The sequence below is a fragment of the Grampus griseus genome (genome assembly GCF_964374135.1).
Source record: "Grampus griseus genome assembly, chromosome: 7".
NCBI lineage: Eukaryota > Metazoa > Chordata > Mammalia > Artiodactyla > Delphinidae > Grampus > Grampus griseus.
This window is the reverse complement of record NC_139001.1, coordinates 101,445,759-101,589,937: the sequence shown is the minus strand read 5'-3', so window position 1 is coordinate 101,589,937 and position 144,179 is coordinate 101,445,759.

Sequence of the window (144,179 nt, the reverse complement as noted above, 5' to 3'; positions counted from 1 at the left end):
CATTACTCTGAATTCTTTTTCAGGTAGACTGCCTATTTCCTCTTCATTTATTTGGTCTGGTGGGTTTTTACCTTGCTCCTTCATCTGCTGTGTGTTTCTTTGTCTTCTCATTTTTTTTTAACGTACTGTGTTTGGGGTTTCCTTTTTGCATTCTGCAGGTTTGTAGTACCTGTTGTTTTTGGTGTCAGCCCCCAGTGGCTATGGTTTGTTCAGTGGATTGTGTAGGCTTCCTGGTGGAGGGGACTGGTGTCTGTGTTCTGGTGGATGAGGCTGGATCTTGTCTTTCTGGTGGCAGGTCTGTGTCTGGTGGTGTGTTTTGGGGTGTCTATGACTTTATTAAGATTTTCGGCAGCCTCTCTGCTCATGAGTGGGGTTATGTTCCTGTCTTGCTAGTTGTTTGGCATAGGGTGTCCAGCACTGTAGCTTGCTTGTCGTTGATTGGCGCTGGGTCTTAGTGTTGAGATAGAAATTTTTGGAAGAGCTTTCGCCATTTGATATTACATGGAGCCGGGAGGTCTCTGATGGACCAGTGTCCTGCACTTGGCTCTCCCACCTCAGAGGCACAGGCCTGACACCTGGCCAGAGCACCAAGACCCTGTCAGCCACACGGCTCAGAGGAAAAGGGAGAAAGAAAGACAGAAAGAAAGAAAGAAAGAAAGAAAGAGAGATAAGGAGGGAGGGAGGGAGGAAGGAAGAAAGGAAGGAAGGAAAGAAAGAAGAGAGCAACCAGACTAAGAAACAAATCCACCAATGATAACAAGTGCCAAAAACTATACTAAAAACAAAACCAAAACAAAACAAAAAACAGACAGACAGAACTCTAGGACAAATGGTAAAAGCAAAGCTATACAGACAAAGTCACACACAGAAGCATACACATACACACTCACAAAAAGAGAAAAAGGAAAAATACATATATATTGTATTGTTGCTCCCAAAGTCCACCACCTCAATTTGGGATGATTCATTGTCTATTCAGGTAATCCACAGATGCAGGTACATCAAGTTGATTGTGGAGCTTTAATCCACTGCTGCTGAGGCTGCTGGGAGAGATTTCCCTTTCTCTTCTTTGTTCGCACAGCTCCTAGGGTTCAGCTTTGGGTTTGGCCACGCCTCTGCGTGTAAGTCGCCTGAGGGCCTCTGTTCCTGCCCAGACAGGATGGAGTTAAAGGAGCAGCTGATTCAGGGGCTCTGGCTCACTCAGGCCGGGGGCAGGGAGGGGTATGGACGCGGGGCAAGCCTGTGGCGGCAGAGGCCGACTTGACGTTGCACGAGTGTGCAGTGCGTTCTCCCGGGGAAGTTGTCCCTGGGTCACGGGACCCTGGCAGTGGTGGGCTGCACAGGCTCCCTGGAAGGGAGGTGTGGAGAGTGACCTGTGCTCGCACACAGGCTTCTTGGTGGCGGCAGCAGCAACCTTAGCGTCTCATGCCCGTCTCTGGGCTCCGCGCTGATAGCCGCGGCTCACGCCCGTCTCTGGAGCTCCTTTAAGCGGCACTCTGAATGCCCTCTCCTCGCACACCCCGTAACAATGGTCTCTTTCCTCTTCAGCAGCTCCAGACCTTTTCCCAGACTCCCTCCCGGCTAGTAATGGCACACTATCCCCTTCAGGTTGTGTTCACACCGCCAACCCCAGTCCTCTCCCTGGGATCCGACTGAAGCCTGAGCCTCAGCTCCCAGCCCCGCCAGCCCCAGTGGGTGAGCAGACAAGCCTCTCGAGCTGGTGAGTGCTGGGCAGCAGCGATCCTCTGTGCGGGAATCTCTCTGCTTTGCCCTCTCCACCCCTGTTGCTGCACTCCCCTCAGTGGCTCCAAAGCTTCCCGCCTCCACCACCCGCAGTCTCCGCCCACGAAGGGCCTTCCTAGTGTGTGGAAACCTTTCCTCCTTCACAGATCCCTCCCACTGGTGTGGGTCCCATCCCTATTCTTTTGTCTCTGTTTTTCTTTTTTCTTTTGCCCTACCCAGGTACATGGGGAGTTTCTTGTCTTTTGGGAGGTCTGAGCTGTTCTGCCAGCGTTCAGTAGGTGTTCTGTAGGAGTTGTTCCACGTTTAGATGTATTTCTGATGTATTTGTAGGTAAGAGGTTGATAGCTATGTCTTACTCTTCCACCATGTTGAAGGTCTCTCTCTATCATTAACTTTTCTGTGCACTTTCTTATGAGAACGTTTCAGATCCTACAAAAATAATATCGTCCTATGGGACAGGTAATATGATCTCTATAGAAAAGATAAGGCTACTATGTGTCAGGGAGATTAAATAAATTTAAGATCATACATAGAATAAGAATTTTGGACTCCTTAAGTCTAGCCTTCTGTCTCGAATCATTGCCATGAATCAGTGTTCCCAGGCTGACTTTACAAAGGAAAGGCCCTCTAACCCACTGACAGCAAAAACTTCTGCTTAAGGATTACTTTTGTATAGGAAGAACACTACTTCTCATTCTTATAATATGAGATACGTATTATAGGGAAACTGAGAAAGAAAACCAACAATATGGAATTGAGTAGCTAAGAGAGGAGGTTATTTGAGAAAGGTGATTTTATCAATTATAAAATCATCCTGGAGTGTAAAAATCAACTCCATTATAATTCAACTCATTAAAATAATGACACATACCACTGAATACCATTAATTGAATTCATATCATTTTTCCTCACACAAAAGTGCCACACTGCAAAAATTCCATTGTGATAGGACCAACATACAAGATCATTTTTAGGCTTGTTGCATAAGTGTTAGAGCAGGAAGACCATTGTTTAGTAAATATTTTGTTCTTTGCCTTTGGAAATATCCAAGTGCCATAGCGTTGATTCTTACAAGAGGCTGAGATAGATTCTATTTTACCTGTCAGATCTGTCCTGTAACAAGAGAAATGGCTGAGATTTTACCTATTTAGCTCAGTTACCAGATGTGAGTTTTCCTGGGAAGTCCATGCCCATGGGTGAGGTAGCTTGGGTCTGCATTTGGGGCAGATGCTAAAGGAGCTAAGAACTGGAGGCTCCTGACTGCAATCTCTGCAACCTCATGGTCCATCTTTCCTTGCAAGAGGATCTGGATTAAAAAAAAAAGTAAAATTTTTTTTTTTTGCCTATCACATCCCATCCCTCTCAATACTTAGATCTCCTTCTCCATATACCTTCAGAAAGCAGCTTTTATAGGAGACCAGTGAACTTCTGTCCCTTATGGGAAATAAAACATGTAAGAGAGTCTCAGGGCTACAATTAATAATTATTGTCTCCTTTCTCCACTGTCCATTCTAGGTTCTCCTCACCTTCCACTACCACCTCTGCTGACTTCTGTGATTTACTAGTACTGTGATTTACAGCCTCATATATGAAGAGTCTAAGCCCCTGTTCCCAACAGCCAGGGATCCCTGAGCTCCAATATGAGATCAGGGGTACTATACTTGTACATTTACAGTCCCAATGGGGAAAAGCAGTACTAAGAGCTGCCCAAGTCAATCCTGTGGATTTACCTATTTTCTTCCCTGCTTTCATAGTATATCAGCAAACTTCCCTCCTCCTGATAATTTAGGTCTCTTGCTCTTGCTAAGACAGTTATTCCTCTTCTTGCCACTGGTCCTAGATCCAAGGGGCCTTTGGTGCCTGGTCAACAGCTGTAGCTTACAAATCAATGGTTCTCTTGCTTTGTTCCTCCTGAGAGTGTGTCCCCTTTAAGTATGAGAACTTCTGACTCTGAGGAAACTAGAGTTGCAGGAACAAGAAATACGTGGCTCGCAGTGGAATATTGAGAAGAATGGTGAGTGGGGTCATTCTTGCTCCCACTTTCTGTTTTTTGGACTCCTGTACTCTTCCCATTGTGGACACACTGCCATATGGAGATCCTTGAATCAACACATATACTGCATTCTGGAGGAGGGCACTGTATTTGCATGTATTGCCTTCAAACTATGGAGTACTTCAGCTATGACTTCAGCAGGAAACACTCTACCAGGTCAGCAGCTTTCAGGTGCAGTGTAGTAATATGACCAGGGATTTCCATAGTTATAATCCCATTCTTTGCTTTGGAGTAGGTTCCCTGGTCTGTTAAATGCTAAGTGAGATTCCATGCTGGTAAGTAAACTATGGCACAGGCCTTTGGAAAATGATGATGCTGACACCTTGTGGGCAGGAAAAGTGAAATTGTACCCAGAACAGGTATCTATATCCATGAGGAAAAACTGTTGTCCCTTTCAGAATGAAGAGGGCCTGGGGCAGTCAAGGGGGTTGGTGTCATCAAGAAATAGTACTAAATGAACCATGGTCAAGAATTCTGTCTCTATGAGAGCAGGGACTGTTTTTTAAAAGGTTTTAAGAGATGTCATGGTTTTATTTTAGAACACCACATTTACTGTGATTCCCCCACTGAGGCTTGCCACAAACCTCAAACCACTTCTTTTTCTACCATTGATACATCCTATACCATATAATCTGCTCTTCTGTGTCCCATGCCAGAGGACTGCCTACATGTTAGTTTGGACCATTCCCAGAGCCCTTTCCTGCTCCAGGCCCTAAATCAAAGTTGGAAGATTTTCATCACCCAATATACAAACTCTAGTCCAGTATCACTAGATATGGACTTCACAGTCTCCAGAACCCAGAGTCCCACCAGGTCTCTGAAACTTCATAGAGTTTATCTCCTACCCTCTGGAGCTCTTGTGCTTTACAAAGCCTTATAGCATGCTGACAACCTTGTGTTATCTGGCCTAATCAATGTAAAGTTATCAATGTAATAGATTAATGTGATATTTTATGGGATGCCCAGATCTCTAGAGTATAATATAGGTAGGATAGTTAATTTAGCCCTAGGGAAAACTGAAAATATATATATTTTTGTCCTTTCTATGTAAATAAAAGCTGTTTATGATTCTCTTTTCTGATCAAGAGAAAATAACGCATTTACCAGATAATGGTTGCTGACCACATATCTTAGGCCGTGTTACTCAGCTGTTGCAAAGATATTACACCTGGCACTGTGATTGCAATAATAGAGAACATTACTTGCTTGAGTATGTGATCATTTACTATCACCCACCAGGATATGTCTGGTTTCTTCAGGAGCCGGCCTTGTGAAATAAATGGGGATATAATAGGTTCCTCCTCATCACTTTTTAGATACTTAGGGTGGCACTAATTTCTTTTTACCAGTGATATACTTATGGTCTTAATAAATGAAGGAACTTGGTCCTTCCCAAGAACCAAGGCTTTCATTGCCTTTCTCCAGTGTCTGCCAGAGCAATTCTGGCATTTCAGCTTCACTTAGAATGAGCCATCACTTTTCCCATGCTGTGAGGATTCTTACTAAATCACTGTTTAAGGTATGTTTATTGTAAATAGCAAATAAATAGGTTTTCCTTTGTAAGTGAATTTGAAAATAATTTTTCTTTTAATAGGTTGATTAAATGTAATCACATTTCTTGATATGATTGATATGTTTAGTGCCAACTCTTATTTTGTTTTATATCAATGTGTTAATTACATTTACTTTACTATATTTCTTTTCCTATTTGCTGGATCTTATTTATTATCTAAAACTTTATTTTGGAAGTTTGCATTTTGGCTCTAAAGTATATTGTACTTTTACACCACATACTGTCCTCAATTCCTTTTTTTCTTACTTGATATTTTACTATATAGTGTGTCAGTTTTAAATGGTAATCTCTGATTCCACCTATTTCCTCCACAACAATCAATTAACTTATCTACTTTTCTTTCTTCCTATTCCCCCTTATTTTTGACTTGTGGTCTTTCTACTTTTTCAGAATATAGGCTTTAGATATTATCCTTTTCCTTCCATGAGGAAATGTCTGAGAACTGATCCTTTTAGGTCAATATTGACAGGTACATCGTGGAACATTTCAATATAAAGATTTACATTTTTCTCTATTTCTGTAACACATCCTTGAATTATATTTTTTCCTGTTCTTTTGCTACTGCACACATTTTTAGAAGCTGTTATATATATATATATGTTGGACATTTTTGGTTTGTCTTCCATTTTAACAACTTTCTTTGTGGTCCTCATTCCTTTCTCTTATTTTAATTTTCTTGTGTGTGTATATTTTAATTTTCTTTAAAGCACTCTATTAAATTTTAACTCAGATTTATTATTCCTTGTCAATTTGTAATTTATTCTTTATTTCTTAGATGAGTTTGCCTTTTTCTCAGTTTCTCTTCTGAGTTTAATAAATTTCATTAAATTTGTTCCTTTTTGTACAGATCAGTTTTTGTTCTTAATTTTCAAATTTTTGATTCTAGTTTTATCTTTCCTTTTAAATAAATATATATCTCCAAATGTTTGAGGATATTTAGTTCAGTTTGGAGTGCCATTTTGCAATGTTCTTCTGCTTCAGAGTTGTTTTTTTAGGGGAGAATATTCATTAAATGAGATGGGTTTTTTTCTTACATTAGATTATGAAACCTACAAGTAGAGTGTCCATCCATCTTACCTATACTTCCTGGGTGTAGGTGAAGGTTTATTTAATTTTTTTAAATTTATAAATGTCTAACTGTATTGGAAATTATGATTGCCTGAGCAGATGAATTAATCAAATGATGATAGAATGTCTTCAGTCAGAATTCCTCTCTGAATCAGAATTGGAATTTTTCTCCAAAGGAGAAAACTCTCAAATCAATAAACTACTTTCCACCTTGAGGAAGTAGAAAAACCAGAGCAAAGTAGGCCTAAATCTAGTAGAGGGAAGAACATGATAAAAGATTAAAGTGGAGGTAAACAAAATACAGAACAGAAAAACAAAATAAAACCAAAAGTTCATTCTTTTAAAAGATCAACAAAATTGGCAAACCTTTAGCTAAACTGACAAAGAAAGAAAGAGAGAAGATGCAATAATTAAAGTCAGAAATGTTCATTTTCATTGTTTGACTCTTTTTTTATTTAGTGATAAGGAAAATATGGTCAATTGTGCAATGTTCTTATGAACAAATTATTTACACTAAAACAAAACAAACAAAACAATTCTTACTCTCCGGAGGAACAAGATTTTAATGAGAACCCAGGACATTCAACAGGGACACCAGAAGTTTTACACCTTATTAGCTGTGTATAGTAGTCTGTTATAGATCTTACCTACCAAAGCTTAAGAAACAAGATGTAAAAGGATTAAGCTGATATACAAGTAACTTAATTACCAAAACAAAATCTGACAATGCATAAAGATATACAACAAAATGCAGAAAACTCAACATTCTATATTTACACTATTCAATATCCAATTAAAAAATTGAGATATGTGAAACAAGTAGAAAAATGTGACCCATAGTCTGGAAAAAAAACTTGAACAATGGAAACAAACCCAGAAATGACAGAGGTGATGGAACTGGCAGACAAAGCCTTTAAAACAGTTAGGAATATACACAAAGACTTAGAGGAAAGTTGGAAGATAATAAATATTTTCTCTTATTACATGGGTTGTCTTTTTACTTTTTTGATAATATCCTTTGATCCACAAAAGTTTTTAATTTTGATGAAATCAAATTTATCTATTTTTTTTGTTTTTGTTGTTTTTGTTGCTCCTGCTAAGAATCCATTACCTAATTCAAGGCCATGAAGATTTTATCCTATGCTTTATTCTAAAAATTTTATGGTTTTAGCTCTTATATTTAAGTCATTGATTATTTTCAGTACCTTTTGGTATATGATGTGAGTTAGGGGCCAAACTTTATTCTGTTGATTGTGAGAATCCAGCTGTTGCAGAAACACCTTTTGAAGAGTCTATTCGTTTCCCATTGAACGGACTTGGAACTCTGGTAAAAAATTAACTGCCCCTATATTTAAGGATTTATTTCTGGACTCTCAAGTCTATTCTGTTAGTGTATGTGCCTACCATTACCACACTGTTTTGATTACTATAGATTTGGAGTAAGTTTTGAAATCAGAAATTGTGAGTCCTCCAGCTATGTTCTTTTTCAATGTTGTTTTGGCTATTCAAGGCTCTTTGCAATTCTATATATAAATTTGAAGACTGGCTTTTCTATTTCTTCAAAAAAGACCTTTGGAATGTTGGTAAAGATCATATGGAATCTGTAGATCTCTAGAAGTTTTTTTTTTTTTTTTTTTAATTTACTGCTGTCTAGCAGTTGTTCCATCCTCAGGCTTAAAGATTCAAGATAAACCCGATGGAGATTCCTGTACTTTGGGGGATGTTTGTCCTATACACTTATCTATTCTCCAGTAATCTGCCTCACAATTATCAACTGGATCCACTTTCCTGAATGCTGACATCTGTTTTTTAAACTCATTGTAACTGCCAGTGTCTGTTTTGTTCTGTATCTTACACTGTGGTCCAGAAAGTACCTCCTGGCAGAAAGCTGGAGCCATTGTAGGGCTCAACTTATTGGTTAACCTTGTCTCAGGGATCACAGCCCTATATTGCACGCTGTCTAATGTTAAAAAAAAAATAGATGCTTTGTACATTCTGTATAGTTTTTTGGGGTTTATTTTTTAAATGACCATAGGGCAAATCTGGTACTGATTATTTCATTAAGGCTACAAATGTGTTTAATTTTTAAATAGTACTATAATAATTATTCTGTTTTGTTTTCTAAATTGTGGTTTATTCTGACTTTTATAATAGAAATGACCTGAAGATTCTCGAGGATATAGATTACATTTTATTCATCATTTTATTCCTGATGCCTAGCATAGGAATTGACACATATTATGTTCCCAATGAATATTTGTTGAATTATTAAACCAGATGTTTTATCTGCCACACGTATGCAATATTTTATTGTCTTTAATAGTATTGTTTCATGCTTGTCTCCTTGAGCTCAAGTTTGGTAGCCTATGGGTTTAATCTGATGTGTAAGAGAGAGGTTTTGCTTTTAGTATAAAGCCTTGTGTGTTATTGCTGATTCTTCCACAAGTTTGAAGCAACTGGGGAAAGTCATAATCATCTAGTTTTTTATGTCTATGAAAAGAGAGAATTCCTGCACTGCTTACCACAAAAGATCCAAAGACATTTAGGACTAAAGGACCAAAATAGATGATGGATATGGCTTACCTTTGAGTAGTAAAGTACAGAAAATTATAATTTCATTGAAACTTGAACCCTATGCTTTAATTTTGCTATCTTCCACATCATTCTATTCCAGAATTTCCCTGTGAGATCATTATACATATGAAGTGCTCAATAAATGTTGAGCTAATGTGAATGTATACACAGACCTCAATGAGATTCACATGGGGTTTACTGCCTTTCATGTTATTAGGGACAATAATGCTGAAACTAATACATAAATTTTCAGGGCTATAGAGAGAGATACTGGAAACTTAGATATCTACTCAGATTCAGTTTCTGAAACAATCTCAACAGCAGCAAATACCAAAAATACCTGGCATGTGTATTTTTGTTTTGTTTGTTTTATTTTGATATAAAGAGTTTGTTAATAAGAACATTGCACAATTGGCCATATTATCCCCATCTCTAAATGAAGGAAGAGTCAAACAATGAAAATGAACATTGTGAAAATAGATGATACTTTGCATTTAAACTTTGTAGCCAAGTCAGAGTAACTTAGAGTATCCAAAGTGAAGAGTAATTAGATCTAATGTGGGAGGTATATGCTTCAGAGAGAAAGCTGAAATGGTGAAGACCATCAAGGCGACTACTCAGAAATATCTGATGGAGGATAATTGTTTCTTATTTTACCCAAAAGGGTATTTCCACATTGCTGACTTGACACTTTTCTTTGTTGGAACATTTCAGTGACTCTTTACTTTTCAAACTATGCACTGTTCTCTGGAAACCTAGTACCCTATTGTCTTTTATCAACCTTCCAGCTGGTACTATAGGGACATTTATCAAATGCCTGCTGTTGCAGAAATTACTTTAAAATCATAGGAGGTCAACACTAGGAGGAGACTTAGAGAAGAAGTAGAGCTGCTTGCTCATTTTCAGTTGAGGAAATAGATACCCAGAAAAGGATACTGACTTTCAATGTCTTAGACTTAGTTAGTAGCATAAGGAAGACCTAGTGTTTCCACAGTGTTACACTATCCTTTATCTGATAACAGATGTCATTGGATCAGCTATGCAGACACAAAGATTATTATTTTATCCCCTTTCCTTTTTTCCCTCCTTTCTTTCTTTCCTTTGTTCCTTCCTTCTTTTTTTCCCTCTTCCCTCTAAAATATTTATGAAAATATCTTACGTGTGTGTGTGTGTGTGTGTGTGTGTGTGTGTGTGTGTGTGTTAAACCCATTGCTGAATTTTTGTGGTGTCATTATAAGTAGCACTGTTTTGGGAATGGGAAAGGTAGAAACTGTCATCCCTTTTAACATCTGCTTTTTCTTTTTTGCATGGAGCAAGCCTGTGAAGCAAAAATTCATAATGGATGTCTAAAGGACCAGTTTACTTGAAAAGTGAAGTACCCTTTTCTATTTTCAAATTCACTTTACTCTGATATCAAATGAAACCCATTCAGTGTAGAAAATTAAAGTAGCTGAATTTTTCCTCAGCACAGAGAAATCTTTTATTTGCCTCTAACCATTTCCATTTTGCATAACAGTCACTGCATTTTCTTCTCTAAAACACAAACAAATCAGTGTAAGCATGGCTGGCAGGCTAAAATGATTATGGGATAATTTGTGTTTGCCAGACCAAACAAAATCAATCACCATTGTTTAGAGACCCACAATATTAAAGGGCCATGATATTCCTGGACTTTTACAAAATAGGTTTTTCAAACACACATAAGGGAGCAGACCTTCATATACCATCAGGTGTGGTTTGTAATTTTCAAATTTGCACCAAAAATGTGAACTATACATATGGTGGCTCAACTCCATTGGATTAAGGCAAACTAAAGGCAGCTGTGGAAATGATCATTTCAGTTATAGGTTCCCAATGGGCAAGAATGTTTAATGAATGTTTATGTTAAGCTTGAAATAACAATTCCTGAAATGTGACTTGGAAGCTTATAAGGATGGATGGAAGGTAACTTCACAATGGAATGGGAATCAGAAGAGAATTAATGGAAATGACTATACACTGTATCTCTAGCCATTTGTTTCTGAGTATAATCAGTGGAGATTGTTTCGGGGGTGAGATTTTGTGTTTGTTTCCTTTTGTTTTGGTTTATTTTGGGTTGTTTTTTCCATCTATCCCAGTTGTGGGCTCTGTTAGGGAGCATGTGGGCCATATTTATCTGCTCTGAGAGGCTCTAGGAATCCACTTTCCCTCAGGACAGGTGTCAGGTTGTCAAGAACTGCTGCAGAAAACTTGATCATAGTTTTGAGGTAGTAGGGATTAGTTGATTTGAGCATTTAAGGAATAAAATGGATTTTTCAGCTTGCAGAGTAAATTGAGTTGTTTTTGAAACCTTTTTTGGAAAAGTGGATGGATCTTTTGTTTTGATCAACTATCCACGTCTCAAACCACTTCCCCTTCTTTCTCAATTACTTCTTATGAAATGTGGTTTTATATATTTAATGGTTTGGGAGATCTTGAAAGCAAAACAAAACAAAACCCTCTTAGTTCAGGTTCTTTTGAAGCAGATACTGAAATGGATATTTTTCTTCTAATGAGTTATTGAACAAGTACTCTCAGGTGGGAAACCTATAAGTGAGGGATGGAGTACAGCAGGAGAAGAAGATGGACACATCTGGGCTTCTCCTGAAGTCAAGCTTCAACCTGTTCCCACAAGAAGACCTGAGTAGTAATCACATCACTAATTGTTTTACCTTGAGGAAAGGGGGCTGGCTTTTATGCCCTTAAATCAGTCAGATGTTGACTGTAGACAACCATCCCTTAGACTCTTGGAGGGTGTATAATCTCCCAGGCATATCTGTTTGAAATGGAAGCTCTCATTGGCTGAAGGTAGTTCTCCAGGAAGGTCACATCCCTGAGCAGCTGGCACTCATCATAGTTTGAGAATATGTTCACCAACCCAGTGAAGAGGCTCTAGGCAGGATCCCAGCAGTGTCTCCTAAAGAGAAAACAACCAACTGATACCTCTAACACTACATCATTCCTTTTTATAACTACATGATGTTTTGTGTCATGGTATTCCTTTGGGTGAATCTATTATATTTTATTGATCTAGCCCCCCAATTGATAAATATTAAATTGTTTCCATATTTTTGAATTATCAACCAAAATGTTGTTACAACATTTTGTTATTACAAATACATTCATCATATTGCCATATGTGTACATGAATAGGCTATAGTCACAGACACTGAGTTAATAGATCAAAAGGTATGTGGGTTAATAATTTACTTTGATTTTTCCAAATTGCTCTTTATAGGTGTTTTACCAATTTACATGAGCAGTATAGAAGAGAAATTTTTCTCCATGAATTCACTAGAGAGTATCACCAAACTGTGATATTTACCAATCAGATGAAAAATGTACAGGGTATTTTGCAAAGACAGTTCTCTCTGCCTGGAACTCTTTCACACACACCCAGAATTGCCTAATTAGTTCCTCATCCTTCCAATCTAAGATGGAGATTCTTTAAATATCTAAATCAGATGCCCCCATTAATACTTGTAGAGCATGATGTATTTTCTTTACTATGTCTCATAAATGTTTATATTTATATATTTGTATATTATTTAAAAACAGCTGGTTTTATTCTCCCCCAACTAGATAGTGTGCTCCATTAAGGTAGGGGCTGTGTTTGTCTTATGTAAATCTGTATTTCTCACAGATCCATGTTAAACTCTAATAAATATCTGTGGTATGAATGAGAAAATAAGAGAATATGTCACATTACTAAGTGTCAAACTGGATCTGCCAGATATCAGAACTCATGTTCTTTTTACTGGGTAGTCTGCCAAGATGCAATTATTTAAGCCTTGAGAATTGACATTCTATGCAATAAAACCCTGGAAATACCTGCTTAAAGTTTTTGATTACAGTTAATTTCTTCCTTTAATTTCCATAAAATCATATATTAAATATCTTGGCCAGCTTCTCCTATCTCCTAGTGGATCTCACTGTTCCTCTCTCAGTGACAAAGTCATCTATCTTTAGTGATTTGAAATTTCGATAATGGCTCTGCTTTGGAGACAGCACATCATTTGAAGACAGCCTAGGGGTTTGTGCTCCATGGCTTCCTGGAAAGAATTCAGGTACTACACTCCGATTAAGTGAGCAGGCTTCTAAGCTGGGGTTTCATATTTCCTATACTGAGTTAGGCTAGACTAGAATGCTTGCCCTTGTCAATGTCTGGGGAGAATGATGACTGAATCTTAACTGAAATTATTTGCTTGACTTAATCAATAAAAAAATAATGCCAGAGAATACATATGCAATCTACATGGTAGCCTACTAAATCCCCTTGTTTCTCATGGAGGTACTGCTATAAAGTTAAAGTCCTCAGCTTTGTACAGAGATAGGAATTTGCCTGGTCAGAAGGTCTCGTAGTCAGAGTTCCCTGTTTTTTATTCAAGCCATACCAGGCCATGAGATGCAGTAGTTTTAGGCAGAGGAGGCCTTCTAGTATCTTTTAAATCATGATATATTAACAGCCATTGCCCCTTTCTACACATAGGATCGATCCAGGCAGCAGCTCTTAGTAAGGCTATCTTCTAAATCATCCAGGTTACACAAAATGACTTGCATACAGATGGTGCTAAATAAGCTTGTTGAATGTGTGACCAAGTGCTATATCACACAACCCTGGGCCTCTTGCTCTTATAAGTAGACACGTGCCTCCAGAAGGAGGTTTGGGGGAAGCTTGTTACACATCCATCATGCACCAGAGTCTTACTTCCTTAGATGAATGTGAGATTTATGAACGTCTGTCCTCCCCTGGTGCCCCGGTGTGTGGAATGCAGTACTTAGACTCACTCTTTCTTTAAACAGAGTGCAGTTGGCTTTGCACCTCTGCAGCTGTAAGTCCTTAAATTACTCTTTCTGAAAAGATTTAGCCAGTATGAGACATAACTAAAAGGGAGACGAAAATGAAGGAGAAGGAAAGCTTTGTGTTACGTGCTTTCCATTCTCATCTTGCTGTGGCTCTTTCAAGAGTTATATGAAAAGATTGTTAGGTCTGACAAGCATCATTTTTGATGTGCCAACCAGTTAGAAGTGACACTAAATCCTTTCAGGTTGTTGTAATTAGTGAAATGTATGTACTTAGAGAAGTTTTATTGTGATTTCTAGCGAAAAGGTTATGTGGCTTTGCTGGAGATTTCTATTGTTTCATCTGTTTTAAATTATTTAAAAGCACATGGTTTACAAACTCTAGGATAGAAATTTCACAGACAGGGGTCCAAGATCCTCATATTAATTTGAAAGGAGAGACAGGCTTGATTTTAGATTTTGGTCATGATTCTGAGCATAAAATTGACCCAGTTTGGGAGTGATCACTAATTGATAAAAACTTCTCTGACTTCCTCCTGGGTTCTTAGTGTGAAATTCTGGGTGTTAGATTTTGGGTAGTATAGGAACCACTAGACCAAGGGAAGGACAAGGAAATGGCCTGAAGGAACATCAAGTTTAAATGCCACTGCAAAGTTAGAATCAGTCCTTGTGATTTTTGCCATTTTGTAAAAAGCATTTTTTGATGTTAACCAACTGGAAGTCATTATTGAGAAATGTCAAAGTCCCCAAGTGCTTGCAACATTGGCTCTTCTGTAGAAGGGTACTAGGCAACTGGGGATCCCCAGAAATTGTGCACAAACAGGTACACATGCACGGTACAGATTTCATTATATTCTGAAATGTTCCTTGTCTCATAAAGTTAATATATGCAGGCCTAAAGGACAAAGCTAGGTTTTCAAGGACAGCAATGGCAGTCCTACCACATCCTAGATTTATCCCTTCAACACATGTTGATTGATCGTCTATTATGTGCTTGAAAATAGAGATATAGTAGTAAACCAGCAACAAGTGAATTCTATACTGGTAAAGGGAACAAACCAGTAATAACAGATTGCATATTGATCTATGCAATCACTGTACATATCTCTCTCTCTCTCTCTCTCTCTCACACACACACACACACACACACACACACTCATTGTTCCAGGCAACTAGTACCCAAAGTGAACTTTTCTTTTTCCTTTATTGTTCACCCTATATGTTCTAAATCCTTTTTTTTCATGTATCTTGGACTTCATTTCCCAAACTTATTCTGATTTTCCTGAATCCCAAACTATCAGTGTCTTGATTCCAGTAGTGGGATTCGCACAACCACTTTGGATCTGATGCTCAGTGCCACTTCTACATACTGCTCTGGACACCTGGCAGTTTTAACTAGGATTTTATTTTACTCACTTCTGAGACAACAACTACTTCTGTCCTTTTGAGATAATGAACCGGCCCAATAACTTTTGAATTAAAGTTTTTGATCTTACCCTTGTCTTGACCCCGTTTTTGTACTAGAGTTACTCTGGTCAGTGCAGTTGAGAAGTGGGCGTGGATTCGATTGGAACTCACTTCCTCTTCTGCATTTTGCTTTTCTCAGTGCTACTCATTTTTTAAAGGGCTCGGATCAGTGTTCTTTTCATCTACAAAGGCTTTCATGCTTCCCTTATCCTTGTTGATCAACCCCCATGTTTCTCAACTTTTTTTCTTAGGCTCTCATAAGAGAAATTTTTGGACATTTGCTCTTCTCCCATGAAATTAAATACTAAGGAATAAGATCTTGTTCGGTACGGGAGAGCTTTGGCGTAAGCCCTGTAATACTGAAGGTTTTTTTCTCTCCCAAGTAATAATTTTCACACCCTTCTGGACAATACCCTTTTGTGGATAATGTATTGATATAATCTACCCTAGTGTCTCGGAATCACCTGGGGGTGGTTGTTAGAACTCAGAGTGCTAGGGCCCACCTCAGCCACTAGCAAATATATGTTTATACCGAAAAAAATCTAGGTTTGTACTTGGATATAATGTCAAAAAGGTGAAAAAAATATTAGTCAAAATCTGAAAAACTTGTTTCTGTGAATAGTTTCTAATTTATTACTTATATAATATTTTGTCTACATACCAGGCTTCTTTCCAGAGATCTCCTAACTGTAGGTTGAAACTTGATTTTTTTTTTTTCCCAAATAACTAGTACTGTATTAAAATACTACTAACAGAGAGTATCATGTAGACTAATATACTGTAAAACTAAATTCAATATTTTTGGTCCCAAAAGAAATAGGTGCAGAGTTTTCACACAATCACATTGCACGTTTTATCTATTTAATCTTTTATGTGTACATTTGTTCTCCCTAAAGTCCCAAATAAAATGACTTGTATTTTATGGGTCAACTATTATGAGCATTATTTTAGAACTTGTTTAAATATGATTTGGTTATGCTTTTAGTTTTTTTAAGCTTTAAAAATATAACATTTAAATAGGTAGTTTGGTTTGAAATAAATAAAATGGTATATTAAGTTAATATGGGTAAATTGTAAATAATAGTTAAGATAAATTTAGATCAGAATAGAGACAGAAATAAATTTAAATAAAACTTTCATGCTAGAGGAAGCGGGAACTAAAGAAAAAGAACAGCTACGGAACATTGAAAATATCTGAGTATAGAAGCTAGAGTAAGACAATTGTGAGGATTAGAATGCAGAACAGAATAAAAGTGTAATTTGATCTGACAAAAAGAAATGACACAATAATACAAGTTGCTTGCAGAAGGGCAAAAGAAATGGCTTGGAGCTACTGTAAGCATAAAACCCAATAAAATAGGAAAATATAGTGTACAAAGAAATAGAGGGCTTATACATTGTTTTCATCTTTGATGTCTTTTTTTGTGTGTATGTGATGAGGAAGGTAGTTTTGATCTATCAATTACCAAGAGAAGTGTAGATTTATCAATTTTTCTTTGTAACTCAGTTCATTGTTGCTTTATATATTTGACCTGATACTTCAGTGACCAATCTAATTAAATTCATATGTTTTATACTTTGTAAATACAAACACTTAAAAAAAATTATTTGTCTCTCTCTCTCTTTCTCTTTTCTGCTTCAAATAGCTTGTTGAGTTTAAGGTGCTGGTATAGTTTGTTTGGAACAATTTAGGCTGAGGAACAGAAGACTTATTGAAGCACATAAATCCATATTTGAGATAAAAATCCACAAAATATGAATATTATTTAATTCATGTACAACAAACTATTTTTGATAAATATACTATAGTTGAAACAGCAGATGATAGAGCCCTGTTTAATAAGTATTTTATTGTTTTCAAATATTCTTTTGTAAAAGGTTTTAAATTTTTTTCTTAACATTTTTATTGGAGTATAATTGCTTTACAATGGTGTGTTAGTTTCTGCTTTATAACACAGTGAATCTGTTATACTTATACATATATCCCCATATCTCTTCCTTCTTGCATCTCCCTCCCTCCACCCTCCTTATCCCACCCTTCTAGCTGGTCTTAAAGCACAGAGTTGATCTCCCTGTGCTATGCGACTGCTTCCCACTAGCTATCTATTTTAAAATGTTTTTAATTTTTAAAAGCAAAAAATAGCATTGTTCCTTGGTGCTTACCCAAATGAAATGAAAACACATTCACATGAAAACCTGCACATGGATGTTTGTAGCAGTTTTATTCATAATTGCCAAAACTTGGAAGCAGCCAAGATGTCCTTCAGTAGCTGAATGTATGTATAAAACTAGTACATCCAGAAAATGGAATATTATTCAGCACTAAAAAACAATGATCTAGCAAGCCATAAAAAGACATAGAGGAAACTTAAATGCATATTACTAAGTGAAAGAAGCCAGTCTGAAAAGGCTACATATTGCATGATTCCAATGATATGCCATTCTGGAAAAGGCAAAACTATGGTGACAGTAAAAAGAGAGGTGGTTTCTAGGGGTTAGGGAGAAAGGAGGGATATACAGGCAGAGCACAGAGGATTTTCAGGCAGTGAAATTCTTCTGTATGATGCTGTAGTGGTGGATACGTGTCATTATAGATTTGTTAAAACCCATAGAATGTACAAAACCAAAAGTGAACTTTAATATAAACTATGGACTTTGGGTGATAATGATGTGTCAACATAAGTTCATTGATTACAACAAATGGACCACTGATGTGGGATGTTGATAGCAAGGAGGTTGTGTATGTGTGAGGGGATGGTTCAGGGGGTATATGGGAGTTCTCTGTATTTTCTGCTGAGTTTTTCTGTGAATCTGAAAGTACTCTAAAAAATAAACAAGCAAACAATAATTCATTAGAAATTTCATAGAATCAGATTCCTTCCTACTTTAGCTATTCACCATATCAAAGCCAATAAACAAGAAAACAAAACCAAATAAATTAAGAAGTAAAAATAAATATAGCTTATATTCTACTTTGGAACTTCTAATAGCAGATAACAAAATTAACAATGCCAGACTCTAGGTCCATCCACCTCACTATAAATAACTCAACTTCATTTCTTTTTATGGCTGAGTAATATTCTATTGTATATATGTACCACACCTCCTTTATCCATTCATCTGTCAATGGACACTTAGGTTGTTTCCATGTCCTGGCTATTGTAAATAGAGCTGCAATGAGCATTGTGGTACATGACTCTTTTTGAATTATGGTTTTCTCCAGGTATTTGCCCAGTAGTGGGATTGCTGGGTCATATGTTAGTTCTATTTTTAGTTTTTTAAGAAACCTCCATACTGTTCTCCATAGTGGCTGTATCAATTTAAAAAAAATCGTTCTGAAGAACCTAGGGGCAGGACAGGAATAAATATACAGATGTAGAAAATGGACTTGAGGACACGGGTGGGGGAAGGGTAAGCTGGGACGAGTGAGAGAGTGGCATGGACATATATACACTACCAAATGTAAAATAGATAGCTAGTGGGAAGGAGCCATACAGCACAGAGAGATCAGCTCCATGTTTTGTGACCACCTAGAGGGGTGGGATAAGGAGGGTGGAAGGGAGACGCAAGAGGGAGGAGATACATGTATATGTATAGCTGATTCACTTTGTTATAAAGCAGAAATTAACACACCATTGTAAAGCAATTATACCCTAATAAAGCTGTTAAAAAAATAAACAATAAAGAAAAAAATGCTTGAGAAAAAAAATTAACAATGCCAGTAACAGTAAGGTCTCAGTTTCCAATCGTACATGCTGTGCATATTAGGAAGAATGTAAAAGCTGAAAGCAAATTAAATTTAAAGATTCTTATTTTGGATATTAATGTATACAAGGAAACACAGTACAAAGAAGTTAATTGAGTATTTTAAAAATTAGATCTAAAGTGACAAATGGACTAGTTGGGGTGATTAAGCCAGAGGTCAAGAGCAGGTGTTATGTGGTGTAGATAGTGCAGAGCACTCTTTAGTGCAGAGGTATAAATGTGATCAAGGTGATAAAATAAAATAAGAGTGTTTGAATTTAGATAATTTACAAAGGAAGTCATACTAATAATGGCCAAATATAATTTAGCCATTGTAAAGTTTTAAATTATTGCAAACATTGCTTTAAAATTTTATCATGATATACATTCATCAGTATTGCATGGTACAACAATGAGTCACCAGGGTACCCCAATGTTCTGGGTCCATTGGCCGGAAATTCTGGCACACAGGTTTATAATTGTTTTTTCTCCTCAACTAGTTTTATCCTTATGTACTGGCCCTACTAATCTCTAGTAATGCTTTTCCCCTCAAAGTCTATTTTGCTGGGCTTCCCTGGTGGTGCAGTGGTTGAGAGGCTGCCTGCTGATGCAGGGGACACGGGTTTGTGCCCCGGTCCGGGGGGATCCCACATGCCGCGGAGCAGCTAGGCCCATAAGCCATGGCCGCTGAGCTGGCACGTCCGGAGCCTGTGCTCTGCAACGAGAGAGGCCACGATAGTGAGAGGCCCGCATACCGTAAAAAAAAAAAAAAAAAAAGTCTATTTTGCCTAATAATATAACCTCACTAATTTCTCTGGTTAGAATTTGACAAATATATATATTTTCTTCTTTTCTTTAAACATTCAACATTTCTATGGACTTATGTTTTTGGAGTAATTACTTAATGTTTGAATCCAGTATGATAACCTTTCTTTAAATTAGTGCTTTTAATAATTTACATTTATTGCATTTATTATTGTTATTTGTTTTGTGTATGGATTTGTTTTGTCACCATATTTTGTGCTTTTTTATTTTCCAGCTTTTGTAGGCTTCTCTCTCTTTATTTCTCTCTTTCTCTCTTGTTTTCTTTGGTTAATTTTAAAACATTGTATCTCCTTTCTCCCACTCTGTCTCTATTTTTAATATATTGTTACATAAATACTTGGCAAATTATAAAGTGAGTCTATTCCTTCCTGAACAATAGAAAATTAGTTTTCTTCAACTGTCCTTAGCCTTATATGTAATTTTTCCAGTATTCTATTTCAATAATTTTTGATCTTGTAAGACATTGTAGTTTCTGCTTTATATATATTTTAGTCACCAAATATGTACCTATTTGTTTACTCATCATTTCTTCTTCCATCTCACTTTCTTTCTTCCTAAAGTTTATCTTTTAGTGAGGGTTTACAGGCGAATCACTTTTTTTTTGATAAAAAAATTTCTTTGTTCATTTCTTGTTCTTGCAAGATGCTAGTATACAACCATCATTTTATCTCAATGCTTTTATTCTAATATCTCTGTCTTCTGGCCTTCATTTTTATGTCAAAAATTTGCTGTAGTCTCGCTTTCTTTTGTAGCTATTCTGACCTTTTTCTTTGACTTCCTTGAAGATCTTATTCTTGTCTTTGATGTTCTCTGGTTTCACCATAACCTTTTAAAGTGTACACGATCTCATTTTATTTATGCTATTTGAGATTCATTACATTATTTAATTCTGAAGATTCATGCCTTATATAAATTCTGTAAAGTTATCAGCCATTTATTCCAAATATTGCCTCTGCCTCATTGTACAAATTCTCTTTCTTTAGAGCCCCTATTAGACAAATATTAGACCTACTCATTTTGTTTTCCATATCTCTTAACCGATCTTTGAGATTTTTCATCTGTCTATCTGATCTGCGATCTGGGTAATTTCATTCGTTTAGCAAATACTTATTGACAAACAGTAGTATGCCAGGAACTATTTAAGGTGTGGGAATAGAGCAGTGAAAGATGTAGACAAAGTCCCTGATGTTAGGTACTTATGTTCTTGTTTTCTATTTTTCTGTAGAGAGAAATATGCAATGTACAATTAATTGCATAGTGTGTAAGTTTGCAAGAAGTGTTATGGAAAAAAATAAAGCATAGCAAAAAGGACAAGGAGTCTTGGAAGCTGACGATCTTGTACAGGGTAGACATGGAGAGCCTATTGAAACAACTTTTGAATAAAGTCCTGAAGGATTAAAGGAATGGGAGAAGAATGTTTTAGGCAGATAGAGAAGCAAGTACCTGTCAATGGAGGAGCAAGTTGAATAAATTTAAAGAACTACAAAGAGGGTGAATTTGGGTGAGAGGAAAGAGATTGGTAGAAGCTTGTGTCAGTGAGTGACAGGGCAGGAGGAGAGGAGCTTTTAACAGTTGAAAAGATGTTGACTTTGGTAGGATTTAGACTACAATGTGATGTGATCCCATTTACAATTTAAGAGAGTTTTCTCTCTGCTAGATGGAAAAAAGCAAGAGGTGAAGCTGGGAGACCAATAAAAGCAGAATGTAATACAGAGAAGAACAACTAAATCCAACATTTTCCCCTGAAAAACTAGAAATATTTTGAATTGCTGCTCTTTGGGATAGGGAATCCTGTGGAACACGCAGTTTATGGGGAGACAAATACAAAGTCATTTAAGTTTTATAAATCTATCAGATGTCTAAATGGAAATGTCTAGAGAGAAAAATGAATATATGAGTTGGGAATTCACTGGAGAGGTCTAGCCTGGAGGTATACATTTATGAGTTTTAGCCTAAGATGCTATTTGACTACTTTAGCACTTAAAGCTTGGAAGATGTGGAGGAACAGGGAAAGGAGACTGAGAAGTCAAGGTCAGTGAAGTTAGAAAAATAAATCAAGAGAGTTAGTGTTGTAGAACACAACTTGAGAAAATATTTCAAAAAGAGAAAACACTCATATGTGGCAAAGTCTAATGATAGCTCATGTAAGGTGAGGGATAGAATTGATCCTTGGGGTTTCACTTTTTTTAAACATAGAGGTCATGATTACCTTGACAAGACTGTGTTGGAGGAGTCATGTGTATGAAATCCTTTTTGGAATCTGCTCTACTTCTTAGTTCCCCATTTCTCACTTCACTGGTTCTCAGTGGGTCTTCTCTGGACCAGCAGCATCTGTGTCACCAGGGAACTTGTTAGAAATGCACATTTCTGGGCCCCAGCCCAGACCTGTTGAGTCAGATACCTTGATAGTGAGCCCCAGCCATGTGTGTTTTAACACTCTCCAGGTGACTCTGATACACACTGATGCTTGAGAACTACTGCCCTTGGTGATAGAGATCATCAAATTCTCTCAGAAAAGCTGACATATCAGGACACTTCATGCTTACCATTCTGGTTTTCAACTTCTTCTTTGAGAATATGCTGTTGTATTTTACCTTGATTTTCTATGTAATTTGCAGCAGAATTGTTTTTAGGATGGCAAGTGCATGCATGTGTGTGTGTTTGTGTGTGTGTGTGTGTGTGTTGGAGAGAGAGTGAATTTACTATATATGTATATATTTAATATATATTATATATTCTCTTGTATCAACATTACCTATTTTAAATTATTTTATTTTAAATTAATTTTAGACTTTAGAAATGATGCAAATTAGCACAGAGAGTTTTTATATATATGTTACTTCTCTTCCCCTAATCTCAACACCTTACATAACAGTCAGTGCAATGGTCAAAGTTAGGAAATTGATATTTGTACAATACTGTTAACTATACTACATTCCGTATTCAAATCTTACCACTTTTTCACTAACATCAATTTTTAGTTCTAGGATTCAACCCAAGATCACACACTGCATTTAATTGTTGTCTCCTTAGCCATGCCAACTCTAAGAGATTTCCTAAGTCTTCGTTTGCGTTTCTTAGCGATTCCCTCCTCCACTTTGCTGTCAAGGAAGCACCTTTTCCTCTCCTTCCTGGAAAGGCAGGAACAAGCTCCAGCAGTTACAGATAGCCAATAACTCATAACTATAATGCTCCTACCCTTTCTCTAGCTCTCCCAGTCTTCAAATACAGAATGGGATGGAAGATGGGCAGTGGCTGAGATGGAGCAGCACAACTCATTTAATGGCCTTTCAAAATATTTTAAAGATGGTGTCTCCCACTGGTTGTTTGGGTTTCTCTTCAGAATAATGAGCATTTCATGCCTTTGCCTTCACCATTGGTTTCTGGCCACCAATTGTGGAGCAACAGGAAATATTTCCGTTAACATCTCAGACAAGATTGACCTAAAAGGAATATATGTGTTTTCTTTGCCTTTTGCATGACTAAGCATGGTTCTATGCAAAAGTGTGTCATAAATGCCCATTGAATAAAAATATGAGTGGTAGGAAAGAGAGAGAAAAAGGAAATGAATGAAACAGTAGGTCTGTGCTTTGGCTGCAAAGGAAATACTTTTATAGAAAAATGCAAAAATTATTTTCTTCAGAAGTGTCACTTAAATGGGTAAAAGTACAAAGTACATCTTACAATCAGTTGCAAATAAAGTAACAAAGGATATGATGGAGAGAAGTAAAGAAGGCATAAATTTCTACTGGCTTGCTCTAGTGCCCTACTGCTTGCCTACCAAGCACTCCAAAATCTGTTAGTGCAATCACATTGCACAGTACAGTTTCCCAAATTCTGGGTGTTTTTCATAGCATTATATTAGTAATAAATATAGAGTAAAACATAATACAGTATTCTAGAGAAAAAGCACTGAGTTTTGAAGCCATTTAAACTATTTCCAATATCAAATTTTAATGTCTGCAAAATGTGCTAAATTTGCATAACAGTTCACTCGGTTTAATTTTTTTTTGTTATAAAACAAAGTAATTTATCATTTCATCATTCTTGATTCATCTCCTACCAGGTCACTGTGAAGTCTGCCTGATCAGATCTATCTCTTGGTGACATTTGCAGCTGCAGCGCTGTCAGCCTCTCAGCCAGTGTGAATTCAGCCATCCCAGGACAACGTATCCAACAGAGTAAAGAGAAAGCATTAGTCATTCAAGTAGGTATCTCTTACATAGCTATTTCTTTAGAAAATGGTAGCTTTTCAAGAGCCAGTTCTTAGAAGTTGCAAATGTAGAATTTTACTTGCTGAAGAGGGAGTTGACTATCTCAGAGCTTCCTTTTCCTTTGACAACGCAAGTTACAGACAACTTGAAACTTTAATATTAGAGTAGTGAGAATGGTTCCTTGTGAGACAGAGCCAATACCTTTACTTGGATAAAGATTTTCATTACTTTTTTTCTTGAAGCCTTTCATGGCTTCTCAAATCTACATCATTCCTTGTTTCTTTTAATAATTTTTAGTGTATATTCCCATAGTTTGCATTTTTGTTGAATTAAATAAAATACGAGTTGTAAATTTTGTTGTGATTTTTTTTCTTTATTCATCCAACCAACTTGTGTTCAGTGCTAGGTACACAGTATTTAGCGGTGACAAAGATGATTCTTCTATTCAAGGAGCTTTCAAACTAAGAGGAGGACAGGCAAGGGAACCAGCACTGTGATTCTGTGGGGAGAGTTCCATGAGAGGGTCATGGGTAGACTCATGTGTGAGTGCAGAGGAAGGATGCCAACCTCAAACCTGGGGTCCAGAAGAAACTTCTACAGGAGATGATGCAGATCTGAGAGTCTTACCTCTACCTTTCATTTGCTCTCAATATGATGCAATATTCTTCAGCATTTAGAACAACGTCTGATACGCAGTGAAAACTTTTTGAATAAATAGAATAAATGTATGAAGTATTTTTTTCTTGATACATAGTTTGCTAAGTACCAAAAACATAATGAAATTATCCATCATAAATATGTAACTGAAAAGTAATTCAGCCTCAAGTTTTAGTTGTTGAAAACAATGTAAATTATTCTGAGAATTCCTTAAATGTATCCTTTCAGTGCATGATCAGACCTGTAAACAAAAAGTCCACATGGGTTGTGATTGACCAGCAAACTTCTTTAATAACCATTTGTCATGCAATATATTTCCTACACCATCTGCTATGAAATGAGCATGAGATTCAAAAAAATTAATAATATATTGTGTTCCTACAGCTTTGAGGGGAAACCAGCTTAGAAGTAAAGGCTGTAAGCACAGCAGATATGATGAATTAGTGTCAGAAAGCAGTAGAATACAACTCTAGAATTAAAAAAATTATAATAATGATGTTTCACATGAAAAAGCTGTTAGAAAGAGAATGAGATGAAACCCTTAGTTCTTTGTTTGAATAAAAATACCAGGAAAGTTGAATTTAATTATATATATGTGTATATATATATATATATATATATATATATATATATATATATATATATATATATATATATATATATATATATACAGCAGGTTCTTATTAGTCATCCATTTTATACACATCATTGTATACATGTCAATCCCAATCTCCTAATAATTCATCACACACACCCCACCCCCCACTGCTTTGCCCCCTTGGTGTCCATATGCTTGCTCTCTACATCTGTGTCTCAATTTCTGCCCTGCAAACCAGTTCATCTGTACCATTTTTCTAGGTTCCACATATATACGTTAATATATGACATTTGTTTTTCACTTTCTGACTTACTTCACTCTGTATGACAGTCTCTAGATCCATCCACATCTCAACAAATGACAAAATTTCATTCCTTTTTATGGCTGAGTAATATTCCATTGTACATATGTACAATATCTTCTTTATCCATTCATCTGTCGATGGACATTTAGATTGCTTCCATGACCTGGCTATTGTAAATAGTGCTGCAATGAACATTGGGGTGCATGTGTATTTTTGAATTATGGTTTTCTTTGGGTATACGCCCAGTAGTGGGAGTGCTGGATCATATGGTAATTCTATTTTTAGTTTTTAAGGAACCTCCATACTGTTCTCCATAGTGGCTGTATCAATTTACATTCCTACCAATAGTGCAAGAGTGTTCCCTTTTCTCCACACCTTCTCTAGCATTTGTTGCTTGTAGATTTTCTGATGATGCCCATTCTAACTGGTGTGAGGTGATACCTCAGTGTAGTTTTGATTTGCATTTCTCTAATAATTAATGATGTCGAGCACCTTTTCATGTGCTTCTTGGCCATCCATATGTCTTCTTTGGAGAAATGTCTATTTAGGTCTTCTGCCCATTTTTGGATTGGGTTTTTGTTTCTTTTAATATTGAGCTGCATGAGCTGTTTATATATTTTGGAGATTAAACCTTAGTCTGTTGATTCATTTGCAAATATTTTCTCCCATTCTGAGGGTTGTCTTTTCATCTTGTTTATGCTTTCCTTTATTGTGCAAAAGCTTGGAAGTTTCATTAGGTCCCATTTGTTTATTTCTGTTTTTATTTCCATTATTCTAGGAGGTGGATCAAAAAAAGATCTTGTTGTGATTTATGTCAAAGAGTGTTCTTCCTATGTTTTTCTCTAAGTGTTTTATAGTGTCTTTTATAGGTCTTACATTTAGGTCTCTAATCCATTTTGAGTTTACTTTTGTGTATGGTGTTAGGGAGTGTTCTAATTTCATTCTTTTACACGTAGCTGTTCACTTTTCCCAGCACCACTTATTGAAGAGACTGTCTTCTCTCCATTGTATATCCTTGCTTCCTTTGTCATAGATTAGTTGACCATAGGTGTGTGGGTTTATCTTTGGGCTTGCTACCTTGTTCCATTGATCTATGTTTCTGTTTTTGTGCCAGTACCATATTATCTTGATTACTGTAGCTTTATAGTATAGCCTGAAGTCAGGGAGTCTGATTCCTCCAGCTCCATTTTTTTCCCTCAAGACTGCTTTGGCTATTCGGGGTCTTTTGTGTCTCCATACAAATTTTAAGGTTTTTTGTTCTAGTTCTGTAAAAAATGCCATTGGTAATTTGATAGGTATTGCGCTGAATCTGTAGACTGCTTTGGGTAGTGTAGTCACTTTCACAATGTTGATTCTTCCAATCCAAGAACATGGTATATCTCTCCATCTGTTGGTATCATCTTTAATTTCTTTCATCAGTGTCTTATAGTTTTCTGCATACAGGTCTTTTGCCTCCCTAGGTAGGTTTATTCCTAGGGATTTTATTCTTTTTGTTGCCATGGTAAATGGGAGTGTTGCCTTAATTTCTCTTTCAGATTTTTCATCATGAGTGTATAGGAATGCAAGAGATTTCTGTGCATTAATTTTGTATCCTGCTACTTTACCAAATTCATTTATTAGCTCTAGTAGTTTTCTGGTGGCATCTTTAGGATTCTCTATGTATAGTATCATGTCATCTGCAAACAGTGACAGTTTTATTTGTATTCCTTTTATTTCTTTTTTTCTCTGATTGCCATGGCTAGGACTTCCAAAAGTATGTTGAATAATAGTGGTGAGAGTGGACATCCTTGTATTTTTCCTGATCTTAGAGGAAATGCTTTCAGTTTTTCACCATTGAGAATGATGTTTGCTGTGGGTATATCATATATGGCCTTTATTATGTTGAGGTAGGTTCCCTCTATGCTCACTTTCTGGAGAGTTTTTATCATCAATTGTTGTTGAATTTTGTCAAAAGCTTTTTCTGCATCTATTGAGAGGATCATATGTTTTTTATTCTTCAATTTGTTAATATGGTGTATCACATTGATTGATTTGCATATATTGGAGAATCCTTGCATCCCTGGGATAAATCCCACTTCATCATGGTATATGATCCTTTTAATGTGTTGTTGGATTCTGTTTGCTAGTATTTTGTTGAGAATTTTTGCATCTGTATTCATCAGTGATATTTGTCTGGAAGTTTCTATTTTTGTAGTATCTTTGTCTGGTTTTGGTATCAGGGTGATGGTGGCCTCCAGAATTCATTTGGGAGTGTTCCTTCCTCTGTAAATTTTTGGAAGAGTTTCAGAAGAATGGGTGTTAGCTCTTCTCTAAATGTTTGATAGAATTCACCTGTGAAGCCATCTGGTCCTGGACTTTTGTTTGTTGGAAGATTTTTAATCACAGTTTCAATTTCATTGCTTGTGACCGGTCTGTTCATTTTTTCTATTTCTTCCTGGTTCAGTTCTGGAAGGTTATACCTTTCTAAGAATTTGTCCATTTCTTCCAGGCTGTCCATTTTACTGGCTTAGAGTTGTTTGTAGTAGTATCTTAGGATGCTTAGTATTCCTGCCGTGTCTGTTGTAACTTCTTTTTCATTTCTAATTTTATTGATTTGAGTCCTCTCCCTCTTTTTCATGATGAGTCTGGCTAATAGTTAATCAGTTTTATTTATCTTCTCAAAGAACCAGCTTTTAGTTTTATTGATCTTTACTATTTTTTTTTGTTTGTTTCTATTTCATTTATTTCTGATCTGGTCATTACGATTTCTTTCCCTCTACTAACTTTGGGTTTTGTTTGTTCTTCTTTCTCTAGTTCCTTTAGGTGTAAGGTTAGATTGTTTATTTGAGATTTTTCTTGTTTCTTGAGGTAGGGTTGTATAGGTATAAATTTCCCTCTTAGATCTGCTTTTGCTACGTCCCATAGGTTTTTGATCATCATGTTTCCATTGTCATTTGTCTCTAGGTATTTTTTGATTTCCTCTTTGATTTCTTCAGTGATTTCTTGGTTATTTAGTAATGTATTGTTTAGCCTCCATGTGTTTGAGATTTTTACGTTGTTTCCCCTGTAATTCATTTCTAATCTCATAACGTTGCGGTTAGAAAAGATGCTTGATATGATTTCAATTTTCTTAAATTTACTGACACTTGATTTGTGACCCAAGATGTGATCTATCCTGGAGAATGTTCCGTGCACACTTGAGAGGAAAGTGTAATCTCCTGTTTTTGGATGGAATGTCCTATAAATATCAATTAAATCTCTCTGGTCTATTGTGGCATTTAAAGCTTCTGTTTCCTTATGTATTTTCATTTTGGATGATCTGTCTATTGGTGTAAGTGAGGTGTTAAAGTCTCCCATTATTTCTGTGTTACTGTCAATTTCCTCTTTTAGAGCTGTTAGCAGTTGCCTTATGTATTGAGGTGCTCCTATGTTGGGTGCATATATATTTATAATTGTTATATCTTCTTCTTGGATTGATCCCCTGATCATTATGTAGTGTCCTTCCTTGTCTCTTGTAACATTCTTTATTTTAAAGTCTATTTTATCTGATATGAGTATTGCTACTCAAGCTTTCTTTTGATTTCTATTTGCATGGAATATCTTTTTCCATCCCCTCACTTTCAGTCTGAATGCCCTAGGTCTGAAGTGAGTCTCCTGTATACAGCATATAGATGAGTCTTGTTTTTGTATCCATTCAGCAAGCCTGTGTCTTTTGGTTGGAGCATTTAATCCATTCATGTTTAGGGTAATTATCGATATGTATGTTCCTATGACCATTTTTTAAATTGTTTTGGGTTTGTTTTTGTAGGTCCTTTTCTTCTCTTATATTTCCCACTTAGAGAATTTCCTTTAGCATTTGTTGTAAAGCTGGGTTGGTGGTGCTGAATTCTTTTAACTTTTGCTTGTCTGTAAAGCTTTGATTTATCCATCGAATCTGAATGAGATCTTTGCCGGCTAGAGTAATCTTGGTTGTAGGTTCTTCCCTTTCATCACTTTAAGTATACCATGCCACTCCCTTCTGGCTTGTAGAGTTTCTGTTGAGAAATCAGCTGTTAACCTTATGGGAGTTCCCTTGTATGATATTTGTCATTTTTCCCTTGCTACTTTTAATAATTTTTTTTGTCTTTAATTTTTGCCAATTCACTTACTATGTGTCTCAGCATGTTTCTCCTTGTGTTTATCCTGTATGGGACTCTCTGCACTTCCTGGTCTTGGGTGGCTATTTCCTTTCCCATGTTAGGGAGTTTTCAACTATAATCTCTTCATATATTTTCTCTGGTCGTTTCTCTCTCTCTTCTCCTTCTGGGACCCCTAATGCGAATGTTGTTGCATTTAATGCTGTCCCAGAAGTCTCTTAGGCTGTCTTCATTTCTTTTCATTGTTTTTTCTTTATTCTGTTCTGCAGCAGTGAATTCCACCATTCTGTCTTCCAGGTCACTTATCCGTTCTTCTGCCTCAGTTAGTCTGCTATTGATTCCTTCTAGTGTAGTTTTCATTTCAGTTATTGTATTGTTCATTTCTGTTACTTTGTTCTTTAATTCATCTAAGTCTTTGTTAAACATTTCTTGCATCTTCTTGATCTTTGCCTCCATTCTTTTTCCAAGGTCCTGGATCATCTTCACTATCATTATTCTGAATTCATTTTCTGGAACGTTGCCTAACTCTACTTCATTTAGTTGTTTTTCTGGGGTTTTATCTTGTTCCTTCATCTGGTACATAGCCCTCTGCCTTTTCATCTTGTCTGTCTTTCTGTGAATGTGTTTTTTCCTCCACAGGCTGCAGTTTTTTAGTTCTTCTTGCTTCTGCTCTCTGCACTCTGGTCTGCATTTAATTTAAATTTAGTTTAGGTTTTGCATTTAGGTTTTACTATTAGTTTTAAATAATTGGCCACTTCCTCTCATAATCAGAACAGCTAGTGATAGTACTTAATCAACTCCAAAGGAGGATTGGAAGAGGAAAGATAACTCATCTTTATTGAGGATCTACTAGGTTCTATGCAGTTTACATTAATATTCTTCCTTTTTCCTCCCCCCTTCTGCTTTCTTTTGTTCTGTCTTCCTATCTTTCTCATTCTTCCTGTAGCTCAGACACTCATTGTCCCTCAAAATCGTGTCTCCCTTTATTCTTCAGTGGTAGAACAATTAATGCAAGCTGGAGACATTTGCCCCATATAAAGATGACTGTCTCTGGCCTTCCTTGCAACAGGGTTCTATGCCATGGGAGGGAATGGAAATGGTGTGGGAAGTGTGATACATCATTGGAGGTGGGATGCTGTGACCACTTCCTGCCTTCTTTCCTCCTTTTTCCCATGACTCAAATGAGGATATGATGGCCAGCACTAGAGAAACTATCTTGGACTTTGAAGCAGAAGCTGTGTGTTTAGGTTAATAAAACAAGGAGACAGAAGAAACTAGGGTCCTGGTAAGAATCTTCCTACTAGGCCGTGGTTCATGTGAGGAAAAAAAATCTTATTTGAAACACTTATTTTGACTTTTGGTCATGAACAGTAAACCTAATGCTAATACATCTCCATAATTTCATTCACATACTGTTGATTGATTCATTAATCCATTAAACATAGTGGCCTATAGATGAAAGAGGAGTAGCCACACAATGTGCATTTGTTGAAAATTGCCACACATGGATTTCTATTCCCTCTATTACTTTATAGTTGTGTGATCTTGAGAAAGTTTCTTGAAGAAAGAAACTTCATTCTCTGAATCTAAGTTTACTTATCTACAAAATGATAGGTTTTGACCAGTGGTTCTCAACTGGGGTCAAATATTTGTGCCAAAGCACTTTTGGCAATTTCTGGAGACATTTTGGTTGTCACACTTGAGTGGTAGGCAGCTACTGGCATCTAGTGTGTAGAGGCCAGGGTGTTCGTAAACATTGTACAATGCCTCCTACCACCTCCATGACAAAGGATTTTCTCGCTCAAAATGTCAATAGTGCTGCAGTTGAGAAACCCTGGCTTAAGCAATGTATCTTGATTCCTTTCTACACTCCAGTGATTTCTACAGGATTGAAATTTTTCATTAATTAAAATATATTTTTTGTGGTGAGTTTAACAGTAAGATAAAAACCCTAGACAATGAAACAAAAAAGGAAAATTTATATTGTAAATCCTGAGGTGGGGCAGTTGTCAAGTTTGGTTAAATCAGCAGGGCTTATTCTATTTTTCTGCTCTGCTTTTCTCAACATGTTGGTTCTGTCTTCAAGTTGGATCTACTTAGGGTTGTAAAATTATAGTCATAGTTCCAAATGTCACATATGAAGAACACAAATATGTAGAAGAGGAGAGTGGCCTTTTCTTTCTGTGTCTATTTTAATTGGCAAGAGAAATCTTTAACATAATGCCAAAGGACTTTTCTTAGCAACTCATTAGCTAAAATTTCTGTTCTGCATTTTCCTGTTTGTAGGTTACATCAGAGAACTGGGAACTGTCATCTTACAAAGAAGCAGATCCAGTCTGAGGAGAAAGCCAACCTGCTGAGGATAGTAGAAGGAAAAAGATAGAAAGAACCTGGGTCCTCAATGACCTCATTTCATTGCTCAGTTAACTGACCTTAGAAATACCATACCATGGAAATTTTTTATTGTGTGAGATAAAATGTTCTTTCCAATTACCACCTAACCTCAACCACTGACAAAGGGAATGAGACCATTGTTCCTTTTAGAATGTGATTTACTCACTGGGACTGGGGTGATGACTCATCTCTTGAAGCACATGGTAATGTAGAAAAGAGTGTGTGCTTAAATGAACTCTAAGCTCTGTTAGAAATGCCAAAGGGGGAAGAATCGTTCTTACGTAGGAAACCAATAGTATCTGCTGTTAATATTTACTAAATGGAAAACACTGTACAGAAACTGGGGTTTAAAGATGAATATGACAGAATCCTTGTGTTCATGGAGGTCCTAATTTACTGTCAGGGCCCATGAATAAAGAATGTATCATGCAGAGTGATTTTGTGTGTTACGGACTATAATAGATTTCTTTAGTAGCAAGCATGAGAAACAGTTGAAAATAGGCAGGTCAAACATACAAGTAGATCTAGGAGTTGAAAATAGGAAATTATCATGTTTTGGTCCTCATGATTTTGTAAAAGATAAAAAAAAAGTTTGATGGGGAAATTTTGGAAGAGAAATAAATTCAAAAGGCAAAGAACACATCCTCAGATTCTTTCTGAAAAAAATCAGGAAGAGTTTAACAGTATTTAAAAACCCTACAAGAAGAAAACTTATAAAAATATCCTCTGTGAAAAGAAGCATCATCAATATAGTTTGTGTCTATACTGCTCTTCTTGTACTTTTGTGATCTTTCACACTATATAAGTGTCCAAATTATTTAAATACAATATACATGGTTTGTTTTAGGATATAAAAAAATATTTAATGAAATTTCCAAGCAGTTGATGATTTAAGCCACAGTGATCTTTCATTTCCTAGACTAGCCAGATTTTGATATGCTAGTATTTATTTTCACATATTTTTTCCACTCTATTTTGTTTCTCTAATTGTGTCATGTGTTTCAATTCTGTTTCATTAACTATACTGAAAGTTTTCTGGGGGCAAGCATTTGAAGATAATGATGATCTATATTCTACCTGTAATAGCAAGACATAAAGTGGGAATTGAAAGAAATAAGGAATGGCATCATTCTTGAAGAATGAAAATCTCTCTTCAGGTGGCAGTGACCATGCTGTGATTGAGTCAAACTTTGTCACTAAAGTCTGTTCTTTCACCTTTGGTGTAGAGAATTTTAGTAGAATTAAAGAATGTTAAAGTGGGTAATACTTTCGCACTTCAGTTTGAGAATTTTATTTTATCAGTAATGAAAGTAGCAACTAAAGAGGTAAAGTAAGGTGCTCCAAATCCCACACATAATTAGATTGTGAGAGGAGACAAGAGAACAGAATGCAAACAGCTGGCTCTTGCTCAATTAAAATGCCAAACATGAGGGCAAGCAAAACTGAAGGTTGGATTCAGAACTGTTAATAGAACTATTTCTATATACGTCTATATGTTTTCTTATTTGCTTGTGAATGTTGAGAGATTATCTTTTTGGCCAGCCCTTCTGCCTTGAAATTCTGCCACATAGATTTTTTTTTCAATATTTATGTTGAGAATCACTGAAACAGAAGTGAAACACTTCCAATTGAGTTGGACTCTTCTACTGAATATCTCTCTAGTGTTTCAGCCAGCAGTGAAATTACAGAACATTTAGTTTGGCCAACTTAATAGTTCTTAGTTGTCTTCTTCTTTTTCTTTCCTTTCCTTTTTTTTGGTTCCTCTCAGTTTTGCAGAGGGAGCTTTGAGATCTATTTTAACCTAATTATTTTTGACAGGCCAACTGTACGCAACAGGATGAAATTATAAGCTTTTCAGTTAATTGTTGTGATTATCTACTTAGCATAATATGCTTACCTGTCACATTAAGGAGATGCCTGCTGTGGGGTGCAGCTGGTAGTTTAGGTATGAAGGGTATGTCTTAAGATTTCATTAAAAAACATCAAAACATGGATGCTTTAGGGAATAAAATAGAAGATCAGCACCTGGGTAACTGGTCAATAAATTCAGGTTTTCTTCAGATTAAAGACTAGACACTCTCTCAGTCTGACTTTTTTGTATCTTAGGGACCAGAAAGAGAACAGTGAACTAGGGATTTGGTGGCGTATTAAAAGTCATTTTCCAAGAGAATACCATGAGGACCCAACTGTCTAGGTTAGGTTAGGGTTGGGGATGAAGAGCACAGGAGAAGTTCATGAAGGTATTTGATAGAGCATAGTAGGAAAAGGAACCAAAGTTATAGTTAAGGATGTATCCTCAGTAACTTCTTACTAACGGCAGGACTAAAGTGGTCTTGCAGTGAATGAGAGTAAGAGCACAAAGCGGGAATGGGAGCTGCAGAAGAGAAGAATGACAAGAAGAAAAAACATAACTTGAAGAAGGGACACTTTGGGACATTGTTTCTATCTTACCAATTTTATCAGAGGACTCCTTTTTCTTTTATTCTGGTCCAGATACACTTCTAGGATGAAGGACAATGAGGATATTCATTAATTTTTTTTTCATGGAGGGTTAATAAGGTCCATGTTACAATTTTAATTTTTATTAGCTAAGGACAAGGAGATGCTGGGCTCCTGATTGTATGTAAGTCCTGGACCAGGAAAATCTGACATCTAAAGACTCTCTTGGTGTTTGCTGTAAGAATGAGAGGCTTCTTTTTATGGGTCCACCCTTGAAACTATAACCTGATTCTAATTGGCTTCAATATTATTCATAACTCAAAGGTAATTAAAGTGTGTTCAAGATTTTAGAGAGGGCACCAAAGGTCAAACCCTTACTCAGGGCTCCCTGATATATTGCTTCCACGGTGTCAGACCTCAGAAAATGCCAGTATAATATCTCTTGGGCTTTGTAACCCAATAACCTTGTCTAGCTTCCTTAAGAGAGATGGTAAGTTTTGCCTCTCTCCCTTCTAAAACATAGACATTGGACTCTGGTAGCTCTTCTTCCTTTGGTACAGAACAGAAGAGGAAGTTGCCAAATACCTCATATTTGAAGATTCTTATATACTGTACAGATAAGAGTGGGCTTATTTTGTATCAAACATGGTGGGTACATTGTACATCTTTGCAGAGAGAAATGATTAATCCACTCATATAATATGTACTTATTGTTAGCTATTCCTTTCAGTTTACCTGTGTTTCAGGCCCAAGTTCATATAGCAAGAAATCAGGCTGAGGTTGTGAGTTTCATGTAAAAATTTAATAAAAAGAAACCTCAATTAAATAGGTCAGGAGACCAGAAGGCAGAGCACCCTGAGACAATAGCAGAGTCCAACAGGAAGAAGAAAGACTCCTCTTCTTCCCTGGCAAGGGAAGCCAATAAAAAACCATGGACTCTGTTTACTAGAGCCCTTTCACTTCCTTTTCACCTCCGTAAAAGAGTTCTCGTTCCCTTGCCCTTTGGGAACTTGCACATGGCTCACCAAGGTTTTAGACCCCAAATTGCAATTCTTTGCTGATGCCAAATAGACCCATCTCTGCTGGCGAAACATCTGACAGTTTATTTGTCTCAGGTCAACACTAGTATATGTTCATTTAATTCGTTAGTCCATTTGGGTATGTTGATAATAAAGCTCAATAAGACAATTAAGCTAAATTTAGTCCTAGCAAACTGCTTCAAAAAAATGTCAGCTTGGTTATAAGTGGTCCTGCATGTTAAAGTGAGATGAAATCAGAAGGGTCGTTATAGTCATTGAGCATATGGACTTTGGAGCCAGGTAGCCTGAGCTTGTATCCGAACCATTTGCTACCTGGGTGACTATAATGTAAGACCTGGTGGGTTTGTTTGTTTGTTTGTATTGTGAGTGCCTGACTTGAGCTTTGATTGTAGAAGCATCCACTTCAAAGAGGCATCTGCTTCAGAGAAAGATGGTTATCTGGAATAAACACACTGCCAGCCACACGACTAGATAAAAAGCCAGGCTAACCTCACCCTCCCCTATACCCCCCCAACACACAGACACTTTGTTTTAGAGATCTTGGCTGATTTTGATAACTGATCGTTCTCGGGCCACTTTCCTTTTTTTTTTTCTTCCTGTGTGGTAAATTCCTGTTCTTATGTTTTAAATTCACCAGTGAAGAGTGAGTCTTTGAATCCCTCGGTCCCCATCCTCAACTCTAATAAAATCAGCACCCCAGGCCTGTGCATTCTCTTTTTCTCTCTGTATCCCTGACCTTGCTTGATGGCCCCAGGTGTGCCGTGTGCTTTCCAGGACCTATGACTAATAAACTTTTTTAAATTTTTTCAAAGTTTCCTGATGGTTATTGATGAAGGGCCCCTTGCAATCATAATAAGAACCACAAGGGCTGGTCCAGACATAACACAGGTTATTGATAGAGTGAAACCAACACAAACCAGTGACTTTGGGCAAATTGTAATATTTAACCTCTTTGCAACTTGGTTTCCTCATCATTGAGATTAGGACCATCATAGTGATTAAGCACAGGAGTGTTTGAAAGTTCAGTGAGGCAATAGAAGTAAAATGCTTAGAAAAGTGCCTGGTCCGTATTAAGGGTTCAGTAATCCTTAGATTACTGATATAGTAGCCTCATTTTTTATTCTGTAAAACTCTGTTTTGTCCTTGAAAAGAAAAATTAGACATTTCCTTCTTCTTAGGCTTTAGACTGGGCTTTAGATCAAGAAAATTGGATTAAATAGTTAATAGTAATTTTGAGATTGGGAGAAGGAATGAATGATTATGAATTTGTCACCTTGATATTCTTCGAGGACTGTGCCTGTGTTGGATGGTTTTTGTTGTTCCTCAGCTCCATACTTGTCATTTTATAGACTCTTCTCTGTCACTGGAGCCAGAAGACTGCTTATTACATTTCAGATTCTTTTTCCTGACAGATTTCTGCTACGTTCTGCCAATGGGCAGTACTGGAAGGAGATTGGAAGGTAGGGCGAGGAGAAAAGAAGGTGTCTCCAATCAGTGATGGAAGTTGGTATGGTAGTAGCATCAGTATCTTAGCTTCAAACCACAGTGCTCTATGTGAGGTTGGTCTCTTCAGATTTTCAACACAGAAATAAATTGCAGGAGAAAGTGAGTCAGACTCTCTGGCAATCCTACTTTGTGGAAGCCACTGGTTACAGCATTTATCACAACATTCTGAAGCCACTGGCATTAAAGAATGAGAGGCCACTTTTGACGTGTTTTGGAAGACAACACCTTGTATGGTTAGGCTGTTTTCCAACGGGGTGCAATATATGTTTTGACCCGGTGATGAATATGTCATGCTGTTTTCTTCTCAACGAGAATACAAAAGTCTAGATGTTAAGAGTGGAAGAAAGAATGACTTATGTCACTAATGTACCTAATAAAACACTCACACATGTTTGTTTCCCTTTCTCACAACTTTGGACTTTTCTGGACTAAGAGTTTTAGTTCACAGGAGAAACTCTTATAAGAATCACAGTATTGAAGGAGGAGCTTCAAGATAGCAGAAGAGCACGGAGATCACCTCCCTCCCCACAAATACATCAGAAATATGTCTACACGTGGAACAACTCCTACAGAACACATACTGAATGCTGGCAGAAGACCTCAGACCCCCGAAAAGGTAAGAAACTCCCTACGTACCTTGGTAGGGAAAAAGGAAAAAGAATGAAAGAGACAAAAGAATAGGGATGGGACCTGCACCAGTGGGAGGGAGCTGTGAAGGAGGAAAGGTTTCCACACACTAGGAAGCCCCTTCACGCGGAGACTGCAGGTGGCGGAGGGGGGAAGATTCGGAGGAGAGCGCAGCCACAGGAGTGCGGAGGGCAAAGCGGAGAGATTCCCTCACAAAGGATCGGTGATGACCAGCACTCACCAGCCCGAGAGGCTTGTCTGCTCACCCGCCAGGGCAGGTGAAGCTGGGAGCTGAGGCTTGGGCTTCGGTCACATCGCAGGGAGAGGACTGGTGTCGTGAACACAGGCTGAAGGGGTTTAGTGCACCACGGCTACCCGGGAGGGAGTCCGGGAAAAGTCTGGAGCTGCCGAAGAGGCAAGAGACTTTTTCTTGCCTCTTTGTTTCCTGGTGTGTGAGGAGAGGGGATTCAGAGCACTGCTTAAAGTAGCTCCAGAGATGGGTGCAAGCCGTGACTATCAGATCAGACCCCAGAGATGTGTATGAGATGCTAAGGCTGCTGCTGCTGTCACCAAGAAGCCTGTGTGTAAGCACAGGTCATTCTCCACACCTCCACTCCTGGGAGCCAGTGCAGTGCACCACTCCCAGGGTCCCGTGATCCAGGGACAACTTCCCTGGGAGAATGCATGGTGCCTCAGGCTGGTAGAACGTCATGCTGGCCTCTGCCGCCGCAGGCTCGCCCTTCATCAGTACCACTCCATCCCCCCCCACCCTGGCCTGAATGAACCAGAGCCCCCGAATCAGCTGCGACTTTAACCCCATCATTTCTGAACAAAGAACAGATGCCCTCAGGCGACGTGCACGTAGAGGCGTGTCCAAATCCAAAACTGAACCACAGGAGCTGTGCAAACAAAGAAGAGGAAGGGAAATCTCTCCCAGCAGCCTCAGGAGCAGTGGATTAAATCTCCACAGTCAACTTGATGTACCCTGAGTCTGTGGAATACCTGAATAGACAATGAATCATCCCCAAATTGAGGCTGTGGACTTTGGGAGTAACTGTAGACTTGGGGTTTGCTTTCTGCATCTAATTTGTTTCTGGTTTTATGTTTATCTTAGTTTAGTATTTATAGTTTATTATAATTGGTAGATTTGTTTATTGATTTGGATGCTCTCTTCCTCCATTTATTTATATATATATATATATAGATATAGATATATAAATATTTTTCCTTTGTCTCTTTCTGTGCATGTGTATGCTTCTGTGTGTGATTCTGTCTGTATAGCTTTGCTTTTACCATTTGTCCTAGGGTTTTGTCTGTTTTTTGTTTGTTTTATTATTTAAAATTTTTTTCTTAATAATTATGTTTTATTTTAATTATTTTATTTTACTTTATTTTATTTCATTTAATCTTCTATCTTTCTTTCTTTTTTTATCCCTTTTATTCTGAGGCATGTGGAGGATAGGCTCTTGGTGCTCTAGGCAGGTGTCAGGACTGTGCCACTAGGTGGGAGAGCCAAGTTCAGGTCACTGGTCCACAAGAGACCTCCCAGCTCCAAGTAATATCAAACGGCAAAAATCTCCCAGAGATCTCCATCTCAATGCCAAGACCCAGCTCCACTCAACGACCAGCAAGCTACAGTGCAGGACACCCTATGCCAAGCAACTAGCAAGACAGGAACACAACCCCATCCATTAGCAGAGAGGCTGCCTAAAATCATAATAAGTCCACAGACACCCCAAAACACCCAACCAGACATGGACCTGCCCACCATAAAGACAAGATCCAGCCTTATACACCAGAACACAGGCACTAGTGCACTCCACCAGGAAGCCTACACAACCCACTGAACAAAATTTAGCCACTGGGACAGACGCCAAAAACAACGGGAACTAGGAACCAGCAGCCTGCAAAAAGGAGACCCCAAACACAGTAAGATAAGCAAAATGAGAAGACAGAAAGACACACAGCAGATGAAGGAACAAGGTAAAAACCCACCAGACCTACCAAATGAAGAGGAAAAAGGCAGTCTACCTGAACAAGAATTCAGAATAATGATAGTAAAGAAGATCCAAAATCTTGGAAATAGAATAGACAAAATGCAAGAAACTGTTAACAAGGACCTAGAAGAACTAAAGATGAAACAAGCAATGACGAACAACACAATAAATGAAACTAAAAATTCTCTGGAAGGGATCAATAGCAGAATAACTGAGGGAGAAGAACAGATAAGTGACCTGGAAGATAAAATATTTGAAATAACTACTAAAGAGCAGAATAAAGAATGAAAAGAATTGAGGACAATCTCAGAGACCTCTGGGACAACAACATTCAAATTATAAGGGTCCTGGAAGAAGAAGAAAAAAAAGGGACTGAGATAATATTTGAAGAGATAATAGTTGAAAATTTCCCTAATACAGTAAAGGAAATAGTTAATCAAGTCCAGGAAGCACAGAGAGTCCCATACAGGAAAAATCGAAGGAGAAACATGCCAAGACATATATAAATCAAACTGTCAAAAATTAAATACATGGCTTCCCTGGTGGCGCAGTGGTTGAGAGTCCGCCTGCCAATGCAGGGGACACGGGTTTGTGCCCCGGTCCAGGAGGATCCCATATGCCATGGAGCGGCTGGGCCCGTGAGGCATGGCCGCTGGGCCTGTGCATCCGGAGCCTGTGCTCCGCAATGGGAGAGGCCACAACAGTGAGAGGCCAGTGTACCGCAAAAAAAAAAAAAAAAAGAAAAAAAAATTAAATACAAAGAAAAAATATTAAAAGCAGCAAGGGAAAAACAAGAAAAAACACATAAGGGAATCCTTATGCAGTTAACAGCTGATCTTTCAGTAGAAGCTCTGCAAACCAGAAGGGAGTGGCAGGACATATTTAAAGTGATGAAGGAGAAAAAACTACAGTCAAGATTACTCTGACCAGCAAGGATCTCTTTCAGATTTGATGGAGAAATTAAAATTTTTACAGACAAGCAAAAGCTAAGGGAATTCAGCACCATCAAACCAGCTTTACAACAAATGCTTAAGGAACTACTCTAGGCAGGAAACACAAGAGAAGGAAAAAACCTACAATAATAAACCAAAAACAATTAACAAAATGGTAATAGGAACGTACATATCTATAATTACCTTAAATGTAAATGGATTATATTCTCCAACTAAAAGACATAGACTGGCAGAACGGATCCATAAACAAGACCCATATATATGCTCTCTACAAGAGACCTACTTCAGACCTAGGGACACATACAGACTGAAAGTGAGGGGATGGAAAAAACTATTACATGCAAATGGAAATCAAAAGAAAGCAGGTGTAGCAATTCTCCAAAATAGATTTTAAAATAAAGACTATTACAAGAGACAAAGAAGGAAACTACATAATGATCAAGGGATCAATCCAAGAAGAAGATATAACAATTGTAAATATTTATGCACCCAACATAGGAGCACCTCAATACATAAGGCAAATGCTAACAGCCATAAAAGGTGAAATCAACAGTAACACCATCATAGTAGGGGACTTTAACACCCCACTTTCACCAATGGACAGATCATCCAAAATGAAAATAAATAAGGAAACACATGCTTTAAATGATACATTAAATAAGATGGACTTAATTGATATTTATAGGATATTCCATCCAAAAATAACAAAATACACTTTTTCTCAAGTGCTTATGGAACATTCTCCAGGATAGATCATATCTTGGGTCACAAATCAAGCCTTGGTAAATTTAAGAAAATTAAAATTGTATCAAGTATCTTTTCTGACCACAGCACTGTGGGACTAGGTATCAATAACAGGGCAAAATCTGTAAGAAATACAAACACATGGAGGCTAAACAACACACTACTTAATAACCAAGAGATCACTGAAGAAATCAAAGGGAAAATCAAAAAATACCTAGAAACAAATGACAATGGAGACATGATGACCCAAAAGCTATGGATGCAGCAAAAGCAGTTCTAAGAGGGAAGTTAATAGCAATACAATCCTATGTTAAGAAACAAGAAACATCTCAAATAAACAACCTAACGTTTCACCTAAGCAATTAGAGAAAGAAGAACAAAAACACCCCAAAGTTAGCAGAAGGAAAGAAATCATAAAGATCAGATCAGAAATAAATGGAAAAGAAATGAAGGAAATGATAACAAAGATCAATAAAACTAAAAGCTGGTTCTTTGAGAAGATAAACAAAATTGACAAACCAAAACAAAATTGACAAACCATTAGCCAGATTCATCAAGAAAAACAGGGAGAAGACTCAAATTAATAGAATTAGAAACGAAAAAGGAGAAGTAACAACTGAAACTGCAGAAATACAAAGGATTATGAAAGATTACTACAAGCAACACTATGCCAATTAAATGGACAACTTGGAAGAAATGGACTAATTCTTAGAAAGTGCACAGCCTTCTGAGACTGAACCAGGAAGAAATAGAAAATATGAACAGACGAATCACAAGCACTGAAATTGGAACTGTGATTAAAAATCTTCCAACAGGAGGGAGGGGGAAGATGGCGGAAGAGTAAGACCCAGAGATCAACTTCCTCCCCACAAATACATCAGAAATACATCTACACGTGGAACAACTCCTACAAAACACCTACTAAACGCTGGCAGAAGACCTCAGACCTCCCAAAAGGCAAGAAACTCCCCACGTACATTAGTAGGGCAAAAGAAAAAAGAATAAACAGAGACAAAAGAATAGGGACAGGACCTGCACCAGTGGGAGAGAGCCGTGAAGGAGGAAAGGTTTCCACACACTAGAAGCCCCCTCCAGGGTGGAAGCTGTGGGTGCCTGAGGTGGGGGAGCTTCGGTGCCACGGAGGAGAGCACAGCAACAGTGGTGCGAAAGGCAAAACGGAGAGATTCCCGCACAGAGGATCGGTGCCAACCGGCACTCACCAGCCCGAGAGGCTTGTCTGCTCAACCGCCCGAGTGGGCGGGGCTGGCAGCTGAGGCTCGGGCTTTCAGAGCACAGGGAAAGGACTGGGGTTGTCAGCATGAACACAGCCTGCAGGGGGTTGGTGCACCACGGATAGCCGGGAGGGAGTCCGGGGAAAAGTCTGGACCTGCCGAAGAGGCAAGAGACTTTTTCTTCACTCTTTGTTTCCTGGTGCATGAGGACACGGGATTCAGAGTGCTGCTTAAAGGAGCTCCAGAGACGGGTGTGAGCCGCGGCTAACAGCGCGGACCCCAGAGACGGGCATGAGATGCTAAGGCTGCTGCTGCCACCACCAGGAAGCCTGCGTCTGAGCACAGGTCACTCTCCACACCTCGCTTCTGGGGAATCCTGTGCAGCCCACCACTGCCAGGGTCCCAGGATCCAGGGACAACTTCCACAGGAGAATGCACGGCGAGCATCAGGCTGGTGCAATGTCAGGGCAGCCTCTGTTGATGCAGGCTCACCCCGCATTCTGTACCCCTCCCTTCCCCCGGCCTGAGTGAGCCAGAGCCCCCGAATCAGCTGCTCCTTTAACCGTGTCTTTTGAGCGAAGAACAGAACCCCTCCGGCGACCTACATGCAGAGGCAGGGCCAAATCCAAAGCTGAGCCCCGGGATCTGTGCGAACAAAGAAGAGAAAGGGAAATCTCTCCCAGCAGCCTCAGGAGCAGTGGATTAAATCTCCACAATTAACTTGATGTACCCTGCATCTGTGGAATACCTGAATAAACAACAAATCATCCAAAATTGAAGAGGTGGACTTTGAGAGCAAGATTTATTATTTTTTCCACTTTTCCTCTTTTTGTGAGTGTGTATGTGTATGCTTCTGTGTGAGATATTGTCTGTATACCTTTGCTTTCACCATTTGTCCTAGCATTCTATCCATCCTTTTTTTTTCCTTTTTAAAAAGAATTTTTCTTAATAATTAATTTTTTATTTTAATACCTTTATTTTATTTTACCTTACTTTATTTTCTTTTCTTTATCCTCTTTCTCTCTTTCTTTCTTTTTCTTTCTTTCTTTCTTTCTTTCTTTCTTTCTTTCTTTCTTTCTTTCTTTCTTTCTTTCTTTCTTTCTTTCTGTCTTTCTTTCTTTCTTTCCTTCCTTCCTTCCTTCCTTCCTTCTTTCTTTCTACATTTTCTCCCTTTTATTCTGAGCTGTGTGTATGAAAGGCTCTTGGTGCTTCAGCCAGGAGTCAGTGCTGTGTCTCTGAGGTGGGAGAGCTAACTTCAGGACACTGGACCACAAGAGACCTCCCAGGTCCACATAATATCAAATGGCAAAAATCTCCCAGAAATCTCCATCTCAATGCTAAGACCCAGCTTAACTCAACAACGAGCAAGCTACAGTGCTGGAAACCCTATGCCAAACAACTAGAAAGACAGGAACACAACACCACCCATTAGCAGAAAGGCTGCCTAAAATCATAATAAGTCCACAGACACCCCAGAACACACCACCACACGTGGACCTGTCCCTTAGAGAGACAAGATCCAGCCTCATCCACCAGAACACAGGCACTAGTCCCCTCCACAAGGAAGCCTACACAACCCACTGAACAAACTTTACTACTGGGGACAGACACCAAAAACAATGGGAACTATGAACCTGAAGCCTGCAAAAAGGAGACCCCAAACACAGTAACATAAGCAAAATGAGAAGACAGAAAACCACATAGCAGATGAAGGAGCAAGATAAAAACCCACCAGACCTAACAAATGAAGAGGAAATAGGCAGTCTATATGAAAAAGAATTCAGAATAATGAGAGTAAAGATGATCCAAAATCTTGGAAATACGATAGACAACATGCAAGAAACATTGAACAAGGACCTAGAAAAACTAAAGATGAAACAAGCAATGATGAACAACACAATAAATGAAATTAAAAATACTCTAGAAGGGATCAATAGCAGAATAACTGAGGTAGAAGAACGGATAAGTGACCTGGAAGATAAAGTAGTGGAAATAACTACTGCAAAGCAGAATAAAGAAAAAAGATTGAAAAGAACTGAGGACAGTCTCAGAGACCTCTGGGAAAAACATTAAATGCACCAACATTCGAATTATAAGGGTTCCAGAAGAAGTAGAGAAAAAGAAAGGGACTGAGAAAATATTTGAAGAGATTATGGTTGAAAACTTCCCTAATATGGGAAAGGAAATAGTTAATCAAGTCCAGGAAGCACAGAGGGTCCCATACAGGATAAATCCAAGGAGAAACACGCCAAGACCCATATTAATCAAACTGTCAAAAATTAAATACAGAGAAAACATATCAAAAGCAGCAAGGGAAAAACAGCAAATAACACACAAGGGAATCCCCATAAGGTTAACAGCTGATCTTTCAGCAGAAACTCTGCAAGCTAGAAGGGACTGGCAGGACATATTTAAAGTGATGAAGGAGAAAAACCTACAGCCAAGATTACTCTACCCAGCAAGGATCTCATTCAGATTTGATGGAGAAATTAAAACCTTTACAGAAAAGCAAAATCTGTGAGAGTTCAGCTCCACCAAACCAGCTTTACAACAAATGCTAAAGGATCTTCTCTAGGCAAGAAACACAAGAGAAGGAAAAGACCTACAATAACAAACCCAAAACAATTAAGAAAATGGGAATAGGAACATACATATTGATAATTACCTTAAATGTAAATGGACTAAATGCTCCCACCAAAAGACACAGACTGGCTGAATGGATACAAAAACAAGAGCCATATATATGCTGTCTACAAGAGACCCACTTCAGACCTAGAGACACATACAGACTGAAAGTGAGGGGATGGTAAAAGATATTCCATTCAAATGGAAACCAAAAGATAGCTGGAGTAGCAGTTCTCATATCAGACAAAATAGAGTTTAAAATAAAGACTATTAGAAGAGACAAAGAAGGACACTACATAATGATCAAGGGATCAATCCAAGAAGAAGATATAACAATTGTAAATATTTATGCACCCAACATAGGAGCACCTCAATACATAAGGAAAATACTAACAGCCATAAAAGGGGATATCAACAGCTACACATTCATAGTAGGGGACTTTAACACCCCACTTTCATCTGATTTAGACAGTTCATCCAAAATGAAAATAAATAACGAAACACAAACTATAAATGATACATTAAACAAGATGGACTTAACTGATATTTATAGGACATTCCATCCCAAAACAACAGAATACACATTCGTCTCAAGTGCTCATGGAACATTCTCCAGGATAGATCATATCTTGAGTCACAAATCAAGCCTTGGTTAACTTAAAAAAATTGAAATTGTATCAAGCATCTTTTCCGACCACAATGCTATGAGACTAGATATCAATTACAGGAAAAGATCTGTACAAAATACAAACACATAGAAAGTAAACAATACACTACTTAATAACGAAGTGATCACTGAAGAAATCAAAGAGGAAATCAAAAAATACCTAGAAACAAATGACAATGGAGACACGACAACCCAAAACCTATGGGATTCAGCAAAAGCAGTTTTAAGAGGGAAGTTTATAACAATACAATCCTACGTTAAGAAACAGGAAACATCTCGAATAAACAACCGAACTTTGCACCTAATGCAATTAGAGAAAGAAGAACAAAAAAACCCCAATGTTAGCAGAAGGTAAGAAATCATAAAGATCAGATCAGAAATAAATGAAAAAGAAATGAAGGAAATGATAGCAAAGATCAATAAAACTAAAAGCTGGTTCTGTGAGAACAAAATTGATAAACCATTAGCCAGATTCATAAAGAAAAAAATGGAGAAGACTCAAATCAATAGCATTAGAAATGAAAAAAGTGAAGTAACAACTGACACTGCAAAAATACAAAAGATCATGAGAGATTACTACAAGCAGCTCTATGCCAATAAAATTGACAACCTGGAAGAAATGCACAACCTGCAAAGACTGAATCAGGAAGAAATAGAAAATATGAACAGACCAATCAGAAGCACTGAAATTGAAACTGTGATTAAAAATCTTCCAACAGGGTTATCCTTGAGGCGCAGTGTTTGAGAATCTGCCTGCCAATGCAGGGGACACGGGTTCGAGCCCTGGTCTGGGAAGATCCCACATGCGGCGGAGCAACTAGTCCCATGAGCCACAACTACTGAGCCTGCGCATCTGGAGCCTGTGCTCTGAAACAAGAGAGGCCACAATAGTGAGAGGCCTGTGCACCACGATGAAGGGTGGCCCCCGCTTGCCACAACTGTAGAAAGCCCTCACACAGAAACACAGACCCAACACAGCCATAAATACCAAAAAAAAAAAAAAAATCTTCCAACGAACAAAAGCCTCTGACCAGATGGCTTCACAGGCAAATTCTATCAAACATTTAGAAAAGAGCTAACACCTATTTTTCTCAAACTCTTCCAAAATATAGCAGAGGGAGGAACACTCCCAAACTCATTATACGAGGCCACCATCACACTGATACAAAAACCAGACAGGGAGGTCACAAAGAAAGAAAACTACAGGCCAATATTGGTGATGAATATAGATGCAAAAATCCTGAACAAAATACTAGCAAACAGAATCCAACAGCACATTAAGAGGATCATACTCCATGATCAAGTGGGGTTTATTCCAGGAGGGCAAGGATTCTTCAACATACTTAAATCAATCAATGTGATACAGCATATTAACAAATTGAAGGAGAAAAACCATATGGTCATCTCAATAGATGCAGAGAAAGCTTTTGACAAAATTCAACACCCATTTATGATAAAAACCCTCCAGAAAGTAGGCATAGAGGGAACTTTCCTCAACATAATAAAGACCATATATGACAAAACCACAGCCAACATCATCCTCAATGGTGAAAAACTGAAAACATTTCCACTAAGATCAGGAACAAGACAAGGTTGCCCACTCTCACCACTCTTATTCAACATAGTTTTGGAAGTTTTAGCCACAGCAATCAGAGAAGAAAAGGAAATAAGAGGAATCCAAATTGGAAAAGAAGAAGTAAAGCTGTCACTGTTTGCAGATGACATGATATTATACATAGAGAATCCTAAATATGCTGCAGAAAACTACTAGAGCTAATCAATGAATCTGGTAAAGTAGCAGGATACAAAATTAATGCACAGAAATCTCTGGCATTCCTATACACTAATGATGAAAAATCTGAAAGTGAAATCAAGAAAATACTCCCATTTACCATTGCAACAAAAAGAATAAAACATCTAGGAGTAAACCTACCTAAGGAGACAAAAGACCTGTATGCAGAAAATTATAAGACACTGATGAAAGAAATTAAAAATGCTACAAATAGATGGAGAGATATACCATGTTCTTGGATTGGAAGAATCAACATTGTGAAAATGTCTCTACTACCCAGAGTAATATACTTATTCAATGCAATCCCTATCAAACTACCACTGGCATTTTTCATAGAACTAGAACAAAAAATTTCACAATTTGTATGAAAACACAAAAGAAACCAAATAGCCAAAGCAATCTTGAGAACAAAAAACGGAGCAGGAGGAATCTGGCTCCCTGACTTCGGACTATACTATAAAGCTACAGTAATCAAGACAGTATGGTACTGGCACAAAACCAGAAAGATAGATCAATGGAACAGGACAGAAAGCCCAGAGATAAATCCATGCACATATGGTCACCTTATCTTTCATAAAGGAGGCAGGAATGTACAGTGGAGAAAGGACAGCCTCTTCAATAAGTGGTGCTGGGAAAACTGGACAGGTCATGTAAAAGTATGAGATTAGATCACTCCCTAACACCATACATAAAAATAAACTCAAAATGGATTAAATACCTAAATGTAAGGCCAGAAACTATCAAGCTCTTAGAGGAAAACATAGGCAGGACACTCTATGACATAAATCACAGCAAGATCCTTTTTGACCCACCTCCTAGAGAAATGGAAATAAAAACAAAAGTAAACAAATCAGACCTAATTAATCTTTAAAGCTTTTGCACAGCAAAGGAAACCATACACAAGACCAAAAGACAACCCTCAGAATGGGAAAACATATTTGCAAATGAAGCAACTGACAAAGGATTAACCTCCAAAATTTACAAGCAGCTCATGTAGATGAATATTAAAAAAAACCAAACAACCCAATCCAAAAATAGGCAGAAGACCTAAATAAACATTTCTCCAAAGAAGACATACAGATTGCCAACAGACACATGAAAGAATGTTCAACATCAGTAATCATTACAGAAATGCACATCAAAACGACAATGAGATATCATCTCACACCCATCAGAATGGCCATCATCAAAAAATCTAGAAACAGTAAATGCTGGAGAGGATGTGGAGAAAAGGGAACCCTCTTGTACTGTTGGTGGGAATGTAAATTGATACAGCCACTATGGAGAACAGTATGTAAGTCCTTAGAAATCTAAAAATTGAACTACCATACGACCCAGCAATCCCACTACTGGGCATATACCCTGAGAAAACCATAATTCAAAAAGAGTCATGTACCAAAATGCTCATTGCAGCTCTATTTACAATAGCTAGTACATGGAAGCAACCTAAGTGTCCATCAACAGATGAATGGATAAAGAAGATGTGGCACATATATACAATGGAATATTACTCAGCCATAAAAAGAAATGAAATTGAGTTATTTGTTGTGAGGTGGATGGAGCTAGAGACTGTCATACAGAGTAAAGTAAGTCAGAAGGAGAAAAACAAATACCGTATGGTAACACATATGTATGGAATCTAAAAACAAACAAAAAAAATTGGTCATGAAGAACCTAGGGGCAAGACGGGAATAAATATGCAGACCTACTAGAGAATCGACTTGATGATATGGGAAGGGAAAGGGTAAGCTGGGACAAGTGAGAGAGTGGCATGGCCATATATATACTACCAAACATAAAATAGATATATAGTGGGAAGCAGCTTCATAGCAGAGGGATATCATCCCGGTGCTTTGTGACCACCTAGATGTGTGGGATAGGGAGGGTGGGAGGGAGGGAGATGCAAGAGGGAAGAGATATGGGGACATATGTGTATGTATAACTGATTCATTTGTTATAAAGCAGAAACTAACACACCATTGTAAAGCAATTATACTCCAATAAAGTTATTTAAAAAAAACAAAAAGAAACAAAAAACTTCCTAGAAGTTAAAAAAAATGAAAAATAATGAATCACTGTAGTTTTTTCAATAAAGTCAAAGTTGAGACTGCTGCCTGGTTATTTTGACCTCCTCATCTAACCAAGAGGATAAGATTGCTATACAGGCTGTGGCTTGTTTATTCTGATTATGAGGTAGAAATAAAATTTTGCTAATAGAGGCTGGAGGAACTATGATATTCAGGACATTATCTGGGGTGCCTCTTAGTTCTTCCATATACAGTATTAAACATTAATGGAAGATTATAGAAATCCAGTAAAAGCAAGGCCAATAAGTAAACAGAACCTTCACAAATAAATGTTTAGGTCAAACAGTGGGTAAAGAATATCAGCCTGCGGAGGTATTGGCTGGGGCAAAGAGAACATGACATAGGTCATTGATTAAGGAAGTTATAAATATCAAATGTAAGAAGTGTTTTAATTGCCTCTTTAAGTAATGGTGTAGCTAAGTGGGCTTATAACTAGATTAGAAAGGGAATTAATATTATCCAGGCACTTATTTGACTGAGTGGGGAAATGAATGTGTACTCAAATTTATGAAAGTTAACTGCTTTTTGTTGTGTTGAAACCCGGTACTGTGAAGGTTGCTGTGTGGAAGGTGAAATAGAGAAAGATCAGTGGGCATGAAAACGCATTGCTAGGAGTGAACTGTGCCAAGTGGTGGCTAGACACCACTCTCTCAGCTTCGTGCTAACCCTTCTGTACTCTTCCCTTGCCGACGAGGGTGGAAGGCTAGACTGTGTGTCTCCAGATTCCCTTGCCAGTTGACTTCCTGTCAAGTTCAACCAATGGCAGATATTGGAGTGAGGCTGGAAATTAAGAGGAAGGGAGAGGCATTTTCTTGTAGTTTCTGGTGGTGCTTTATAACCTGGCAGTGGTGCCATCAGCAGAAAAAAATGGAGATGTTAGCAATGGTTACTAGCGGGCTGTGTGCATTGGCTCCAGATAAGGTAACTCACATCCAACTATGGCAATTTCAATGGGACAGAGATCATGGGTTCAGGGTGGTAGCAGACCCCTCTTTCTTCAGCTCTCTGGGAGCTAGCAGCCTCCTGCTACACTTGCCTTCTTCTTTTATTCCTCCAGATCTTCCATCTCCTTGTAACAAAATTTTTGCATTAAGTTCAGTTTTTAAAAGTACCTGGAATTTTCCTTATTGGATACGGATTGATATAGCCTCATACTGCTTTCAGCTTTCCCTCCTTTTCTTGTTAGGAGTGTTTAAGACTACTACAGAACAAGGTCAAAGTGATAGAGTGGAGAGGTATGGCACACATTTAGTCCCACCCAGCTCATTTTTTGGTTTCTTTCTAATCAGTTCTAGGTCTCTATCCCTTATTGCCTTATTACTTCTGCAGCCTGCTAAACAGAAACAGGCACCATCTATTTGAGAGATGGATCGTTAATTCAAAGTACTCATAATCAGTACTATGGGGTTTCTGAAATCGTCTTTTAAATGTTCTCTATATCTCTGGTTTAGGAGATGGAATTATTGCATTCTGCTTTTCTAGAAGCTTTCCCACATTGGCTTTTCAGAAATAAGTTTGCCAGATAATACACAGAATGCCTAGTTAAATTTGAATTTCAGATACATATTGCATGGAACATACTTATAATTAAAAATATTATTATTTATATAAAATCCAAATTTAAATGGATGTCTTGTATATATATATATACATATATGTATACATAAGTGGGTATGTGTATATGTATACACATATGTACCTTATACATATATATGTGTCTATATATGATTTTCTTTTATTTTGCTGAATCTGACAACTCTAGTTTAAGAAGTTGAAGAAAGAATTTCTCTAAGAACTTCTTGTACTATAACAGTATTATATGAGGCTTTACAGGTACAGGTCTAAGAACAGTTTAAATGTGTATAATCTTCCAAAGATTAAAGATATTAAAGATAATAGACATGAAATAGACATGTTCCTTTTCTAGGTTTCTTCAGTCCAATGTGAAGTGGATGGCATGTAACACCTTAGGCCAATGGTTGTCGAAGTGTGGTCCCTGCCTAGCAACATCAGCATAACCTGGGAATTTGTTAAAAATAAACATGTTCAAGCCCTACTCAGACCTTCTGCATCAGAAACGTGTTTTAACAAACCATCCAGGAAACTCTAATGAAATCTGGAATTTGAGAACCACTGCCCTACTGTAGTCAAATATAGAGCACCTGTAATGTCACTTCCTATTTCTCTACCCATGTTGGAAGTTTTCATTTATGACTGTAGTATTTCCTACTATATCTGTGTCTAGTTCTGGAATATTTTCTATTATAGCTCTTTAGGCAGATACTACTAATTTATTTCCCAATACATTATTAGTCTCACAGTATACTTCCAACTTTTCATCCCTAACTTTGGAATCTCAATAAAACTTACTTTCTCTAGAATATTGCTTTGCATTCTGAAGTATCCTTCCTTACAACCTACAATTTCTTCAGTTATACATTTTCTTCAGAGATGGATCAAAAAGGCCTAGGCTGATAGTGAATTAAAAGAACCTCATGTGTTAATGCTGGTTCTTGGTACCATAAATTTACACCTGAAAGCATTGAAATTCATTAGCCAAGGGGTCTCTATAATGGTAAAATTTAAGTCATTTTGTAGAAGGTAAGTTAAATAAATTATTTTGGTTAGGAAAGATTTAACAGTGGCCTGCAAATCACATTGAAACAAGTAACAGCTTATCATGTCTATGCATAAATTGTACTTTTGGTCTGTTGCCTTGGGGAAATCTGAAACATAAAATACTTGTGGCAAATCTATTTGGGTTGATTTGGAGATTCTGATAGACACTGTTTGAATTCACTGAGAAGGAATCTCATTTTCCCACAGGTAAACAATTCTTGAAATAAAGTCATTATAAATTAAAGTGTGGCTATTTACCATCAATACTCACCTCCTTAATTAGGTGTTGACTGGATCAATTGCAAGACAATATTGTGTCAGGTCAACATTAGAAAAAGAATGATGAAGGGTTGCTTGGCTACAGACCAGTTCTAATGAATAAAATTAAAGTGATTCCTCTTACTGCAGAAGCAGAATTCATGTTTCCAGGACAGATACCTTGCCCAAGAGTCAGGAATGCTGGGCAAAGCATGGACTTAAGAATTGGTCTTGAAACATGTGGACAACTGATCAACCTCATTATTAATCTATGATTTAAGAAGGTGGGGAAACAGATTTTGAGAATTTAGGGAACTTTGCTAAGGTATGGGTATTTGAAGGTGGTTGTTAAAGTAGGTCAGATTAGGGGATATGAGGAACATTTAGACAAAGGATAAGGGATGTCCTGGGAGTTTTACAGTAATCAACAATATAGGGTGGAAATCAGTAAACTTTTCCTCTTAAGAGCCAGCTGGTAAATATTTTTGACTTTGTAGGTCAAGAGGCAAAGTTAAGGATATTATGTAGTTGCTTAAATAATCATTTAAAATGCAACCATTAAGATATGTAAGAAATATTCTTAGCTCCCAGGACGTACTAAACCAGGAGGCAGGTTATAACTTGCTGATTCCTGGTATAGATCATTATGGGATTAGGTCCTTCATTGGTTTTCAGGAATGGGAACATAATCAGTATATGATTATTGCTAAAGCTACTCCCACTATGGCTGTTTCTGCTGCTGTACCTATAATCTCCACTCCTACCTCTATTAACTCTCAGCAGCATGACTGAAATAAACAACACTAGGATTACAAGATTCCTTTAATATCATCATTCCCAGAACTGCCACCATTACCTACGATTTGAGAGCTTGCTTTTTTCTTGTACTTGCTAAGTACTGTAGAGTCATTAGCTCATTTATGGTTTACCATAATTCTATGAAGCTGGCAGTATTATTTCTATTGAAGAGTTGAGGAAAGTTTGACTTAGAAAAATTAAAGTCGTCTGGTGTTTAAGCATCATGGGTACCAATGCAAACGCCATTCCCTTTTTCACATAATGTCATACCTAAAAGTCATATGGTCTTAGTTTTAATGCTTTCCCCCCTTTTCTAGAAGTTATTTATTCTTTAATTTCCTCTGTTCAGAAATGTTGTGGTGAGAAAGGCAAGCTACATAATTGGCTTTAAATGTTATGAGTCCTTGTGACTATTGGTGCATTGAAGTGTTCTGCCCTTTTTCTGACCTATGTTATGGTCTCTCCCAAATTGGTTGGCACTGGGCCTGAAATGACTGCCTTTATGTTAGTTTGATCTTTTGAAGTGAGTACTTGAGGTTTTAAATATTTAAAATCAATGGACAGTTTGAGAAACAGAGGACTGATCAAATGAGAGGTATGTGACTTCAATTTCTTCAATGTATTTGAAGTTGACTTTGTTTTCCTATAGGAAGATAAAAAAATATTGAAACTAAAATAGAAAGGTATACTTTTGCTGTAACCAGATAATGTGTTTGAGCTGCTTGACCTGTTTTGGAGAAAAGAAAGACCTGAATAATATGATGAGATCTACAGAAGAGGAATATTCAAGCAGATAAGAAACAGTAGGACAACCTCTGCTAACAGTGTGCTATGTATATATTTCATATGCAGTTAAAAAAAACAAAACAAAACAATGGAATAATACAGTTCGTATTCTTACAATTTACTTATCCCCTTAAACATTATTTTCTGGGCATCTTTTGATTTGTGAGCATCTCTATTAAAAGTCTAAGACTTTTTATTTTTTTTTTACACAATGTTACATGATATGAATGTAATTATACCTATTTCTATATATATATATATATATTCTTTCTTGATATGTAGTTACTTAAAAAATTTTAATTATGCATATGATAAGATGTATTTGCAGCCATCTATGGTTATTTCCTTAGAACAATTTCCTACAGATTGAATTTCTGATTAGATCTTCAAGGTCAATAATTTCTTCAAGACTAATGTAGGAACTTTCCTTGAAGTTTAAAGGAAGTAATGCAAAAATACATCATTTATCTGGCTTAGTTGGGTGGGGGTCTGGGGGGTATTAGGGTGGGGTCAGAATGAGGTGTGGTAATAGTTAAATTTCCCAGGTAACGGAAAATTAATTTTCTAAGTTCTGACATTTTGTAAAACACTCACTGGTTTTGAGTCATCAGTATAATAAACATCCAGCTTCTTTCAATTATTCTAATTGTTCTTTACATTCTGTGTATAGCACATTGTATACACACACATCTGATACCTCAATAAATTATAGGGTGACGGTTAGCGTGTATGGCAAGAGGGGAATTTACCTCTGTGGATGCTTGGATTTGCTATATTTTGCACTGAAATAATTCCATAAAATGATAACAATGCTAATTAATGACATATATTTCTAGACTCTCTCCACTCTTACTGCTGCATTTTCTTATATCCATTAGAGCTTTAGACACATAAACAAATCATCATCTTTTAAAATTAAGTGGCTTTATGTGACAGGTATAAGTAATTTTGGTGAAATATGTGAGTGGGAAGTGTAGGTTTTTTTAAAGTAACTGATGAAATAGAAAAGTTATATGTAAACTGAGTTTTTAAAAAATGTTTTTAAAAACTGTTTTAATCTGTAAAATGTAACATATTTTAAATGTGCTAAAGAAAGTGGCTCTTTACAAAAGATTATTTGATAATCCTTTGTGATCATTAGATGTTTTCTCAGATCATTCCAATTCCAACATTCTTTGGAATTAAGAAGTTCCAGATGCAGAAGACTCTGACATTTCACAGATACTGCTCTAGTAAGTGACAGTTCTGTACACCTTGTGATCCTATCCTAGAGAGACACAAGGGAGAATCATTACATTTTCATTATGGGTATTTCCAGACTGATGGGATTTAATAAATCATGAGATTTGAAAGATGGACAAGTTAGTAAGGTAATGAACTTTTTTGGAAAAGCTTTTGCTTTTTTTTTTTTTTTTTTTGCTTTTTTGGAAAAGATTGCTTTCCAGGAGTAAAAGTGAAGAGAAATCAAAAACATTGATCAAGAAGTCTGACATTGATTAGTTTGTCCTTCTACCAATTTTGGCTCAAATTCCTGACGTTTAATGGAAGATATTGTATAGGTCGTTAAATACTAGAGCCAGAAGTGGTCTTAGAAACCATTTAGTTCGATTCTCCCACTTTATAGATGATGCTGCTGAGGTCCAGGGATTTCCTGAAGGACATTGGTGAGCTGTGACAGACCTGGAATTAGATTCTAGAGCTCCTGTTTGTCAATCCAGAGCTCTTCCTACATGTTGGCTTTATTGTGGACACACAGTCAGCTGCGCAAACACTGGGTTTTGCTTTCACTGAAGGGCCATGTTGGATTGATCTCTCTTGATGCTGTTTGACTGGATAAGCTTTATTAATGGCCTCTTCTCTCTAAAGCCAGGTTTTACTCTGTGAAGGAAAAGACTGCATTACTTATCCCCTCCCATCTGCAATCCCCATTTTCTTTTTAATTTCTCTGCAAGCCAACTTTTGTTGGGGGCGTTTAATTTTCAGGCCCTGTCTGTGATTGAATCTATATGTCTTCCCTTCCACCACTTTTGCTTTTTGTCTGCTCCTACACATTCTCTTTATCTTCATTGTCATTAGATATTTGATTTGCTGGACTATTTTCTCATTTGTAACCTATCACTCGATTTTATTATTTTCTTTCAGTCTCAGGCTTATTTTGAGTAATGTGTTTTTCTCGTACTATTTCTCCCAGGGAAATAAAGAGGAAATACAAGAGAGAGGAAGGAAACATCCTTTTTGTAAAGAGTGAAAAGCCAATCTCAGTTTGTCTGGCACTGTGTCTTCCTTTTTTTAATCTTCTTTATTTTGTAAATCATTTTAGGGTAAATGAAGAGTAATCTCCTAAATCGGGGGTTAAACTTGAAATCTCAGACATTTCCCATTTACTAAAGGCCTCCCTAATATACCATCTACCCACTTAAAAATACTACACAAGAGACTCACCAAAATAAATCAATAAATAAAATAAGAGGAATTTGTACTAATTAATTTACCACCTTTTATTGCCAATACCTCATTAAACTTATGACCATAATGTCAAGCTTATTAAATAACACATTAATTGATATATTCAGAGTAGAGCTATTTTTAAAAGAAATCATATTGAGAGATTGGCTGATTGTCTTGATATTTTGTTGTTCAAGATGTGTGTGGAAATAATTTCTGAGCCACACAAGGAGAGTAGTTCCATTGCTTTATGATGGCATCTTGTTTTCTGACTCTCAGCCCCCATCATGATCTGATTGACCTTGACATGAGGGTGACCTCCAAATCATCTTGGAATATTTGTAAAAATCAAACATATATGCACCAATGAGAACAAAGTTTTGCAGTCAGTGATATCAGTGATGGTCTGTAATGAAATTTGTTGTAGGTAATTATTAATAAGCTCTAAAGACACATATGTACCTGTGCATATGCTTCACCATGGCAAACATCTGTGGGACCATGTCTTCAGGAAGCAAATGTAAACCATCAGTTTAAGTGCACTTCTGAGAATGGCATAAAATAGATGAAAATCTTCACTTATACTTTATTCATCTTTTGAATGGAATAATGGCAGCTTATTTATTTCTATTTCTAAAGTTGCTTTTTGTAATGATTTTCAAAGTTCCAAACACATAGAATTTATTCAGAATTTTCATGTTGCCTCAAAAAATATTACCACCTTATTTTCAAACTCAATGTCAAAATAAATAGGTGGTTTCAGAATCCGTCTCTCCTTTTTTCTCTTCATTCCATCCATCATCTCTTTATCCCTTCATCCATTCCTTCCACCTCTTGGGCTGTCTAGGTGCTTCTATATTAAGTCCATGTCTTAACCCTACAGACGTACTAATCCAGATTTAATTTACTCAATTCAATTGCTTAAACCATACAACTTAGAATAATCCTCGAATCCTCTCCTTTTCTCGTATCTCATGTCCAACCATCAGTAAATTGTGCGGTTCTATCTTCTGCAGGTTTTTCCACTGCAATCACAGTGATACACGCTATCATTATTTCTCACCTGGATTATCACAGTAGTCTCCTAAATCGTTTCCCTGCCTCTACACTTACCCACGATTGTTAGTATAGAGCCCAAAGTGAACCTTTTAGGATGTGAGTCAGCTCATGCCATGGCTTTTCTCCAGACCTGCCAGAGACGTCCCACATCACTCAGAGGAAAAGTCCTTGCAGTGATGTACAGGTCCTTATGTGATGCCTTCTCACTATTTCTCTAATCTTATCTTCCTACCACTCTTACCCTCTCTGGTTTCTCTGGTTTTTCTTGGACACATCAAACACGGCCCTGTCTTAGATCCTTTCCACATGTTATTTCTCTGCCTGGGATGATCTTATTCCAAATATACGCATGGCTGGAGGGAACATTTTCCTTAGGAGCTTCTCAATAATCACGTTATCAATGAAGCCTGCATTGAGGTGACCACCTCCTTAAAATAGTATCAATCTCTGCTACACTGCCTGTTCCTGCTTACTGTGCTTTACTCCTCCACCACATAGCATGTATTATCTGAATCTATTTATTCATATACTGTCTGTCTCTCTCATGCCTCCTAGAATGTAAATTCCACTAGAGCAAGGATTTTTGTTCGGCACATAGACGGAGCGTAATAAATATTTATTGAAAGAATAACTAAATGCATAAAAGGAAAGATGTTAGTAAAGTGTTTAAAAACATATTTTGGTGTAAATATATGTAGGATCAAGTGGCTGTGTAATCATGGGAAAAGCACTCCTCAGCAAGAGGGTACAGTAATATCGATTTCATAGACCAGTTGTATGAATTAAATCATTCATTAGGTAAAGAGTTTGTCGAAGTATCTACCAGTAGCAAATGCTCACATAGAGTGATGCTACTCCTGCATCTCTTACTGCGCTTTGAATTTGCATCTTTACTTCAAGAATATCAGAGCACTGAACTCTCCTCTCAGAGGAGATGAACACACTTCCACCCACCCTCTTCCCTTCTCCAAGGACATCTTAATGGCATAACCACCTGTCATCTGGGCTCCCAAGTAGCATTGTGTTATTACAAAATTGTTGTCAGATATTTTATCTCTGTAATGTTCATCTCACTTTACTAAGCCATTGATTATAATCAATGAAGATACAACCTCTGACCTTGTTGGCTTTTTTGTCATTGAAATCAAATCAGGGAACAGTAAAACTAAAAGAAAATAAATCTTTAAAATCCATTTGAAGTCAACATCTTCAAGGAGAAACTTGAGTTTCTGGAATGAAGATATTTACTATCACTGCCAGATGAATAACTGCTTCTGTTTTGCATCTTTCTTTCTGAAGGAAACACGCAGAACCATCTTCAGTTCATATACCCCTGCAATTAAAGAGTTAAAGTTCTGTTAGCTAAAATTAAAAACTTTCAACCCTCTCTCAACGTTTGCGGTCATGTTATGTTTGTAGAGAGCAGTGGAGATTGGGCTTGGTAATTAGGAGTGGTGCCGACATCTAAAGAGAAGAGTAAAGAAAAGGCAGAAACGTAATTTTTACCTAATAACCAGATCTTTGAATTGATTTACATTTGCTAAATATATTTTCCAGCTCAAATACACTTTACTACACTGGTGGACCCCCCATGTCAAAATAGGTCAGTATGATTGTTTGGGAAGGATATTGACAAACAATATTGACAGACACAACTACCCTAGAAAGAGCCAGTGCTTATTAAGTGCTAGCTCTGGATTAGGCAGAGTTTGATAAATGTTACATCAACAAAGCCTCACAGCAACCCAATGAGTTAGATGTTCTGTTATTTGTCATATTCTGCAGGTGCAAAAACAAAACAAACAAACAAAAAAAAACAAGTCATAACAGGATAGTCTAACTAAGAAGGGGCAGAGTCTGGATTTCATACTGAACTTGCCTGCATAATAAGGCCTGGGCTTTTGCTCTAATGCCTTCCAACAGGAACTGAATCACTTTGTAAAACACATCTGATAGTAGATGGATTCACAATTTATTGGTGGCACAAAGAGGGTCAGTTGTTCAGAACTATTTCTTGATCCCACCTGTCAGTCAGCTCTGGTTTTGCCTTTGGATTAGTGGCTACCTCCTTAAGACACTTCCTGGTATGAACAGGTATGTGCTTCAATATCTCTTTTATTTTCTGTGATAAAAATAATCTTAACCTCTTAGTGGATTCCAACAGTAAACATTTATTTTATTCTTAGGATGTGCATGTGATTTGGTTGACTGAGGCAGGACTTGGTTGAGCCCAGCTGGACTTTAGACTTCTGGCTGAGTTCAGGTCTGTGTCTTCACTACCCGGAACATATCCTTCTCATGGTGGATCTCAGGAGTGTAAGAGAGAGAGCAGCAACATGGGATGCTTATACATCCTCAGTCCAGAGCTGGCCCACTGCCTCTTCTACTCACATGGCCAAAGCTAATTGCCATCAGTGGCATGGGAATATATTCTCCACCATAGTGGAGGCACTGCAATGTTGAAGGCATGATATATTATTCTAACACAAGGAGGGAATAAAGAATTGAGAATACTGTGGAAACAGTTTCTGAAAACAAAGCATTAATTCCAAAGCCCACAATCTTATGGCATGGCTTTATCTACCTAAAATGTAGGTGACAGCATTTATCTCATGGAGATCTAGTGAATATAAAATGAGACAATGTAGATATAAACTGCAGGGAATAATATCTGGCATAATAGACAATCAATGCTAGCTTTTATTATTGTTTTTCATGTTGCACTTTTATCATTTTTACATTATTAGCTCTTTCATGTCCTTTTGATTCATGTGACTAAACAGATTCTTGATCACTTGTTTTACTCTTAATAAAAATCATTAAATAAATATTTGTTAAACTGCTACTCTGGGTTTGCCTTGCCCATTAGCAGCTAAATCTATCTGATTTTCATCTGCTTGCTTGCCTAGTTTCTGAGCATCTGCATATTTGGATTCCTGGTAGCATATGATTTCTTCTCTAACGTTCTATGGTTAGTTTAATTTCTTACCATGGCTTTGCCTGAATGGATGTGAGTGGCTTTTGATGGCATGTGATTCATTTTGATTTCTATTAAATCTGGGAATATTGATTATTCATAACTTTCTGAATCTCATAATCAAATTTTCCACTTCTCTATCGTTTAAACCTCTTTCCATTGCAAGCCAAAGAAAACCCAAGGCAAACTGGCTTAAGCAAAAGGTGAGCTTATCTGAAAATTCCTGCGGTAAAGACAGGTCTCAGGAACAGTTTACTGCAGAATTCAGTTTCTCTCTCTTCCTCTTCCTGACTTTTATCTTGCTGACCCGGCTCTATTCTCATTTGGATTAAATTTTGGCCCTTTGAAGCAAGGCAGCCTCAACAGCAATGTATTAATACTATCGGTTAAGTTGCTCTTCCCTAGAAGTTTCTGCTCAAAGTTCATTGCATATTTTTAGTTCTACTGGGAAACAAGTCTATCTCTGAACTGATAAACATGGATTGGAAAAATATTCCTGTTGGCTTAAGGCTAAGTCACATGTTGCACTCCAGGAATTGAGGACTGATTCAGTCTTACCTCCGCTCATGGGCTAAAAGTGGGGGAAGGGTGGTTCTCAAAAATTAACATTGGGAGACAACAACAACAAATAAACAAAAAAAGTTTACTATACCTCTGTTTTTAGTTTCTCTATCATTTCTAAAGCATTCAATCTAAACAGTGCTCACTAAGGTAAAAATTCAGCAAATACCAAGTAAATTCATCTGTATAGACAGAGGTGGGTTTTATGGCCCATCTACTCCAATCCCCAACAATAAATCTTGTTGGATGACTGAGATTGCCTACAATCATTTATTCCACTGCACAGAAAATTTAGATTTTGTCTTTGGGGGTTTATGGACCCGAGTGCTAAATGAACAGTCTTCAATTTCTACAGAGATTTAAAATCTGGCAAATAACTTATTTTTGACTGACTGTGCTAACAACAGGACAGGTTGTAGAACATTGTAATTATTCCATGTCTGTTTCTCAGAGAGTTACTTGACCTTCAGCTTTTAGTAGTTTATGGAAAATATCATCTTCCTCATTCCCTTGATCCCTTACACTCCAATGAGCTATTTATATATTATGGTGACTTTTCAGTATCTATTGCTGATCATGATGATACTGATGTTAAAATATGTATGTCATATTACATGTTACTGAGCACTTTATCGGCTACTTTTTATTTAAATCTTGTAAAAATTCTGGCAGGCAAGTGTTATCAATTAGAAATTGAGGTCATGTTAAACTTGTAAAAAGCCATATAAGGACTGAAAGGTTTAGGTTATCTGACCTCATTTCAATATTCTTTCCACTGGCATGACTCTGCAGCTTTAAAAACCTCATCCCTCCCAGGGGCCTTAAGGAGAAGAAATAGAGGCTTATAGACATTTTGCAGAATCACGATTAGTGGAATAGGAAACATCCTCCCCAAAAGTCCCCAACAAAACAAGTTTTGTCTTTGACGTGGGTTTTATTTGAACCAGTTCTATCTTCAAATGAGAGAGAATAAATAAAACTGCCTAGTTCACAAAAGGAAGGACACAGATGTACTTATATTTCAGAAGTTTGAAAGGGTTATGTGGAGGTTCTAAATCAGTTATTTCACATTCTCTGCTTTTTATATTCACCGTTAATGTACTGTTAGATTCTACCTTAGGAATTTTGTCATATATTAAAAATCATAGGCTCTGTAATTATTATATAACTCATCCTGAAAAACTACAATGCTAGATAATATATTATTATAACCATGTATTATCTAGTCTTGCTTGACTAGACCAGAACCAGTAAATTATTTTCAATACCATTAAAAGGTACATACTTCCAGTTAAATAAGTACTAGGAATGTAATGTACAACATGATGACTGTAGTTAACACTGAAGATAATATGGTATATTTGAAAGTTGCAAAGAGAGTAAATCTCCAATGTTCTGAATGCAAGGAAAAAAAATTTATTGTAACTATAAGAGAAGATGAATATTAACTAAACTGATGTGGTAATCTTTCCTCAATATATGTTTGTTAAGTCATTATGCCATACACCTTAAACTTATACAAAACTGTAAGTCAATTATATCTCAATAAAAGTGAAAAAATATGTAAGTGATAAGTAAGTAAGTAAGGGAGATGAAGAGGTCTTGTATCAGAACACAGAGAGACGGAAATTGTGTGCAGAGACACACCTTTCCTTTCCACCCTACAAAGAAGAACCTCTTATAACCGGTCTGTCTTCTATTCACCACTCTGCTGGTGTGCGGGCCAGCCTCCATCCCTCAGGCTGTAGTCAGGCAGCCAGCCAGGGCTTTCTGTGTGTGCCCACTCTCAAATGGCTATCTTTACCTGAGGCCAGAGAAAGGTGAGGTTAGCATTCTGTTGTGGTATCAGGAACCCCAGGAGAACTCCAATAACCTCCCTCTTTGCCCCAAATCCCCCTCAGGTCTCTGGCTAGTGCCTGCTTTCAGAACTTCATCACACAAGACCTCCAGTGCTTCAGGGCTGTGTCTAAAATCCAAACTAAACAAATCACTTCTCTGTTAGACCCTTCAGTGGTCCCTGCTCACATACAAGATCAATGTCAAACTCCTGGCCTGGGCTACTAGGGCCTTTTCATCAGCCTGTGGTTTAGTCTCACCTACTGTTGCTGTCCAGACCCGAATATCTTCTAGCCACAACCACTAGTCTTGTCTGGAGGTGCTCTTCTCTCTGGTGAGCTGCTTTTTTCTCAGCTCAAGAATAATTTCCCATGCTACTCCCTGTCCTCAGTGTCTGCTGGTAAGCAGCAACTCACTCTTTGTGACTTGACTCACCCATCACCTTTGTGCGGCAGATTTTTTGACTCACTCATTCTTTTGTATGTAGATCTTCTTCCTCTTTCCTGCATACTTCCAGTTATTTCATGACCCACCACTTGTCTATACAGGACAGAGTTTCATGAGACTCAGAGCAAGGACTGTGTTTTTCTTGTTTGCCATCATATCGCTAGTGCTTTGCACAGGACCTAGTACAAAGTAAGCTCTTAATAAATTTAGGTTGAATAAATAAATGGTGAACAAACAATAAATGCTAACATGAGGTACTATTTGAATCAGTGTAAACTGATAGTTTTAGTTAATTCAAGTAAAAAATAACAATATGTGTTATTTTGCCTAAAATATCATGAATCCCAAATTCACTACAATCGAATAAAATTTGAGAAACCCTGGTCTAGGCAGGAGAGTAAGGGTCTGAGTTTGGAGGCATTAGCACTGTTTGGAAGTGAGGAATGAATACATGTGAAGATGAGGAGCGTCAGCCTGGAACCCACCTCCCTGTCTACTGGCTTGTGATGTCTTTGAGGACAGTGACTACATCTGACCTGGTTCTTTGGACTTCAGTGCCTGCTATAGCACCTAGTACCAATATTGCAACCCATACTAGATTTGCCTCCTTATGTACGGTTAATGTTCAGAAATATTGATATTAATCAGTCTTCAGATTTTCTTTATTTTTAACCATTCTATTCTCCCTCTGACATGAGATTCTTTATGCTTCCAACCTCAACCTCTATCAAGTGCATTTTCTTACCTGTTCTCACTTCCTGCCTATGAAAATCCTGAATGTGAACAATTTTCCTTCTCCCAAAAGAAATTTATGAAACATATGTGATTGGGCCAGAGACAAGGATCTTCATACCTACTAGTGAATTTTTTAGGTCCCTTTGGATTCTAGAATGTTTATGCTAGCTTGTCCAGACTTTGAGACATTGCCTTGTCATAATTTACACATCTACATCCTCCTAATTTCAGACTATCCAACTATTTTCAACCATTATTTACCATGATTCTAATACAACCTCCAGGTCTACATAATGCCACACTCTCCCTCTCTTCCAACTCTCAGTGTAGAGGTTTCCTCACTATGGATTTGTGATCCACAGTTGCTCATGGCCTCAGATGTGACAGAAGAAAAAAAAGAGGAGTAGGCTCATTGCCATACCCTCAAGCTCCGTCAAGGCCTTTGACTAGGACGGATTCCCTTTGAATCTAAAATCGTCATTCTCCTGCTGCATTTGTGGCTGGGCAAATAGGCTTGCCTAGCTTTGGAACCAACCTTTGCAAACACATTGACTCATTATTTATTTTCTTATAAGAAAGTTTTCCTAAGATGACTCACTTCTCGAGAGAGAGGCTCTCAGATGGAGTCCTTGGTAGTAAGATTGGTGTGAGCCCCAGGGTCCTGAGGAGCTGGTTTATCTTCTTTGTGTCTCTGACTGCCATCTTGAAAACTTTTTGGTTCTTACAGTTTAGTTAACATTTCCTAAGTGTCTCCCATGAACCAGGTGCTTTGGATACCAAGGTGAATGAGACACAGTCTGTACCTCTGGATCTCATGTAAAGAGTCAGACAGGCAAATGTAGGGTTTTAACATAATATGGTGAGTGTTCAGTGATACAGGTGAGTAGAAGCTGGTATAGAAACACAGTGAAGAGTCATTTTGTCTAACCCAACAATTCTCAAATCTTAATGTGCATCAGAATCATTTAGAGGGCTGGCTAAAGCACTATGGAACCCACCCTCAGAGTGTCTGATTTAGGTGGTCTGGGGCTGGGTCCAAGAGTTTGCATTTCTGATGAACTCCCAGGTAATATTGCTGCTGCTGCTGCTGCTGCTGCTGCTGCTTCTGCTGCAGGAACCGCGCTTTGAGGGCCAGTGGCCTATGCTTTGGGGCACTGACAATGCTTTATGGAAGAAGTAGTGCCAAGGAAGTTGAAAAGGATAAGTGAAACACCAAGGGAGGAATTCCAATAAAGGAAAGAGCAGGTACAAAGTCACAGAGTAATGCACAGGGCACAAATGCTTCTGGACAATACAAAGAACAGGAGATGAGGCAGGGGCCTTTGGAAGTAAGATAAATTAAATAAATCAATGAGCTGTGGGATTTTTTTTCCCTGGCATCCAGGGCTGGAGTTGTTACTGTAACATTTCAAATCTGTACAACCTGTAAAGAATCACACAAATGCCAAAAATTATGAGTAATTCTTCCCTCTTGGGCCACATTCAGAGACTGGTCTTATTTAATGTACTTCTGAAAGGTGAGAGCTTGTAAGACTATTTTAAGCAGGCTGGAAAAATTTGACATACAATGATTACAGGCTACATGAAAATGATGTCGAAATTCAACAATATTCTGTACAGTACCTGTCAGAAACAGAGTTTTGAAAATGCTGTGTGGTAGAATTCAAGAAGTCTGTTCTATTGAGTGTCAATGTGAGCCTTAAGCATACTTTTGTTTGCCATTTCTAGTTATACCATCAAATTCTTTTAATTTCTTGGCTTAAATTTGTGCAATTAATTAACACAAATAAAATTCGAGCTTCCATTTATATAAAGAGAGAAAAATCCTGGTAATATCAATGGAGTAAGAGTTTTTGTTCCATATACTTTGAGCTTTTATTTGTGTTAATATTTTTAATAATAAAATATATCACAGAAAAGGCATGCACAGAGAATAGGCATAATTTAAAGACTATTAATAGTATGAATCCCATTATCCATTTTACCAGTATCTTTGAGACTTCCAATATATCTCTCCCCAGTCATATCTCTTTCATCCCTCCCAAAGGTAACAGCAAGCCTTATTTTTATTTAATAATCTTTATTTTTATTAAAGCTTTGCCACATGTGTATTTATAAACTATATATTTTCTAGTTCTGCCTTTTGAAATGTAAACAAATGGAACTTTACTCTGTGTGTTCTTAGGTCCTTCTCACTTTTTGCTTAACATAATGCTGTTGAGAATTGGCTGTGTAGTTATGTAGCCACAGGTCATTCAATTTCATGGTTGTAGGATATTCCATTGTATGTATAATCACAATGTATTTGTCCAACTACCTTTAATAAACATTAGGTGTTTTCCAGCTGTGTGGGTGTTTCATCACAAGAAAGGCTGTTATGAGCATTGGGTGTGCCTAGCTGAGTTGTAGGGTATGTGTATGTTTAGCTTTATTAGATAATATTACTTTCTTTTTGAAATCATTTGTTACAAATTTTTCATTTTCTTCAGAAGTGTGCTTTGGTAGACTTACTATTTTTTTGTCAAACAAGAAAGGTGTTTCCCTGATTAATAATGAAGTAGATCATTTACATTTATATCTTTATTCATGCTTTGTCTTTAAAACTCTTTGTCCACATCTTGTGCCCTTTTTTATTTAAGTTGACTGTATTTTGATTCATAGGATTTTAAAAAGCCTAGACAGTCATCCTTTGTCAGTTATATCTGTTCCAAATAGCTTTTCTCAGTTGTGGCTTCTTTATATATTTCCTTTTGATAAGCAGAATTTCTCATATTTTATATAGTTGAAAGTATCAAACTCTGCCTTTATGGTTTATACTTTTTAAGCACAAGATCATCCAAAACCGTTTTAGATTTTCTTCTAAAATTTTTTTTTGATATCGTGTTTTTCCCTTCACTTTTTCTTTTTTTTTTTTTTTTTTTTTTTTTTGTGGTACGCGGGCCTCTCACTGTTGTGGTCTCTCCCGTTGCAGAGCACAGGATCCGGACACGCAGGCTCAGTGGCCATGGCTCATGGGCCCAGCCGCTCCATGGCATGTGGGATCTTCCCAGACTGGGGCACGAACCTGTGTCCCCTGCATCAGCAGGCGGACTCTCAACCACTGCACCACAAGGGAAGCCCTTCCCTTCACTTTTAAGTGTTCATTACATTTGGAATTTGTGTGCGCACGCGTGTGTGTAGATATATGAAACAAATGACCTATTATTATATTTATGGGTAATCAATTGTTTCTATGCTATACCCAATGATCTCTAATTTTGGCTTAATTTACATATACCTGTTTTTTCCGTTTCTGGAGTCTTTTCAGTCTCCTTGATGAATTGTGTGCCACCACCACATGTCTTCAGTTATTTTAGTTTTAAAGCAAAGTGATATCATTCAAAGCAATTCCTATGCATGGTTATTCTTTTCCAGGAATGTATTTGGTATTTTAGACACTTTTGTCTTCCATGTACATTTTAGGGGGGCTTTTCAAATCTTACTAAAATCAGATTGCAATTTTGTTGAGGATTTCTTTGAACCTGTAGATAACTTGGGAAAAATTGGCATTTTGCAATATTGTTTTCACAACTATGAACATAGTATATTTTTCTGTTTATTTCACTTTAAAAAATACTTTTAAATTAAGTTTTATACATTTTGCAATGTCTGTATCTTTTGTTTTTTTGCACTTATTGTTAGGTTACTTATATTTTGTTGCAATAATATATGGTATCTTTTTTAAATTCAGTTTTGAGGAGTTTATTGTTAGTGTGTACAAATGCAATAGGCTTTTCTACATTGATCTTATATCTGGAAATTTTTTTTTTAAAGCTCTCTTTTTTAAAAAATTAATTATATATTTTTTATTTCTGGCTGCATTGGGTCTTCGTTGTCATGCACGGGCTTTCTCTATTTGCGGTGAGCGGGGGCTACTCTTCGTTGCGGTGTGCAGGCTTCTCATTGCGGTGGCTTCTCTTGTTGTGGAGTGCGGGCTGTAGGCGCACGGACTTCAGTAATTGTGGTGCATGGGCTTAGTTGCTCCATGGCATGTGGGATCCTCCTGGACCAGGGATTGAACCGGTGTGCCCTGCATTGGCAGGCGGATTCTTAACCACTTAAGCCACCATAGAAGCCCTGGAAAATTTCTTAAATGATTTTTATTTATTCTTGTTATTTGTTGTTGAAATTGATTCAATTTACTACACAGAGAGTCATGCATTCTGTGACTAAAAACAAACACCGTTCTTCCTTTCTAATCCCTGTTTCTAATCCTTGTTTCTCTTACCTGTTTTATTGTGCTGACTGCGACCTCTATATTTACATGTAGTAGAATTCTCACTTTGAACTTAGATATCATTTATCAAGTGCATCAGTTAGGATAACCTTAGCTGCTAAAACAACGTCAAAATTTAATCTGTTTAAAGATAGGAGTTTATTTCTTGATCTTGAGAAAGCTAGCTCTGTTTGCTAGTTGTGGTGGTAGGTGTTTTGCTACACATTTCATAACTCCTATCTTGTGGGTCTTGATCCTCACGGCCAGCCAGTTCAGTAAACAGGTAGGTAGAGAACGACAGTGCATAAATCACAAGAGAGGTTTTCGTGGTCCAGGCCTGGAAGTATGCACATTTCTTCCTCTCTTAATCTAACGGCCAGAATTCTGTCACATGATCACATCCAGCAGCAAGAGAGGCTACACAGATAATCTCATTCTCTGCTGGGATAAGCAGAGACCAAGGATGCTGAAAAGTCAGATTGATGTTTGTAGTAGCCATTTAAGGAAGTTACTTTCTATTCTGAGTTTGCTTATTGTGTTTATTTAGAAAATCATATGATTTTTCTTTTAAAATCTAATATGATTTAATATGCTAATTTGAAAAATTACTCTAATGCACTTTCTAATATTGGAAGTGATTTTATATTTATGGAATAAACCCACTTAGTTACATTGTACTTAATTTAAAACAATAGAAAGTCATGTCTGCATTTTATTTGCTAATGTTTTATTTGGAATTTTTGTTGTCTATAATCAGGAGTGAGATTGACTGATAAGATTACTTTCTCATTAATATCTTTGTTTGATTTTGTTACCAAGGATAAATTAGACTCACAAAATTATCTGAGGATTGTTTCATTTCATTATTTTCACAATGGAGCTTATCTAATTTTGGGATTATCAATTCCTTGATTATGAGACAGAATTCATAAGATTTTTGAATGTGTGGTAGAACTTATCAAGAAAATTCGCTAGGCCTATTTCTTCTTGTGCAACAATTTGTGATTCATAATTTTCAGGGGATTAATTCATTTCATCTAAGTCTTTGCATTTGTTGTCAAAATGTTTCTTATGATGAATTCTCATTGCCTTTTTAACTCTGCTGTGTTTGTACTTACAGTTTTCTTGCATTTCTTATATTCTTTGGGGGATGATTCTCTTTCTGTCTGTATATCTCTTATCTATTTTTAAAAGTACTTCTGGAAGTTTATTTTATTTGGTTTTTAAAAGAATAAACTTTTATACTTGTTCTCTCTTGCTTGTTTGTTTCTTTAATTCATTAATTTTGGCTGATGTTTTTTCTTCCTTTTGTTATTCTGGGATTTGTTCTTGCTGTCTTCAGTTTGCTCTTGTTTATCAATTTGGATTTTTTTTAGTTCATTACTTTTTTACAGTCTTCTTTAATAGAGAAATCTTTGCCAAACATGGGGTTATAGAGATATTATTTTATATTATCTTTTGAAGATTTTGTTATTTTACTTTTCACAGTATTTAATTCTACAATCCAGCAGAAATGCATTTTTTATTATGATGTTAAGTGGGATTTGAGTCATTCTTTTTCATATGGCTATCCACTCAAACAAAAATAATTTATTTTTAAGCTTGCCTTTTCATTATTCTGCTACAGTGCCACTTTTTCAGGGCTCAAATATCCATAAAAGTGTGGGTCTCCCTCCTATTTCTGTTTGTATTTCTTTGTACCAAATCATTTTAATTAATATATCTTTAAAAGAAGACTTTCTCTCTGGTAGGGTAAGTTCTCCAAATCAATTCTTCCTCAAGATATTTGGGCTCTATTTGACCCATTGAGTTTCCATAAAAAATGTTAAAAGCAGAGAGACCTTCAAGATGGTGAAGGAGTAAGATGTAGAGATCACCTTCCTCCCCACAAATACATCAGAAATACAACTACATGTGGAACAACTCCTGTAGCACAACTACTGAATGCTGACAGAAGACCTCAGACTTCCCAAAAGGCAAGAAACTCCCCACATACTTTGGTAGGGCAAAAGAAAAAAGAAGAAACAGAGACAGAAGAATAGGGACAGGACCTGCACCTCTGGGAGGGAGCGGTGAAGGAGGAAAACTTTCCACACACTAGGAAAGCCCTTCACTGGTGGAGACAGGGATGGCGGGGGGGAAGCTTCAGAGCCATGGAGGAGAGCGCAGCAACAGTGATGCAGAGGGCAAAATGGAGAGATTCCCACACAGCGGATCAGTGCTGATCAGCACTCACCAGCCCAAGAGGCTTGTCTGGTCACCCGCCGGGGCGGGCGGGGGCTGGGAGCTGAGGCTCGGGCTTCGGAGGTCTGATCCCAGGGAGAGGACTGGGGTTGGCTGTGTAAACACAGCCTGATGGGGGCTAGTGCACCACAGCTAGCTGGGAGGGAGTTCAGGAAAATGTCTAGACCTGCCTAAGAGGCAAGAGACCATTGTTTTGGGGTGCGTGAGGAGAGGGGATTCAGAGCACTGCCTAAACAAGCTCCAGAGAGAGGCACGAGCCACAGCCATCAGCAGGGACCCCAGAGATGGGCATGAAAGGCTAAGGCTGTTGCTGCAGCCACCAAGAATCCTGTGCACAAACACAGGTCACTATCCACACCTCCCTTCCTGGGAGCCTATGCAGCCCACCACTGCCAGGTTCCTATGATCCAGGGACAGCTTCCCGGGAAGAACACACTTAGTGCCTCAGGCTGGTGCAATGTCAAGCTGACCTCTGCCACCACAGGCTTGCCCTGCATTCTGTAACCCTCCCGCCCCCACACCCCGCCTGAATGAGCCAGAGCCCCCTAATCAGCTGCTATTTTAACCCCGTACTGTCTAAGCGAAGAACAGATGCCCTCAGGCAACCTACAAACAGAGGTGGGACCAGGTACAAAGCTGAACCCCGGGAGCTGTGTGAACAAAGAGAAAGGGAAATTTCTCCCAACAGCCTCAGGAGCAGTGGATTAAATCTCCACAATCAACTTGATGTACCCTGCATCTGTGGAATACCTGAATAGACAATGAATAATCCCAAAATTGAGGTGGTGGACTTTGGGAACAACAGTAGACTTGGGGTTTACTTTCTGCATCTAATTTGTTCCTGGTTTTATGTTTATCTTAGTTTACTATTTAGAGTTTATTATCATTGGTAGATTTGTTTATTGATTCAGTTGCTCTCTTCCACCTTTATATATCTATGTGTGTGTGTGTGTGTGTGTGTGTGTGTGTGTGTTTCCTTTTTCTCTTTTTGTGAGTATATGTATGCTTCTTTGTATGATTATATCTGCAGAGATTTGCTTTTACCATATGTCCTAGGGTTCTACCTGTCCTTTTTTTATTATTTTTTTATGGCTTTTAGTGCTTGTTATCACTGGTGGATTTGGTTTTTTGGTTGGTTGCTCTCTTCTTTCTTTCTTTTTATTCTCTTTTTTTACACTATTTTTCATTTTTTAATTTTTAATAAGTATTTTTTTATTTTAATAATCTTTCTTTCCCTTTCTTTCTTTCTTTCTTTCTTTCTTTCTTTCTTTCTTTCTTTCTTCCTCTTGTTTCTTCTGAGGCATGTAACTGACAGGGTCTTGCTGCTCCAGCCAAGTGTCAGGCTTGTGCCTCTGAGGTGAGAGAACCAAGTTCAGGACATTGGTCCGCTAGAGACTTCCCAGATTCATGTAATATCAAATGGCGAAAACTCTCCCAGAGATCTCCATCTCAAGGCTAAGACCTAGCTCCACTCAACGAACAGCAAGCTACAGTGCTGGGCACCCTATGCCAAACAACTAGAAAGACAGGAACACAACTTCACCCATTAGCAGAGAGGCTGCCTAAAATCATAATATGGTCACAGACAACCCAAAACACACCAATCGACATGGTCTCACCCACTAGAAAGACAAGATCCAGCCTCATCCACCAGAACACAGGCACTAGTCCCCTCCACCAGGAAGCCTATACAACCCACTGACTCAACCATACCCAGTGGGGGCAGACACCAAAAACAACAGGAACTACGAACCTGCAGCCTCTGAAAAGGAGACCCAAGACACAGTAAGTTAAGCAAAATGAGAAGACAGAGAAATACACAGCAGATGAAAGAGCAAGGTAAAAATTAACCAGACCAAACAAATGAAGAAGAAATAGGCAGTCTACCTGAAAAAGAATTCAGAGTAATGACAGTAAAGATGATCCAAAATCTTGGAAATAGAATGGAGAAAATATAAGAAATGTTTAATAAGGACCTAGAAGAATTAAAGAGCAAGCAAACAATGATGAACAGCACAATAAATGAAATTAAAAATTCTCTAGAAGGGATCAATAGCAGAATAACTGAGGCAGAAGAATCGATAAGTGACCTGGAAGATAAAATAGTGGAAATAACTACTGCAGAGCAGAATAAAGAAAAAAGAATAAAAAGAATTGATGACAGGCTTAGAGACCTCTGGGACATTAAATGCACCAACATTCAAATTATAGGGGTCCCAGAAGAAGAAGAGAAAAAGAAAGGGACTGAGAAAATATTTGAAGAAATTATAGTTGAAAACTTCCCTAATATGGGAAAGGAAAGAGTTAATCAAGTCCAGGAAGTGCAGTGAGTCCCATACAGGATAAATCCAAGGAGAAACATGTCAAGACACATATCAATCAAACTATGAAAAATTAAACACAAAGAAAAAATATTAAAAGCAGCAAGGGAAAAACAACAAATAACATACAAGGGAATCCCCATAAGGCTAACAGCCGATCTTTCAGCAGAAACCCTGTAAGCCAGAAGGGAGTGGTAGGACATGTTTAAAGTGATGAAAGGGAAAACCTACAACCAAATTACTCTACCCAGCAAGGATGTCATTCAGGTTCTACAGAGAAATTAAAACCGTTACAGACAAGCAAAAGCTAACAGAATTCAGCACCACCAAACCAGCCTTACAACAAATGCTAAAGGAACTTCTCTAGGCAGGAAACACAAGAGAAGGGAAAGACCTACAATAATAAACCCAAAACAATTAAGAAAATGGTAATAGGAACATACATATTGATAATTACCTTAACTGTAAATGGATTAAATGCTCCAACCAAAATACATAGACTGGCTGAATGGATCAAAAAACAAGACCCATATATATGCTGTCTACAAGAGACCCACTTCAGACCTAGGGACACATACAGACTGAAAGTGAGGGGATGGAAAAAGATATTCCATGCAAATGGAAATCAAAAGAAAGCTGGAGTAGAAATACCCATATCAGGTAAAATGGACTTTAAAATATAGAATGTTACAAGAGACAAAGAAGGACACTACATAATGATCAAAGGATCAATCCAAGAAGAAGATATAACAATTGTGCATATTTATGCATCCAACATAAGAACACCTCAATATATAAGGCAAATGCTAACAGCCGTAAAAGAGGAAATTGACAGTAATACAATAATAGTACAGGACTTTACAACCCACTTTCACCAATGGACAGATCATCCAAAATGAAACTAAATAAGGAAACACAAGCTTTAAATGACACATTAGACAACATGGGCTTAATTGATATTTATAGGACATTCCATCCAAAAACAACAGAATACACTTTCTTCTGAAGTGCTCATGGACCATTCTCCAGGATAGATCATATCCTGGGTAACAAATTAAGCCTTGGTAAATTTAAGAAAATTGAAATTGCATCAAGTATCCTTTCCGACCACAGCACAATGAGACTAGATATCAATTACAGGAAAATATCTGTTAAAAATACAAGCACATTGAGGCTAAACAATATGTTACTAAGTAAACAATAGATCACTGAAGAAATCAAAGATGAAATAAAAAAAAAACTAGAAACAAATGACAATGAAAACATGATGACCCAAAACCTATGGGATGTAGCAAATGCAGTTCCAAGAGGGAAGTTGATAGCAATAAAATACTACTTCAAGAAACAAGAAACATCTCAAATTAACAACCTAAACTTACACCTAAAGCAATTAGAGAAAGAAGAACAAAAAAAAACCCCAAAGTTAGCAGAAGGAAAGAAATCATAAAGATCAGAAATAAATGAAAAAGAAATGAAGGAAGCAATAGCAAAGATCAATAAAACTAAGAGGTGGTTATTTGAGAAGATAAACAAAATTGATAAACCATTACCCAGACTCATCAAGAAAAAAGGGGAAAAGACTCAAATCAATAGAACTACAAATTAAAAATGAGAAGTCACAACTGACACTGCAGAAATAAAAAGGATCATGAGAGATTACTAAAAGCAACTATAGGCCAATAAAATGGACAGCCTGGAAGATATGGACAAATTCTTAGAAAAGCACAGCCTTTCGAGACTGAACCAGGAAGCAATAGAATATATAAGCAGACCAATCACAAGCTTTGAAATTGAGACTGTGATTAAAAATCTTCCAACATACGAAAGCCCAGGACCAGATGGCTTCACAGGTGAATTCTATCAAACATTTAGAGAAGAGCTAACACCCATGTTTCTCAAACTCTTCCAAAATATAGCAGAGGGAGGAACACTCCCAAACTCATTCTACGAGGCCATCATCACTCTGATACCAATACGAGACAAAGATATCAAAAAGAAGGAAAACTTCAGGCCAATATCACTGATGAACTTAGGTGCAAAAATCCTCAGCAAAATACCAGCAAACAGAATCCAACAGTACATTAAAAGGATCATAAAACATGATCAAGTGGGGTTTATCCCAGGAATGCAAGGATTCTTCAATATATGCAAGCAACCACTGTGATAAACAATATTAACAAATTGAAGGGGAAAAAACATATGATCATCTCAATAGATGCACAAAAAGCTTTTGACAAAATTCAACACCCATTTATGATAAAAACCCGCCAGAAAATAGGTATAGAGGGCACTTACCTCAACATAATAAAGGCCATATATGACAAACCCACAGCCAACATCATTCTCAATGGTGAAAAACTGAAACCATTTCCTCCAAGATCAGGAGCAAGACAGGGTTGTCCACTCTCACCACTAATATTCAACATAGTTTTGGAAGTTTTAGCCACAGCAATCAGAGAAGTAAAATAAATAAAAGGAATCCAAATTGGAAAAGAAGAAGTAAAGCTGTCACTGTTTGCAGATGACATAATACTATACTTAGAGAATCCTTAAGATACTACCAGAAAACTACTAGAGCTAATCAATGAATCTGGTAGAGTAGCAGGATATAAAATTAATGCACAGAAATCTCTTGCATTCCTATATAATAATGGTGAAAAATCTGAAAGAGAAATTAAGGAAACACTCCCATTTACCACTGCAAGAAAAAGAATAAAATACCTGGGAATAAACCTACCTAAGGAGACAAAAGACCTGTATGCAGAAAATTTTAAGACACTGATGAAAGAAATTAAAGATGATGCAAACAGATCAAGAGTTATACCATGTTCTTGGACTGGAAGAATCCACATGGTGAAAATGACTATAGTACCCAAACCAATCTACAGATTCAATGCAATCCCTATCAAGTTACCAATGGCATTTTCACAGAAATACAACAAAAAATTTCACAATTTGTATGCAAACACAAAAGACTTCAAATAGCCAAAGCAATCTTGAGAAAGGAAAACAGCGCTGGAGGAATCAGCCTCCCTGACTTCAGACTATACTATAAAGCTACAGTAATCAAGACCATCTGGTACTGGCACAAAAACAGAAAAATAGATCAATGGAACAGGATAGAAAGCCCAGAGATAAACCCACATACATATGGTCACCTTATCTTTGACAAAAGAGGCAAGAGTATACAATAGAGAAAAGACTGTCTCTTCAATAAGTGGTGCTGGGAAAACTGGACAGCTACCTGTAAAAGAATGAAATTAGAACACTTCTTAACACCATGCACAAAAATAAACTCAAAATGGATTAAAGACCTAAATGTAAGGCCAGACGCTATTAAACTCTTAAAGGAAAATATAGGCAAACACTCTATGACATAAATCACAACAAGATCCTTTTTGACCCAACTCCTAGAGAAATGGAAATGAAAACAAAAATAAACAAATAGGACCTAATGAAACTTAAAAGCTTTTGCACAGCAAAGGAAACCATATACTAGATGAAAAGACCACCCTCAGAGTGGGAGAAAATATTTGCAAATGAAGCAACAGACAATGGATTAACCTCCAAAATGTACAAGCAGCTCATGCAACTCAATATCAAAAAAACAAACAACCCAATCCAAAAATGGACAGAAGACCTAAACAGACATTTCTCCAAAGAAGATACACAGATTGCCAACAAACACATGAAAGAATGCTCAACATCACTAATCATTAGAGAAATGCAAATCAAAACTGCAGTGAGCTATCACCTCAAACCAGTCAGAATGGCCATCGTCAAAAAATCTACCAATAATAACTGCTGGAGAGGGTGTGGAGAAAAGAGAGCCCTCTTGCACTGTTGGTGGGAATGTAAATTCATACAGTCACTATGGAGAACAGTATGGAGGTTCCTTAAAAAATTAAAAATAGAACTACCATATAACCCAGCAATCTCACTACTTGGCATATACCCTGAGAAAACCATAATTCAAAAAGAATCATGTACCACAATGTTCATTGCAGTTCTATTTACAATAGCCAGGACATGGAAGCAACCTCAGTGTCCATCGACAGGTGAATGGATAAAGAAGATGTGGCACATATATACAATGAAATATTACTCAGCCATATAAAGAAACAAAATTGAGTTATTTGTAGTGGGGTGGAATGACATAGAGTCTCTCATACGGAGTGAAGTAAGTCAGAAAGAGAAAAACAAATACTGTATGCTAACACATATATATATGGAATCTAAAAAAAAAAAAAAAGGTTCTGAAGAACCTAAGGGCTGGACAGGAATAAAGACTTCGACATAGAGAATGGATTTGAGGACATGGGGCGGGGGAAGCATAAGCTGGGACGAAGTGAGAGAGTGGCATGGACGTATATATACTACCAAATGTAAAATAAATAGCTAGTGGGAAGCAGTGCTGTATAGCAAAGGAAGATCAACTCAGTGCTTTGTGACTACCTAGAGGGGTGGGATAGGGAGGGTGGGAGGGAGATGCAAGAGGGAGGAGAATTGGGGATATATGTATATGTATAGCTGATTCACTTTGTTATAAAGCAGAAACTAACACACTTTTGTAAAACAATTATACTCCAATAAAAATGTTTAAAAATGTTTAAAGCAGCCTAGCAAATTTTTATAAACAGTATTCAACAGGATTTTTAAAAATCTAGGTAAAATTACATACAGTAAACTGCATAGATCTCAAGCATACACATCAATGAGTTTTAACAAATGTATTCACCCTGGTTATTATCATAAACAACACCCCAAACCTTCTTTCACCTCAGAAACTTCCCTCATGGATTTTTCTAGTCCTGCTGCCTAGAAATTGCTGCTGTCTCAGTTATAGGTTCATTACTGAATGTCTCCTGAAATGTCAGCTTTCTATTTTTTTTTAAGATAGAAAGGAGATAGATTACTTTTGTACCTTGGTATATTCAGAGTTTGATTTTCAGCAGCTCTTATATTCTCCATTTGCTGGAGGCATTCAGAGGATTTATGACTCACAGGTAGAATGGCTGGGAAAGCACTTTGCTTAGACCATACCTTTCTTCAGCAAAGCTCAGAGGCCTACCTCTCCTCTGTACCTTCCACTTTCAAAACCTCCCACAACTCGTTATCCTTCCTTTTCTCACCTATGGGGCTGGGCATGATCCCTCTTCTCCAAGGACAGTCTTTTCATAGAACTCTGTTTTGTCCTGAAGATCTCACATCTAAACCCCTGCTGTTTATACCTTCATTGTTCCACTCATTGCAAATTGAAACAGTCTCTCAGGAAAATCCTTGGGTATCTTTTGATACTTTGTACCTTTTACCTTTGCTGGCAGCTGATTTATTATTTTACTAAAAGACCCCCAGAGGTGGTGAGATGAACATGTCTTGACTTCCAGAGTAATTATTTGAATACTCACTGTAGTAGAAATATACATAAATATGTGTATCAGATCTATTTATATTTCTCTATTTATGGTTCTATAAAATGTGTTCTATTGAGCAATATGACACATAAGTATATAAAATTGTGTTGGTTTTATTTTATATACATTTTTTGCAGTGTTCCTTTCAATTTAAATATTAAAGACTTGGAGGGTATGATACATTTAAAGGAATGCTTTAAGATATAACAAGTGAACAGGAGATCAATGACATAAGCTCTAACCTTCCCTTCCAGAGAGTCTATCTGCCTGACACCTGAGTGAAAATTTCAACACATGAACTGGTGTCACACAAAATTTTCCCCAACATGCACTTGTTTCTCTTCATAGCAGACAACTCAGACAGAACTTATGCAGAATTTTCTACAGCAGAAAATGATATTTATTATACTGAAGGTAGAGACCAACAGTTTTTATGATTGCTATTGTAGACCGACAAAAGAATTAAAACAATTTGGGATCAAGAAGAAATGAAAAGAAGAAGATATAGCATGTAAAGTCTGGAACAGGCTACAGAGTATGGAAGTGAGACCCTTTTAATATTTTGATCAGTTGGAAGAAATGTATATATGTGTGTGTAGATATATACACACACATATATAGGCACAATACATACACACACAATATATATCTTTGGTAAATTCCAGGGATCAGAAAAGTTTGGTGTTAATTTTAAGTCAGAGGATTTTAATTTCAGGGAACAAGAGAGTCTCATACAGTGTGTATAGCACAGGATCCTGGAATCTGCATGTTTAACAAAATTACAAGTCTGATGAAGACGGTCACAAGCCACATATTGATAAGTAGCCCTTCTGTGTGTTGCAGGGTGTGGGGGGAGGACGCAGCTGTGTCCACATGGTAAAGAGGCTGAAGATAGGTTTTTCTTTTAGGGATTGCAAGGCAAACACAAGGAGTAAGCGAGAGAGAAATTCTGCCTTTCATTCCCACAATGTATCATTTTCCAAGATAATCTAAAGCCTATATTTAGGTACCCATGATAGCTGCCGATTGTGGAAGATGAGGAAAGTAGCAGTTGCTATCCTCTAAGCCATTCAATATTCTATCTTGTTCTGCTAAAGTACTCTTTTGATACTGGGGCAAAGAAAAGTCAGATCCATAATGCGTACTGAGCCCTGTGAAGGATATCACCAATGAGTTGAAGCTGTGATGGCTGCATGCTTCTTTTACCTCCATATCAAATATATTTCAAACATGGAAGTTGAAAGGAATAATATACTGCATGTAACATCAATTTTTAGTAGCTTACAGATATTCTTCCTCTTTTCATATCCTGTATCCATCACTCACAAAACAAACTGTCCCTCTTAGCCTGTCTTTGGCTTTAAGCATCAAGCAACTTGAGGAAGAAAGTACAAACTTTAGTATGCCATTGTTTAATATGCTTTTCTGGACTACTGCTTTCCCTTAATATATCAGAAGGAGAATCACATCTGTTAATGCAGATGGCTGAGATGGAACAGACACTCTCCTGCGGTCACCCAATTACTCTCCTGGGAGTAAAAGCAAGATAACTTTCTGGAGTGAATGTGGAAATGCAAAGATATGCATAAGTTTTGAATGATCATATTCATATAAGATAAATTAATGTGAATATGGGCAATAAGGGGAGAAAGAGAAGTTAGTAACAACCTGAGTGAGTGTAATCTCTCCTTTGGCAATTAATGTGTGTTCCCACCACTTGATAACACAACATCTAAAAATGTGGGTAACTTATTTGCAAAGCAGAAATAGAGACACAGATGTAGAGAACAAATGTATGGATGCAAAGTGGGGAAGGGGGGTGGGATGAACTGAAAGACTGGGATTAACATATATACACTACTATGTATAAAATAGATAACTAATGAGAACCTACCATATAGCACAGGGAACTCTACTCAGTGCTCTGTGGTGACCTAAATGGGAAGGAAATTTTAAAAAGAGGGGTATATGTATATGTATAGCTGATTCCCTTTGCTGTATAGCAGAAACTAATGCAACATTGTAAAGCAACTGTACTCCAATAAATATTAATTTAAAAAATAAATTTAAAAAATGTGGGAGCCCAGGACACTCAGGAAGTGGCAAAGACTAAGTGGTCCAAACTACGTTAAAAACATCAGCTTGAAGGGAAACACTCTAATAGACAGGTAAAAGGGAAAATAACATGTTTAGTCCACCTAAGCTACTTCTGCCTAGCAGAGATCTTCAAGATTCAGAGTGAAGAAATTTCAAAAAGCTCAAATCAAAGCTTCTGAAATCTACTTATCATCCACTCAACCCACACTGAATGCAAAATCAGAAAGCCACAGGAGTCAGGGAGAACTGAGCACAACATATCCAGTTGGTTATAAGTTTTGGCTGTAAAATGAGGTTTTAGAGGAAACTGAACATTTAAATGTAATTCAATGAGCAGTGAACATATGACACACACAGTGTGCTTATCTATGGGGAACCAAGAGCAAGTTGAGTGAAATGAACATGCCTTATTAAGTACAGTTGCCCACCACCAAAAACAACTGCAAATTGCTCACTTGTTCCTGGGGTGTTTCTATTTATATTTTTTTGTGTAATGAGTTGTAATTGTGCCAGCAGCTATCTTCACATTTTGGAATTATTGGCTACAGAGGAGCCTTTCAGGTTGGGTTTTCCAACCACTGAGAAGCTCATAGGGCATTTCAACTGAAGTTACTTAACAAATTCTTTGTGCCACAATTACCTGTCCCCACCAAACCCCCATTGACTCTGGTCCCCTCAGATGTGTAGAAAGAGCTGGGAAAAAAATAAAAGTCACATCAAATTAACCTTTGAAGTTGATTTCATGGAGAACAATTCTGGTCCTACAGGTAAGAAAATTAGCTGGAACTTTTCCTATAACAGTTATTAGTATTCAGATGAATATTTTTTCTGTATGTTTTAATCAAATAATATTGAAAAATATTGAACACTTAGTATGTGTTAAGAACTAAGGATGAAACATAGGATACATTTTCTGACTTTACAGATCTTAAAATATAGAGAGAAAAACGCAAAGTGTGAATTATAAAGCACAGTGAACTTTAAGGTAGCAGTAAACAGTATTATAATGGAGAGTTATAAGGTACTGATAATGAAAAATAAATGGAAAGTGAGGTTTAGGGTAGGTTTAATGAAAGAGTGAAATCGAATTCTCAAAAGACTATAAATAATATTGGTGTTTGGATATGAATTGAAAAAAGGAAAACATTTTTGGAAGGGAAAAAAGATGAGCAAAACCAGTGAATATATTGCTCTGAAGGAGAATGAAAATGGGTTTGAGATGACCAGCACTTTGAGTGCTACAGGAAGAGCAACATACAGTAGAAATGTGGGCTGGAGGTAACAGAAATAGTGGTTGGTGTCACTTTGTGGATGGGTTAAGTACCATGCTAATGAGTCCTGACTTTCGGATGGTCTGAGCAAATCTGTGTTTTAGAGACAGACATGTACAGGGGGTAGAATCTGGGGACAGAGTTCTGAAGCATGGAAGTATTTGGAAAGAGATTCTCTGTAGACCAATGGTAGGAAATGGTGGTGATAAATGGAAAACATGAAAATGTGAAAAACTTCAGCTATTCAGAAGGATACCTGAAGTCCAAGGGGCTGTATCAAAATGGAAAAAATGTCATTCATTGGGGTTCCAGGAATCCAGGAGAAGGCACACTGCTGGGTGGGGCTACTCACTGAGAAGAAACAGTAGGAGGGTATGTGGGGTGTGGGAGCTGAATGTGAAGAAGTTACCACTCCCAGCATGTGGGAAGAGAGGGGGCCAAAAGGGTAGATGCTGGTTCATGCTGGAGGTGGTCTCGCCTATGGGACACACCCAAATCCTCAGGAAATTTACAGTGTGCACAAGACTGCTGATTTGAAAACATTTCTGTGGTCAGTGGAATTAGATAAATAAAGTATGTTGAGTTTCTCAGTCCTTGCAAACACTCCATCCACATCAGTCTTTCTTTTATTTTTATTTATTTTTTTAACATCTTTATTAGAGTATAATTGCTCTACAATGATGTGTTAGTTTCTGCTTTATAACAAAGTGAATCAGCTATACATATATCGCCATATCTCCTCCCTCTTGGGTCTCCCTCCCACCCTCCCTATGCCACCCCTCTAGGTGGTCACAAAACACAGAGCTGATCTCCCTGTGCTACATGCTGGATTCCCACTAGCTATCTGTTTTACATTTGGTAGTGTATATATGTCCACGCCACTCTCTCACTTCATCCCAGCTTCCCCTTCCCCCTCCCTCTGTCCTTCTTTTAAATGGCTGCCTCTCCCCTCATTATGGAAGAACACAAGAGAATAAACCAGTGTAGGATAAAATCAAGATGACATGTGCAGAACAAGAAACAGAGTTGAAATGGCCTGAGGAAGTATGCTTTGGAATTAGAACAAAGAGTTAGGAGGTACTTGACAATGTGAGTTGGTAGAAAAAAGTTCAGGTTATGTTCACATTGATATGCTAGACGTAGAGAAATCCCATTTGACTTTTGAGTTATTTAGATGTGAGAAGTAAGGAACAAAAAGGCTATGAAGATATCTCAGGGTTTGAGATTAAGTCCCTGGGGAAAAGGTGATTCATTTGTAATAAATGATGAAAGATTAGATGAAAGTGTTGAAGCAAAGAAGAGGAGTATGTTGACCTAGAAGTGCTAGTGAGACATTAAAAGGTGTCTAGGAATACCAATCTGGAGCTCCAGTTAGAAGTCAAAGTTAACAATGAGGACTTGTAAATTATTAGCACAGAAGTGTCAAATAACACTGAAGGAATGGGAAAAGGACAGATGGTGGAGGACAGGATGTTGGAATTCATCCAATAAATATTTATCAAACATGTGATGTTATCAGGAACTCATTAGTGCCAGGGATACAGCAGTGAACAAAGTAGACCAAGTCCCTTTTTCCTGAGGAATGTGGCTGATGTGCAAGTGAGGTGAAGATGATGATTTGGTAAGAGGAGGGAGTGACAGGAGACAGATGGTAGAATTTCTTGCTAAGAAGGAGTGGGTACAAGAAGGAGATGCAAAGGGAAAGAGTGCAAGGCTTGGAGTCAAGCAGAAAAGAGTCAGATCACATCTCACTCACTTTGTAGAAGTAAGATCTATGTCAAGGTATTGAGACTCAGTTTTCAGTATAAGGGAAATGATGATTATTTTTTGTTGAGGATTAGATAAATAAAACATGTTGAGTGCGTCACTCATTGTAAACCCTCTATTCATATTGATCTGCCTTTTCATGGCTTCCTCCTCCTCACATTACTGAGGAATCTGAGAGAGAGTAAACACCTGTGCATTCCTGCCTCCCTTGGACTAGCACAATGGCTTTAAAAAAATATATTTTATTCATTTATTTTTGGCTGGGTTGGGTCTTTGCTGCTGCTTGCAGGCTTTCTCTAGTTGCGGCGAGTGGGGGCTACTCTTCATTGTGATGCGTGGGCTTCTTATTGCGGTGGCTTCTCTTGTTGTAGAGCATGGGCTCTAGGTGTGTGGGCTCAGTAGTTGTGGATCGCAGCCTCAGTAGTTGTGGTGCATGGGCTATAGTTGCACCGAGGCATGTGGGATCTTCCCGAACCAGGGCTCGAACCCGTGTCCCCTGAATTAGCAGGCAGAGTCTTAACCACTGCACCACCAGGGAAGTCCCACAATGGCTTTGTTTTGCTCACAGTATAAATTCTAGACTTCCTCTTGTGGCCGACAAGGATGTGCATCTGATCTCTTTAGCTCCACCTCCCACCTTCCTCTGCCTCTCTCGGTGTGTGCTCTAATGAGACTGGGATTCATGTGACTATTTCAACACTGTCATCCCCAGTTGGAATGCTCTTGTGTCCTCCCCAATTTACAGTTCATTGACTAGTTAATTCAGACTTCAGTTTCACATCTCCAGGGAGTCCTGGCTTCCTGGACCATATCAGGCCACACAGCTGTATTATCTCTTAGGAGTTGTAAGTAAATAATTAACAGTGTAATTAGTAGATAAGTGTCTACATCCACCAATAAGAAATAAGCTCCAGAACTGTCTGTGTCCCAGTTAGCTTGATTCATGGTCACAAAACAGATGCACAGTCTATACCGGCAGCATCTGTGAATAAAGAGCAGAAGATAGATGTCCAATAAATGATTGTTGAATAAGTGAATGGAAATATAAGGGTAATATATCAGGATAATACTATTGCAAATATGCCCTAGGTTCTACCCTAGTTGGAAGCAGAAGGGCACATTAAAAAAGAAACCCCATTCTTCACAATATTAGCTTTAGGATCTAGTGTTGTGTCATACAGGTACTCCCTTCTAATAATTTTGTTTCTATCACCCATGAGCTTTTCTAAACATTTTAAGTAGTTCTTTGTGTGTTTAGGTTGTACTAAGCTACACAGATATTATTACAAAAATTTACTTCCCCATTTCTGACATAATACTTACTTTATTTTCAACAACTTACTCTCTTAAACTTCAAGGTTTTTTTCTCTCTCTACTGCAATTCAGAATTTTTAGTCTTAGCCCATAGCTCCATCAACTTTTGTTTTTCTGGATGGAAGATTCTGACACTTAGAGCTCTAGTCTGTCCTAGTGCTTTGCACATTATAGACTTTCATACAGAAGCTTTTATACTTTTCACTTGATTGGCTAGCTCACCTATTCCTCAGGCTTTATTCTTTCTTCTGCATATTTATTATATGATCTTGGAGGTGATACCCAATGTGTTTTTCAGTATTCACAGTGTCTGAAGATGGGAGGATACGTTCATATTAACCCAGAATCCCCTCTGTTGAGAACCTAGGTTAGACTAATGTTCCTGTGCCTAATAATTCCATATGACTATCATATATGATCACACTGAATGCTTTCAAAACACTGCATAAATAAGTGATTAAAGATTGTTCACCATAGTCAAATATACTACAAAATAAAGTAACTGAATTTTTTGTAATCTCTCTACAATGGGAATAGAACATGTCTTAGAAGCAGATAGACATGGGTCAAAATTCTGGTTCTGCCATTTATTAATTACGTAACTTTGATTAAAATGCATTTCCTAAGTTTCAGCTTCATTTTCTCTAAAAGTAGAATACATTTAGTCTATGCCATTGTTATGCAGATTAACTTGAAAATGAAGACTTAACAGAGGTGGGGACAGTTTCTCAGAAAATGGTACTTTGCTTCTTTGCTTCTTTTTCTTTCAAGCAGGAGTATCTATTTCAGAGAATGCTTTCCCTCCATCTGTTTTACTGTTCTGTCAGATCTTTTCTTGTCATTTTACTTCCAAGTTAATGCCTTTATACAGTTACCATAATTTTGAAATGACACCATATAAATTATATTTGTAACATATAAATAATAGTGTGACTTTATCTTCTAGAACAGTAATATCTCTATAGAACTTGCACTGATGACCTAATGCAGCAATTATTTACTTATTCAAAATTCAATTTTTGTATTTACAGATTTTGGTTGAATCAGGAGTGGCTAAAACAGCAGGGGTGGGCCGTGGAAAATGGAGTAATTAGAATTCTGAAAGCATTTTTGAGGAAGGATTTTTTTATACCTGTGGCTTAGGGGAAGGTGGGGGTAATGAGTGTGAATTCAAGTTGAAGATAGGGAAATAGATCATCCATCAGAAATGGATACTGTTAATGGTAGAATGTGTTACAACAAACAATTCCTCAGAGTTCATCAAGGGTAGTATTTCTTTCTTCTTTATACTTCTAGTTTCTAGAGCAAAGCCTGGCATTTACCAGATAATCAGTTAAAATTTGTTGGACTTGACTGAAATGTATTATATTTCTCTACAACAAACACTTCTTTATGTAACTTTGCTTTTTAAGTTGATTACTGTTCTTTTCTTAAAAAATTAGAATTATCAGCAGCTGAGGTTAGGTATATTTTACATAATCTTTCCAAATAATTACTAATTCCACATATACTTAAGAAACAAAACATTGAATTCACATCCCTGGAGTAAATGCACTGCCATTTCTACTTTCTTTGACCACAGATGAAATGCTTTCACCTATTAAGCTTCAAAAAATACCCTTTATTTTAAGCAATGATGGATTTGGTTCAATGAGAAAAGTTGGTTTGTCAGACTTAAATAAGGTGGTTTGATGAGCTGATCTCAATGCCAGTGAGGAAAGAGAATCGGTCCTTGATATGTATTGTTGATTCCAGATTCATAGAAACCTTTGTAGACAACAAAACAACTGTAGTCTCAGCAACAGCAGTGACAACAATGACCCACTACTTTAGACAACAACAATATCTACAAGAACTACATCATAGCCATGTGAACAATTATGACACGTAGGCATTGTGCTAATTGCTTTGCATGCATTTTATCATCAGTCCTCTCAACAATTCTTTAGGCTAGATATTATTATTAGCTTGAATTAAAGATGAGGAAACTGAGGCTTAGCTAACACATCACTAAACTTTTTAAAAACTTCTTTGTGTGCACTCCATTGCCATTACTTGCAGAAATAGTAATATTTGCAATGAAATTAGGCCAGTGAGCTAATGATTTAATTTATTGTGTTAATTGAAGTCTTAATTTAATTAATGACTATCTCTAATCAGCAATGGTTACAATGAATAAGAGTGGGATGGGCTTAGAGGGTGGGTGCTGAGTCTTCTGAAAATATTCATGAATGCAGCCAAACGCATGAATCTAGAATTAGGGTCTGGTATTAAGATGGTGTTAGGAAGGACAGGATATGATCAGAATACTGAAAATTTTAATGCGGGAATTCTGCTAAGACTGGATCTATCTTGCCATCTTTCTGTGTTTAGTTCCTCGCCCAGTTTCTGGAAGTTAAGAGGAACTCAATATATCTTCATTGTACTGAAGTAAATTTTATTAATTCCTCTATTATAAACACCCCACTATATATAGAGTAGTTACAGATATGAAGTCATATGCTCATTTGTGAAAAGTGGAATTTATTTTATTTTCCTATAATATCTTAATTTCTGCCAAGGGTTTCTATTCTGCCTAATAGCAAAATATTTAATTCAGTTGCTTCCAAGAATAATCAGTCAAATTCAGTGATTTTTCCTCAGTTATTTCAGACTTAAAAATTACTCAAATATACTATTTTCTTTTTTCTGCTTTCCTAGGTTTACTTTTTCACATGCCTGATGGGGAGAAGTCATTGTTTACATGTTCCCAAATAAAAGACAAATTTTTTCCTCTGAACTTATACCTCAGAAAAGAGGAAGTTACCTTTTTTTTTATTTTAACATCTTTATTGGAATATAATTGCTTTACAATGGTGTGTTAGTTTCTGCTGTATAACAAAGTGAATCAGCTATATGTGTACATATATCCCCATATCTCCTCCAAGAGGAAGTTATCTTACTTTGCATCACTCAAACCTTATCTCATATTATGGTTTCTCTCCCTTTCTCTCTTTCTGTTTCTCTCTCCCTACCCCCTTCTATCTTGAATAGCACTGTAGCAATACTAAGTAGAGAGTGCAGTAGATACATAAGCCTGAAATTAAAAATTTGGGGTGTTTATGGACAGAATAGACAAAATGATTTAATACAGATTTATCTTAGTTTCCTGGGGGTATTAGCTCATAATTGAAAGTAGTTAAAATATAGGTAAGCTTTTAAAAAATATCTTTGAAAAGCAAAGCTTAAATGACTATGTTGAAGAGACCAAAAATTTACACCAATTGCAGTGAAAAAAAAAGGCAATTATTCTAAAGTTTTGCAGAAAGATATTTGGGACCTTGGATAAGATTTTATCTCCAGTAACACAGTGTTGCACAAGATTCAAAACTTGTTGTATGTCAAACAGCTTCTATGGAAGTGAAGGTGGTGTACTCCAGAACCCAATATTAGATTCTGCCAAAAATAGTGATGTGTCACCATAGTTCATCACTTATGTTGAAGGGGTTGTCAAAAATGTGAATAAACTGTCTCATGATATATGGGAACAAAATATTGCTATATGAGATTTTAAATGTACTTGTGTAATTAATGAATTAAATATTATTATAAGTGGATATTTGATGATTTCTTCTATATCCATAAAAGTTTATACATTGGAGTTGACCAAAATGCATTTAAAAGATGATCTCATTGGGAAAGTAAGGAAATTGCCTCCATGTTGGACATCTTCAGCAAACCTGTCTAAATACTCCTTTCCATGTCCTGATCCTCTTTGCTAACTTCTGCCCCTCAACTGGGTGAACTTCAGAGTGTTTCCAAAGTTGCTGATAAGCTATGGAAGGTTACCGTCTTCTGATGGGAGTTGTCTCTGAGATGAAGTGCCTTCTTAGAATTCAACGTGGAAAGCAGGATGTAAGCCACCTTTCCCATTCAAATCTCAACTTGACATAGAGCTCTGGTGCTATTCTCCTCACAACATCAGTCTGAGGAAGAAGCAAGTTCCAACCAGCTCTGTCCCAGTCTGTCAAACTCTAACTTCCTCTTTTAATTCCCCTTCCTACTACCCAGTTCAAAGCAACACTTATCCTTTTCCGTGCATGTTCATTAAGTCACTCTTGTCTTAATATTTTCTGAAATCTAAGGCTCCATCTAGCATGCTGAAAAAGGATCTACTACATATACATGATTCCTGGTGTATTATAAATAGAAATACACCTGTGCTTGCAAAGAAAATGAAAACAATTTATTTAAGCCTCTAAATCTAGCTAACTACCAGTTTGCAGAAGTTACTGATGAAAGAGGAACAGGTTAAATATTTCACAAAGAAGAAACAGCCACATCCAGCATGACATTAATGCTCTGAGACAGATGACCCAAATTGCTAGAGATGAAAAGATATACAAGAGACAGCTAACTGCAATACATGAGCCTTGACTGAATCCTGAGTTAAACAAAACCAACTTAAAGAAAAAAAATTTTTGAGACAATCAGACAAATTTGGATATGGATTGGGTATTATGAAATAGTAAGACATTATTAATTTTTTTTTTGCGGTACACGGGCCTCTCACTGTTGTGGCCTCTCCCATTGTGGAGCACAGGCTCCGGACGTGCAGGCTCAGCAGCCATGGCTCATGGGACCAGCTTCTCTGTGGCATGTGGGACCTTCCCAGACTGGGGCACGAACCCGTGTACCCTACATCGGCAGGCAGACTCTCAACCACTGCACCACCAGGGAAGCCCCTATTAAATTTTTTAGGTGTGTTAGTGGCATTGTATTTAGTATCAACAACAAATGAAGAAAACAACAACAAGGAAAACATTATGTGAAAATATCAATATTTCTAGAAGAAATACATATCTGGGAATTGCTTTTAAAATAATGAGTAAAGGACAGACCTTCAAGATGGCAGAGGAGTAAGATGTGGAGATCACCTTCCTCCCCACAAATACATCAAAAATACAGCTACATGTGGAACAGCTCCTACAGAACACCTACTGAACATTGGCAAAAGACCTCAGACTTCCCCAAAGGCAAGAAACTCCCCATGTACCTGAGTAGGGTAAAAGAAAACAGAGAAAACAGAGACAAAAGAATAAGAATGAGACCTGCATCTTGGGGATGGAGCTGTGAAGGAGGAAAAGTTTCCACACACTAAAGAACCCCTTTACTAGCAGAGATGGGGGGTGGGCAAGGGGGGAGCTTCAGAGCCATGGAGGAGAGAGCAACAACAGGGGTGCAGAGGGCAAAGTGGAGAGATTTCCATACAAAGGATTGGTGCCAACCAGCACTCACCAGGCTGAGAGGCTTGTCTGCTTAGCTGCCAGGGTAGATGGGGGCTGGGAGCTGAGGCTTGGGCTTCAGAGGTCAGATCCCAGGGAGAGGACTGGGGTTGGCTGTGTGACCACAGACTGAAGGGGGCTAGTGAGCCACAGCTAAATGGGAGGGAGTCTGGGAAAAATTCTGGAACTGCCTAAGAGTCAAGAGACCATTCTTTCGGGGTGCGTAAGGAGAGGAGATACAGAGCACCGCTTAAATGAGCTCCAGAGAAGGGCGTGAGCCACAGCTATCAGTGTGGACACCAGAGATGGGCATGAAACTCTAAAGCTTCTACTGCAGCCACCAAGAATCCTGTGTGCAAGCACAGGTCACTATCCACATCTCCCCTTCCTGAGAACCTGTGCAGTTCACCATTGCCAGGGTCCCGTGATCCAGGGACAACTTCCCTGGGAGAACACATGGCATGCCTCAGGCTGTTGCAATGTCACACTGGCCTCTGCCACTGAAGGCTCACCCCCACCATTCTGTACCCCCTCCCTCCCCCTGGCCTTAGTGAGCCACAGCTCCCTAATCAGCTGCTACTTTAACATGGTCATGTCTGGGCAAAGCACAGATGCCAGAGGGCCACCTGCATGAAGAGGCACAGCCAAATCCAAAGCTGAAATCCAGGAGCTGTACGAACAAAGAACAGAAAGGGAAATTTCTCTGTGCAGTCTCAGGGGCGGCAGATTAAATATCCACAATCAACTTGAAGTACCCTGCATCTGTGGAATACCTGAAGACAATGAATGATCCCAAAATTGAGACAGTGGACTTTGGGAGCAACTGTAGACTTGAGGTTTGCTGTATGCAACTGACCAATTTCTGATTGTTATGTTTATCTTAGTTTAATTGTTAGCATTAGTTATCATGGTGGATTTGTTTATCGGTTTGGTTGCTCTTTACTTTTTCTTTTCTTCTTTTTTAATTACTTTTTTATTTTAATAATTTAATTTTTTTTCATTTTAATAACTTTATTTTATTTATTTCTTTTTTTTCTTCTTTTTCTTCTGAGCCGTGTGGTTCTCAGAGTCCTAGTGCTATGGCCAGCTCTTGGGCCTGAGCCTCTGAGGAGGGAGAACTGAGTTCTGGACACTGGAACCACCAGAGACCTCCCAGACACCCATAATATGAATCAGTGAGAGCTCTCCCAGAGATCTCCATCTCAACGCTAAGACCCAGCTCCACTCAATGACCAGCAAGATACAGTGCTATACATCTGATGCCAAACAGCTAGCAAGACAGGAACACAACACCACCCATTGAAAGAGAGGCTGCCTAAAATCATAAAAAATTCACAGACACCGCAAAGCACACAACTGGATGCAGTCCTGCCCACCAGAAAGAAAAGATACAGCCACATCACCAGAACACAGGCACTAGTTCCCTCCACCAGGAAGTCTACACAACCCACTGAACCAACCTTACCCACTGGGGGCAAACAATGGGAACTATGAACCTGCAGCTTGTGAAAAGGAGACCCCAAACACAGTAAGTTAAGCAAAATGAGAAGACAGACAAATATGCAGCAGATGAATGAGCAAGGTAAAAACCCACCAGACCAAACAAGTGAAGAGGAAATAAGCAGTCTATCTGAAAAAGAATTCAGACTAATGATAGGAAAGATGATGTTGGAAATAGAAAGGAGAAAATACAAGAAATGTTTATTAAGGACCTAGAAGAACTAAAGAGCAAACCAACAATGATGAACAACACAATAAATGAAATAAAAATTTCTCTAGAAGGAATCAATAGCAGAATAACTGAGGCAGAAGAACGGATAAGTGACCTACAAGATAAAATAGTGGAAATAACTACTGCAGAGCAGAATAAAGAAAAAAGAATGAAAAGAATTGAGGACAGTCTCAGAAACTTCTGGGACAACATTAAACACACCAGCATTCGAATTGTAGGGTTCCCAGAAGAAGAGGAGAAAAAGAAAATGACTGAGAGAATATTTGAAGACATTATAGATAAAAACGTCCCTAATATGGGAAAGGAAATAGTCAGTTAAGTCCAGGAAGCACAGAGAGTCCCATACAGGATAAATCCAAAGAGAAACATGACAAGCCAAATATTAATCAAACTATCAAATATTAAATACAAAGAAAAAATATTGAAAGCAGCAAGGGAAAAGCAACAAATAACATACAAGGGAATCCCCATAAGGTTAACAGCAGATCTTTCATCAGAAACTCTGCAAGCCAGAAGGGAGTGGCAGGATATATTTAAAATGATGAAAGGAAAAAAACTACAACCAAGATTACTCTACCCAGCAAGGAACTCATTCAGATTTGATGGAGAAATTAAAGCCTTTACAGACAAGCAAAAGCTAAGACAATTCAGCACCACCAAATCAGCTTTACACCAAATGCTAAAGAAACTTCTCTAGGTGGGAAACACAAGAGAAAGAAAACACCTACAATAACAAACCCAAAACAATTAAGAAAATGGTAATAGGAACACACATAGTGATAATTACCTTAAATGTAAATGGATTAAATGCTCCAACCGAAAGACATAGACTGGCTGAATGGAAACAAAAACAAGACCCATATATATGCTATCTACAGGAGACCCACTTCAGACCTAGGAACACATACAGACTGAAAGGGGATGGAAAAAGATATTCCACGCACATGGAAATCAAAAGAAAGCTAGAGTAGCAATTCTCATATCCGACAATAGACTTTAAACTAAAGACTATTACAAGAGACATGAAGGACAGTACATATTGATCAAGGGATAAATCCAAGAAGATATAACAATTGTAGATATTTATGCACCCAACATAGGAGCACCTCAATACATAAGACAAATGCTAACAACCAGAAAAAGGGAAATCGATGGTAACACAATAATATTGGGATACTTTAACACTCCACTTTCACCAATGGACAGATCAACCAAAATGAAAATAAATAAGGAAACACAAGGTTTAAAGGACACATTAAAAAATACTGACTTAATTGATATTTATAGGACATTCCATCCAAAAACAACAAAACACACTTTCTTCTCAAAGTGCTCTTGGAACATTCTCCAGGATAGATCATATCTTGGGTCACAAATCTAGCCTTGGTAAATTTAAGAAAATTGAAATCATATCAAGTATCTTTTCTGACCACAACGCTATGAGACTAGATATCAATTACATGAAAAAATCTGTAAAAAAATACAAACACATGGAGGCTAAACAATACATTACTATATAACCAAGAGATCATTGAAGAAATCAAAGAGGAAATAAAAAAATACCTAGAAACAAATGACAAAGAAAACATGACGACACAAAACCTATGGGATGCAGCAAAAGCAGTTCTAAGAGGGAAGTCAATAGCAATAAAATCCTACCTTAAGAAACAGGAAACATCCCCCAAAAACGACCTAACCTTACACATAAAGCAATTAGAATAAGAAGAACAAAAAAACCCAACGTTAGAAGAAGGAAAGAAATCATAAAGGTCAGATCAGAAAAAAAAGAAAAAGAAATGAAGAAAACAAGGGCAAAGATCAATAAAACTAAAAGCTGGTTCTTTGAGAAGATAAACAAAATGGATAATCCATTAGCCAGACACATCAAGAAAAAAAGGGAGAAGACTCAAATCAGTAGAATTAGAAATGAAAAAGGAATAGTAACAACTGACACTGCAGAAATACAAATGATCATGAGAGGTTACTACAAGCAACTATATGCCAATAAAATGGACAACCTGGAAGAAATGGACAAATGCTTAGAAAAGCACAACCTTCTGAGCCAGAACCAGGAAGAAATAGAAAATATAAACTGACCAATCACAAGCACTGAAATTGCAACTGTCATTAAAGATCTTCCAACACACAAAAGCCCAGGATCAGATGGCTTCACAGGCAAATTCAATCAAGCAGTTAGAGAAGAGTTATAAACCTATCCTTCTGAAACTCTTCCAAAATATAGCAGAGGGAGGAACACTCCCAAACTCATTCTACAAGGTCACCATCACCCTGATACCAAAACCAGACAAAGGTGTCACAAGGAAAGAAAAGTACTGGCCAATATCACTGATGAACATAGATGCAAAAATCCTCAACAAAATACTAGCAAACAGAAGCCAACAGCACCTTAGAAGGATCATACACTATGATCAAGTGGGGTTTAATCAGGAATGCAAGGATTCATCAATATAGGCAAACCAATCAATGTGCGACACCACATTAATATAATGAAGGAGAAAAACCATATGATCATGTCAATAGATGCAGAAAAAGCTTTCCACATAATTTAACACCCATTTATAATAGAAACTCTCTAGAAAGTAGGCATAGAGGAAACTTACCTCAACATAATAAAGGTCATATATGACAAACCCACAGCTACATCATTCTCAATGGTGAAAAACTCAAACCATTTCCACTAAGATGAGGAACAGATAAGGCTTCCCACTCACACTACTATTATTCAATATAGTTTTTGAAGTTTTAGCCACAGCAATCAGTGAATAATAAGAAATAAAAGGAATCAAAATCAGAAAAGAAGAAGTAAAACTGTCACTGTTGCAGATGACATGATACTATACATAGAGAATCCAAGACTCTACCAGAAAACTACTAAAGCTAATCAATGAATTTGGTAAGCTAGCAGGATACAAAATTAATGCACAGAAATCTCTTGAATTCCTATACACTAATGATGAAAAATCTGAAAGAGAAATTAAGTAAACACTCCCATTTACCATTGTAACAAAAAGAATAAAATACATAGGAATAAACGTACCTGAGGAGACAAAAGACCTATATATAGAACACTATAAGATACTGATGAAAGAAATTAAAGACAATACAAGCAAATGGAGAGATAACCATGTTCCTGGATTGGAAGAATCAACATTGTGAAAATGACTATACTACACAAAGCAATCTACAGATTCAATGCAATCCCTATCAAACTGCTAATGGCATTTTTCACAGAAGTAGAACAAATATTTCACAATTTGTATGGACACACAAAAGACCCTGAATAGCCAAAGCAATCTTGAGAAAGAAAAACGGAGCTGGTGGAATCAGGCTCCCTGACTTCAGACTGTAATACAAAGCTACAGTAATCAAGACAGTATGGTACTGGCACCAAAACAGAAATATAGATCAATGGAAAAAGATGGAAAGCCCAGAGATAAACCCACACAAATACGGTCACCTTATCTTTGATAAAGGATGCCAGAATATACAATGGAGAAAAGACAGCCTCTTCAATAAGTGGTGCTGGGAAAACTAGACAGGTACATGTAAAAGAATGAAATTTGAACACTCCCTAACACCATACACAAAAAGTAAACTCAAAACGGATTAAACACCTAAATGTAAGGCCAGACACTGTAAAACTCTTAGAGGAAAACATAGGCAGAACACTCTATGACATAAATCACAGTAAAATCCTTTTTGACCCACCTCCTAGAGAAAGGGAAATAGAAACAAAAATAGACAAATGGGACCTAATGAAACTTAAAAGCTTTTGCACAGCAAAGGAAACCTAAAAAAGATGAAAGACAACCCTCAGAATGGGAGAAAATATTTGCAAATAAAGCAACTGACAAAGGATTAATCTCTAAAATTTACAAGAAGCTCATGCAACTCAATATCAAAAGAACAAACAATGCAATCCAAAAATGGGCAGAATGTAAACAGACATGTCTCCAAAGAAGATATACAGATTACCAACAAACACATGAAAGGATGCTCAACATCACTAATCATTAGAGAAATGCAAATCAAAACTACAATGAGGTATCACCTCACACCAGTCAGAATGGCCATCATCAAAAAATCTACACACAATAAATGCTGGAGAGTGTGTGGAGAAAAGGGAACCCTCTTGCACTGTTGGTGGGAATGTAAATTGATACAGCCACTGTGGAGAACAGTATGGATGTTCTTTAAAAAAACAAAAATAGAACTACCATATGACCCAGCAATCCCACTACTGGGCTTATACACTGAGACAACCATAATTCAAAACGACATATGCCCCCTAATATTCATTGCAGCATTATTTACAATAGCCAGGATGTGGAAGCAACCTGAGAGTCCATCAACAGATGAATGGATAAAGAAGATGTGGCATATATATATACCATGGAATATTACTCAGCCATAAAAATAAATGAAATTTAGTTACTTGTAGTGAGGTGGATGGACCTAGAATCTGTTGTACAGAGTGAAGTAAGTCAGAAAGGGAAAAACAAATATGGTATGCTAACACGTATATGGAATCTAGCAAAAAAAAAAGTGGTTCTGAAGAACCTAGGGTCAGGACAGGAATAAAGACACAAACGTAGAGAATGGACATAAGGACATTGGGAGGGGGAAGGGTAAGCTGTGACAAAGTGAGAGAGTGGCATGGACATATATACATTACCAAATGTAAAATGGCTAGTGGGAAGCTGCTGCATAGCACAGGGACATCAGCTCAGTGCTTTTTGACCAACCACCTAGAAGGTTGGGATACGGAGTGTGGGAGTGATACGCAAGAGGGAGGAGATAAGGTGATATATGTATGTGTATAGCTGATTCACTTTGTTATACAGCAGAAACTATCACAACAATGTAAAGCAATTATACTCCAATAAAGATGTTAAAAAAATCATGAGAAAAAAGTGTCAGAAAAAATATGACATAAGATTGTCATTTGTATCTAGTTGTTGAAGCTGGGTGTTGTCTATCCGAGTATAACTTTGGTTTGCTCTGATTTTGTAAACACTTAAATATTCCCTTAGTGAAAAGTTAAGCCAATAAAACCTAGAACCCAGAATCTTGACAGCTATGTCTCAATTCTAGGTTTCCTCCTGCCAATGCCACCCTCAACATCATGACCAGTGTGTGTGCAAACATAGTCTAGGGGTAAAGGCTGCTGGAAAATAAAGATAACAATGAAAAGTTCAAAATTTTTTCCCACCATATGTGCTTTTCAAAAATTATTTTCCATTAAAAATAGAACTTTCTCTGTAGTCTAAATAAATATGCTATCTCACATAAACATTGCACAATTTATCAATAGTATACAGAGGTTCTTGTGATTAATTTCATAAGCATTTATTTTAATATGTTATTGGATTTATGTAGTTACTTGGTCACTATCAATGCTCTCTATTAACCAGTAGTTGAATATAACTAGTGTCATGGAAAAACTCACAACTTTTTTATTTAAAAAAAAATTTTCATGCTTCAAAACGTTGGGATCCATTTCTGTAGACAAAGGTAACTGTTTGACAGAAGTTTTTTTTTTTTTTTTTCATTTCCTCCCTAGGAGTTTTGACCCTAAGATGAAGAGAACTTTAGAAACAAATATCAGCTGTCTGGCTGGTGTCTGCAAAAATGTTCTGTGCTCTGTCCCTGGGCCTATTAGCCTTTCTGTTTGCATCTCTGCACTGAAGGCAGCCAGATTGAAGGGCATCCTCAGTGTTCTTAGACCTGACAGTGGGCAGGCCTGAACCCCCGAGGATGGAGAGGGTGTTCTTTGAATTTGCAGATAATCCCACTGATTGTGTTGCAACACAGGCAGAGAGGGCCAGTAAGGAGTTTTGTTTGACCTGCTATCCTGGGAACACTTTGAGCCTCTTTGCCTGGTTTTGCCCCTTGGCTATTCTTAGAAGCAGCTTCCTTCCCATTCTCTCTGTGGGCCGCCAGATGAATATGTTCAAGAGAAAATCTCTTCTAGGACGGGTTTCCTTTCACTGCCCAAACTCCAGTTCACGAGTGGGTCTTCACAGGATGGTTTCTTTTCTGCCTTGTGTGCATGAGACTGTGAGCCTTCTTTGCCATTTGGTGCCTATCTGAATATCAAACACCACAAATCTGGACACTCCAGAAATAATCTGTTAGGAGCTTCAGGTGGAGTGAGGGAGAGGAATTGGACAGAATTTACTGCAAACTAGTTAGAAAAGCATCAAATTAGGACTCAAATCTTGTTTCTATCTTTATTGTCTCCATTATTCTTTTGTGTGATTTGGGACACATCTATGCCCTCACACACACACAAAATAAAACAATAAAATTAGATTAAAAAGTAAAATAAGGTAAAGTAAAATAAAATAATGCATATGTACTGGCTAGTCGCTCTATTAGAAATTTAAGGGAAGAAAAACTTCTTTATGAGAATCATCTCTAATCACACAGGGCTATGGATACAGAGGCTATTTGGCTTTGGCTTAAAAGTTGCTAATTACTCAGTTCCTGACAATAGCACTTGTTTGTTGACATTTAGATCTTCATCCTAAAGACAAGAGCAAACATATACTTTTTTAAATTACAATTAAGTGTGCCAGAAATTTAGCTGGGTTTGCTATTTCTCTGTGCTTTCTCATTTTGCAATGATTTCATTTCCCGACTAACAACAAGAACCATTTCTGGATTATACTTGGAGAAAGAAAACTGCAAAAGCTTGTTTTTATGTGACAGGACTTTGTTCCTTTCATGGGCCCCTTTTGATCCCATATCCACATGGATTATAAAATGATGATTCAAGGGGAAATGAATTGGCTTGATTTAAGGAACAGAGAATCTGAAATTCTCTCCCCTTGCATTTCAGATTTGGACTGGAGGGCCTTCGGTCCTGATGGATTCATTTTGCTCCTTTCATTTGCTTATTCTGAATTCATAGTACAGCAGTTTCCACAATGGATTGCATGGACCTCCCTGAATTTTTTTGACTCTGGCTCCATGAACACTTCATTACAGATTCCTGCTGCTCTTGATTTAATGCTTTGATATTTAGTTACCATGATTTTAAAATCATTTCTGTGACCACTGTCCTTCTTTGTACCTTCTCACCCCGTGTCCTCTCTGAACTGTTCAAATTGATGCAATCGGAATTTAGACCAAGACATACCTCTGTGCTCTAACATTCACCCTTCAGCCAAAGGGCATGCCAAGCTCCGTTGGCACCGAGATCAGTAAGTCCTGTGGTTCCCATAGTTTGATCCCTTGATGCCAGGTCTCTGATGTAGAAAACCTCAGCCTCCAGGGATGATGGTAATCAACTGCAAAGCATCAGGCAGCTGCTCTGTGCAGCGGATTTAATTCACATTGCATAGTAATGCTCATAAGATGAGGTCCCTGGGGATATGTTACGATGCAGGACTTTTCACAGAGGCTTATTGCTTTTCTCATCCGCTTCTGAGGCTGCTTATGAATTCTTCACGGATTCCTCTTTCCCTATGGGATAGCATTTGCATAAAAAACAAACCACTGAATAAACAAGACTTCCCCAGCTATCATTTCTTTTAACCCCCATACATGGAAGGCTGACGGGTATGTGGTTAGATACAATTTACATATTGCGCTTACCTGAGCTCATCGCTCTACTGCTGTGCTTCCTCACAAACTCATGATTTTTTTGCTTGCCCAGGAGGAAGCCCTGGCCCTGAAAAAGGAATCAAAGTGACAACAAGTACGGCCTCTTCCTCTTATCTTCTCAGTGCTGGGTAACGATTTTCTATGCCTGCTCCGGGTGGTGCCATGGTGTATTCCAATACTCTCGGGTGCCACTGGATGTGGCTCATTGTGGCTAAACGTTGCAGAAAGACATCAGCACCAGGCTGAATGTGTTCTGCTTGTTTTCTTACCAACAGGCACCTGGAATCCCCCATGAAACAAAAAGCTTCCCATGGGATGTGGTTTCTAAAGGAACCAGGTATGCTGTCCCGCAAAATACTGACTCTACTGGTTCCCTTGAAATGTGTGTTTCACAAGGCCAGAGGAAGTGTGGGTAAAACACCTAAGTTGGCTTTGGAATCATACAAACTTGGATTCAAATACCATGTAATTATCTCCTGATCAGATGTGGAAATTTAGGAAGTTCTTAGATTTATTTATTTTTTATCTTATATGACATATTTTTATTTATTTTGTATGATTTCAAATTAAAACTGAAAAGCATGGTGTTGTGACAAGTCTTCTTAATGCTATAAATATTCACAAAGAAAAAGGTGACAGTGGTTCAAACACCCCTTTTCATCTGGGCTCCCACCCAACACACACATGGATATGCCAACAGTATCCCTATAGTGTCTATCCTTCTTGTGCTTCTGAACTTAAACACACAGGAAAAGTCATATCTGGGTATTTTCTTTACCTCTTCTACTTTTTCTGACAAAATTGTAACATGTGTCATGATATCAACAGACTAGTAAGGCCAGACACTAAAAACTCTTAGAGGAAAAGATAGACAGAGCACTCTATGATATAAATCATAGCAAGATCCTTTTTGACCCACCTCCTAGAGAAATGGAAATAAAAACAAAAATAAACAAGTGGGACCTAATGAAACTTAAAAGTTTTTGCACGGCAAAGGAAACTATAAACAAGACTAAAAGACAACCCTCAGAATGGGAGAAAATATTTGCAAATGAGGAAACTGACAAAGGATTAACCTCCAAAACATACAAGCAGCTCATGACACTTAATATCAAAAAAACTGAAATGGGCAGAAGACCTAAATAGACATTTTCTTCAAAGAAGATATACAGATTGCCAACAAACACATGAAAGGATGCTCAACATCACTAATCATTAGAGAAATGCAAATCAAAACTACAATGAGGTATCACCTCACACCAGTCAGAATGACCATCATCAAAATATCTGCAAACAACAAATGCTGGAGAGGGTGTGGAGAAAAGGGAACCCCTTTGCACCGTTGGTGGGAATGTAAATTGATACAGCAACTATGGAGAGCAGTATGGAGGTTCCTTAAAAAACTAAAAATAGAACTACCATACGACCCAGCAATCCCACTACTGGGCATATACCCTGAGAAAACCAAAATTCAAAAAGAGCCATGTACCACAATGTTCATTGCAGCATTATTTACAATAGCCAGGACATGGAAGTAACCTAAGTATCCATCAACAGATGAATAAAGAAGATGTGGCACATATATACAATGGAATATTACTCAGCCATAAAAAGAAACAAAATTGAACTATTTGTAGTGAGGTGAATGGGCCTAGAGTCTGTCATACAGAGTGAAGTAAGTCAGAAAGAGAAAAACAAATACCAGATGCTAACACATATATATGGAATCTACAAAAAAAAATGTTCTGATGAACCTAGGGGTAGGAAAGGAATAAAGATGAAGACATAGAGAATGGACTTGAGAACATGGAGAGGGGGAAGGGTAAGCTGGGACAAAGTGAGAGAGTGGCATGGACATATATACACTACCAAGTATAAAATAGATAGCTAGTGGGAAGCAGCTGCGTAGCACAGGGAGATCAGCTCGGTGCTTTGTGACCACCTAGACGGGTGTGATAGGGAGGGTGCGAGGGAGACGCAAGAGGGAGGGGATATGGGGATATATGTATACATATAGCTTATTCACTTTGTTATAACAGGGCAAGGCCTGTTAGTTTCTGTTTTAGCAGAAACTAACAAAACATTGTAAAGCAATTATACTCCAATAAAGATGTTAAAAAAAAAAACAAAACAGACTATACACACTCTTTTCCAATCCATTCTCTTCATTTAACTTTCATATCTGTCCCAGGAATACTTCTGTTTTAACGGTTCTAAAATATGAAATCTAGATGCTCTGTAATTTATTTGAATACAATTTATTTATGGAAAATCAGAATTTTTCCCTTTTCAAGCACAAAAAAATATCCTGAAACAAACGTTCTTATAGCTCCATTCTTAAGTTCTGGTGTTTTTTTTCCAGTATGGTAAAATTTTTAAAGCGAAAATGTTGAGCTCAAAGATTGTGAACATTTTAATATTTTTGTTTATTGCCAGATAACCTGACAAAAATTGTTAGTGATCTACATACTCATCAGCAATGTATGAGAGTCAATTTTCCTACATGCTTGCCCACTTTAGCTGTTTTCACTCTTTTTTTTTTTTTTTTTGTGGTACGTGGGCCTCTCACTGTTGTGGTCTCTCCCGTTGCGGAGCACAGGCTCCGGACGTGCAGGCTCAGCAGCCATGGCTCACGGGCCCAGCCGCTCTGCAGCATGTGGGATCTTCCCGGACCGGGGCACGAACCCATGTCTCCTGCATCGGCAGGCTGACTCTCAACCACTGCGCCACCAGGGAAGCCCTCTTTTCACTCTTTAATTTTTGCCAGTTTGATGGTTAAAAATAGTATCTTGTTTATGTGTGAATTTGCATTTCCAGAAGTCTAAAGTGTGTGATGAGATTATTCATAGAGAGGTCATATAGAGGTGCTCAGTAAACCAGAGTGATTAGCAAGAAATCATGTTTATAGAGTACAAAGTACAGAGTACAGAGAGAGAAAACATACTTGCTCAAATTCTTTTTTGAGTTCTAGATGAGAACTGGACACATGAAAGGCAGATTACATCGGGTGGAGGGGAGAGATGGCACTGGGGCAAGCCTGGGGAATATATTTTTCCCACGATATTTCAGTCCTGCTGGCAACATTAGACAATCTCACACCCTGGACCATACTTTGACCTTGCCCTCTGATCACAGGTTTGTCAGCCTGTTCAAATTATTTTCAACAAGTAATTTGACAGCAATGACCCAGGGTTGTGTTGTGAACTTTGGGTCACAAATCCAATGTAGTAATTAAAAAAATAAAATTACTTCTTGTATTTCATATGCTTTCCCTGCTGATATACTAATGCTTCATATGCAAAAGAAATCAAAACAGTGTGTTCATGTCCCAAGAATATAAGCACTGCCTTTCTCATAGACCACAGAGAAAGGGCTCACACTAATTGTCTCACAGCACACACCTTGTCCTAAGAGCATATGGATCTGGTTCAATAAGGAAAGATGATTTGCAGAATTGCAGCTCAGAGGTTAGACGAACTCTTTAAAACTGTAGTGAGAAATGCACACACTTTCATGTGAGATGCGTTAGCAATAAAATATTGTGAAGTCCAAGGTTTACATGGCAAATGGCAATAAAAACAGAAAAATGTACTGGGTCCTTATTTGGGCCAGTTAGATTTATAATTTTATTTTAAAATTATATCATCTAATCTTCACTGCATAATCACAAATTAGAGGCAATCATTAACTCTCCCCGCACCCCACATTTTACAGACAAGGCAAAGGGAAGTTGTCATCGATCCAAGTTCAACAGAAATGGTATGTAGAGGAGGCATGGTTTGAACCCAGACAGTCTGAGCTTGAAACCTTTGCTGTTAACTGGTACAAGTTCACCAACAAGTGATCGGTAGAGATATGACCACCACCACAGCAGCCCCACCAAAAGAAAAAAACAGAAACACACAGTAAAGTTTAAGTGAATAGCCTAGGAACCAAGATTAGTGCAAAGCTGCTTAAAATGGCAAAGTTGGGTCATTAGTTTCATTCATGAAATCTATAAATTAATTCTGTAGCCCAGTTTCAATGGACAGGATTAAAATCTAAAGTCATTTCTTGTCATGAAACCTCCTTACTATATCCACTTAGGGTCCAATTAGGAAAGAAAATGCAACAGTTACTTTAACAGAGATAATTTAATATAAAATTTTGTTAATCGGTTGTTAGAGAACTCAAAATGCTCAAGGGGACATGGGGTATCCCAGAAAAAGTAACTGTAGTAAGCAACTATGGAGGGTAGGATCTTGGAGGAGGTGCCCTGAAGAACTGGGATCCAGACCCTGGGAGGAGGTGCCAGATGGCAAGGGCTGGTATTAGGCATCGTAAAGACGGTTTTGGAATACGAAGAAAGTTGCAAATAGAAACCCACTGCTGCTCCCTGCTTCAAGGGTGAAGAATAGTTGCTGTAGTAAGATTGATAGGAATAGGGACGGAGGAAAAAGGTACAACTGTTTTCTCCCTCATCCAGCCTTCCAGCTTTCCTATCACCTTTTGACAGCCCCTACTGACAGAAACTGACAGGTCCCAGGTGACAAGCTGGAAATAAGGTTTGCAGGGTTTCAGCTCCAGCACTGCAAAGTTCAGTTTGAAGCTGAAAGACAAATGCTTAATATCCAGCACATTCTGCCCTTTCAACTACTTGACATCCTTCCAGATCCTGCTACACATATTTCAACTTCCATACAATTGCAACAACTTTATGCTTCCACCTAACAAGATGCAACCTCTTCCTTACCAAAAAAAAAAAGAAAAATGTTCTAAGCCTCTGCTTAACATGAGGAGAAAAAGAAGAAATTTATTAGTAGAAAAATATTTTTAAAGTTAATTAATTAATTAATGTTCTATCAATATATACATTTATTTCTCACATTTCTGGGGGCTGGGAAGCCCCAAATCAAGGTTTTGGTAAAGGGTGCACTTTTGGGCTTGTAGATGGCCATCTTCACCTTGTATCTTCACGTGATGGAGAGCAGAGAGAGGCATGTCTCTTCTAATAAGAATGCTAATCCCATTCACAGGGACTCCACGCTCATAACTTATTTGCCTCCCAAAGTCCCTACCTCCTAATGCCATCACATTAGGTGTTAGGATTTCAACATCTGAATCTACTGATAATGCCAACTTCCTGTTCTTGTCTTATGATTGACTAAGATCATGATTGATTAGCAAAGTTTAGAACTGTTTGCTCTAAAGTAATTATCCTGAAACTACCTAACTATAAGAAAAAGAATTTCCTGTTAGATAACTGACTGTGACTTCCCTAGCCTACACAACAACCCTAACTGTAAAGCACCCCATGGGCAACCTGTTTACCTCTCCTGATAAAAGTCAACACCACCTGGCTGAGTTGCTCTGATCATTGAAACTGAGATACTCTTTCTATTATAATAACATTGATAAAATCAATCATCTTGCTTGTCTGGGTTTTGTCTTTGGCACTTATGTATTTACTGATATATTTTTTTTTGGTAATATATGTTTCTTCTGATAGCTCTTTGTCTCACTCCTTTCATATACACTAGATTCTATGCTTTCTGAAGGAAAGAACCATGTCCTTTTATTTATTAGAGTAACATCAATGCTTCTCACATGTCTGACATAGGAGACACTTCATAAACATGAATGATTAAAAGAATGAATGTGAAAGCATAAGATGTCTTCAGGTAGTGACAAGACTTTCAATGATGCAGGAGGCAACATTACTGAAGTAATTGGCTACGAGTGTGTGCAACAGTACATGGCCCCTGGGAAGAGGGACTAGAAGGGCCAGGCAAGTTGTCAGGGTATCATCTTGGAGGTCTGGTTAGGGCTTCTATCCCAGCTGATGATGTAGAGGAAAGATCATTTGGCCCAAGTTCAGACGAGGAAGAAAAGGTTATAGCAGAAATATGCTAAGGCTCACACTAGCATGCTAAATCTACTATAGCAGAAAAAACAAATCTAACACACAAGTTTGAGTAAGATTAAATTGATCTATTGGCAAACCTGGTCTAATTTGGCTCAGGGCATACAGGGTAAAGATACCGGTTTTATATCTGAGCATAAATTAGGAAACATACATAGTTATAATATAAAAGGTAGAATAGAAAGAAAAATATAACCTAAATTATAATCCAAGAAATAAAAATATTTTTTTTAACCTATCAGTTTGGGAAAGACTGAATCTTCAGGGGACCAGGCATTATTTTTTTTAATTTTTTTTTTTTTTTTTTTTTTGCAGTACGCGGGCCTCTCACTGTTGTGGCCTTTCCCATTGTGGAGCATAGGCTCCGGATGCGCAGGCTCAGCGGCCATGGCTCACGGGCCTAGCTGCTCCGCGGCATGTGGGATCTTCCCGGACCCGGGCACGAACCCGTGTCCCCTGCTTCGGCAGGCGGACTCTCAACCACTGCACCACCAGGGAAGCCCTATTTTTTTAATTTTTATTTTATTTTCCTTTTCATTGTAAAATGTCTACTAATATTCTTTATTTTTTAATTTTTTGAACTTTTTTGAATTTTATTTATTTTTATACAGCAGGTTCTTATTAGTTATCTGTTTTATACATATTACTCTATATATGTCAATCCTAACCTCCCAAATCATCCCACTACCATCACCACCCCCTGCTTTTCCCCTTTGGTGTCCATACGTTTGTTCTTTATTTCTGTGTCTCTATTTCTGCCTTGCAAACTGGTTCTTTTGTACAATTTTTCTAGATTCTACATATATGTGTTAATATATGATATTTGTTTTTCTCTTTCTGACTTACTTCACTCTGTATGACAGTCTCTATATCCGTCCACATCTCTACAAATGACCCAATTTTGTTCCTTTTTATGGCTGAGTAATATTCCATTGTGTGTATGTACCACATCTTCTTTATCCATTCATCTGTCTGTGGGCATTTAGGTTGCTTCCATTACCTGGTTATTGTAAATAGTGCTGCAATGAACATTGAGGTGCTTGTGCCTTTTTGAATTATGGTTTTCTCTGGGTATATGCCCAGTAGTGGGATTGCTGGGTCATATGGTAATTCTAGTTTTAGTTTTTTAAGGAACCTCCATACTGTTCTCCATAGTGGCTGTATCAATTTACATTCCCAACAGTGCAAGAGGGTTTCCTTTTCTCCACACCCTCTCCAGCATTTGTTGTTTGTAGATTTTCTGATGATGCCCATTCTAACCAGTGTGAAGTGATACCTCATTGTAGTTTTGACTTGCATTTCTCTAATAATTAGTGATGTTGAGCATCTTTTCATGTGCCTCTTGGCCATCTGTATGTCTTCTTTGGAGAAATGTGTATTTAGGTCTTCTGCCTATTTTTTGATTGGATTTTTGTATTTTTAATATTGAGTTGCATTAGCTGTTTATATATTTTGGAGATTAATCATTTTCCTGTTGATTCGTTTGCAAATATTTTCTCCAATTCTGAGGATCGTCTTTTTGTCTTGTTTATAGTTTCTGTTGCTGTGCAAAAGCTTTTAAGTTTCATTAGGTCCCATTTGTTTATTTTTGTTTTTATTTCCATTACTCTAGGAGGTGGATCAAGAAAGATCTTGCTGCGATTTATGTCAAAGAGTGTTCTTCCTATGTTTTCCAATAAGAGTTTAATAATGTCTGGCCTTACATTTAAGTCTTTAATCCATTTTGAGTTTATTTTTGTGTATTGTGTTAAGGAGTGCTCTAATTTCATTCTTTTACATGTAGCTGTCCACTTTTCCCAGTACCACTTATTGAAGAGACTGTCTTTTCTCCATTGTATATCCTTGCCTTCTTTGTCATAGATTAGTTGACCATAGGTATGTGGATCTATCTCTGGGCTTACTACCCCATACCATTGTTCTATATATCTGTTTTTGTGCAAGTACCATATTGTCTTGATTACTGTAGCTTTGTAGTATAGTCTGAAGTCAGGGGGTCTGATTCCTCCAGTTCCATTTATTTCCCTCAAGGTTGCTTTAGCTATTTGGGGTCTTTTGTGTTTCCAAGTGAATTTTAAGATTTTTTGTTCTAGTTCTATAAAAAAATGCCATTTGTAATTTGATTGCAATATATTATATTTAATTCTTCTAGGTCTTTGTTAAACATTTCTTGCATCCTCTCGATCTTTGCCTCCATTCTTTTTCTGAGGTCCTGGATCATCTTCACTATCATTTTTCTATTATTCTTCTGGAAAGTTGTCTATCTCCACTTCATTTAATTGTTTTTCTTGGGTTTTGTCTTGTTCCTTTATCTGGTACATAGTCCTCTGCCTTTTTATTTTGTCTATCTTTCTGTGAATGTGGTTTTCATTCCACAGGCTGCAGGACTATAGTTCTTCTTCTTCTGCTGTCTGCCCTCTGGTGGATGAGACTATCTAAGAGGCTTGTGCAAGGTTCCTGATGGGAGGAACAGGTGGTGGGTAGAGCTAGGTGTTGCTCTGGTGGGCAGAGCTCAGTAAAACTTTAATCTGCTTGTCTGCTGATGGGTGGGGCTGAGTTCCCTCCCTGTTGGTTGTTTGGCTTGAGGTGACCCAGCACTGGAGACCACAGGCTTTTTGGTGGGGCTAATGTGGACTCTGGGAGGGGTCATGACAAGGATTATGTCCCAGAACTTCTGATGCCATTGTCCTTGTCCCTGCAATGAGCCACAGCCACCCCCCAACCTCTGCAGGAGACCCTCCAACACTAGCAGGTAGGTCTGATTCAGTCTCCTATGGTATCAATGCTCCTTCCTCCTGGGTCCTGATGCACACACTAGTTTGTGTGTGCCATCCAAGAGTGGAGTCACTGTTTCCCCCTGTCCTATCAAAGTCCTCCAATCAAATCTCACTAGTCTTCAAAGCCTGATTCTCTGGGAATTCCTCCTCCCATTGCTGGACCCCCACATTGGGAAGCCTGATGTGGGGCTCAGAACCTTCACTCCAGTGGGTGGACTTCTGTGGTATAATTGTTCTCCAGTTTGTGAGTCACCTACCCAGTGGTTATGAGATTTTATTTTACTGTGATTGCACTCCTTCTACCATCTCCCTGTGGCTTCTCCTTTGTCTTTGGGTGTGGGGTATCTTTTTTGATGAGTTCCAGTGTCTTCCTGTTGATGATAGTTCAGCAGTTAGTTGTGATTCTGGTGCTCTTGGAAGAGGGAGTGAGCACACATCCTTCTACTCCACCATCTTGAACCAATCTCCATCAAAATGTCGAACCAGGCATTCTTATACACAACTTGTTGAAGTGTACATTCTTTCAACTTTTCTTGAGTTCAGTTAGCCATGTGTATCAGAAGCCTAAAATGTTCACTCATTGAAACAATGCAGTTTATAAGAATGTATCCTGAAGATACATGTATGCACAAAGATTTATCTCTAAATATCATAATTATAACTATGTATAATAAAAATGGAAAAACCACTTCATATTTAACAATAATAAAAGAGCTAAATTATGGTCCATTTACAGATGATGGTATATTATTTAAATTTATGCTTGCTCTTCTAACAATAAACTCCAAATCCCAGAGTGGATTAAAAGAGTGGTTAGCATTTTGTTTTCTAACATAATGTATATACAGCAGGTGAGAGAGGAGCTGGGAATCCACTCCATGCTGTCATTCAGGGACCCAGGATGATGGAAGTCCTGCCACTCATACCATGTGGTTTCCTAGATATCTCTGGTCATTTACTTCAAACTGGCAGATAGGGGAAGAAGAAAGAGTGGCAGTGTATGGAGGAGGTTCTTATGTGCTAGAACCAGAAATGGCATGCATTGTTTATGTACATACTATCAGCCAAAACACAGTCACATGACACAATTTAGATGTAAGAAGGGCTGTTCCCATTTGGGACTCTACACAGTAAAAGAGAAGTGTGTGTCTTTAATAAATATTTAACTGTTTCTACCACAAACAGATAATTATGCAACTATATAATTGTGATACCAAAGAATATTTAACATTATGTGTGAAAAATTTGTATGATTCCAATTATACAAAAACACAGGAAACAAAAAAGTGAACAAGCTTTTCCTAGAAGTGGTGGATGGATGGGTGTGGAACTTCAAAAATGCACCAAGATATTACAGAGCCCTTCTGTGGGTAATGGCACTGCAGGTAATTTTTTTTCTCATGTTTTTTCCTATGCTTTATTTTTCTGTAATTAATAATATGAAAATTATAATCAAATTGTGAAAAATTAGAAAACAAAAGAGAGAAAAAGGAATGATTTGGTATACTCTCTATATCTTGTCAAATGTAATTGAAAACCTCAAAACTTTAGGTCATGTTTCCTGCTTTCCAAGTCTTTAATCTTAGATAGACATGATTAATAGATGGGAAACAGTTGGATAATTATATGAGAAGACTTAATTGTGTTACTTTATTTAACTTAATGTTTTCTAGACAGTTTTTGAGAATGTAATGATCTGCCAAAACTATGTTGAGGAGAATCATGCTTGTCTGTGTACAAACAGCTCCCACTTCCATGATGGGTTAAAGTGATCATGAGTCAACACCTTTGATATCTTGCCATCTTGAGTGTAAGGAACCCTTAGCCTTCCCCACAGAGCTATGAAGGCCATGCACAGAGTTCTCAGTGTATACACAGTGGTCACTCCCAGCACAATTTGATGGACTTTCTATAATTTAAAATCATATCTATGACTTCAAGTCAGCAAAGTGCAAGCTAAAGTCTATCACTCTGCTCTTTTCCAGATTTTTCTTTGAAAATTTGTCCCTGTTAACAACGTGGGGAGCACGTCTGTGAAAATGACTGATGTCGGTGCTGTAGGATTTCTATGTAAGTTTTTTTTTTTTTTTGCAGTACGCGGGCCTCTCACTCTTGTGGCCTCTCCCATTGTGAAGCCCAGGCTCCGGATGCGCAGGCTCAGAGGCCATGGCTCACGGGTCCAGCCACTCCACGGCATGTGGGATCTTCCTGGACCAGGGCATGAACCCGTGTTCCCTGCATTGGCAAGTGGACTCTCAACAACTGCGCCACCAGAGAAGCTCCTCTATGTAAGTTTTAGTGTCTGTGGTTGTTACATATTTGGGCAAGTGGTTTGGCCTGTAGTATTTCGAAAATAAAATTTAATATTGACTAGTGTTTGTGATGATTCTACTGCTTTCTTTCTGTTAAGTGAATTCAACTCCTTTTCAAATTTTTAAGCAGCATATCATGATTTTCATTCTACATTATATCATGATACTCTTTCTGTTTTTGAAGACATTAAAGAAAAATGCTGTTTTGAGATAAAGAATTAAAGATGAGAAACCTAATCACAATGAATGATTAACTAAAAGTTTTTGCTATTAACACTTAGTCTCTAATTGAATTGTCTTATTAATGATCAGTTTGTGCAGTTTTATAGACACAAGGAAATGTAGATTAGGGTAAAAAATAATCCTTTCTTCTGATTAACTATTTTCCTTATTTCTTTTTATTTCTCTTTACATGAAAACCCCATTTTGAATGCTAAAACATTTGAAATGTAAAAGTCAAAATTAAACACCCAGGGTTTCCCTTACGACCTCTGTCTGATAAGCCAGGTGGTGTTTGATCAGTATAGTAATTACATTTCTAAATAGAATCTATTAGGGTGATATTTATAATCCCAATGGTCACATATCCTAAGATACTGTGACAAATGATAGAAATAAATTAGTTCATTTTATTATACTTTTATTCAATTTTCAAACCTATGTTTTAGAGAAACCAGGTATAAAGTAAGCATGGGGTTGATTTTTTAAAATTTATTATCTAAATATTGGTAACATGCACATGAAAATCAGTATGCTTTGTGTTTAATGAAAATTCAGATTTTTTGCACCATTAACATTCACAAGTTCTTAAACTTTTCGGAGAAGTCATTTATCTTAATTGTTTCAAGCAGCTAGATCCTTATCCTGGATCTCCCAATGTCTAAAGCATACATAATTAATTTCCAAGCGGCTACAGCCTACTGGGTAAGTGTGTGTGTGTGTTGGGGAAAAGGTTATCTACAGTGTGTGTATATATAAAATATCTTACATATACAAATCTATCTATCTATCTATCTGATGTGTATATATATATATATAGTATCAATATATATGTAAAATGTGTGTATGTAATATATACACATATGTAATAAATGTATGACATTTAAATATAGCATGCTATAATATAATGAAAATATATGATATAATAAATATAGTATTATGTTTTTATGGCTCAGCTCTGAAGAAACTGTATTCCCTTTAAATTCTCCCAGAAGGTTCTGAAAATTCTCTAAGGCATGTCTCCTATGTGCTCCATGGGCCAGCCACGTTGGTGGTTCCATGGCATAAACTATATTTCCCATCTCTTTCTCTGGCTTATGTGGTAACACCTACCAAAGCTACAACACCTAATTCAACTGTTATGGAGTTAGTACCTGCAAAAGTACAACTATGGCTCTTGTCTTCCAAGTACTGCCACAGCTGCTTCTGGTGCTCACCCATTTCTGGAGCAAAGCTCTGTGTTCTCAGTATCAAAGGTGCACATGTGTGCAAAAAGTATATCTCCTTCCAACACGGCTGGTCCAGTCAGGCATCCCTGCAGAAGGTTTTGACACAAATTCTTTCTGAAACAGTTCTTTTTATATTTCATTGTTCTTAATTAAATACTCGATCTCAGGCATGTGTCTTGGAGTTGGGCCAGTAGATAATTGAAAGGACTGGCACTGCCATGTTCACAATTACTGCTTCACTCTTCTGTAGGCCCATGGTTCTTAGACCATGTTTGTAAACTTCATTTCTTCATCACTCACAGGAAAGATTTTTCTCAAGAATTTTATGATCTATTATATAATTAGAGCCCTAAAAGACTTAGCCTACAAGTATCCCAAACATATACAAAGATAGCTGAATCCTAATATGGAAAAACTTTAACCTCAAGCTGGGATCCTATTACAAATATTTGAGACACAATCTGCTATAAAAGAGACTTCACAAGCCAAAATAAGTAGAAAAATTCAGATGAAGAGAGAGCATGTTCACTGCTGCCATAAAGAATACTTGAGGGATGCTTTAACATAAACTAGGTAGCACATTAGATTCATATACTTCAAAAGGGGAGAGGGACCCCAGCAGCCTTCAAAAATGAAAAATGTTAGTAGGGTCAACTCAGGTAACATAGTAACAATCCTCAAATCTTGAAAATGTCTTATAAGAAGAGTAGAGTATGGGAAATCAGTGGAACCACAAATTTATCAGGAACTTTGAGGCATTATTTAATAAACTCAAGTTCACTACAACCTGGATGTATGGTGTAATTAGAAAGATGATGGAGTGATACATGACTGAGGATTCAAAATAACAAACAACCCACCCCCACAAAAAAAAAAAAAAAAGACATGTAGACTTAGAAGATAAATGCTACTTAGAATACAAAAGCTGTAGCAAGAAAAGGCCTGATCAGTGCAGAATCACCTAGTTGGGCTGTTATGTCTGTACCTGCTTTTTACACTTTAGTAACACCTCCCTCCAGCCATATAATCCTACCAGGTAGTCGGAAAAGCTCGGGATGAATAAGCTCTGGCAGGACCAAGTGTTCAGGGTTACTAGGGAATTATTAGTGTTGCTAGGGAATTCTAAGAAGGATAGAGACTCTGTGGTATAGATTGTCCTGCATGCTTTCTGTGAGTTAAGCCTCTCATATAGCATTGCTAGAGATAAAAAGTGAGATTTTAAAATGATTCGTGTTAACCACAAAGAAAAAAATAACAGTAATGAATTGACATGTATCTAAGCATACAGCTATAGATTATATAAAACAGAAGAGATCAGAAATAAAAGGGAAAGTGGGCAAACCTTCAACCATAGTGAGACACTTTTACATACTTCACAGAAACTCGTAAGAACTAGCTGACAAAAAGAAATTATTAAGGGAATAGAAAATATAAATAACACAATAAATGAAACAACCTAGTCAAAATATTTTGGATGATACAACCAACAACTGGAAAAACATTTCAGATGTTTGAAGTACATATGGAATATTTACAAAATGGATTACAAAATTGACCATTGGCTAATCCATTAAGTAAGCTACAACAAAATTCAAAGAATTGAAAGAATTTAGACTATGTATTCTTACCCTACTAGAAATTAAGTAGAAATCTGTAACTAAAAAATAACTAGAAAATGCCCATATTTTTCAATTTAAGAAATACTTTTAAAAATAGCCCATGGATCAGAAGATCTAAATAAACATTTCTCCAAAGAAGATATACAGGCTGCCAACAAACACATGAAAGAATGCTCAACATCATTAATCATTAGAAAAATGCAAATCAAAACTACAATGAGATATCATCTCACACCAGTCAGACCGGCCATCATCAAAAAATCGAGAAACAATAAATGCTGGAGAGGGTGTGGAGAAAAGGGAAGACTCCTGTACTGCTGGTGGGAATGTGAATTGGTACAGCCACTATGGAGAACAGTATGGAGGTTCCTTAAAAAAGTACAAATAGAACTACCATATGACCCAGCTATCCCACTACTGAACATATACCCTGAGAAAGCCATAATTCAAAAAGAGTCCTGGACCAAAATGTTAATTGCAGCTCTATTTACGATAGCCCAGAGATGGAGACAACCTAAGTGCCCATCATTGGATAAATGGATAAAGAAGATGTGGCACATATATACAATGGAATATTACTCAGCCATAAAAAGAAATGAAATTGAGCTATTTGTAATGAGGTGGATAGACCTAGAGTCTGTCATACAGAGTGAAGTAAGTCAGAAAGAGAAAGACAAATACTGTATGCTAACACATATATATGGAATTTAAGAAAAAAAAATGTCATGAAGAACCTAGGGGTAAGACAGGAATAAAGAAACAGACCTACTGGAGAATGGACTTGAGGATATGGGGAGGGGGAAGGGTGAGCTGTGACAAAGCGAGAGAGAGGCATGGGCATATATACACTACCAAACGTAAGGTAGATAGCTAGTGGGAAGCAGCTGCATAGCACAGGAATATCAGCTCTGTGCTTTGTGACCGCCTGGAGTGATGGGATAGGGAGGGTGGGAGGGAGGGTGACGCAAGAGGGAAGAGATATGGGAACATATGTGTATGTATAACTGATTCACTTTGTTGTAAAGCAGAAACTAACACACCATTGTAAACAAATTATACCCCAATAAAGATGTTAAAAAAAAAAAACTCCAAAAAAAATATAGCCCATGGATCATATAAGAATCCTAAGAAAATAAAATTATTTTGAAATGAAAGATTATGAAGCTATGACATATCAAAATTAATTATGCCACTGATGTAAATTACAAGAAGATTTCTCATTTAAACAATAAACTATTAATAGGGTTGCATTCATTACCAATTTACCAGGGCTTATAGGGAAATTCCTATATTTAGAGGCAGGTCAGAAAAGCAGAATGGCTGAACAATCATAATCTAAGTATCTCTCCAAACACTGAAAAATAAAAGGAGAAAATTAAATCAAAAAGGAAGTAAAAGGAAACAAACTGATAAGGATAAATTGATGAAGTAGCAATCTGTACTAGAGGCAATCCACAAAGCCCAAAACTGATTTTTTTAAAAAAATGTATTTGATAAACCCCTGATAACATTAATCAAGGAAAAGAGAGTAAAACAGTGTGAGTGAAGGTTCACACAGCAAATGTCAGGAATGAAAAGTGGTGCACTGAAACAAAACATTAAATAGTTAATATTATATTATCAACAATATCAATACAATTTGAAAAATGTAGATATAATGTACACTTTCTTAGAAAAAAACCAACTTACCAAATTGGACACAGAAGAAATTGAAATCTAGTAAATAATATCTAGTAAATAAATGGCATCCATAAACTTTCCCATTTAAAACAAAACTCAGAATAAAGCAAACAGAATACCAGGCACAGATGATTTCCACAGTGAATTCTTCCTAACAACAAGGGAGGACAGGAATATTACACAAAGTCTTCTTTTACACAAAAGAAACACTAAGTTATTTACTAGGCCATGATAATATATATTCATTTTGAAGGACACTGCAGGAAGGGAAAATGACATCACTCACATTTGTAACCATTAACGTAAAAATTTTTGTCTCAAATTTTAGACAACAGACTCCAGTGATACGGAGGAAAGGTAAATAATCACAGTGAAAATGAGTTTATTTCAGGTCTGCAAGATTAACACTGGAAAAATGTAATCAATGTAGTCCATCACAATAATTGAATAAAAAATCATATGATCGAAGACGGCAGAAGAGTAAGATGTGGAGATCACCTTCCTCCCCACAAATACACCAGAAGTACATCTACATGTGGAACAACTCCTACAGAACACCTACTGAACGCTGGCAGAAGACCTCAGACCTCCCAAAAGGCAGGAAACTCCCCACGTACCTGGGTAGGGCAAAAGAGAAAAAGAAAAAACAGAGACAAAAGAATAGGGATGGGACCTGCACCAGTGGGAAGGAGCTGTGAAGGAGGAAAGGTTTCCACACACTAGGAAGCCCCTTCGCGCGGAGACTGCGGGTGGCGGAAGGGGGAGCTTCGGCGCCATGGAGGAGAGCGCAGCAAAAGGGGTGCGGAGGGCAAAGCGGAGAGATTCCCGCACAGAGGATCACTGCCAACCAGCATTCACCAGCCCAAGAGGCTTGTCTGCTCACCCGCCGGGACCAGCGGGGACTGGGAGCTGAGGTTCGGGCTTCGTTCGGATCGCAGGGAGAAGACTGGATTTGGCAGTGTGAACACAGCCTGAAGAGACTAGTCCACCACAGCTAGCCGGGAGGGAGTCTGGGGAAAAGTCTGGACCTGCAGAAGAGGCAAGAGACTTTTTCTTGCCTCTTTGTTTCATGGTGCTTGAGGAGAGGGGATTAAGAGCTTCACTTAAAGGAGCTCCAGAGATGGGCGTGAGCCACGGCTATCATCAGCGCAGACCTCAGAGACAGGCATGAGATGCTAAGGCTGCTGCTGCAGCCACCAATAAGCCTGTGTGCAAGCACAGGTCACTGTCCACACCTCCCCTCCTGGGAGCCTGTGCAGCCCGCCACTGCCAGGGTCCTGTGATCCAGGGACAACTTCCCTGGGAGAATGCACCGTGCACCTCAGGCTGATACAACGACATGCTGGTCTCTGCAGCCGCAGGTTCGCCCCGCACGCCGTACCCTCCCTCCCCCTGACCTGAGTGAGCCAGAGCCCCCGAATCAGCGGATCCTTTAACCCCGTCCTGTCTGAGCAAAGAACAGACGCCCTCAGGTGACCTACATGCAGCGGTGGGGCCAAATCCAAAGCTGAACCACAGGAGCTGTGCAAACAAAGAAGAGAAAGGGAAATCTCTCCCAGCAGCCTCAGGAGCAGCAGATTAGATCTCCACAATGAACTTGATGTACACTGCATCTGTGGAATACCAGAATAGACAACGAGTCATCCTAAATTGAGAAGGTGGACTTAGGGAGCAACGATATATATATATATATATATATTTTTATTCCCTTTTTCTCCTTTTGTGAGTGTCTATGTGTATGCTTCTGTGTTTGATTTTGTCTGTATACCTTTGCTATTACAGTTTGTCCTAGGGTTCTGTCAGTCCATTTTTTTGTTTGTTTTTTTTTTGTCTTTATTTTAATATAGTTTTTGGTGCTTGTTATCATTGGTGGATTTGTTTTTTGGTTTGACTGCTCTCTTCTTTCTTTCTTATTACTTTTAAAAATTTTTTAACAATTATTTTAATAACTTTATTTTATTTCATTTTATTTTATTATATTTTATATTACATTTTTCATTTTTCTTTCTCTTTTACTCCTGTTTATTCTGAGCTGTGTGGATGACAGGCTCTTGGTGCTCCACCCAGGAGCCAGGGCTGTGCATCTAAGGTGGGAAAGCCAAGTTCAGGACATTGGTCCACCAGAGATTGCCCAGCTCCACGTAATATCAAAAGGTGAAAATCTCCCAGAGATCTTCATCTCAACGCCAGGACCCAGCTCCACTCAATGACCAGCAAGCTACAGTGCTGTACACCCTATACCAAACAACTAGCAAGACAGGAACATAACGCCACCCAGTAGCAGAGAGGCTGCCTAAAATCATAATAAGTTCACAGACACCCCAAAACATGCCACAAGACATGGACCTGCTCATCAGAAAGACAAGATCCAGCCTCATCCACCAGAACACAGGCAAAAGTCCCCTCCACCAGGAAGCCTACACAACCCACTGAACAAACCTTACCCACTGGGGACAGACTCCAAAAACAACAGGAGATATGAATGTGCAGCCTGCAAAAAGGAGACCCCAAACACAGTAAGTTAAGCAAAATGAGAAGACAGAGAAACACACAGCAGATGAAGGAGCAAGGTAAAAACCCACCAGATCTATCAAATGAAGAGGAAAAAGGCAGTGTACCTGAAAAATAATTCAAAGTAATAGCAGTAAAGATGATCCAAAATCTTGGAAATAGAATGGAGAAAATACAAGAAACTTTTAATAAGGACCTAGAAGTACTAAAGAGCAAACAAACAATGATGAACAACACAATAAATGAAATTAAAAATTCTCTAGAAGGGATAAATAGCAGAATAACTGAGGCACAAGAATGGATAAGCGACCTGGAAGATAAAATAGTGAAATAACTACTACTGCAGAACAGAATAAAGAAAAAAGAATGAAAATAATTGAGGACAGTCTCAGAGAAGTCTGGGACACCATTAAATGCACCAACATTTGAATTATAGGGGTCCCAGAAGAAGAAGAGATAAAGAAAGGGACTGATAAAATATTTGAAGAGATTATAGTTGAAAACTTCCCTAATATGGGAAAGGAAATAGTTAATCAAGTCCAGGAAGCACAGAGAGCCCCATAGAGGATAAATCCAAGAAAAAACACACCAAGACACATTAATCAAGCTATCAAAAATTAAACACAAAGAAAAAATATTGAAAGCAGCAAGGGAAAAAGCATGAATAACATACAAGGGAATTCCCATAAGGTTAACAAGACATTTTTCAGCAGAAACTCTGCAAGCCAGAAGGGAATGGCAAGACATACTTAAAGTGATGAAAGAGAAAAATCTACAAACAATATTATTCTACCTAGCACGGAACTCATTCAGATTTGACAGAGAAATTAAAACCATTACAGACAAGCAAAAGCTAAGACAATTCAGCACCACCAAACCAGCTTTACAAAAAATGCTAAAGGAATTTCTCTAGACAGGAAACACAAGAAAAGAAAAGACCTACAATAACAAACACAAAACAATTAACAAAATGGTAATAGGAACATACATATCAATAATTACCTTAAATATAAATGGATTAAATGCTCCAACCAAAATACATAGACTGGCTGAATGGATTAAAAAACAAGTCCCGTATATATGCTGTCTAAAAGAGACCCAATTCAGACCTAGGGTCACATACAGACTGAAAGTGAGGGAATGGAAAAAGATATTCCATGCAAATGGAAATAAAAATAAAGCTGGAGTAGCAATTCTCATATCAGACAAAATAGACTTTAAACCAAAGCCTATTAGAAGAGACAAAGAAGTACACTACATAATGATCAAGGAATCAATCCAAGAAGAAGATATAACAATTGTAAATATTTATGCACCCAACATAGGAGCACCTCAATACATAAGGCAAATACAGCCATAAAGGTGAAATCGACAGTAACACAATCATACTAGGGGACTTTAACAGCCCACTTTCACCAATGGACAGATCATCCAAAATGAAAATAAATAAGGAAACACAAGCTTTAAATGATACATTAAACAAGATGGACTTAATTGATATTTATAGGGCATTCCATCCAAAACCAATAGAATACACTTTCTTCTCAAGTGCTCATGGAACATTCTCCAGGATAAATCATATCTTGGGTCACAGATCATGTCTTGGGTCACAAATCAAGCCTTGGTAAATTTAAGAAAATTGAAATCGTATCAAGTAACTTTTCCGACCACAGTGCTATGAGACTAGATATCAATTGTAGGAAAAAAATCTGTGAAAAATACAAACACATGGAGGCTAAACAATACACTATTTAATAACCAAGAGCTCACTGAAGAAATCAAAGAGGAAATCAAAATATACCTTGAAACAAATGACAATGAAAACACGACGACCCAAATCCTATGGGATGCAGCAAAAGCAGTTCTAAGAGGGAAGTTGATAGCAATGCAATCCTACATTAAGAAACAAGAAACATCTCAAATAAACAACCTAACCTTACACCAAAATCAATTACAGATGGAAGAACAAAAAATCCCCAAAGTTAGCAGAAGGTAAGAAATCATAAAGATCAGATTAGAATTAAATGAAAAAGAAATGAAGGAAACAATAGAAAAGATCAATAAAACTAAATGCTGGTTCTTTGAGAAGATAAACAAAATTGATAAACCATTAGCCAGACTCATCAAGAAAAAAAGGGAGAATAAACAATAGAATTAGAAATGAAAAAGGAGAAGTAACAACTGACACTGTAGAAATACAAATGATCATGAGAGATTACTACAAGCAACTCTATGCCAATAAAATGGACAACCTGGAAGAAATGGACAAATTCTTAGAAATGTACAACCTGCCAAGACTGAATCAGGAAGAAATAGAAAATATGAACAGACCAAACACAAGCACTGAAATTGAGACTGTGATTAAAAGTTTTCCAACAAACAAAAGCCCAGGAACAGATGGCTTCACAGACGAAGTCTATCAAACATTTAGAGAAGAGCTAACACGTATCCTTCTAAAACTCTTCCAAAATATAGCAGCTGGAGGAACACTCTCAAATTCATTGTACGAGGCCACCATCACCCTGACCACAAAACCAGACAAAAATGTCACAAAGAATGAAAACTACAGGCCAACATCACTGATGAACATAGATGCAAAAATCCTCAACAAAATATTAGCAAACAGAACCCAACAGCACATTAAAAGGATCATACACCACAATCAAGTGGGGTTTATCCCAGGAATGCAAGTATTATTCAATATATGCAAATCAACCAATGTGACACACCATATTAACAAATAGAGGGAGAAAAACTATATGATCATCAATAGATTCACAAAAAGCTTTTGACAAATTCAACACACATTTATGATAAAAACCCTCCAGAAAGTAGGCATAGAGGGAACTTTCCTCAACATAATAAAGGCCATATATGACAAACCTACAGCTACATCATTCTCAATGGTGAAAAGCTGAAACCATTTTCACTAAGATCAGGAACAAGACAAGGTTGCCCACTCTCACCACGATTATTCAACATAGTTTTTGAAGTTTTAGCCACAGCAATCAGCAAAGAAAAGAAATAAAAGGAATCCAAATTGGAAAAGAAGAAATAAAGCTGTCACTGTTTGCAGATGACATGATACTATGCATAGAGAATCCTAAAGATGGTACCAGAAAATTACTAGAGCTTATCAATGAATTTGGTAAAGTAGCAGGGTACAAAATTAATGCACAGAAATCTCTTACATTCCTACACACTAATGATGAAAAATCCTAAAGTGAAATTAACCAGACACTACCATTTACCATTGCAACAAAAAGAATAAAATACCTAGGAATAAACCTATGTGCGGAGACAAAAGACCTGTATGCAGAAAATTATAAGACACTGATGAAAGAAATTAAAGATGATTCAATTAGTTAGAGAGATATACCATGTTCTTGGATTGGAAGAATCAACACTGTGAAAATGACTATACTACCCAAAGCAATCTACAGATTCAGTGCAATCCCTATCAAACTACCATCAGCATTTTTCACAGAACTAGAACAAAAATTTCACAATTTGTTTGGAAACACAAAAGACCCCGAATAGCCAAAGCAGTCTTGAGAACAAAAAACGGAGCTGGAGGAATCAGGCTCCCTGACTTCAGACTATACTACAAAGCTACTGTAATCAAGACAGTGTGGTAGTGGCATAAAAACAGAAATATAGATCAATGGAAAAGGATGGAAAGCCCAGAGATAAACCCGAGCACATATGGTCACCTTACCTTTGATAAAGGAGACAAGAATATACAGTGGAGAAAAGACAGCCTCTTCAATAAGTGGTGCTGGACAAACGGGACAGCTCCATGTAAAAGAATGAAATTAGAACACTCCCTAACATCATACACAAAAATAAACTCAAAATGGATTAAAGACCTAAATATAAGACCAGACACTTTAAAACTCTTAGAGGAAAACATAGGCAGAACACTCTGTGACATAAATCACAGCAAGATCCTTTTTAACCCACCTCCTAGAGAAGTGGAAATAAAATATACAAATGAGACCTAATGAATATTAAAAGCTTTTGCACAGTAAAGGAAACCATAAACAAGACAAAAAGACAACCCTCAGAATGGGAGAAAATATTTGCAAAAGAAGTAACTGACAAAGGATTAATCTCCAAAATTTACAAGCAGCTCATGCAATTCAATATCACAAAAACAAGCAACCCAATCCAAAAATGGGCAGAAGAACAAAATAGACATTTCCCTAAAGAAGATATACAGATTTCCAACAAACACATGGGAAGATGCTCAACATCATTAATTATTAGAGAAATGCAAATCAAAACTCCAATGAGATATCATCTCACACTGGTCAGAATGACCATCATCAAAAAATCTACAAGCAATAAATGCTGGAGAGGGTGTGGAGAAAAGGGAACTCTCTTGCACTGTTGGTGGGAGTGTAAATTGATACAGCCACTATGGAGAACATTATGAAGGTCCATTAAAAAACTAAAAATAGAACTACCATGTGACTCAACAATCCCACTACTGGGCATATACCCTGAGAAAACCATAATTCAAAAAGAGCCATGTACCACAATGTTCATTGCAGCTCTATTTACAATAGCCAGGACATGGAAGTAACCTGAGTGTCCATAGACAGATGAATGGATAAAGAAGATGTGGCACATATAAACAATGGAATATTACTCAGCCATAAAAAGAAACACAATTGAGTTATTTGTTGTGAGGTGGATGGACCTAGAGTCTGTCATACAGTGTGAAGTAAGTCAGAAAGAGAAAAACAAATACCGTATGCTAACACATGTATGTGGAATCTAAAAAAAAATCGCCATGAATACCTAGGAGCAAGACGTGAATAAAGACGCAGACCTACTAGAGAATGGACTTGAGGACACAGGGGGGGAAAGGTAAGCTGAGACACAGTGAGAGAGTGGCATGGACATATATACACTACCAAATGTAAAATAGATAGCTAGTTGGAAGCAGCCACATAAAACAGGGAGATCAGCTTGTTTCTTTGTGACCACCTAGAGGGGTAGGATAGGGATGGTGAGAGGCAGGGAGACACAAGAGGGTAGAGATATGGGGATATATGTATATGTATAGCCGATTCACTTTGTTATAAAGCAGAAACTAACACACCATTGTAAAGCAATTATACTCCATAAAGATGTAAAAACGAAATCACATGATCATCTCAAAAGATTAGACAAAACATTGAGAAAACTCAGCATCCATTCAAAAATTTTTTAAAAAATGAATTCTTGGACAACTATTCATAAGGGACTCTCTTCTCCTTAAACTCTAAAAAACCTAAAGTGTCCATCATGGTAAAGTGTTGAGATAGAGAATGAGAAAAATATGCTCACTAGGACAACTTGTACTCAACATTTTACTGAGTCTCCCAGCCAGTTCAATGAAGCTAGAAAAAATTAGAAAAAGAAAAGAAAAGGGGGCTTTCCTGGTGGCGCAGTGGTTGAGAGTCCGCCTGCCGATGCAGGGGACACGGGTTCGTGGCCCGGTCTGGGGGGATCCCACATGCCGCGGAGCGGCTGGGCCCGTGCGCCATGGCCGCTGAGTCTGCGCGTCCAGAGCCTGTGCTCCGCAACGGTAGAGGCCACAACAGTGAGAGGCCCGCGTACAGCAAAAAAAAAAAAAGAAAAGAAAAGGAAATAAAAACATATCGGATTGGAAAAGAAGAAATAAACTGATATATTTGCCGATAATTATATCGTACATTGATAATTCCAAAAGGAACTACACATAAACTATTAACACTAATGAGAGAATTTATCAAATTTGCTAGATATAATATTAGTGTATACAAATCAAGTGTATAACTAAATACCATCACAAATAATCCAAGAATTCTATCTGAAGTGTACCATTTACAGTAGTATAAAAAATCAAATAGCCAGGACAAAATAGGTACAAGACCTCAGTACAGTAAACTATAAAATATAATTGAGAGAAATTTTTAAAAATAGCTAAATGGATACAAAAACTTACATCCACACTTTATGTTAGTGTATTAGAAGGATCAATAATGTAAAGATGTTAATTCTTTCCAAGTCGATTGTTTAGAAAATTTTAAAATGTTAAAATGTAAAATGAAATACAAAGAACTGAGAATAGAAAATGGCAAATATGATAATTAAATATGGGAAGAAAATTTTCCTTGTATTTATAAAAATCTGTTACTTAAAGAGTATACTTTCAGCACTAGAATGATGGAGTAGATCCATGGAAGTGAGTTAAGATTCATGAAATGCTTGATTTATGCCACAGTATCATTGAGGAGCAGTGGCAGGAAGGATAGTCTTTTGAATACATGGTGCTGGGTCAACTGAATATCCATAGCAGATATGAACCTCATCCAATATATAAAAGTAATTTCATAAGAATTGTTGATCTAAATTCTAATGAGAGCAGTACAGCTTCCAGAAGTTAGCAAAATATCTCCAATGATTTGGGGAAAGGAAATGATTTCCAAAATAGGACACAATGAGCACTAACCATGAAGCAAAAGATTGATAAATTAGGCTATTAAAATTAAGAACTTCTTCTTATTTATAGACTCAAGAAATAAAGTAAATATGCAAGACACAGACTGGGAGAAAACATTTTCAAATAATATATCTACCAAAATGATTATATCTAGAGTATATAAAAACTTCTACAGATCTATAAGTAAGAAAGAATAAAACAATTGAAATAATGTTCAAGTGACATGAAAAGATGCTTCAAAAAGTGCATTACCCAAATGGCTAATAAACAGACAAATGTGCAGGGATATTCAAATAAAAAATGCAATGGGGTACACACCAAAACTATTAAAACTAAAAGTTAAAATAGCAAATTTTAGCAAAAATGTGGTCCAACTGGTACTCCCCTGTTCTACTTGAGGCAGCTCAAATGCTACAAACATTTGAAAAAACTGCTTGCTATTATCTACTAAAGTTGAACATATGCATATAGTTTCCCTTGTAATTTCACTCCCACTCCTACCCAACAGACATGCACATGTGTATGCACCAAAAGCCATGTATCAAAGTTTTAATAATAGCATTATTCATAATAGCAAAAAATGTGAATAAATAGCTATCAACAATAGACTGGATAAATATATTGTTTTTTTTCAGTTTCATAACAATAGAATACTATACACTAAAAGAATGGATTGCTACACAAAACAATAATGTTGTGTGGAAGAAACCAGACACAAATACATACTATATGATTCAATATAAATGAAGCTCAAAAACCAGAAATGTTAATCTGTGGTTTCAGAATTAAGATTAGTAGTTGATTTTGAAAAGGAGGAAGAGATAAAGAATGGGAGAGACACAAACTGGGGCTTTCCAGGTGATATTCTTACTCTTGACTCAGTTGATGGCCACAGTGGAAGATTTACCTTGTGAATATTCATGGAGTCATACTCCTAAAATTATTGCATTTTCTCTTCTGTATATTCTAGTAAAATTGCACTGGGGTATGTCTTCAACTAGATGATTCATGTTATTAAAGCTACATCTTTACATCACATAGAATCATCTTGTCTCCTATACCATAGAACATGGCATTATAGCTGAAAGTCAACTTGTCAACTTCTGGGGATGTAGAACATGTGTCTCAACATCATAAACTTCTTGGACTGAGGTCTTTCTCATCCAAAATATTAATACCTTCTTTTATTCCTTATTTCTGTATACAAGTTGAGAGTTCCCAGTTTTGGGGAAATGAATAAGTTTTTCATTCTTAACCCATTTCCTTTCCTAAAAACTACACAAAGGAGATTATATTCTTTCTGGCACGATTTTATTTATGCTTTTATACCCAATTCATTTTCTGACATTATGATGTAATATAGTTAAATAAGCAAAACTTTGGTGTCAGATAGCCTTGGTTTCAAATCTCACCTGTATATTTTTTCAACTGCATGATTTAGGACAGCTTACTTAAACTCACTAAGCCTCAAGTTTCTAATTTCAAATATCAAAGCTTATTAAGTAATTTATATTAAGGAATCGAGTAAAATAACCTATGAGCAATGCTTTGCATTGAATTTTTGTCATAGAATACTAATTCCATTCCCCTCATAAATTATTTTTTGAATCAAAGTAGTCAACAGAAAAATATCCTTTATGCAACAGAGGAATTAATGGTTTTTTCTTTGCAAAATTATAGAATATCTAGAAGACTTTGGTATTTTTAGGATGAAAAATGTAGAATGAATTAAGCTCATTAATTTTTCATATACTCTCTAAAATTATTTTCCATAACCTCTTGCTTGTCAAATAATAAGATTCATGGAGAAAGCCTCACAAGAAATTTCAATAGGAAACAAAACTTATTAAAAGTATTATTAGCTCTTTCGTGGGACTCCAGTTTCAATATTTATGTAATGATTTTTTTTAATGTGGCTGATGTTTCTTTAAAATATAAAATAGAAGAAGGAAAGAGATGCTCTTCTTAAACTGATCAAACCTTTATATATTAGGTTTTTCACCCCTACAAATATCACAGATGCAAATAAAGAAGTGAAAATACAAAAAAAAATTTTAAGGTCTACCATCATAACTGGCACATTGTCATTTTGCCCTCATGCCACTGGCCAAAGCAAATCAGAAAGCTGGGTCCTCAGTAAAAGGATCAGGAACACACAGTCACCCCCAATGAGGCCATGAGAGGGTATGGCTGCAGGGAGAAGTGAAGAAATGAAGCAACAGTTTAAATTATCACAGGTACCATGAATTTTTGTAAGATTAGTATATGACTAACCACAGGCTTAAAAAATTTATTAATTCATTTACTCAGTAATGCCATCAACAACCAAACAGGTACTTAAGGGATGTCATGTACTTCTGTGAAGTTAGTGTGGGACTGACTCTGGTTTTGAAAACTAAATTAGAGTCACTAACTCATTTATTCATGCATTGAATAAAAATCATTTTTGAGCCTCTATGATATGTCACATTATTTTGTAAGTATCTTCCAAAATTTAGTTGTCTTGTACCCAACAATTCTCTGTGGTGGAAAAGAATAATTCAGTGACCTAGATATATGATTTACAAATGATCATTCTTAGAGAGTTCACCAGGATTCCACATGAAGTAAAAGTAAGCATCTTTTATGCATGTTTTCTGAGATTGTTTACAATTTGTGGTCAGTGAAATTGGTAGGATCTCTTTTTCAAGAATTTTGAACTAACATTTTTATGGTAATATCCTTTGCCAGATGTTGCCAACTGTTGGCCTACTGATCAAATTCAGCCACAGATGAGTTTTGTTTGGCCGGCACAGTGGATAAACATCCTTGCATTTCAATATCTTTAGGTGTGGTGTGTATCTACCGGTTCAGCACAGCACTCACTACTCCTGTTCCATGGACTCATTCTCTCTGCACATTTGGTTACCTTTCATACCCCCAAAGTATTTGATTACTTAAACTTTGCTTTATTGGGTATAATGTTGGAGCACTGGTTACCATTCTTTCATGTATTTGAACAGATTCAAAACTAATGAGAAAGATCTGAATCCTTCTTGTGGATTCCCTGGCCCTGACAGATTATGTGAGATAATTATTCGTTCATGCATCTTAACCAGAAACATGTAATATCTGCCCTCCAGACATGTAATAAGAAGTAAGTAAGCTATCAAAACATTGGTCTAAGAGTTGAAAACACAAAAGAAAATAAAACAGTTTTTGTTCTCAATGAGCTCACTTTCTAGTAGGTAATTAACAAACCATTTCTAATACAGCAGGATAAGCCTTCCATGCAGATATGATGATACCCACACTGAGTCCTGATGGCAAATAGTATTGTACGTGAACAGGGAGAAGTGGGTATTCCAGGTACAGGGAACTATATGCGTCAACAGTCACATACATGACTTCTTCAGTGAAAGGCGGGTACCTCTGAATCTCTGAGACCAGATGATAAAGGGTCTTCTATGCCATGCTAAGGCGTGCTCCACCCATCAGTCATTACATCTAGACAGTTCTCAATCTGTAATTGCCCATCTTATATCCATTCAGTCTGTCTTTTTTCTTTTTCTTCCTTTCTCTCTTTCTTTCGAGTCTCATGCCATATATATATATTTTTTTCTGCCCTTCTTTCTTATTCAGTTTCATCTGGAAGGAGGCAATATGTGTGAATAAAATTTTGATTTCCCCAGCTGCTATCTTAAAGCTAGGTTTGGTCATAAGATCCCATTCTGGCAGCTGAAATGTAAGTGGAAATACTGGTTAAGGCCTTTAGGAAAACTTTTATGTTTCAGATAAAAGGGGACAGACTGAGCTGACTCATATCTCTTTCCCCTTTACTCTTTGCGTTTACTTCCGCCTTCCTGGAACAAAGACGTAATACCAACCGTCATTGCTGCCGTCTTGAGAGCATGAAGCTGGAAGCCAAATACTAAAGGTGATAGGGCAGGAAAAAAAAATAGAAGACATCTAGGTCTCATTATGACATCACAGAACCACCACATCATCCCTGATCTACCTCTTACTAAGCCTTTTTCTTTGTGAGGAAAAAATAAACCTCCTACTTGTTTAGGTCATATTTTGTCAGGTTTTCTGTTCCTTGCAGTCATGTGCAGTCTTGACTGGTAAGTCATCCATCCATATAACAAAAATATTGGGAATCTATAATGTGCTTAGAATTGTGATAATTTCTATTTATAGGAGAAGCAAAGATAATATGGATATGGTCTTTGATTCTCTTTAAAGTATCTTCAATGAGAGAATCTTTTGCTTTTAAAATAAATACTCACTGCTGTCTGTGAGTCAGTTATCCAAGTACCTGAAGATATCCACTAACCTTCTATGGAAGGTTAATTCATAGAGAGTCATCTATATGCTTACAAGCTCCACTTATTTAATATTCCTCATAAAAATTCTTTGCTTTAGAAAAGAATCTGGACATACTGAGATGTCCTTCCCCATCATGAACAAGAAGTGACCTTGCTTACAAACATAACACTACTAAAAATCCAATCCTTACCTAAGTAACAATTGCTATATTAAGAACCTTATATAAGATATGTTCACTCAGATGTTTAACTTTCCTCTGTGTATAAAAAAAGGATGCAGATCACATATATGATGCTTCTGGGATATAGGAGGTGGGTACAGACAAGAGGAGCCTCACATGGACAGCAGTGGGTTGACAAGACCAGAGGACATCCCAAAGGGGTAAGGCCACAGAACATATGCATTTTCAGCAAGGCTATATATTTTCTCTGAAGTGTGAAAGAAGATGTTTTGAGCGGGTTCTTGAACATACATTAACCTTTGATATGGACTGGAAAAAAATGACTGACATTTCTTTCCTGGTAAATCTGCTTTTTTTTTTTTTTTTTCTCCTGAGAACTAGCAGCACATCTATTCAATGACTTCCTAAGTGGAAGTAATAGTTGACGATTTTTTTCCTAGGTTGAAAGGAAAATTTTTGTTCTCTGTAATGAATCTGAGGAGAACCCAGCCTTCCAGGCAGGTGTTTCATCTACATCATAACAACTAGGCCTTGCTGATGGCTTGATTGGATCATGCACCTCCATCTCCCCAGCAGGGAAAGCTAACGCCGGCTTGAGGAACTGTGCATCTTTGCAAGGTTGAAATGTCCTCATTTTCTCCACTGGCTTTTCTCCACTTATTTTCAGGCAAAGTAAGAGACAATTGTGATCTGATTAAAAAGTACCAGCTTTCAAAATGGGAATGAAACTATAAGAGAACTTTTTTTTCTTTCTATGATAAGCTATTTTCTCTTTTATAGATAATTTTTGTTGACTCTAAATTTAGGCAATCTAAGTTTGAAAAACTTATTACAAAACCCCATGTGTTTATAATTTCCTTAAAGATCAGGCTGTGTTCAAGTCTCACACCACTGAACTGTGGGAGTTTAAAAATAAAATGCTTGGATTTGTAAAATGTACTGATCTACCAAGGGACATTGTCTTTCTAGCTACTGAAAAACTTTTTTATTGGAATAACGGGAAATAGGATAAACAAGGTTTCACTAGTGTAAGTGGTTTTAGAGGTCATCTCATTTGACCGCTAAAATAAGTTTTGAGTAATTCCTATGGATTCCTGAGTGACATTTTTCCATGTCGTTTCAAGCTGAGACTGTTTTAACCCTGAGAGTGCTTTGAACAAAACATTTTTACCTAAATAGTATAAAGCCAAATAAATATTATCTAGAAAGCTTTTTCCAGAAAAGATTCCTTTACACCATTGTATTTCATTGATTAATTGCTTATACATCATAGTTAAACATTTTTAATTTTTATTCTGCTAAAATTATTTTCATTATTGCAAATACTTTCTCAATTAAATTACTAATGAAAATTTGATGCATTAATAAGTTTTTTGACCAAAATAGTTTTTATTCATCAATTATGATATTTCTTTTGTGGCCATTATATTCACTAATTTTAATTTCCCTGAGTCAAATAATAGTCTGTATTTGAGAAATTTTGTGAGATTGAGGAAAAGAGAGATGGATGTGGGAAGAAGAGTGAGAGAAAGACTCTAGCGAAAAGGAGAGAGAAAGAAAATAATGCAACTATAAGAACAAAAGGGACTCAGAGAGACAACAAAGTATGAGGGGAGACTGGTGTCGACAGAAACCAGAGCCTCGGAAAGTCATGTTGGCCATATCATAGTAGGTAGCTTGGTTCAATTCTTCTCCTGATTGAATTCAGCTCTAGCCTTTTAAGAGGTGAGCTCTGAGCTGTCATCCCCTCCAGAGACATAACTTTAGTCCCTTTATCCACTGTAGGCTAATACCCAGCTCTCTGCTAGTTTATGAACCTGGAGCCACGCAGGTATCTCCCTTCCTCTTTGCATTTCTGCTTCACTAAAGTTCATTCTGTGCTTGAGTGTGGCTGTAGGTTTATTATTGTTTGTCTCTATTTTAGCTATCCTTGTTTTACATTGGAATGAAAAGTGGAGCCCTGAGAGTGAACTCTTAAACTCTCCCAAGTATAAGACAAGTCAGTATCACATTTCAATGAAGGAATGAACACAGTTACACTGTGTATCAGGTACTTTACCATCATCATTTTAGTCACCTGGATGTACTTCATTTTATCCTTGGAGATTGGAAGTGTTTAACCACATTTTTATGTATCTTGGACTGTGTTTCTTTTATTATCACATTTCTTCTTATTATTCAATTTTTTTGAATTAAATTAATACTCTTTCTATAAGACTTTAATATCAATAAGGGCTACATAGTAGAGATAGCCCTCTTAAGTAGAACTATTTTAGTCAATCTACAATTCAGTAACATTGATTGAGTACCTATAAAATATCAGGCCCTCTAGTTGTTTACAAAGATTCAAGAAGCTTACAAATTATTTGGCACTTTAAGTCACTTACAAATGCACTTTTTATTTCCTTGACAATGCTATTCATTTTCTTATAAAGAGATGATTTGTGTTGGCTTTCATTTTTACATAATCCAAGGGACTTAGTCAAATGCCAATATGACCCACCAGTTCCTGGGAATTGTGAATTCTACCCTTAGAGAGTTATTCCTTTAATTAAAGTAATGGAGTCTGGAATTGCTCCCATACCTTGGCTCATAACCCCAGGGTGTCTTTACACGTTATGTTGTCATCAGTTATCCAAAACAGAACCATGATAGCCTATCCAAGTTGTCAAAAGATAGATGAGCTTGCCACTGGGAGAACAGTGAAGGCAGTTGCATGTTGAGATGCTGGCCAAGATATATAATATGTGATTCCCAGGACATTAGTGGAAGAAAAAGACTATGATTCAAAGTCATGGCAAATATCAGTAAGGCTTTATTGCACAGGATACATGTCTGAAGTGTAAATCATCACAGTTGAGTAGAGAGCTGGAAGTTGGAATCAGACACCCAGGCTTGCATTTTGGCAGTAATTTTCATTTTTTCAGTTCAACAAATACCTGTTGTGTACCCACTATGGACTTGGCTCAGTGCATAGTACTAGAAATACAATTAAGACCAAGACTCTGCTTTCATGGAGCTTAATGGAGCAATGATAAAAATAATTATTGAGATACAATTGGGATGACTGCTTCCCAGAAGTAGAGTGTTTGAAAATGTTCATCATGAGAAGCTTAACCTAGGTTAGGAGGAGAGGTTGGGAGAGGTTTAAGAAGGGTTCCCTAGAGAAATAAAAAGTAAATCTACACTTGAAAAGTCAGTTAAAGACAAGATATGTAAGGATAAGATACAATAGATCATATCGTTCCAGGCAGAAAAAATGGCATGTGAGATTGCTCTGATAGGTGTGGTCAGTAGAACCAGAACATGAAGGGTCTGGGGGCCATACAAGCTGCTTATCCCTCTGGGTATAAATAGCCTCTTCCATGAAATGCCATGATACTGATACTTTTTGGGAACTTGACCAAAAATATGAGTTTATATAAAACATCTGGTGCCTGTGGCCAAACATATACAAACATGTAGGGAATGATTGCAAAATACAGTCACAGTCTTAAAATGTGAAGCCAGATTTTTATGTGAATTATAGAATTTTAGAACTAGAAATCGGCTTGAAAATCATGCTGGACAACACTTTCTTTACAGATAAGGTCAATAAGATCAGAGCCGATCATTTACCCTAGATTAGAGGCAGAGGTAGTGATTCATTTTCTGATCCCGAATTTGTCGCTTTCTGTTATACAGTGAGTTTCAAAATAAGTTATATGTTTATGTCACACACTACTGAAGAGTACATATTAATTGCAGCTGTCCCATTAAATCAGAATTTAAATCCAGACCTGCCTGATAGTAAAACCCATGTTTTTTTATACAAATCGTAGTGATATACACTAAATGAATGATCTGAATGATATAAATGAATGAGTTAATGAAGGTATAAAGCTGCATAAGAAGTATCAAGAATTAGGCAGTGTTTTGATTAAACACACAATAATGGTTTTGAGAGGAACATTTTTATTATTAAGAATTGTTTGTAAACAGAAACAAATTCTGGGTATATTAGGTAAAGTGGAGATTTATTGTAAGAACCTAGAACTGGAGAGAGGCGTGAAAATGAAACATTCCAGAGTTTGGCAGCAAGAGCAATTGGGCCAGGATATTGCTGCTGCCTTCTTTATGGGCTTGATGGCAATAGAGGACATGTTCCATCTGTTAACTCGCTTGTGGTGTTTGCTGTAGATTCTAGATTACTTAGTGGGAATGGCTAATTGGTTAATCAAGGATCAAATGCTTCTGCCAGGGAGCAGGGAGGTAAAAGTACATCCTCCTTCAATTTCTGGTGAATGAAGTAAGACACTATGTCCCACCACTGTTATAAGCAATGGGGATTTTTATAAAATAAGAAGGGAGGTTGAATATGGCAACCAAAATAATAAAATATTCCACTACAGTACTTTTTCTGAATACTGATGGAAGTAGGAAGTCAGGTAAAAAATAAGTTTAAGTCAACTAATACTTTAAATTTGCCTTAGAAGAGTTTTTAGTCTTACCATGAGAAAAGAGAAAATTAATTCTAAACAATGAGCTAAAGGCAAGAGAAAAGAGAATTCAATGTTAATAAAGTTTGTGATTCTAAAGCCATATCAAAAATGAAAGCAAATATTAAATATGCAAATATCCTTTTTTACTTGAAAGATAATAGTTTTCGTATTCATCCACTGACCTAAAATATGAGAGTATAGAAATGTTAGTTAGGGAGAAAAGAGAGAAAACTAAAAGCTTTATACACACACACACACACACACACACACACACACACACACACAAACACACATATATATGTATATATAGGTATATAAATATATATTTATATTATATATTTAGAATGTATATTTACAATATATATATATTTAGAACTCTCTTTTAGAGGCAGTAACGATCACTACAAAGCACTCAAGTTAAATTATTCATATTGTGGGAATGAATAATAAAAATGTCCATCACATTTCCCCCCACAAAAAAAAAAACCTAAACAAGCACACACAGATAAAATGACTTGCTTTTGCTTTTCATTTTTATTTATTTTTTTCACAAAAGCTTAAAACTTTGTTTATGCTATCTACTTAGGTAGAATAACTTCTAAACTACGGGAAACGACAGTGCATATTTTCATCATACTTAGGCACGTGTGTTCACAAGAAAGGACTTTGCAATCATTGGCTGGTCTCATCTCATTTTGCAATTATCTGTAGATAATTCTACCCAAGTAGAAGACGCACAAAATGAATCTAATGAGAACATGCTTCATTGCCAAAGATGGGTAAAAATATACAATAAAATATTACAGTTTAAAGACTGAAGAGGTTAAGAACATGGACTTAGGCCTTGAAGGACCCATGTTTATTTAAATCCATCACTTAGAAGCTGTGTAATATTGAGCAATTGAGTTACTTAGTTAACCTCTTTGAGTCTCATTTTCTTTTCTTAGAAACGTAAGACAGTGGTATCTATTTTATAGTCTTTGTAAAGTCTAAATGAGTGGATCTATATAAGATGCTAATCATACTAAGACCTCAGTGTGTAGTAATGACTACTCATCATGTCCCTTTCTTGCGGTCTGTACATCTTTCTTTAATTGTCAGCTTAAAACCTTGGAAAGGAAGTACTATGGTATTCAGGAAAAGCTGTGGTATCAGTGGACGCACATGAAGCACAGAAAATCTTTGGACAGTATGCAGAATGCTTGGGTTATTTTTTGACTTTTTTCTCTAGAAATTCACATGCTGGAAACACCCATAACCTTTGGCATTTATTCAAATCCTCTGAGGGAATGAGAATAGCATTCGGTAACCTGCGACTAGAGAGCAATTATCTGTAGATCTCATCTTTTCCTCATTCTATACCCTCTACTACTACCCTCTACTGCTATAAATTCTTTATATCTCAATAATCATGTACTCCTTGTAGAATCTGATGAGTATATAAAAAACCTACGCCTACGATCAAATTAACACACTCACATAAAGTATTTGAAATCTATATTCAGTATTCAAAGGTAAAGATTCTAACATGGTGGCATGAAAAGATATAAAATATCTTCTCCCTAGCAAATACAAAACTTGGAAAAATAATAAAAAGTGACCACTTCTGGGCTCTGGAAGTCAACCAAAAGCAAACAACAAAATGAGAAGTGCTTATTCATAAAATGCTATTGGAACCTTGGTGAGGACAGTGGGAACTGCAACCTTCTTCTCTGTGGTCACTCTTATCATCTATCATATATTGGTTCTGTTTCTCTGAAAAACCCTTACTAATAAACATCATCTGGACACAAACAGTTTAGGGACTAACAGTTAGGCCACAGAGCACATTTTGAGTAGTTCTGTTCTAAAAGACCACCCCTAGTTTTGAGGGCAAAGAGTCTTTTAGCACAGTGTTCTAAGAATGCCTATTTGAACTTCAGTGGTTATCCAGGCTTATGTTGATTAGGTCAGAGTAGATGGTCAAATGCATGATGTAATATCAAAAGCAGAGAGGAGCTTACCCTGCGCCCCACTCCAATAACTTCCTAACTTAATGCCAAAATTTTCTTCTGTTTTTATTTTAAGAATTTGCTCCTCTTGAAAGGTGAAAATATAAAAAAGAGCATAGTTAAAAGATCTGAAAGAACAACTTGTCTAGGGAGGAAATGGAGGTAACATGTGAATGCTGAGTAGAAAGAAGGGGGAATAGGAGCTGGAGAGTATATTACTCATAATGAGGAGCAGGAGTTGGAAACATATTTATTCCTTAAAGAACTTTGCTTGGGATGGTGATAAAATCCAAATTTCCTTGATTTGGTAATAAGCTTCTTTAGTGGACTTTATTTTACTTGGCTCTAGCCCTATATATGCTTATCAAGGTGATAAGGTGCTATTGCTTTATGAGTGAACTCTCATGACTTTTAACCTAGTTTAACAACAGTTAAACAATATCTTCTACTGAATTTGTGTAATAACATATTTCTTCACAACCAGGTAGCATACATCCCTAATTGCTAGATGATACGAGATAGAAAAAAAATTTAAATAAAAGGAAAATGGAATTTTGGAAGCAGTGCAAGTCAAATGGAAATGAGAAAATTCTGCATGAATGTAATTTATTTTGTAGACTACCTCGTGTGCTTTTTTGATATAATCAGTTCATAACACATTTCTGAATGTTGCCTTTGTTGCATATAAACTCCTTTTAAACAGGAATGAGGAAAGCTAATGGCTTTCTTTATCAATGCTAGAATTGGGTTACAATGCAAACATAAATGCAGGTATATGCCAACATCTGTAAATCACACAGAAACAGGTGTTTGCTTAGGTATGAAAGCTAATATGGTTGAGTTTTCTTCTGAAGACTAGTTCTCAGTCTGTAAAAATTTGGTAAGAGATGTTTAGTAACAGACTAGCTCTCTCTTGTATTTTCATGAAATGCTTTCACAAGATCCCTTCAAGTTATGTTCTGGGTTCAATGAACAAATACTTGTGTGAGATAAGAAATGAGAAATAAGGAGTGACCTTGTCTTATATGGGAGCAGGAGATGCCAAAACAGAAACGATGCTGGGAAATTTAGTCTAGACTTTAGAAGCTCAAACTGCAAAAGACAAGAATAAATTCATGGATTGGTGGAAATAAGTCGCTATTCAATCTTGAAAACATGGTCATTGTCTTTTTTAGTTCACTTTATTCTTACAAATATTTATTTAACAACAATTATGAGTAAAATCTGTTGGTAGAATGATATTGTGTAGGTGCTGCTCATTCTCTTGTTGGAATCCTATCCAAAGGTTAAAATGTAGGAGGGAGGGAATGTGCCTATATTTATAATAACCCATATATAATGTATTTCTCCAAAGTGAAGCTTAACACAGTTCAAATACATAGTAGGTACTTAGTAAAATTTATTGGATGGATACCCAATAACTCATTGCTCTTTGTTCCAGAGATTACCTCTCCATAGAGAGAAAATTCAATTTTTTAATAGAAAAAATGTTTCAACAAGTATTAGTGTGATTTTTTTCCCCTTAGATTTCTTGACTACATGATTTTCACCTTAATTGACCCATGATATCCATATCCCTGCGCATATGGGGAGGAGACAGAGAATTAGGAATTTTAATATACAGCCTATTACCTTTAAAAATGGGATTTTACAGCAAGACAGTTAAGTTCAATCTAAGTTACTTTCTTGAGAAAGTACTGCCTACATTCTATCTTTGGTTTTCCTCTTTAAGCATATTAATAGACAGGCATGTCAGGCTAGATTTTATATAAGGAAAGATAAATGGAAAGAAGAGTGAAAGTTAGGCCTTTTCTTGAACTAAGGAAAGGAAAGAAACTGGGAGGAGAATGAAAAAGCCAGATAAATTTCTAACTCAGAGAGAAAGCTGACTTGGATAATGTGATAGAAGCACTGAGAAATCATTTGCTGTGCTACTGAAAGGAGACCATCTTATGAACCTTCCTGTTCCATCAGTCATGTTGGGCAGTATTGTTGAGTAGAAGGAGCTGTAGCAGCTTAGCCCTATGGGTCACCTTCAGTTCCAATGTAGTATGGATGCTGACTTGCCAGTCAGTAGCCTACAGAGGATGAATACTGGTGGGAGGAAAAGGTAACCTCCCATGGGAGAAAGTGGGTAGACATCCATGCAAAGGGACAAGATAGAGGATGGACAAGGAACAAGCACCAGTGAAAGCTGAGTTGAAGTGAAGTCAACAGGGAGTGCCCCAAACTACTGCTGAAGCCCGGAGAGATCAGACTCTGAGTCAAACTGGCTGCAGATCTCTTCACCTGTCAGCAAAGCATGCAACAACCAGAAATGCCAAAGAAATATCATCCTGGAGATCCAAGGACTGGTGTGAGGTCAGAGTTAACCTTTACATTCCACTTCCTGAAGCCTATGTAGCCTGTTTTACCATGTGTTTAGATACCAGGATACCAGGAAAAGATACCAGGAAAAAGAAGCAATGAGCCAGAAATATAAGGCTGTGTACAATTAAATATTGAATAGTTACCCATTCGATATTTGAGTATTATGGGAGCTTATGAGTATTATGGGAGTTTAGAAAGGAGGAAAACTAATGAGGACAGAGTGTTCAGTAAAGGCTTGATGGAGCAGATGTGATTCATTTGGATGTCCTCAGCATTATGGTTCTTATGTTAGCAGTGTTCTTATTATACCCCATGAAATCAATGGGCCCCAGTCAATTAAAGCATCCAGATGAGAGGGACCACTGTGTGGACCTTCTGACTGAGATGCATGGCTGTTAGGCTGACTGATTCAGAGTAGACGTGGGAAAAGATTAGTTTTTCTGGCAGTTGAATTACCTATGACTGCTCCCCAGGTATCATCTCCATTGGTGGTTAATACGTGTTTCCTGAAGAAAAAATAAAACTTGTGGACAAAATTCAGTGGGCTTCAGAGACATACTTTATTAATATTCTACTAGGTGTTGGGATGCTTCAAGTGGTGATAATGTAAACAGTGTTTCCTGAACAAACTGAACCACAGAACCTTTCCTGGAACATCTTACGAGAATAATCTTCCACAGGACACATTTTAAGAAACACAGACAGACATGGTTTGGCTGTTGAAAACAAGTGAATCTAGTATATCATCTGGTAAGAAAATAATTCAAAATATAACAGGCTGTCCTACCAGGCAGTGGAGTTCTGCATAAGGAAATATGTAAGTAGGGGATATTTAGGGAATGAAGTAAGGGAATGTGCAATTTTTTATTGGGGATACTCACAGCAACATATCTGACCCAGCTTATTAAAAAAAATTAGTTTCTATTGAAAGATACAGCCTTCCTGTCTTCCTTTATTGTCTCTGAAATTTGACATCCAACCCCTTTGACTTGCTGTTCTTCAATCTCTCCTTCCTTGACCTTTGGTGTTTGGTTCAGCATCTCAGCTCTAATATTCTCTTGCCTACATCTCCCTCCTTTGCTCTGGTGGCTGATTTAAGAACAACTCTCCTTCAGCCAGATTCAGGCATTAAACTTACAGGTCTATCTTCTGAGACTGTACATTAAGAAATTCCCTCACTCTTCCCAAGGTCTGCAAGAGAGAGAGGTAGGGGGATACACCATTTAAAGCAAAGCAAGGTTAGTATATTAGAAATGGGACCCTTGTCCTAGGGACAGTATACACAGGACCTAAGCAAGGTCTCTGCTCCTAAGGCAAGGTCTGGGTAAGAGGTAGGTGACCCGCTCAGGCATTTGGGCAAAGGGAAAAAGATCAGAACCTAGTTACCATAGCTGGGGACTAAGGAAAGGACTGGAGGGCAAAGTCAGAGTCACATCTGCAACAATGTGACTTGAAGTTCAATGTCTAGAATCCCTTAAATCCTAACTACTTAAGATCAGGAATGTTTTAAACATTTATCTCCACCTTTAATTTTGAGTTCCAGTTGCCAAATTTATATTCCTAGTTGGATGCCTAAAAGATCCCCCAAACTGAGAATTTCCCAAACTGAACTCTTGGTTGCCTCTCCCCCGCCTCTAATCCTGATGCTCCTACAGTTTTTGCTATCTCAAAAAATGGCATCATCATTAATTCATTTTTTTAGCCTCAAATCTTAAAGTCAAAGCTCAGGTCAAGATTCTTCCTATCTTGAAAATTTTGCAATTGATTTCACCTCTTGAACTTTCCCTTGAGATATTGTTGTTTTGGTCTTCCATATCATTAGTTCTCTCATTAAATGTTAATTTCCCAGAGAGTTCTTCCCTAACATCCTAACAGCTAATAATAATTTATCTTCTCAGTTTTATTATTCTGTATCACACTTATCAGTATATGAAATTATATCATTTACTTTTTTTCCAATTGTAAGTAACCTTTCTCTCCCACCAGAATGTAAGTAAGCCTTATGAGGCTAGGGACTTAGCTTGTTTTAATTAGATCATTTCTACTCTCTTATTACCCAGCACATAGCAGAACTCAATAATCACTGATTGGATAGATGGATGGATGGGTGGATGGATGGATGGATGGATGGATGGATGGGTGGATGGATGGGTGGATGGATAAAAGGATGGATTAATACATTTGGATGCTTAGAAGGTTTTGAAAAGTGGTGATTGTGCATAATCTCATTGTACCATAAAAAACTACAAGTAAAGGTTTTTCTTCTCATATTCCTGAGTTGTCTTTCACCGAAACATCCTTTCAGCTGTCCCATTTCTGCACATGTTCAAAGATATTTTCACACAGCATTCAAGCAGTCAAATTGACACACTTTTTAATACCATATTTTAATTCTTCTTCCTTTATAATTAAACATAGCATATGCTTCACGGATGCTCCTAAGAGCTGAAAAATGCTGTGGCTTGAAGTGTTTTCCTCTCTCTTGACATCTCCAACTTAGGGGAGCCTCTGTACCAGCTGCAGAGCCATCAGTGGCATTGCTGTTATAGCCTTATTTCTAATTTTTAAAGCAAATGTTGGTCACAGAATATTTGTATTTTTACAATCCATAGTAAAATAATGAATCCAGGCAGTGATCACAATGACCATTACCATAAAATAAGAGACAACCAGACATTATCCCTCTTTTGATATAAGTGTACAGCTTCCTGAAGGAGTGTTGCAAAAAAATATTAACTTGAAATAGATAGGCCTCTAGTTCTGATTACTTGTGTACAGTAAATATAGAGAACAGAGAAATATGTCACATACCCCCATGTGTGGAATCAGTGAAATCTACACTGTGGAAAACTCTGGTCAACAAAAAGTCCATTTTTTTCAACAAATGCATTGCAACAAAATAAAAGATAAACAGAAGTTTAAGGGACATTATAAATAAATGTGGTGTGTGAATTTTATTTGGATTCTAATCTAACAAAATAAACATATCAACGGTGAAAACAAAATAAAGCAAGAACACTCTTATCAGACAATCTTAGAAAACATAATACCGAAGTATTTTCTAGAAAATGATAAAGCCCACTTGAAGAGATCCAACTAAAGCGATCCATGTTACTGTGTTAACTAATGGAACTTTTATACAAGTATTCTTTATTAAAACATCTTTATGTAGATAAACTTAGAAAAGACATAGGATTATAAGTCACTGTGTACAAAGACACATTACTAAAGACCAAAATATTCTCAGGGAAGTTGAAAATTCTGAAAAAAAGTAATCTAGTTTCATGGTGATATTTATAAGAATTTCAAAGTTTTTATCATTCCTTAGGAAACATTCTTGTATGTTTTCTGGGGCTTGATAGCAATGAATTTACATAATCACTACCACCTTCTTTACTTACAACCCACCACTCAGGACTAGATATGTTTGTTGTGGTTTCCTCAATCTATCAAATGAAGAAATGTGGCCCTAAATTTACAGCTACTATTAGATAATCTTAGAATGTACTTCCCAGTTCCTAAAACTATAGAGCAGGGGATGAGGTACTGAGATGGAAGGTATTCAGAAGACTTTGGATAGAGTCTTCCCTTTTTGTGATCCATAGAGGGGAGGGACTGCTAGAGACAAGGTAAATGCCAACCACAGATAAAAGATAACCTTTATCTCCAATCACCAACATCTCTACCTTGAAAACTTTTGTCAGAAGCAGAAAAATAGATTTATAGTAAGATCACCTTTTCTTCCTGTTTCTCGCCTTACTCTCTGTGTATATGTTGCTGATTGGGGAAGAAATACAATGCCTGACAATAAGTAAAGGAATGAGAAAAAATGGGCCAAAAATGAGAATATCCACATTCTGGATAGTCAAAAGTTAGCTATATTGATATTAAAGTGGAAAGATTCTTATTAATTTAATTTGCTATATACAATATGTGTGTATAAGCACATATACATTATGTAAGTGTATAAATAAATACAAATTCATACACACATCTATACATATATAATGCACCTGTGCACGTGAGCACACACACACACATGCACACAAACATATATACAGTTGACCCTTGAACAACATGGGTTTTGAACTATATGTTTTTTTCAATAGTAAATGCTACAGTACTACACTGAATCTAGGAGGTGAAATTGTGGATATGAGGGCCAACTCATAAAGTTATACATGGATTTTCCATTGTGCAGAGGGTCAGTGCCCTTAACCCCCAAGGTGTTCATAGATCAGCTGTATATAGAAAGACAGAGACAGAGAGACAGTGAGACAGAGAATACAATACAAAGAACATTATTTTATCCTTGGAAAATATCATACTATATCTCTATATTTCCTATATGTTTTCATGCTGAATGTATGACATACATTTTGCTGGTTATGTGAAATATATTTTTAAAGACATAATTATTATACCTTACTTTTGTTAGTAAGATATCATTATGAGTAGTACTAAAGAATATTGTTAATAATAAAATATTGTTAATAACATTTTAGAGATGATGTTAATTTAATTTTTTTTCTTTTTATTGGAAAAAAGCTATCATAAAGGAAGCTATAGGAGCAGAGTAATGTCTATTTCACTGTTATTTATTTCCACATGTAGACATACTGAAATGTGCATACACAAAGTTTAAACTACTATTTAAAACACATTTCATATAAAAAGATAAATAAAATAGACTATTCTTTCATACTTAACATTATGAAAATATAGCATGTTTAGAGCTTTGATGAGGAGGAAAAAGAAGGTAGAAATTTCTAATGTTTCTTAGAATAGTATTTCCAGTGCTCTCATCCTGACACCTAGATCTTTGTTCAACACACACTTGCACTCAAGATTATTTTTTTAATGAATTAATTAAACAACAAAGAAACAACAGTCTGGTAGGAGGAAGAGGAGGAAAGAAAACATGAATATTTTTAAGGAAATAATGGGAACAAAGTAGTGGAGCCAAAGGATTTTTAGTAAAGAGGTGGAAACCAACTTGAAAAATGTTTTCTCCCCATTAAATATGGGTGCAATGCTAATGTTTTGCTCTCTTCCCTTGAGGATATAGAGAAGGCTCAAAGGACTTTTCAGAGTATTAACAAGTGTGATCCTTTGTAGTGGGCTTCTAAGCCTGCAGCCCCTACTCCTGCCCTTCTGAGTTGTGTGAAATGGTTGGGAAGAGGCCTTACCATGTGAATGAATTATGAGAATCAAATAAGATGGATGCATCAGCACTTTGAAGCGATAAGGTTTCCACAGCTATGGAACGCTAACTATTATTGCCATAATTGTGATTAGTGTTACAACAAATGCAGAAGTGGCTCAAAAATTCGTATTGCTCAAAATTATACTCAAATATTTCTATAGTCGTAAGAGTTGTGGTTCTTTTATTTGTCTTCCTAAATTATAAGTACTAAATTACTAATGATTAAAGTGCATTTAGACCTGAATTTGAAACCTACCATGCAACTGCCAAAATAATGACAAGCCCCTTCCAACCGTGCCTAATAAGTGCTGGGAACCTATGCCCTGCCCTAATGATACTTTATATAGAACCTATCATTCTATAGAGTTGTGTTTTAAGAAACAAATGCATTTCTGTAGAAACATTGCAATTTTATTATGTTCTTTATGTTTTAATTGGATCTCCTGGAAAACATCGAGGCACATGAATTAAAAGTAAAACTATAGAGTCTGCAGGAACACTCATTATTATATATATTTAGATTTCATTATGCTTTGGGGTTGAGTACTTTACCATAGGCTTTCCAGATGGTGATTTTACCCATAGCACTCATACATAAAATGCCACCCCACAGGTTAACTTACCTTGAGTCTTCCATCTGATCCAAGCTTGATTAAGCATTTGGTGGCACAGGTTCTCAATGTACTAGCTGTCAGCTGCATTAAAATATATCATCAGCTTTTTATCCTGCTGTTGTTCCATACTGACTTTTGGTCGTTAGCAATATCACTGAGGACCAAACAAATTAATAGGATATTTTGCATTGTTTTATCTCCTAAGAAATCTCTTTGTCCACTTCCATTTAAATAGGCCAACATCACTTTCAAATGCACTTACTTTGTTTGATTTTTGCTAATTAGTTTTGGTCAACAAACTAATGGAGAACCTATATTTGAAGTACAGTATTAGGCAAAAGGATAAATAAGAAGCACTCCTTATTGTTAAGGAGCCCAAGGTCAAGAAGACATGACCATTGTGTAATTAATTATTTGCAATATGGCAGGATACATGAAGTGGTTTTAATGGTTTTAGAAAAGATGTAGGTAATTTAAATCTCCAAGTTGCTTTTTACTTTCAGCACATTATCTAAAAAAATTCACAAAAATGTGGTTTAGCTAATATCCTCTCAACTAAAGCCTTCTGTGGGTTATTTTTTCTGCAGTTTTCCAGTGCAATATTAATTGATATTCT